The 144,179-nt window shown below is 43.8% G+C and overlaps 2 protein-coding genes across 2 annotated transcripts in view; both read left to right on the top strand.

Moving 5' to 3' along the window:
* The first annotated feature begins 24,867 nt into the window (after positions 1-24,867).
* Positions 24,868-68,587, top strand: TEX26 (testis expressed 26). The gene is made up of 8 exons (XM_030199393.1): positions 24,868-24,953; positions 30,415-30,610; positions 37,482-37,563; positions 47,128-47,290; positions 49,587-49,743; positions 59,818-59,991; positions 66,213-66,374; positions 67,976-68,587. Exons 1-8 carry the CDS (start codon positions 24,939-24,941, stop codon positions 68,083-68,085), a joined length of 1,059 nt encoding a protein of 352 aa, XP_030055253.1. The 5' UTR covers positions 24,868-24,938; the 3' UTR covers positions 68,086-68,587.
* Positions 68,588-97,088: 28,501 nt separating this feature from the next.
* Positions 97,089-144,179, top strand: part of LOC115469606 (WD repeat-containing protein on Y chromosome-like) — a 141,626-nt gene continuing 94,535 nt past the window's right edge. Inside the window, 5 exon segments of the mRNA XM_030202401.1 lie at positions 97,089-97,156; positions 124,186-124,456; positions 130,894-130,947; positions 135,955-136,038; positions 140,388-140,453. Of these exon segments, the coding sequence (XP_030058261.1) occupies positions 97,089-97,156; positions 124,186-124,456; positions 130,894-130,947; positions 135,955-136,038; positions 140,388-140,453 (543 nt within the window).

Below are 144,179 nucleotides of genomic sequence, written 5' to 3' on the forward strand. Positions count from 1 at the left end.
CCCACCTCTTTAACATTGCTTTTGACTCGCAACCACTTGTAACCACTCGCCTCCACCTACCCTCCTCTCTTCCTTCCTGTACACATTAATTGATTTGATTTGCAGGGACTGTCTTTCTTCTATGTTTGTGCAGCGCTGTGTACGCCTTGTAGCGCTATAGAAATGCTAAATAGTAGTAATAGTATCTTCAAGAACTGATGCAAGAATGTCAAATGCATGGAAACTCTTTAGTCTTAAGGCCCAACAAGCAGACCATCAATCCAGTGGACTGTCACCCCAATGTAAAATTTTCCATGGGATGAACAGTCGTGCAGATTTTGAAAGTGATACATTCTTTGATTGGTAGCCAATGCAATTTTTCTCAGAGTGGTTTGGTGCTGTCAAAACGTATTTTTCCCAAATACAAGCCTGGCTGCTGTGTTTTGGGCGGTCTGAAGTTTCTTTATGGTTTGATCCTTGCATCCTGCATAGATTCCATTACAGTAATCTGCGTGGCTTAGTATCATTGACTGTACCATGTTATGAAATATTGCCCTCGGGAAGAATGGTTTCACGCGTTTGAGTTTCCACATTGAGAAAAACATTTTCTTTATGGTGGATTTTGCTTGGGTCTCTAGTGATAGGTTACTGTCGATTGTTACTCTGAGAATTTTCAGGCTATCTGAGATAGGGAGGGTGTATCCTGAGGTGTTAATTTTTGTGGGTTTGTATGTATTGTATTGGGATGAGATGATGAGACAGTGTGTTTTTTCTGTATTGAGTTTTAGTTGGAATGCATTTGTCCATGAGTTCATGATGTTTAAGCTTAGCTTGATTTCGTTGGTGATTTCCGCCAGATCATGTTTGTAGGGGATGTATAATGTAACGTCATCAGTGTTCTTCATTGTACTTTTACTTAAGCATTTTGACCTAGTACTTTGAACAACACTGACCAGTTGGTGGTACACCCAACAATACCTTGGACACTCTCATCTGTGCTAGTGTGCCCTCCCCCCTTCCTTCCAGAACCTGGTCTTAGTGGTGTAAGACAACACTGCTTGATCTTCCTCAACTTCCATGGGAAGGCCAGGCAGGACACTGAGGTGGGTCAAAGTAAACCTGCCTCTCCAGGGCAGCCCTGATTACCCCAGCAGTCTCTGTGAAGCAGCATGTGCCTGCAGGCACCTCATTCAGTGGCAAAGGCAGGAGGAGAATATAGTGAATGAGAATAGGGAATGAGAAGAGTAACACAGTTGCACACAGAGTATGTCTTGGGTAGATTGTAAGCTCTATCGAGCTGGGACTGTCTCTTATGTGTTTTGTATACATTGCTATGTACATCTAGTAGTGTTATAGAAATAAGTAGCGATATCATGGGAACACTGTATACAGCTTTTCATATAATGGCATATATCATAGGGGCGATATTTGTTATTAGATGCTCATGGGCACACCATCACATGGGGAAGGAATAATGTGCATAGGGTCACTTTTAATATATTTTTACCTACCCACAAGAAATGTGCTTGAATGAGTTCATTTGTTGCAGCCAGTGCATACTAACATGCCTTTGGAGTAGGGTTGCCAACTTTTTCACGAAGAAAAACCTGCTCCTTTCTATGTTCTGCTCATGCCCTCGCTTGTCACATCTCCATGCCCCCACCATTGCTGTACCCTTCCTCTGTCCCACCCCTCTACAACCAACTGTTTGCAGTAGGGTTACCGTCTCAGAAGAAAGAACTGCCACATATTTGAATGTTCTATGATTATATATATTTTATTCTTGCTGTACAGTGCCTTGTGTGAATTCCTTCAAAACGGCAGTAAAAAAATCCTAACTAATCTTAATCCTAATTCATTTCAAACACTAGTAACCAAACCCTACAACAAATACATTCCAGACTTAAACCTGTCATAATAAAGCAGCACTAAAGCCTAGGACTGAGCAGAGGAGTAGCCTAATGGTTATAGCAGAAAGCTAGGAATCGGTGGGTCCAAGTTCAGGCAAGCCACTTTACCCTCCATTGCCTTGGAATGGCCAGGGGTGGCATTGGCAACCTCTCTCCATTGAGGGCCTGCCATCTAAACCATCACACTTGCAGCAGCCCCATAAGCCTTTTCACTGCTTGCTGTTTGCACAGACTAGAGAGATTACCCAGGACTCAAATTTCAACAACCCTACCTATTAAAAGGGCAGCACCCTAGAATGCCAATATACTTCCTGCAGAAAACAAGCAGAACAAGTAAGACTGCTACAGAAACTTAACACTAGCACAATAGCTCAGAGACACTGCATGCTAGCAGAATAATGTACCTTGGTCATATGCAGAAACCACAGACACATTCTCAAATATGAAACAAGGGACTCAGATTTACTAAAACATCCACTTTCGTGGTCCCCCCCCTTGATCCTGCCACGTATCCACTTTTTAACTCTTTTCCAAATAATTTTCTTGATTTAATTCCAAGAGAAGAAAAGCTTTCTATACCCTAGTTACAATCTGTCAAGTAAAATGAAAAGGAAGAAAATGAAATCTTAAAATGAAACAAGGTCAAACAAAATCAAAAAAACAACAAGAAGCAAGCATTTAGCATGCATACTCTGAGGATCCCATACACAGAGGAACAACAGTGAACTTTCCTTCCATGATGTTGTCTTTAGTACATATGATGAAGTTTACATTATTAGCAATGTTGTTAGAAGAACCTGGAATGAACTGGCACTGTAAAAGTTTCAGTAACTGGGTGTCACCACTACCAATGCAATGGAGCAAGGCAGAGAGGACAGTGAATAAAAACATTAACACAGTTGCATTCATTGCAGTTGCGATGCTTTTACTTTTAATTCAAAAAGTATTATATTAGGCAATAACATTTTTACTTTCACTTAAGTAAAGTTTTTTTTTCAATTTATTATTTTTTTTTCAAATCTTACAACCCAGTAAAACTTGTACAGTAAAGTAACGCTATCCAATAATTCAAAATAGGAAATTCTATACAAAAACAAAATAAAAACATTAGATAGTTAAACTTAAGTCCACTATTTGCAGATCCAAGACTACATAAATGGAACTATTTTACAGGAAAAAAATAACAATTATATAAAGAAATTAAACCTGATTGATTACAGAATGCCTTATTACATTTTAGAGCAAATAATGATGATGATATCAACTAGCCCCCACGACTCTTTTGACTACTAAAAAGTCAGTAAGATGAGAAGACTTGAAAAACACATATTTAACTGATTGGTAACGGACTACACATAAGTAAAAAGTAGCACCAATCTGAAGAACCTCTGGTTTAAGTAATAGGAACTGGTGACATCTCTTCCGAGTTTCTCGATACATCCGGAACAACTTGAAGTTTAAATCCCATAAAGATCTTATCCTTACATTTTCATCAACCAACCTGTTATCTGGAGCCAAGGCAATTGTCGCCATCAAGGTTGATGCAATTGCTGTTTCAGAGTCCGAAGACTCTAAAACAGCAGATATATCTAAAGGGACATCATTTTGTTCTTCAGTCAATTGACCTTCCACCGGTTTTCTCAGAAGATAATACGTTTGAGAGAAAGGAGGTATAGATTCCTCTGATAGTCCAAAACTTTCTGTGATATATCTTCTAAGCATTTCCCTAGGAGTAACAGAAATAACTCTAGGGAAATTTAAGACACGTAGGGCTTCTTTTACTAAGCTGTGGTAGGCTCTACGCGCTTGCAGCGCAAGCCCAAATGAGACTACCGCCAGGCCAGCGCACCCTCCTGGTGGTAATTTCAGATTTGGCGTGCAGCCATAATGTGTGGATGAATTATTTATTTCCTCCTATGCGCGCTAGTTCTGGCGGTAATCGGCAGTTGGCGTGCGCTGACCAGCCACCGCACGTGTAGCGTGTGAGCCTTTACCGCTAGATCAATGAGTGGCATTTAAGGGCTCCGGTCGGTTTTGGGCACATGCTGGCTTCATTTTTACCACAGGCCCTTTTCTCGTACCATGGAAAAAAAGTCCTTTTTTGTAGATGCGGCGCACACCCAATACACGTACCTACACTACCAAAGGCCACTTTTTACTGCTGCTTGGTAAAAGGGTCCCATAGATTACTACTTCTCAAGGAGTTTTCAAATGTTTCAGCTTTTCTTCTCAAACTCACTACATCCTTAATCACAGTTTGAATTTTTTGAACAGTATCGAGTTCTTTCTCCTGTTTCTCTACTTTTTCAGTCAATTTTTAAATATCAGAATCAACAGTTTCCAGTCTGTTTTTAAAAGATTGTGATTCTTGCTCCAGTATCTGAATCTGGGGGCATAAAGCTCCCGGATTAATAATTAGAGCCCATAGATTATCAAGGTTAACTTCAGTCGGTTTCTCAGTCAGAAAAGTAGAACTGATAAAGCAAGAGCACTCAGGTCACCAACTGTAGTCAAAGAATCTCCTGCAGGGCCAGATGATCCCACTGTATCCGTTTGGGAGATCAGAGAAACTGAAATCCCCCAGTCCTCCGTTGGATGTAGTTGTACCTCATGCTCTTAAGTAAAATTTTTAATGTGTTCTTTACTTTAGTATTAAAATTTACATTTATTTTTACTTTTACTTAAGTACTTTGAACAACACTGGGGCTTTCTTTGTGAGTAGGCTAATTGTAAAGCTTACTTTGAATGAGTCTAATGAAGTATATATAGATGAAGCTAGAACCAAAGAGTGTACTGGTGAATGAACCCCCGCAGTTCTACTCAGGTGCCATCCAATTTTTCTGGTAATGGCATATGAAGTTTTGAGGGGTGCAGCCTGTTGTCCTTGCTCCTGACCAGAATACTGGAGAGTGTCCACCTTCTGCTGAGGGGCCTGCAGCAGGCCCCACATATCTTGTCTAGCTTCTGTTGCGGCTCTCAATGTCTCAGCCATAGCCTACATTCTAACCTAATCCCTGGTGTTGGGCTGATTCAAACTGTCAGGACTTCCCTTGGGCAAGAGCATGAATGGAGAGACTAAGCCCAAGATAGATTTGAACAAAGTGGAAACCAGGCAGGATCAGGAATTAGACATGAAAGAGAGATCCCTTGAAGAACAGGGCTCAATCACGGTGCAGGATTCAGGCATGAGACAGGAACTAAGGAAAGAGCAGGAATCCAGCATGAAAGAAGTAGGAAAGGACTTGCACTAAAGCATTACAAGGAGCTGGGAAAGCAGAGGACAGGCTCACCAAAAACTGCTGAAAAAGAAAAATGTGAACCTGGCTGACTTCCTTATATACAACCATTGATAATACACAGCTCTTGTTGGTGCAATGGGCTCCTCTGAGGACAGGGCTTCTCCCTATGCCCTTTGTGGTCACATTTCTGGGAGCTCAGGGTGCAACAGTCTCTATGGCTCCGCTACAAGTCTTGCAAGTCCCTTAGCTTGCAAGGCTGTGGGTTCAATTTGTGGGAAACCTTTAAAATGGGCAACATAGTTAGGTGTGCTGAGAAGTTGTTTTTAAACCCTTCAGTAGAGGGGTCCAAGATGGTGGCTGTGAGACTCCATTTTGAGAGCTCTGGAACATATTTCTTCTTACCATTTATCCTTTCAAGTTTTCTTGTCATTTGATAGGGAAGTACAAAGGATCAGCCCATGTGAGACCTTCCACATCCTCTATATGGGCATTCTTTTTCAGTCTTTGCATCAGGCACCTCTTCTTCTCTTCTCCCTCTATCCTGTGGTGTTACCCTGGGTTCAGTCCTTTTGACACTTCTGTTTAACATCTTAGTCCTTTTGTATCACTGATACAATCCCTTGGTATCTCTGCATACTTCTGTGCAGATGACATTCTCCTCGTTTTCTATACTAATCCTTCTGCTATTGATCTTTCTCCTCTGCATTCAAGCTTTGACAAGGTGGTTAACTGGTTAAAGGATCATTGATTCTAAATGCCAATAAAATCACTGTTTGTTGGGTAACAAATCATACACCAGTACCGTCTGAATCACCTGTTTTTTTCAGAAATATCACTTACCCCAGTTATTCTTTTCGTTACCTCAGTGTTATCATAAATTCACGTTTGACTTTTTCCCAATCAGGATTCTATTGTTTACAACAACTGTCTTCAATTCGAAATTTCCTGGATAATGAGGCTTTACATACTGTACCATGCATATTTTACTACCTGATTGAATTACTGTAATATTATCTATGCCAGTCTACAGTTCCACTCTCTCCAGGACACTGCTGCTCATTTTCTGTGTAGGGCCAGGCACCGGGAATCTGTTACTATGCTTTTTCTATGACTACACTGGCTCCCATTACAAGCTCAAACCCAATATAAAATCTTAGTTCTGACTTCTAGGGCCCTTCACAATGGGATTCCAGACTACTTACCTCATTTTACTATTCCCTATGTTTCCACTCGGTTGCTGCGATCTATTAATGATCGCAGACTGATACTTCCTTCAGCTTCCCAAGCTTGTTGGGAATCTATGAGATCTTCTGCTTTCTTCTTTCTAGCATTTTTTTAATGGAACAATTTATTGTTGGATCTTCGATCTGAATCCTCTTTTACACATTTGTTTTAAAATTGAAAATTCATCTTTTTACTCTTGCTTTCAATGTGTGCTAGTGCTGTCAGACATGGTGGCAACAGTGACCAGAATACTTTTTAAAAGAATGTTTTTAACTTTGTATTATTTGTTCTGCTGTGCTATAGTGTAGGGAATTGTGCTCTCTCTTATCTTACTTTAGTGTTCCCAGTGGCGTTCCTGGACTCGATGGCACCCGGGGCGGAGCGCCGATGCGCCCCCCCCCCCCCCCGCTAGATGACACCTCCCCCCCTCCGGCAAAAAGACCCCCCCCCGGGTGCACGCTGCTGGGGGTGGTGCCGTGGCACGCACCTGCTCCTCCGAGTTCGCTAAACTTCGTTTGTTCGTAACCTGTTCCGGGGCAGAGGGAACTGCAGCGAACGAACGAAGTTTAGCGAACTCGGAGGAGCAGGCGCGTGCCGCGGCACCCCCCAGCGGCGTGCACCCATGGTGGACCACCCCCACCGCCCCCCCTTGGTACACCACTGAGTGTTCCTTTTCCTTTTATCGTTTTTGTAAATTGCTAAGATTTGGTGATCAATCAAATCCTTGAATAAACCTAAACATAAACATCTACTATAATAAAACTCACCCTCAACGTTCTGAGGACACTGACGTCAGTGAAGCCAAGCCACTGACAACAGTTCCTTCAGGTTCAAAGGTTCGTGGTGGTGAAGCCACCAGGCCCCGCCCTCACGTCAAACGTCATGACGAGGGCGGAGCAAACATTGAGGGTGAGTTTTATTACTGTACCTGTGTTTCGCCCTCGCATCAAAACGCAATGACGTCGAGGGCAGCACAGGAAAATCAACACCCACACAGAGCAACGCTAACAACAGCGGCGGAAAACGAACCACCTACAACCGCGACGAGCCACGGGGCGGCCCAGGCAGTGTTGCCAGGTGGGCGGTTTTACCGCCCAATTGGGCGGTTTTCCGCGACCCGCCGCGGGAAATTTTTGCCCGCAGCGGGTTGCGGTTTTTTGGGCTGTTTTTGGCCTTCAGGGCGGTTTTTTCGGCCGCGGGGGGGCGGGGTTAGTGACGTTTTTGGGTGGGGTTAATGACGTTTTGGGCGGGGTTAGTAACGTCGGAGGCGGGGCCGATGACGTGGGAGGCGGGGCCGATGACGTGGAGGCGGGCCGATGACGTGGGAGGCGGGGCCGATGACGGGGAGGCGGGGCCGGTGACGTGGGAGGCGGGGCCGGTGACGGCGGGGGCGGGGTTGATGACGGCGGGGGCGGGGGTGATGACGCGGGGGTGGGGGTGTCAGGGGCGGGGTTTGTGTTTGGGCGGGTTTTGGGCTGTTTTTTGGGCTCCATCGGGCTGGAAAAAAATTTTCCACCTGGCAACCCTGGGCCCAGGAAAATCGCCACTGATTGCTGTATGTGAGTCACCTCCCCCCCCCACCCAAAAAAAGCTAGCGCCCGTTTCATTGCTCAGAGAAACGGGCCTTCTTTCCTAGTTACTAATAAAAATGTTGATACTGAGCAACTATTCTGTACATCACGTGGAAAACGAAAAGATCCTCAAGTACCAACAAATGGAATCAGAAACTGAGAAAATCTGCCAGAAAGATACAGAAATGGTCTCAATTTGGTTCCACTGGTCTATGTTTTATTTTATTTTTATGTCAAGCATCCATTTAAATGAAAAGGAGAGAAAAGGAGGACACAAGTACATATACTTGTGTAGTGTTGGTATTTTATACATTTATTTATTTATTTATTGCATTTGTATCCCACGTTTTCCCACCTCTTTGCAGGCTCAATGTGGCTTACAATTGTTACATGTTTTGATCTTTGTGGTATATCTTTTCAAAGAGATGAGTCTTTAATAATTTACGGAAGTTGGCCAGTTCGTTGGTCACTTTCAAATTGCGTGGTAGCACATTCCAGAGTTGCGTGCTCATTTAGGAGAAGGTAGAGGCATGCATTAATTTGTATTTCAGACCTTTGCTGTTGGGAAAATGAAGATTAAGGAATGTTCAAGAAGATTTTTTTGCATTCCTGGGTGGCAGGTCTATTAAGTCTGACATGTAGGCTGGGGCAGCTCCATGAATAATTTTATGAACTAGAGTACATACTTTGAACGTGATTTGTTCTTTGAGTGGGAGCCAGTGTAGTTTCTCTCGTAGGGGTGTCGCACTTTCGTATTTTGGTTTTCCAAATATTAGTCTGGCTGCCGTGTTCTGGGCTGTTTGGAGTTTTTTTGAGTATTTGTTCTTTACAGCTGGCATAGAGTGAGTTGCAGTAGTCCAGATGACTGAGTACCAGTGATTGTACCAAATTGCGGAAGACGGTCCTTGGAAAAATGGTCTTACTCTTTTTAATTTCCACATTGAGTGAAACATCTTTTTGGTTATGTTTTTCGTATGATTCTCAAGTGTTAGGTGCCGATCAATGGTGACTCCTAGAATTTTTAGGGAGTCCGAGATTGGTAGATTTAGTTTTGGTGTGCTGATGGTGGTAAATTTGTCCATGTTGTGTTGCGAAGTGAGTACTAGGCATTGGGTTTTTTTCTGCATTAAGTTTCAACTGAAATGCATCTGCCCAGGAATGCATGATATGTAGACTTTGGTTGATTTCGTTGGAGATTTCACTTAGGTCTTGTTTGAATGGTATGAAGATCGTTACATCATCAGCGTATATGTATGGGTTGAGGTTTTGGTTCGATAGGAGTTTGGCCAAGGGTGTCATCATTAGGTTGAATATGATCGGTGAGAGGGGGGATCCCTGTGGAACTCCACATTCAGGTATCCATGTGGCTGATGTAGTCGAATTTGCTGTCACTTGATATGAGTGTGTAGTTAGGAACCCCTTGAACCAATTGAGAACTCTGCCTCCGATGCCAAAGTATTCGAGGATGTGTAATAATATTCCATGATCAACCATGTCAAAGGCGCTTGACATGTCGAATTGTAGAAGTAGTATGTTTTTGCCGGTTGCTATCATTTGTTTGAATTTGTTCATAAGCATAACTAGTACGGTTTCAGTACTGTGATTAGAGCGAAATCCTGACTGGGAGTCGTGTAGTATTGAGAACTTGTATAGATACTCTGTGAGTTGTTTGGTCACCATTCCTTCTGTTATTTTGGTAATTAAGGGAATGGATGCTACTGGTCTATAGTTAGTTAATTCATTGGCATTTTTCTTTGCATCTTTAGGTATGGGGGTGAGTAAAATGTTTCCTTTCTCCCTCGGGAAGAGTCCGTTTTGTAGCATATAGTTCACGTGGTTCGTTAGGTCTGTTATGAATTGTTGAGGGGCCGATTTCATAAGATTATTTGGGCATATATCTAATTTGCAGTGAGATTTGGCGAAACTTTTAAGCGTTTGTGAGATGAGATCTTCTGATAATATTTCGAATTCAGTCCAAATCCTGTCTGCTGGGTATACTCCGGGGTCTGGGTCTAGGCAGTCTAGGAGTGTAGTGTATTCGATGGGGCTAACAGGTATTTTGAGTCGCAGTTGTATTATTTTCTCCTTGAAGTACCTCGCAAGGTCGTCAGCTCCTGGTGTGTCGTTGCTGTTATTCGTGACTGGTGTGGTGTCTAACAGTTTGTTCACGATTTGGAAGAGTTTGTATATGTCTTTATAATTTGGTCCAATTTCAGTTTTGTAGTATAGTCTTTTGGATTGTCTTATGGTATAATTATGTTTCCTTCGGAGTTGTTTCCAAGCGTTGAGTGTGGGATCATCTTTCTTTTTGTTCCACACACGATCTAATTTCCTAACTTGTGTTTTGAGTTTTTTCAGTTCTTCATTGAACCATGGAATTGAGTTCTTTCTGTGCGAAGTTCTGGTTTGGATTGGGGCAATGTTGTCTAGTATTGATTTGCATCTGTTATCTCATTCTGAGAGGAATTGGATTGTGTCTGCCTTTATTGTCCAACCGTCATGGTAGATCTGTTGCCAGAAATTTACCGGATCTATTTTTCCTCTCGTGGTGTAAGTTTTTCGTGTTTGTTTGTTAGTTGTGTCATTCATTCTCCATAGGAGGGTAATATGTGCTTTATAATGGTCTGAACACAGTACAGGTGTCCATTTAGTATCTGTTAATATAATTAAATTGTGATCAAATTTGTGTGTGATGATATCTAATGTGTGTCCTTTGGTGTGAGTAGGTTGCGAATTTGGTTCTTGGAGATCCCATAGTTGTAGGAACTCTTTGCATTCTTGAGTACTTGTTATGGTGATATCTTCAAGGTGTAGGTTGATGTCTCCTATTATGATGCACAAGGGTCATGTAAATGTGGATGCCTAGATATAGAATTGCCCTTCACAAGGGAATGAAGTCTGCCTTGGTAACATTTTTCAGTTTTTTTTCTTTATCTCTCACTTCAGGGCTTTTTTTGTTCTATTCAGTATATGGACTTGAGGGGGTATGGGAATTGTTGGTTTTCAATATATGGTATTTCTTTTGTACTTGTGTCCTCTTTTCCCCCCCTTTTGACATCAAAAATGTAATAACAGAAAAATAAAACAAAACAAAACGTAGACCAGGGGTGCCCAATTGAGACATTTCTGTATCTTTCTGAAACATTTTCTTGGTTTCTGATTGCATTTGTTGGTACTTGAGGATCTTTTATTTTTCCACATGATGTAGAGAATAATTGCTCAGTACCAGCATTTTTATTAGTAATGCCAGACTTATGTTTTTCTGTTTTATTAAAACGCCCAGTTTTCTTGCTTGAGGCTTCTAAATGTGAGGATGGCAATTACTTCTTCATTCCTCACAGTTCTGTCAGGGTCATGAACCCAGTGCTTTTATTTATTTATTTTTTTGGTACGGTAATGTAATAATGTTTACACAGTTTTCTTTGGATGAGTCATTTATTGTGCAAATCTGTATACCGGCCTTCTGATGTTAATATGTCACACCCAACTTACAAGAAGTGCGATCATTTCCACTTCAGTGTTACAGAATATACACTTATCGGTTTTACAGTTTTGTTTCTATGCTGGCTATAAAATAACTTGCTCATTGTGCTGTACTGCAATGATCGATCTCCTAATCTTTAGGTTTCTCCATATCCATTCTTGTGTCAGATTTTGATGTACTTATGATTGCTGAAGCAAAACTCTATATTTCCCACCATATTCATGATTTAACCAATTGTTTTTTTAATTTGCAGGCAGTGGCGTCTCAAGTATTTCGGGTTGCATTTAGGGAGGCAAATTAGGTAGTGTGGGTGAGAGGCAAGCCAAAGTTACATTTCTGTACATCATATGTACTGTCACACCACAGTCGTCCTCCTCCCCCCTCCCCCTTTAAACTAGTTATAAAAATAGTACAAGGAACTGTTCTCCAGGCTTTCTATGCCTACATAATTCAAGTCAGTTTCAGTTAACCAGTAAAGCTACTATTATATAGCAATTGATAGCCTCATTCAACACATTCTTCTACATGAGAGTGAAAATAAAAGCATAAGTGTTACCATACTGGGACAGACCAAAGGTCCATCAAGCTCATTATCCTCTTTCCAAAAGTGGCCAATCCAGGTCACAAGTACCTGGCAAGAACCCAGAACAGTAAAACAGATACCATGCTGCCTATTCTGGGAACAAGGGGTGGATTTTCCCAAGTCCATCCTAATAATGGCTTATGGATTTTTCTTTTAGGAAATTACCCAAAACTTTTTTAAACCGTGGCTCCCATTACAAGCTCAAATCCATTGCCAGAAAATGTGCTTTTTACCACATTTTCTGGCAATGAATTCCAGAGTTTAATTACTTATTGAGTGAAGAAATATTTTCTCTGATTTGTTTTAAATTTACTACTTAGTAGCTTCATTGCGTGCCTCCTAGTCCTAATATTTTTGGAAAGATAAACCAGTGATTCATGTCTACCTGCTCCATGCCACTCAGTATTTTATAGACCACTATCATATCTCCCCTCAGCCGTCTCTTCTCCAGGCTGAAGAGCCCTAGCCACTTTAGCCTTTAGTTCATAAGTACTTAAGTATTGCCATACTGGGACAAACCGAAGGACCTTCAGGCCCAGCAACCTGGTTCCAACAGTGGCCAATCCAGGTTACAAGCACCTGGCAAGATCCAAAAACAGTACAATACATTTTATGCTGCATATCCTAGAAATAAGCAGTGGATTTTCCTCAAGCCCATTTTAATAATAGCTGATGGACTTTTTTTTTAAAGGAAGAGCTCCAACCCTTTTTAAACCCCGCTAAGCTAACTGCTTTTATTACATTCTCTGGCAACGAATTCCAGAGTTAAATTACATGCTGAGTGAAGAAATATTTTCTCCGATTCATTTTAAATGTACTGCTTTGTAGCTTCATTGCGTGCCCCCTAGTCCTAGTATTTTTGGAAAGGGTAAACAAGTGATTCACGTCTACCCATTTCACTCCACTCATTATTTTATAGACCTAAGTACTGCCATACAGGGACAGACCAAAGGTCCATCAAGCCCAGCATCCTGTTTCCAACAGTGGCCAATCCAGGATGCAAACACTTGGCAAGATCCCCAAAAAGTATAAAACATTTTATGCTACTTATCCCAAAAATAAGCAGTGGAGTTTCCCCAAGTCTATTTTAATAATGTTCTACGGACTTTTCCTTTAGGAAGACGTCCAAACCTTTTTAAATCCTCGCTAAGCTAACCACCTTTACCACATTCTCTGGCAACAAATTCCAGAGTTTAAGAGTCATCCTATCCCCTTTATCATTTTCATTGCCCTTCTTTGTACCTTTCCTAATTCCGCTATATCTTTTGAGATGCGATGACCAGAATTGCACACAGTATATGAGGTGCAGTCACACCATGGAGTGATACAAAATCATTATAACATTCTTATTTTTGTTTTCCATTTCTTTCTTAATAGTTCCTCGCCAAACTATAGCAATAAAGGAAGGCCCAAAACAAACCACTCTAGCACACAGAAAAGATACAACCATTTCATCCTGTCAAAAGCCTGCACAATGTCCAGTGGTAAGGCACTTTAAAGTAATTATAACTAAGCTGTAAAACTTGCAACTTGCTTTTGAGGGGATAAGGTATTAGGCTACAGTGATGAGACAAGTTTTACTAAAAAAAAAATTTTTTTTTAATCAACAGATTGGGGGAGGGGAGGTGAGTTGATTACCCATCCTTTCTCTAAGAAGTAACAATAGTATGCTAAGGTTTAGTAATGTGGGTGTAACATGTTCATGTGTGCAGCTTGCAGTAGAATAGCATTAGTCACCAGAAGGAACAAGAGGAAAATTGAGCTGCTATTAAAGTTCCCCTTTACTACCACCTACTGATTAGGAAGAGTAATTGCAAATAATTATATTCAGTCAGATTTTGATTTATAGTGATCACAAAGGGCCCTTTTTACCAAGCTTTGGCAAAAGGGGGCTTGCGCTGGCATTGGCACATTTTTTGATGCATGCCAAGGCCCCCTGATACTGTAGCGGATAAAAGGTAGGTCTTTCTTTTTTTCAGGAAATGGCCATGAGGCAAGTGAAGCACTTGCCGTTTGGCAATGTCGGGGAGGTGCCCTTACCGCCACCCATTGAGGGTACACACCGGCACTATAAAATAAAAATATTTTTGTAGTACCGGATATGACGCGCACTGGGGGTTGGAACTAGCACCGGGCTGCTGCGATAGCCCGGCAGTACTTCCTTTTTAGCGAGCAGTAAGCCTGCATTGGGATTACTGCCGCTTTGTAAAAGTGGCCCAAAACTTTATTTTGAAGATTTATTTTTGTACTTTATCAGCTAGATTCTATATATGGTGTAAAAAAAAATCAGCATCAAAAGAGCGCTATTAGCAGCGCTTAAAGTTAGGTGGGGTTTATAGAATAGCACTTAAGCCTGGGAATTGTGCCTAACTTTGGACCTGGCTATTTGCACAACTAAACATGGTGTAAATGTACGCGCCTACATTAGGCACGTATCCCCTTTATTCTATAACAACACACATTAATTTTAGGAATGCTCCCATTACGTCCATGCCCCTCCCATTTCCATGCCCCCTTTTCTGATTGCATGCAAATTTTAGGCACGGATTCTGCACCTAAATTTACACATGCAAATGACAATTAAATCTAATTAGTACCAATAATTGCTTCCAAGTATTGGTGCTAATTGGTTCATTATTCAATTAAATTGCATGTGCAAATGGGCATGCACCCAAAATTTGTGCATGTGATTATTGGGCAACTTTTATAGAATTAGGGGGTATATGTTATACATATGCTTTTCATGATCTTGGTCATAATAAAGAAAGGAGGGTTATACATTGCAAAAATAAAGAAATAAGTTATTTAAAGCCAGCAGTTAAGATAGAGTTCTTGAATTAGAGCTGGGAAGGGTCTTCTATCTCCAGGCTAGGCTGAATATTCTTCCCCAAGTACAGATGGACAAGAAAGCTTCTATTCACACAAACACATGAGGCTAAATGGCCACAGTTTAAGACCTTACAGTTTGTTTTACAAGAGTTTAGATAAAGCAGCTGCATTAGAAGGATGTCTAAGGAAATAAAACGATATTTGCTAAGCATAATCTCTGGAACTTGTTGCCCAGTCATCAGTGTTAATCAGGAACAAAAGTAAATAATGTTCATTGTCCCAAACTGCCACAAGGATAGGCTTTTAAATTTAATATCTTTTTATTCAAACTGAAAGTTTATCCAACAACTAAGCTACAACTAAAAAAGGCGTGAGCTAAACCCCCAAACCATTCCCCTTCTCTTTGGCTCACTCACCTAGGTGCAGTTTGCCTTTGGCATGCATCAGTGCACATTTTCTTTCTGTGTGCATTATTGTCCTATAGTACATGCTATGCACATTGTCAGCAAATTACTACACTTGAGTGCACGCTAATTTGCTTGCTGGTGCTTGATTTTGCTTTAGTGCAGAGATCTCCAACCTTTTTCATGTAAAGGGCCACAAAGTGAACACAAGAAAGCTCCAGGGACCACCAAAAGACTTTTGGTTTACACGTGTAAATTTAAATGCTAATTTTGATTTTGCAAAGGTATTTTTGTTGTCACTTTATTTTGCGTTACTAACAGTTGCAAAACCCATAAATATGACTCCACGAAACACACTTATCTACATGTCCTTACCAAGGTGCCGCCCCGATGCTAAATGTAGCACTTTTAAGTGGAATCTCAATATTGTACAAGAACAATATTTACTCCTCTTTGCTGCTGATAGAGACAAGGGCAGGATTTGAACTCAGGAAAGCAGGGGAACTGCTCAGAGGATCTCCAAGGGACAGGAAGGGTTCTGATCTATTCCTCATGCTGCTGAACAACTGAGACACGAATTTGAGCCTTGCCAGTGCATGCCTCTCATGCAGCATTTATAAAGCTAGGTTGGCGTTAACACTTGGCATCAGGACAGGTCCTGGTTTTGCTCCACAACAAGTATAAATTTAAAACTCATGGGGCCCTTTTACAAAGGCGCGGGAGGGCTAATAAGTGGGTAGCGCACACCAAATGGGCACTACCGCTGGGGCAGTGTGTGTGCCCGATGGCAATTCCAATTTTGACATGTGCCGAATCCTGCGGTAGAAAATAATGTTTTATTTTCTACAGCAGGGCCATTGTGGTAACCGGCAGCACACCCATATTGGCGTATGCTGCATGGTTACCGTATGTGTAGCGCGTGAGCAATTATCACTAGGTCAATGGGTGGCGGTAAGGACTCAGGCCTTAAATAAGTGTGTGCTAGTTTTAATGTTAATGCAAGCCCATTAAAAAATGCCCTTTTCCCCAGCTGCAGTAAAAAGTGGTCCAGTGTGCGGCCAAAAGATGCACCTACACTACTGGAGGCCACTTTTTACTACAGCTTTGTAAAAGGACCCCTAAATCTGTTAGAGAAGTCAGTGGAAAAATATAAATTATACACCTATGCATGCCCTTGCATAAAACTAGGATTGACTCTGAGAGAGAACCCAAGACACAGCCAATCGCAGCGCACCATCTCCACTCATCTTTCTCTGAACAAAAGGCTCACACAAAAGAGGAGGCAGCAGCGTCCCAGAAGCAAAAAGAGTCAGAGCAGAGCGAACACTTCCGGGTTTACCAGTCTCCTTCTACCGGAAGAAGAGGTTTCCATGACAACTGCCTGAGCATGTGCACTGCAAATCTGGTTATTTGAATGGTGCCACATCGGTTATGAGGGCCACAAAAATGGACTGCCAGGGCTGCGTGTTGCAAACCACTGGTTTAGAAGAAATTTTATAATGGGCTACCTAAGTTATGTAGCAGGGTACGCATTGAAGTAACACTAGTTTTAAAAGAGAATGTATGTGCTAGAGAATGACACGGGGACAAAGTTTGTCCCCATCCCCGCCCCGTGGGTTCTGTCTCCATCTCCGCCACATCCCCACAGGTTCTGTCTCCATCCCCGCCCCAGCCCCACAGGCCCTGTCTCTGCAGGTTCTGTCCCTATCCCCGCCCCGTCCCCATGGGCTCTGTCCTCATCTGCAGAAGCCTCGAACAATTATGATTTTATATTTAAATCTTTTATTAAAGTATAAGAAGGAACAATATACTGTGCAGCTATTGTGTAAAAATTACAAATAGAAAACAATAACAACAGAGAGCAGCAGCTATAATAAACCTCCTCACCACCACCCTCTACCCTTCCAACCCCAACAATAGCTGATTTCTACTACCCCAAGGAATCCCAATCTACCCTGTTGAAATGTCCAGGGGTACAAAATACAACCCGTTCTGCATGCCCTAGAGGGGAGAAATATGTCCTATGAAGCACTGTTATGATTTTTTAATCTGCTCTGTCCCCGTCCCCGCCCCATCCCCACAAGCTCTGTCCCCATCCCCATCCCCACGGTTACTGTGGGTCCCCGTCCCCATGTCATTCTCTAGTATGTGCATACACTCCCCTTTCAAATTACCCCGTGAGAAGTACACACACACATTTTACATTACATCACGTCTCTTATGTTCCGCTAAAAGTGTGTTAAAAACGCTAACGCACCTTAGTAAATATTTACTAAGGTAAATATACCTTAGTAAGTATATTTGTTTTGTACACCATTTGGTTATTGATATATTGGTTATCTCCACTGTTTGGACTCTCTGTGATGAAGCTACAAAGTAGTAAATATAATACGAATCTGAGAAAATGTTTCTTCACTCAACGTGTAATTAAACTCTGGAATTCGTTGCCAGAGAATGTGGTAAAGGCGGTTAGCTTAGCGGGGTTTAAAAAAGGTCTGGGCTGCTTCCTAAAGGAAAAGCCCATTATTAAATTGACTTGGGGAAAATCCACTGCTTATTTCTGGGATAAGCAGTATAAAATGTATTGAACTTTTACAGGATCTTGTCAGGTACTTGTGACCTGGATTGGCCACTGTTGAAAACAGGAAGCTGGGCTTGATGGACGTTTGGTCTGTCCCAGTGTGGCAATACTCACGTGCTTATGTTTTCCACTTGTGAGGCCCTTTTTCTATGCCATGTCAAGAGGTATTTACTAATGGTCCATGAGGGCAGTACCCAATATTGTGCACCATTGCTATGGCTGGTGGGGATCAGCAAGCTCTGCCTGTGGTAGTGGTCCTCCTCCAGCAGCCATCAACTAGCACATGCTAGCTGGATAATGCAGGAACACCCACTCTCTGACTGTGACATGCCTCCTGCCAAAAATATTTTTTCTAAATAGTTAATGTGTGGATTATTGCACACACCTAGACAAAATACCACAAAATGCTTTAATGCATTCTTTGGTAGCCTCTTAATATGTGCTAACTTAATGTGACTCACAATAAATGTCATAACATGAATCAAATACAACATTGTCTAAGACAACAAGAAAAAAAGATCAAAAGATAATAGCATCATCATTAAAAACATCATATAAACAAACAAAAAAAAAAACATGTGCCTTAATCGCTCTTTAGTAAAAGGGGCCTCTTAGCTAGATAGAGTTCATTGATCTACTTAGTAACAAATCCTGAGGTTAAATATTTTTAATATATTTTGCTTTGGTTTGTTGTAATAAGTCTGAGTGGAACAGAGTATAGGGTGGCTGCCTTAAGCATTGTTCTCCTAGGACAATGGAAGGCATTTATTACTAATGAATTATTTGTATATCTTCTGCACAGTGTTTGTAACTCAATAGATCTTATCCCACACCCATTAGAGCAGAAATAACTACAAGTTTTACATCAGACTCTTAATGGGGAAAAATAGTTTCTTGTACTTAGCAATTTTAGTAGCTAGCGCTGATGTGTTGTCTCTTTAAGGGGACTGGAACTTAGCTGCAGATTAGAACATAAGAGTAGCCATATACTGGTCCATCTAGTCCAGTATCCTGTTTTCCAAACAGTGGCCAAGCCAGGTCACAAGTACCTGGCAGAAACCCAAATCATGGCAACACTCCATACTACAAATCCCAGGACAAGCAGTTGCTTCCCATGTCTGTCTCAATAGCAGACTATGGACTTTTCCTTAAGGAATTTGTCCGAACCTTTTTTAAACCCAAAGCAGTCCTCAAGTTGGGGCAGTACTATAACCTCAGATTCGGGCACAGGAGAAAGGAGAAGTGCAGGAAAGAAAATTGAGCATAAGACTCACCCTCTGTTGCTAAGCACAAAGCACAGCAGAGCAGGAAAAAGCAGTTTAGGAGTGACAGGTGAGAAACAGGTGAAAGACGAGAAGGCAGCAGAGAGGGTGGCTGGTGTTGACAGTGCTAAGAAGATAGTGAGGGAGCTGTTGGGGTCCATATGAGTTAGTGTGAGACATTACTTTCAGCTAAGCTCTTTCGAAAACAGAACTATAAATGCAACTAGGCAGGAGGGACATGTAAGCTATATCTTGCATTCTTTAGTACATTTCAGTTTATTTTTTTTTAATTTATTATTAAGATTTCTGTGAAGGGTAGTGTGCATATCAGAACAGGTAAACTCCAAATAAAGAGGACAGTCAAAAGAATTTCAGGCACCAGATGGGGCTATATAGGTTTTATTTCTGTTTTGCAGAGAATTTAAGCTTTCTACATTAGTTCTCAAGCGGGGTTATTAGATACCTGCATCATCGTGGATGTGTACAGACCCTCAGAAGGAAAGCACGTCATCCATGGAGAGGAGAGCACGGACTACAGGACATGTGAGCTCACCATCTTGTGCCCTACTAAAGACATAATTATGATCACACATAAAACTTTACAGTTAGCAGATAATTTTATAAGCCATTTTGGACTAGATTCTGACACAGCAGTATTTTTGTGGACACAATTCCCCTCGCAGCTTTGCTCGTGTTTTTCATCAACATATTTTGTACATTCACCAATCATCAGTCTTTTTATGTGTTCTATCTGTCTGTCCTACCCTTATCCCTTATTTGTCCTGTCTGTCCTGATTTAGATTGTAACCTCTTTTGAGCAGGGACTGTCTTTTCTTCATGTTAAATTGTGAAGCGCTGCGTACGACGGGTAGCACTATAGAAATGATTTGTAGTAGTTGTACTAGTAGTTTGGTTCAGCTCCACTTACAGACTCCTGAGGCAGGCGTTTATCGCCGAAACACGGTTCCATGTTGAGTCTTATTTTCTACCGATAAAGAACATTTTTATTCCTGATTTTTTCGTCTTCTTGGAAGTGTCCTGTTGATCACGCTACTCTTCTGTCTCTGCGTTCTCCCTCGTAGCGGATCCAGTTTCTCCACTTTTGTGGTTGCTTTTGTATTGTAGTGGTGTACCTTTAAGTACAGTAGGTTTTTATCTGTCCATGGAGGGCTCACAATAACACATAAATAAATTAAGGTGGGATTGTACCTGTGTCCTGTTGTTTAAAGTCCACTGCACTGACCAGAAGGCTGCCCCTCTACTCTGCAGGGACATCTGTGTGGCCATGTTTGGACAAATGATGCCAGGCAGAAGTTTTTATGCCTAATTTTTTGACATTCATATTTTGGATGTTTCATTTTGGAAAATAACTGTTCATTTTGGATGTTTTCCACTGCTTTTTTTGTAAGAAAAAAGGTGCCGGTACTCTTACAGGGCAACCTGGGGGGGGGGGGGCTACTATATATGCTCCACCCCGCATATAGCTCCACCCTTACAGTAGCCACACCCCACGGTAGCCATACCCCTTTACCAGCCATAGAGCATATAAAAAGCATCTTTGAGAATATTACACCAGTCCCTAGAATACCAATACATCTCTTACTGATAAAACATTTCCTCTACAAACTGAAGTCTCATTATTTCTTCCCCAGCTTTACTAAGATTTCTCAAGCAGTGACGAATCTGTTCCTGCTATCACTTATTTCTGCACTACTGCTACCTATACCTGGATCAGTTCTGAACAAAAAGTAATAAAGCAAAATCTAAAGCATTTGTTAATTTCAGAACTATACCTAGCCATCCACATTGTGCTCTCTGTTTTGTTTGCCTTTTCTGGCTCATAAGTGCCCTTAGCATTACATTTTATATACTACATTTTCTTGAAGCCCTAATCCTGTATTTGTGACATCAATCATTTCCATGGCAACCTGCTGATGTTAGGCAAAGGTTTATGATGTAAGGTGGGAATAAGCAAGTAGAGAAGAGTATATCTGAAAATATGTTTCTCTTATTATTATTCCAGGAAATAAAGTCAAATGGGACACAAGGCTAAATATACTATTTGGGCTTAAATGTTTGAATTTTTCATTTCTTATCCAGTTCAATAAGAAGGTAGATCTTTCAACAAATACATATTCCAAATATGTTCTAAAATCTATCATACAGTCTACTACTCCAGATTCTGCTCAAGATAAATTCATATAATAATAATATGATTTATTTTTCCTCGTTACAAATGCTTAAGGACACCTTTAAAGAGCAAATTAGAGATCATATCGGTGTAAATAGATGTAAACGTCAGCATCTTTATTCTTTAACATAAGCTTTCTCTAATCTGCTAGATGTAGATGCAGACCTTAGCAGATACCAAACTACTACTACTACTACTAATAACATTTGTATAGCGCTACCAGGCATACGCAGCGCTGAACATGAGACAGAGACAGTCCCTGCTCAAAGAGCTTACAATCTAGGTAAAAACAGACAGACAAGACATTTACAGGCAAGGGAATTACTGGTAAAGAGGAACAGGAGAGAAGGAGGGCAAATGAGTAGGGTTAGGAGCCAAAGGCAGTAGTGAAAAGGTGGGTTTTCAGCATAGATTTAAAAACACATGCATTTGACTGCCTTCACACACACCAAGAACCAACCCGCGGTCTAGCTTCTCTCCCTCTCTTCCACTCTCCTCCCCGTCCCGTTCTGCAGTCCAGTATCTCCCCCTCCACTCCCCTACCTCGCCTACGGTCCGACATCTCCCCTTTTTCTCAAACTCCACGCTCCAGCGTCCTACCTTCAAGCTTGTCCTTCAGACCGCCGGCAACGACAGCAGTTCAAACAGAACACCCAGCACCGACGTTTTCTTTCTCAGGCTGTGGGCTGTGCTGGAGGAGCTTGCTTGCTGCCCTGAACCAGCCTCTCTGATTTGTCGGGAGGGGGGGGGGGCAGGGGCGCAGCAGCACAAACTGGTGCCCACTGCCGGTGCTCAGCTGTACCCTGCCTGTTGCAGGCGTTTTTCCGACTTCGGAGCTGACGGAGGGAACAGTTGTGCTGGTGAGCACTTGTTGACGGCGTCAGTTCTTCTTCTCTGTCCCGTGCAATTCGAGGCAGTGCACGAGGCAGGCAGGAGCAGGACCTGGCTTCACAACATGCACGCGCCATTGCTCAGGTGACCTCTTCGTTGCTGTCGGGTGCGTGCTGTTGCTGGGCCTGCCTGCCGAAGCTGATAGGGTAAGGGGTTGGTGGCATGACAAACTTCACCTGCCGCCACAGCGGAACCGCTCAGCAGGAGACTCCAACTTCCACGAGAGAGTTCTGTCAGCCTGAGAAAAAAAGGTGCCGGTACGCTGTACCGGCGTGTACTGGCACAAAAAAAGCACTGATGCAAGAGCATCCTTCTCATGTATTTTCGAACAGGAATCCCAGTGTTTTTCCTGTTCAAAAATGGCTGTGAGACAGACATTATGAGCAAGACGTCCCAATCCTGACTTAGACATTCTTTTGAAAGTGCCCCTCCACGTGTCTTTATAAAATAGGCTAAAAATAGAGGTCTTTCTGCCATTTAAACCTAGGTGCCCTATTATAAAATTACCTCACCCCTAGATTCTATAAATAGCAACTAAATTTGCATGTGCAAATCAGCACGCATAGCCGATTTTGCATGCACAACTTAATTGCTTAACAAGCTAGTCGGCACTGATAATTGGCCACTAACAAGCAATTATCTTCACTAATTGGCACAGATTAGAATTTATGCACACAACTTTCTAAGTGTATTCTGTAAAGTGGTGAGCGTAAATTCTAATGTGTGGATCACAAAAGAGGGTGTGGCCATGGGAGGGGCATGGGTGGGTCATGGGCATTCCTGAAAATTATGTGCACTGTTATAGAATATGCCTGATCTGTGCCAAAATTAGGCATGGGCATTTATACCAGGATTTAGCTGGCGTAAATGGCTGCACCTAAATTTTAGTCATGGGAACGGCCGCTACGCATGTTCTATTAACCATGCCTAACTTTATGCGAGTTTTATAGAATAGTGCTAAGCGCATGTTTTATCAGTGGCAATTTTTTAGGCGTACTTTATAGAATCTAGTCATAATGGATAACAGCTCTGATATCTCTATACACGTCTCCAGCTGGGAGATGAAGTTAAATGCTGGTTATAAATGCCTTGGGACTGTAAAACTAGAGATAATATTGTTGCTTTATTAATGTTTCTAGGTTTGTAAACTGCTTCAAACATAATTTAAAACCAGTTAATGTATTTATTAAAATAGATAAATAAATTAATAATAGAGAATTTTACAGGCTGTATTACAAAGGGGCAATAAAACCTTAGGGTCCCTTTTACCAAACTGCACTAGCAATTCCTGGTGCAGCAATGCCGAGAAAGCCCGTTCTTTGAATGGGCTTCATCGACATTGCTGTGTGGGAATCGCTAGCACAGTTTGGTGGCCCTTCATGCAATGTTAGTGTGCGAGAACAGGCTACCGCAAACTGCCAGATTCTATATAGAGTGTCTAGCATTCTGCACTGAAATCAAAGCATATTCCATAACAAACTGCGTAACTTAATTGGCTTAAAAAGCTAATGAGCATGATAATAGCACCTAACAAGCAATAATGAGCACTAATTGGCAATAATTAGAATTTATGCGCACAACTCGCTCAGCATATTCTGTAATGAACTGCACCTAAATTCTAATGCGTGCAGTTCAAAAGGGGCGTGGTTATGGACGGGGAAATGGGTATTTCGTGGGCATACAAAAATTTACACAAGTAGTTATAGAATTATTTTGATAATGCAGCTGAAAATCAGTGGCTTGCCCCAGTGAGTGGCATTTATCTGGATAGGATCCATTTCTATCCAGGCCACAAAATATTGACCCATGTTAAATTTGACTGTACTACAGAAAAATATGAAAACAACACACTGTGGCTCCTGTTTACTAAGCCACGCTAGCAGCTGGCACCGGCGGTGCGGAACTGCCGACACAGCCCATTCATTGGGGGGGTGTATGTTCTATCTCATTTCTCAGTAAGCACAGTAAAAAAAAAAGGAGTTCCAGTACAGGTTTTTGTTACATGGTGTCTCATGCAGGAACCTAACCCTGTTTTTCCTATAGGAATAATTCATTATTCACGTTCCAACCTAACCCCTATTTTCCCATATGAATATTGTTTTGGTATTCATGAATTCGCAGTTTGTGATGTTTTCTATGAACCGTACCATAGCGAACAGCAAGAACGCACTGTAATTTCAAAGAAATACTTTTCTTGTTTAAACTTTAACTTCATAGAACAAAGCCAACTTAGCTGGAGTTGAATAGAAATGTCACATCCTCAGCCCTTCCTCCCTATCTCCGGGGCAACCATGAACCATGTGGATGCTGGACCCCTCCTTCTGAAACATAGTTGAGGAAAGTAAGATTCTGGGGGATAGGTAGGACTCCCCCTTCATGGACATTTCCTCTGCAAAATAAAGGTTAAAAGTTTTATTTAAGCATATAGCCTAAGAAACCTCAAAGCACCAAGAAGGGGTAACTTTTGACCTCTCTCCAAGAGTGATATACATTACACTTGATAATCTATGAGAACAGATCAAAATTCTCCCAGCCAATCAACGAGCTCCATTCCTCCAGTCATGTTTAGGACTGCTCCAGGGTTGCCTAGCAACCTCAGTATGTCGCACACATCCCATCCAGGCAGCCGGCTCACCAGCCCATCTCTTGCCCTGCCGCCTCCTCCTCCTCCAGCTACCTGCATCCTAGCCTGATTTCACCACACCACCAGAGCAGATGTGTGGGATGGGAAGCTGAGAGGGGAGCGCGTGTGAAAGCAGGCTGTTCCCCAGCATACCATGCTCTGTCACCATGATTGTCACTCAGGTGAGAGAGTTTGTGGTGTTATGTGTTTTTGGGTGGAGATAAGATGAGATGCTTCTCTTATGGTATAAATATGCTTGCATGTGAGACAAAGGTAGAGAAGTTCCCCAGTTCCAGGTTAGAGACTTTTTGTCCAGTCCTGTTTTTGAACTTACATCTGAAAGCAGTATGAGATTTGTAGTGTCTAATCCTGCCCCTTGGAATTGGTGCTGCAAGTCCCATAATGCACCAGGATGGGGTTATCAGAAATGCACAACTGTCTCAAAATCTCCAGTCTGGAACTGTGAAACTTGGCATCTGTGCCTTGGAAGGTGTGGTATAGTCTGCCGCCACGCCAGAAACATAATCTGAGCAGGGGGAAGTAATATGGACCCACACCAGACCCTCGTAATTGTCCTTATTTGTCTTCTTTCTGTGACCTGTAATTTTACTGTAATTATCACTATTATGTATGAGGGCTGTTTTCTAACTGACCAAATTGCTATGACTATTTTTTTTTATCCATGGTCTACCCTAATTTTCAAAGTGTAATTTCATATCTGCAGAGATTTGCACTGTGGGCACTTTTTCAACCAAAACAATGTTCTTAGTTGTTAAACTGTTATATGGGAGCTATTTTCTTCCCCATCCTGATCCCAACCTGAGAATACCTCCACTGCGCTGGGAGTGAAAGTATGTGCATTGTGGAATTACATTCATATTTTTGCCCACATACAGAATGGACAGTTTTCAGACAGGTGATTTACGTGGATACAAACCTTTTTACCCACAGATTTTCTATCAAAATTGTCCTCCCCATATATTACTTTGGCAACATATGTAAAAACTAGTAAAAGAGGCCCGTTTCTGGAGCAAATGAAACGGGCGCTATCAAGGTTTTCCTCCCCAACACCCCCCCCCTTTTCCCTCCCTCCCTACCTACCTACCGACCCCTTCGTCGTTCTGACGCCATTGTTCCGCACCTCCTGAACGCACCGTACGCCATTGCTCCGCCCTCGGTGTGTGACGCCATTGCTCCGCCCTTGATGTCATCACGTTTGACGCAAGGGCGGGGCCCCGAGACTTGGCAATTTCGGTGGCTTCACCATCACGAACCCTTCGAACCCGTCTTGAAGGAAGTGACGGAAGTGGCGTCAATGTCTTCAGAACGTTGAGGGTGAGTTTTATTATATAAGATTGTTATGCCAATAAAGAGGTCCTTTTACTAAGCTGCGTTAGGCACCAATGCACAAAAAAAGCCTAATGCAGGCTGCGTTAAGGCGTTCTACATTTGTTTTGGGACGTGTGTGCACTAACCAAATACTAATTATTTTTTTTTGGGGGGGGAGGGTTGAGGTGGTGTGTCCAGGGCAGACAATGGGCATTCCTGCGCTAACCGCACACTAACTGGTTAGCGCACGGTTAACACAAGAGCACTTACTGCCTACAAAATAAGTGCCAGTAATGTTTCCTGTGGTCATTTTTTTTAATGGCCATGTGCTAATGGCAACGTTAGCATATGTGATAAATAAATTGGGAGAACAAGCTGAAATTCTAAGTGCTTCTTTAACAGATATCAATATATTGGAGAACCCAGCAAATTCAATCATAACGTACAATTACTATGATTTAATAAAGCACGAGGAAAAGACCTCAAAACACCCAATCGCTTACTATTATTTCAGCGTCTTACACTGGGATTGTGTTTTTCATCATTGGTCAGAAAAACCTACATAAGTACATACTGGGACAGACCAAAGGTCCATCAAGCCCAGCATCCTGTTTCCAACAGTGGCCAATCCAGGTCACAAATACCTGGCAAGATCCCAAAAAAGTACAAAACATTTTATGCTTCTTATCCCAGAAATAAGCAGTGGGTTTTCCCCAAGTCCATTTTAATAATGGTCTATGGACTTTTCCTTTAGAAAGCTATCCAAACCTTTTTTAAACCCCGTGAATCAAACCACCTTTACCACATTCTCTGGCAACGAATTCCAGAGTTTAATTACACGTTGAGTGAAGAACAATTTTCTCTGATTTGTTTTAAATTACTACTTTGTAGCTTCATTGAATGCCCCCTATTCCTAGTATTTTTGGAAAGAGTAAACAGACGCTTCACGTCTACCCTTTCCATTCCACTCATTTTTTATAGACCTCTATCATATCTCCCCTCAGCTGTCTTTTCTCCAAGCTGAAGAACCTCAGCCACTTTAGCCTTTCCTCATAGGGAAGTCGTCCCATCCCTTTTATCATTTTTTTTGCCCTTCTCTGCACCTTTTCTATTTCCACTATATCTTTTATGAGATGCGGTGACCAGAAATGAACACAATATTCAAGGTGCGGTCGCACCTCTTGACAACTCAATTTTATTTCATTTTTTAAAATGTTTTTATTGGCAAGAGAGAATACAATTTATGCAAAACAAGCAACATTTTAGTACAAAAACGATATGCTTAAATTGCACCTACATACTGTGAAGAATAAGGGGCTGTCCTATCCTGGGTAGGCCACTAGGTGGTGCTGTTCCCATAGAAATGGGGGGAAATGCTTATGCTTAGAATGAGTCACTAGAGGGAGCCAGTAGGGGAAGGTCCAGCTGGAGGTGGCTAGGACCTGGGAGAGTCCTGGGTTGGAAACAGGTGAAGGTTGTTATGGGCTGGGTCCTGCCTGGATTAGGGGGAAGAGCCTAAAGGGGTGTAGAAGCTAGTCACCCAGGGTATACCTGCCTGAGTTTGGAAAGGGAAAAGAGAAGAGAAAGGACCTGAAGAGCTGCTGAGGAAAGAGAATTCCCTGAAGGTACTGGCTGGGCTCTAGAGAGACTTTTGTGTTAATCTGTTGTATATAGAACTGTGCAAGAAGACCAAGGAACTAGAGCCAGGGGCTGGAGGACAGCAGGCTGTTAGCACTGAGCCCAAGTGTCTATGGGTGTGAGGAGATCTGTGAAAGTGATTGAAGCTTGTGATATGTTTTAAGCTGGAAGAAGGAAAGTGTTTTAAGCTAGAAGAAGTGTGCCCCAGGGAGCTGGAATAAAGAGCTGATTGGTGAATATGCTGTGTTGGACTTGAGTAATTTGCATCTAATCTGCATATTCCCTGGAGCTGACCCTGAGTGAAAAAGGGGCCTAGGATCTTGAGGTTGGAGTGTTCAGGATACTGGGAAGAGACTGGCTGGAGTCCTGCTCGGGAGCCAGTGAGGCCTGCTGGAGAGCAGGAAGAGAAGCTTCGTCTTCACAATACACGCAGATAAAACAGAGCAAGGAAATAGCGACCTAGCTAAGAACAAGAAACAAAAGAGCTATTGTCCCTTGAAGGTGTAGTGAGATATTACAATCATATCCTACTCTCCTTTTTCCTTGTTTTTCAAGACAGTTTAAACAAACAAAAAGAACACAACTCCCCTACCTCCTCCTCTCCTTCCTCCCTCTCCTCCACCGAGGCTGAACCGCACCCTATAAAGACACATCTACTTTTTGATAGCGGCAGGCTGTACCAAGCGAGTGTGACACCGGCTCCAAATGCCAGCATACAGGTGATTACGCCTTTGGGTGGGATCCATGTTCCCCCCTTATCCCATGTCGCCATCTGTAGCATGCTTGCATACCACTTTGCCAAAGGGGGGGGGGGGGAGATTCGGCCACCCAGCACTGCAAAATAATCTTTTTAGTCAGCACTAGAGCCAGGAGAGTGAATCTGCAGTGCGACTAAGTCCCTGTGACACCAGATCAGAGTCAGAGCCCATAAGCATGACTCTAGGGGAACTCCCACTATTTCCTCCAGCAAAGCCAGAATCCCTTTCCAAAACTCCTGCAGAGAAGAGCATTCTAGAAAGTGGTGCACCAATGTACCCCTGCTAACTTTGCATTTGTCACATACCTCAGAATCCCATAAACCCATAGCTTTGCCCCTACTCTTAGTGAGGTACGTGTTATGTAAGATTTTTAATTGGATTTTATGGAGTCCTACGTTTGGGGTAATTTTGGATGCGAGCAAAAAGCACCTTGACATCTCCTGTTCCGTCACCTGTACTCCCAATCTAGCGCTCCATTGCTTCACCAACTGTGTAAAAAAGGGGCCCTATTCCATGTCTTACCCATCCGGTACCACCTGGAGACTCAATTTTTATTTCAATGTTCAAAATTTTAATTTTAATTTTTTGAAAAAATCTGGTTTCATTTTTCATCAAATTTACGTTTCAACTTTTTTATTGATGACACAGCAGAATAAACACCAACATTTGGAATATACAAAGGATCAAATAATGAAACATCCAAGCACAGAACATAATAAGAACGGGCCATCATCAACATTAATTCAAAAAATATTCTTATAGACAGGATAAAGCAACAGTTATCTGCAAAGGATTCCAACGGAAACCCGTTTCGCTAAGGGCTTCATCAGGGAATCATACCATGCTGGTGCTGTACTCATACTCAAGGATCCAAAGGCAGCACCAGCATAGTATGATCCCCTGACGAAGCTCTTAGTGAAACGGGTTTCCGTTGGGATCCTTTGCAGATAAGTGCTGCTTTATCCTGCCTATAAGAATTTTTTTGAATTAAAAATTACATTATTGTGCTATTAAGAGAATTTATGTGGAAGTTTTTCTGATCAGTGATTGCATTCTACTACTACTACTACTTATCATTTCTATAGCGCTACTAGACGTACGCAGCGCTGTACACTTGAACATGAACAGACAGTCTCTGCTCGACAGAGCTTACAATCTAATTAGGACAAACAGGACGAACAAGAGATAAGGGAATATTAAAGTGAGGATGCTAAAATAAGGGTTCTGAACAAGTGAATAAGGGTTAGGAGTTAAAAGCAGCATCAAAAAGGTGGGCTTTTAGCTTAGATTTGAAGACGGCCAGAGATGGAGCTTGATGTACCGGCTCAGGAAGTCTATTCCAGGCATATAGTGCAGTAAGATAAAAGGAACGGAGTCTGGAGTTAGCAGTGAAGGAGAAGGGTGCAGATAAGAGAGATTTACCCAGTGAACGGAGTTCCCGGGGAGGAATGTAGGGAGAGACGAGAGTGGAGAGATACTGAGGAGCTGCAGAGTGAATGCACTTATAGGTCAATAAGAGGAGTTTGAACTGTATGCGGAAACGGATAGGAAGCCAGTGAAGTGACTTGAGGAGAGGGCTAATATGAGCAGCAGAATTTTGAACAGATTGAAGAGGAGAGAGATGGCTAAGTGGGATACCTGTGAGAAGCAAGTTGCAATAATCTAAGCGAGAGGTGATAAGAGTGTGGATGAGGGTTCTGGTAGTGTGCTCAGAAAGGAAAGGGCGCATTTTGGTAATATTCCATTCTACCCATGAAGCAGTCTAATTCAGTCCTAATATGTATTTTGGACGTTGTGAGTACTGCTCGGGTTCTGAGGTCTTTTCCTCCACATTATTTCTATGTGATTATCAATGATAGTTTTTCTCACAAATTTGGTTGGCTATATCTGATCTAATCTATTCCCTTCTGCTTTCTAGTTTGATGAAGATATCCTGAAGCCAGAGTTTTTGGAACAGCTGAAGTATGCTGAAGGAGCAAGCAGCAACCCGTCTGAGAAAGAGACATGCAACCGATTGATGGCCTCCCTCCAGCTCACCAGCCAGCTGAGTGGTAAAAAGGATCGGTGCAAGGACAGAGTCCTCCACAGACCTGTGACTGCCATGGCTGCACTTGGTGAGTCAATAAAAGTTTTCAATCCAATGGTATTTTTTTTGCCATGTCATTGCAGACTGACCACCCAGGACCTTGTGTCAGTGGCCCAGGGCCTTGTTGAAATTGCTCCTTTTCCCCATAGCAACTGAGCAGGGAACGGAACCCACCAACCCGATAATTTTATTTTTAGTAATTACTATTGCTTCCTTCTCACCACTTCCTACAGATGAAAGAAAGAGGAACAGACTAGAGCAGGGAAGAGAGAGGGCTGTGTGTTGCATGCAAGTCATAGAAAAACAAATCTTGCCATTTTGGCCGAAACCAGCTATTATGGGGGTGTTCTGGGGCGGAGTCAGCACTTGGCCAGTTAAGTGCCAATATTCAGCACTTAACCAGCTAAGGTAATAGCATAAATAGGACCACATTAGAGTCAGTCCTTATAATTCACCATAGCTGGTAAGTGCTGCATATTGCACTTAACTGTCTATGCTTTCACCACTCCCCTGTACCTGTAAATTCAGTGCTTCTGGACATGGTCTGACATTGAATTTCTACTACTAATCATTTCCATAGTGCTACTAGATGCTGCAGTGCTGTACACATTATATGAAGGTACTTTGTCCCTAAAGGGCTCACAATCTAAGTTTTTGTACCTGGGGCAATGGAGGCTTAAGTGACTTGCCCAAGGTGACAAGGAGTTGCAGTGGGAATTGAACTCAGGTAGCCAGGATCAAAGCCTGCTGCACTAACCATTAGGCCACTCCTCCACAGCTATGGGTTTCTGGGGTTAATGCCAGCAGGAGTCAGACACTGATCTCTGCTGGCTGAATATCAGGCCTTTTGTTTTATTATGATCCGCACAGCTGAAGAGATACTAGATGAAGAAGATAGGCAATACTTATTAATATTTACTTGGGTTTATTGTTAAGGTGGTGTTATTGAAGTTTAGGGTCTAAATGTTGTAAGGTGGAATGTGGAATTAGTTCCTTTTTTTTTCTGTATTCTTGTCTTAATAGATTTTGCCTTTCTTTCTCCCCATTGATGTGGGCTAAGTTTCATTACCTGTACATGGTAATGTAAAAGTATTTTAAATATTTTTCAATTAAAAAAGCCTCCATGCCTCTGAGGTTTTATTAGACTTCTTCCTTGGTAGGGACTGCCACTATTGCTGAAGCTGCTAGAGCTGGGGCTCAGGATGGAGGAGAGGATAAAAAGCCAGGGGTATTCTACACACTCAACTCTCTTCTGTACCTATAGATTGTTCTTAGCCCTCATACCACCCAGCACACTATGAGGGGCATAATCAAAAGGGACGCAAAGTTTTGTTGAGGACGTCCTCGCAAAAACATCCCGATGGAGGGGCGGGGAAACCCTTATTATCGAAACAAGATGGACGTCCATCTTTCGTTTTGATAATACGGTCGGGGATGCCCAAATCTTGAAATTTTGGTCTTCCTTAGAGATGGTCATCTCTAGACTTGGTGGTTTCTGATTTTCGGCGATAATGGAAACCAAGGACGCCCATCTCAGAAACAACCAAATGCAAGCCCTTTGGTCGTGGGAGGAGCCAGCGTTTGTAGTGCACTGATCCCCCTGACATGCCAGGACACCAACCAGGCACCCTAGGGGGCAGTGCAGTGGACTTCATAAAATGCTCCCAGGAACATAGCTCCCTTACCTTGTCTGCTGAGCCCCCCAACCCCCCCCCCCCCCCCCAAACCCACTACTCACAACTGTATACCACTACCATAGCCCTTACGGGTGAAGGGGACACCTAAATGTGGGTACAGTGGGTTTCTGGTGGGTTTTGGAGGGCTCGCTGTTTCCTCCACAAACGTAACAGGTAGGGAGGGGGATGGGCCTGGGTCCGCCTGCCTTAAGTGCACTGCACCCACTAAAACTGCTCCAGGTACCTGCATACTGCTGTGATGGACCTGAGTATGACATCTGAGGCTGGCAAAAAAATATTTTGAAAGATGTTTTTTGAGGGTGGGAGAGGGTTAGTGACCATTGGGGGAGTAAGAGGAGGTCATCCACGATTCTCTCCGGGGGTCATCTGGTCATTTCGGCCACCTTTTTGTGCCTTGGTCGTAAAGAAAACAGGACCAGGTAAAGTCGTCCAAGGGCTCGTCAGGGAAGCCCTTTTTTTCCCATTATGGGTCGAGGACGTCCATGTGTTAGGCACGCCCAAGTCCCGCCTTCGCTACGCCTCCGATACGCCCCCTTGAACTTTGGCCATCCCTGCGACGGAAAGCAGTTGGGGACGTCCAAAATCAGCATACCATTATACCGATTTGGACGATCCTGGGAGAAGGACGCCCATCTTCCAATTTGTGTCGAAAGATGGGCATCCTTCTCTTTCAAAAATGAGCCTGTAAGGCACTCATTTTCAAAGCAGATGTCTGCCATCTGCCAAAAACATCCAAATCACATTTTTTGAAAGACAGAATTTGGATGTCCTACACTGCAGTTTTTCTAAATAGCAAGGGGGCTTGCTATGGGCGTGTTTAGGGTGGGACTAGAGAGGGCACAAATTTAGGACGTTCATCAATGATAATCAAACAGAAAGAAACGTCCAAGTAAAAAAAGAAAGACGTCCTAAGGTAGACCTATTTCAGCCACATCCAGGGTATGAAAAGGTGCCCTGATTGAGTGAGTAGTTGACCACTGGAGAGATTAAGGCATGACCCCCTCCTTAATCCCCCAGTGGTTACTGTCCCCCTCTTTCATCCTTGAAAGTGACACCAAAAAGGGAAGCTAGGCTCCCTGAATCATTAGCTATTATGGATATTATAAACATAGCAGCAAGCAGATCTGAAGGGTAACCTAGTGGTTAGTACAGTGGACTGTAAACCAGGGGACCTAGGTTGAAATCACACCAGCTCTTTATTTTTTTTAACCTTTAAATTGTGAGCCCTACAGAAACAGATATAGCTATTGTAGCTACTGTAGCTAAATATTAAAGACACCTGCAAGCCTGAGGGCTATTGAGGTGGTGCCGTCATCTACTATGTTACCATTGGGCTCATTTTCAAGAGAGATCGTCCATCTTTCGACATAAATTGGAAGATGGACGTCCTTCTCCCAGGGACATCCAAATCAGTATAACCGAAACCCGATTTTCGACGTCTCCAACTGCAGTCCGTCCAAAGTTCAAAGGGACGTGTCGGAAGCGTAGCGAAGGTGGGACTTGGGTGTGCCTAACAATTGGACATCCTTGACCCATAATCGAAAAAAACAAGGACGTCCCTGACGAACACATGGACGTTTTCACCCGGATGTGTTTTTCTTACGAATAAAGCACAAAAAGGTGCCCGAAATGACCAGATGACCACAGGAGAGAATCGGGGATGACCTCCCGTTACTTCCCCAGTGGTCACTAACCCCCTCCCACCCTCAAACATCTTTCAAAATATTTCGTGCCAGCCTCAGATGTCATACTCAGGTCCATGACAGCACATGCAGGTCCCAGGAGCAGTTTTAGTGGGTACTGCAGAGCACTTCAGACAGGCGGACGCAGGCCCATACCCCCCCTACCTGTTACATTTGTGGAGGAAACATCGAGCCCTCCAAAACCCACCAGAAACCCTCTGTACCCACAAACAGATGCCCCCCTTTACCCGTAAGGGCTATGGTAGTGGTGTACAGTAGTGGGTTTTGGGGGGCTCAGCACACAAGGTAAGGGAGCTATGTTCCTGGGAGCATTTTATGAAGTCCACTGCAGTGCCCCCTAGGATACCCAGTTGGTATCCTGGCATGTCAGGGGGACCAGTGCACTAGAAATGCTGGCTCCTCCCACATCCAAATGGCTTGCATTAGGACGTTTTTGACATGGATGTCTTTGGTTTTGAAAATTGCCAGAAGTCAGAAATGTCCATATCTAGGGACGTCCAAATTTAAGGATTTGGACGTCTCTGACGGTATTTTCGAAACGAAAGATGGACGTTGTAAACACTTCTGACACCAATTGTAAACTCTTCCCACGCCGCTTGGCTGTGCTTCGACTTTCCCAGACCTGGGCCCAACTCCACACCAGGTGGTTTACTAGGTAACTCTGGATACTTGGCAGTTCAAATAATATCAAACCAGTCAGAAATTTCCTGAATTTAATTAGGAATAGTCTCTTCCCTGGGGCTACATGCCTCCCCGGGCTTAGTACATAGCTCCAGCACTCTTATAGCTTCAACTCAGCAACAAAAAGGAAAACAAAAAAACAAGCTCTTTTCCAACAGGTATTAACCCAGCCCTGAGTCCCACAGACCAAATCCTTCCCTCCCCGAGTTCAACAAGTCCACTAATCCTTGGGCAAAAGTTCCAGCACTTTCCCCAGCAAAAAGGTTCCCCGAGGTCCATTCAGCAAAAAGCCCCAAAGTTTTTTCACCAAAAAGTTCCACAAAGTTCATTCAGCAAGAAGGTTCTGCTTTGCGCTTCCCACTCAAACCTAGCAAACCCTCCCCTCAGAGAAACCAGAGGAAAGGGGACCCCCTCCCATTCATACCAGCCATTAACTCCTGGTATCCTCCCCAAGGGTCATGCTTGAGCCCAAGGCCAGGTGGAAGCTACTTCTCTGGGGAACCTGCTCAGATACTTCTCTGGGCTTTTTCCACAATAAATTGAATTAACTGGTTCATCAAGGTTGCTAACAGGCCCTGAGATTGCCCCTTTTCCACACGGGCTAAAGCAGAAATATCAATGGGCTATACCTGCATCTCTTCACCAACCTCTTTAGCCTCGGTAATCACCTCCTCAGGCATCCACTCCATAGGCTCTATCTGCCTTCCCCCTATCTCCAGCTGTTCCCAATCTTTATCTTGGGCTCGCTCAAAGGCTTCCTGTTCCTCTCCCCTAGGAACCTGGGAGTTGTAGTCTGGTTCACCCTCTTTAAGGGAGTCTAGTGGCCTCCTCTGGGAGATGGGGGCATTGCAGCGCTGGTTAGCCTTCCTAGAGGATTCAGGTGATCCTTCCCGAGGATGCTGGGATTGGTAGTCCCTCCATTGTTCCCACCCACGCCTGCCTCTCCAGCGCCCCGGTCCGGAGTTCCGGCTCCTGGATCTGCCTAACCCCTCACAGATGTCACAATGTCCATCTTGATTCGAAAATATAGGTTTCCTCGCCCCTGGATTTTGCCGTTTTGCAAGGACATCCAAATCGCAACTTGGACGTCCCTTTCGAAAACGCCCCTCCATGTATGTTATACATTCAGGTACAGTAGGTTGTTTCCTGTCTCTGCAGGGCTCACCATTTAAAATAAGAGTTTCAGCGGAATATGAACCTGGGTGCCCTGGATTAAAGTCCACTGCACTGACCACTAGACTGCCCCTCTGCTCTTTTCTTTGTTGACAACGTTCAAGAATCAAGTGGTGAACATAATCATTTTCAAACCAGAAAGATATCTTTTTGTTTCGAAAATGGCTATTTCCTAGACATTTTGTAGACATTTTGGGCTCAGTGGGTTTTACCTTTGTGATCATTTTTGAAAAAAAAGTCCAAGGGAAAAATACACAAAAACAAGCTATTGGAGGGAGGGGGAGGGGTAGACTGGCACCACAGACATCCCAGCAGAACAGTGGGGCACCCTAGGGGGTGCTGCAGCGGATTTCACATAAAAGGTCCCAGGTACACATCTCACTGTTACCACCGTATATTGTATGGTAAGCCCTCCAAAACCCTACTGTACCCAACTGTACACCACTACATTAGCCTTTATGGTGTCACCTATATGTGGGTATAGTAGGTTTTTGGTGGGTTTTGGACGGCTCACACTTTTCACCACAACTGTACCAGTTAGGAATATGAGCCTGGGTCCCCTTCTGTACAGAGAACTGCACCTAGGCACCTGCTTGCTGCTCTAATAGGACTGGCCATAATATCTGATGCTGTCATAGAGGATGGTATATACTGTTTCTTTCACATCTTTGGGGGGTAGGAGGGGGTCAGTGACCACTGGGGGAGTAAAGGGGGGGTCATGCCATAATCCCATCCTTCCCGTGGTCATCTGGTCTTTTAGGGCACCTTATTGTGGCTTATTCGTGATTGAAACAGGTCTAAACTAAAATGTCTAAAATTTTAGCTCTGGATGTTTTGGCTGTCTTCCATTATGGCAGAAAAATGTCCAAGCTTTGGGGACACCCAAATCCTGCTCTCAACACGCCCCCATGTGACATACTGCATTTGAAAGGCATAGAAAAATGCCTTAAAATGTGTTTCAAAAATAGTGATTTGGACATTTCGGAAAAAAAAAGTCAATCTACTGCTTTGTGCCGTTTTTTAGACGTTTTTCTCTTTCAAAAAGTCTACAGCTACTTTTTATCAGCAATTTTTAAAGGAGATACTTTCCCTCTGAAAATTGAATCAGAAAAATGATGCATACAAACTTGCCTCTGCTCCTTGTTCAGGTGTTTTTCCTGGGTAAACTTGTGCGCATACTTTCGGAAATATGGGCATATCTGTGTACGTCTACTCTCCATCCCACTCCTAGGAATATCTGCCTAGTCTGTTGGTAAATGTATGGGCATATTGGGATTTTGGCCATAAATTTATCTACAGATAGGACGGGCAATTTTCAAAGACCACTTTTCTGTACATAAAGCACTGTTTTATGTACAGTAGTCTTTGAAAAGGTGACTGATTAAAAATACATGCAGTTGACAGCTGAACATATTAACATTCCAGATAAAGCCTTGGAACTAAACTATTCTATCATACAGAAAGGGTAGTGGATTCATGACAGCCTCTCAGTGAAGAAGGTGAAGGCAAAACAGCAATGAAAGCCAGAGATTAATTGGCTTTTCTATGGCATTGCACCAGGAATGAGATTGGCAGAGTAGATGAGCCTTGCAGTCCTTGTATGCTATTATGTTCTCTGTTTCTATAATTTTCTGTTCCATTTTAGGTGGAGAAAGTAACTGGGATCTTTATGAAACCACAATGCAACGTGCTTACCCAGCAAAAACATGTACAACTTCAGCAGTGCGGTAAGATTATGTCATAGAATAATGGAAGTTAAAATATTTTAGGTAGGAGCAATATTATGTTATTAGGCTTCTGATTTTAGGTTTAACTGATAAACGGCAATAAAACATCCTAATGTAAAAACATTAAAATAGGTATTTATTGGATTAAAAAAAAAACAGAAAAACACCACTTCCTCTGGTTTATCATGTATTCTGTACTGTAGTGGTTCCCAAACCAGTTCCGGGAGACACCCAATCATTCAGGTTTTCAGGATATCCACAATGCATAGTCATGTGGATGGAGTGACCTAATGGTTAGTACAGTGGGTTGTGGACCTGCAGAACCAAGTTCAATTCCCTCTGCAGCTCTATGTGACCCTTTGTAAGTCACTTAGCCCTCCATTACCCCAAGTACAATATATAACTTATGGACCAATGATCAGAAGCAAACAGAGGCTATTAGCACCACACTAGCACCAGCATTTGCTACAGCACCATGATCAGAGCCCCCGAGCATGTGAAACAATGCGCTCATGGGCTCTGACCGCAAGTATAATGCACATGCATGCTAAACATATTCCTCCCCAATGATCAGCATGGAGCACACCAAACATTGGCATGCTGTCTGAGGTAAACCCTGTTTAGGGTTTGCAGACCATTGGGGAGGAATGGCGAACCCCATCCAGCATGCAGTTGGATGCTAGCAGGAGCCCCCTCAGAAACCTCAAGCCCCCACCCCAAGCCAGCGACATGGGGTCTGGAGGTCCAGTCCCCCCGATTCCACCCCCCCCCCCCGACACAAGTTCAATGGGGGGCTGGAGTTCAGGTGGATCGCCAGCCCCCCTAACCCAATTTCACCCCCCAGAAAGAGCCCTGGTGGCCCAGGGGGCCGTAAAGAAAGCCCCCCCAACTTGGTGGTCTAGCAGCCCCTTTTCCCACCCCCCTTACCTGAAGTGTTGGAGGAGGGAGTAGTATACTTCCTCTTCTTCCAGCACCGCCTTGAAAATGGCATGCGCTGTCATGGACTTCAGTATGACATCTGAGGCTGGCACGAAATATTTTGAAAGATGTTCCACAAAGTTCATTCAGCAAGAAGGTTCTGCTTCGCGCTTCCCACTCAAACCCAGCAAACCCTCCCCTCAGAGCAACCGGAGGAAAGGGGACCCCCTCCCATTTATACCAGCTATTAACTCCTGGTATCCTCCCCAAGGGTCACGCTTGAGCCCCGGACCAGGTGGAAGCTACTTCTCTGGGGAACCCGCTCAGATACTTCTCTGGTTCATCAAGGTTGCTAACAGGCCCTGAGATTGCCCCTTTTCCATATGGGTTAAAGCAGAAATATCCATGGGCTATACCTGCATCCCTTCACCATCCTCTTTAGCCTCTAATCACCTCCTCAGGCATCCACTCCATAGGCTCTATCTGTCTCCCCTCTCTCTCCAGCTGCTCCTAATCTTTATCTTGAACTCGCTCAAAGGCTTCCTGTTCCTCTCTCCTAGGAACCTGGGAGTTGTAGTCCGGTTCACCCTCTTTAAGGGAGTCTAGTGGCCTCCTCTGGGAGTTGGGGGCATTGCAGCGCTGGTTAGCCTTCCTAGAGGATTCAGGTGATCCTTCCCGAGGATGCTGGGATTGGTAGTCCCTCCATTGTTCCCACCCACGCCTGCCTCTCCAGCGCCCCGGTCGAGTTCCAGCTCCTGGATCTGCCTAACCCCTCACAGATGTCACAATGTCCATCTTGTTTTGAAAATATGGGTTTCCTCGCCCCTGGATTTTGACGTTTTGCAAGGACATCCAAATCGCAACTTGGACGTCCCTTTCGAAAACGCCCCTCATTGTATGTTACACATACAGGTACAGTAGGTGGTTTCCTGTCTCTGCAGGGCTCACCATTTAAAATAAGAGTTTCAGTGGAATATGAACCTGGGTGCCCTGGATTAAAGTCCACTGCACTGACCACTAGACTGCCCCTCTGCTCTTTTCTTTGTTGACAACGTTCAAGAATCAAGTGGTGAACATGGTCATTTTCAAACCAGAAAAATATCTTTTTGTTTCGAAAATGGCTATTTCCTAGACATTTTGTAGACATTTTGGGCTCAGTGGGTTTTACTTTTGTGACCTTTTTCGAAAAAAAGTCCAAGGGAAAAATGCACCAAAAACAAGCTATTGAAACATTGGGGGGAGGGGTAGACTGGCACCACAGACATCCCAGCAGAACATTGGGGCACCCTAGGGGGTGCTGCAGCGGATTTCACATAAAAGGTCCCAGGTACACATCTCACTGTTACCACCGTATATTGTATGGTAACCCACCAAAAACCTACTGTACCCAACCATACACCACTACATTAGCCTTTATGGTGTCACCTATATGTGGGTATAGTAGGTTTTTGGTGGGTTTTGGACGGCTCACACTTTTCACCACAACATTCTGTTTTTCATTACAACACTCTGTAAGCCACATTGAGCCTGCAAAAATGTGGGATAATGTGGGGTACAAATGCAATAAATAAATAAATAAATAAACTGTACCAGTTAGGAATATGCGCCTGGGTCCCCTTCTGTACAGAGAACTGCACCTAGGCACCTGCTTGCTGCTCTAATAGGACTGGCCATAATATCTGATGCTGTCATAGAGGATGGTATATACTGTTTCTTTCACATCTTTGGGGGGTAGGAGGGGGTCAGTGACCACTGGGGGAGTAAAGGGGGGGTCATGCCATAATCCCATCCTTCCCGTGGTCATCTGGTCTTTTAGGGCACCTTATTGTGGCTTATTCGTGATTGAAACAGGTCTAAACCAAAATGTCTAAAATTTTAGCTCTGGATGTTTTGGTTGTCTTCCATTATGGCAGAAAAATGTCCAAGCTTTGGGGACACCCAAATCCTGCTCTCAACATGCCCCCTTGTGACATGCTGTATTTGAAAGGCATAGAAAAATGCCTTAAAATGTGTTTCAAAAATAACTTTTAAAGGAGATACTTTCCCTCTGAAAATTGAATCAGAAAAATGATGCATACAAACTTGCCTCTGCTTCTTGTACAGGTGTTTTTCCTGGGTAAACTTGTGCGCATACTTTCGGAAATATGGGCATATCTGTGTAAGTCTACTCCCCATCCCAATCCCACTCCTAGGAATATCTGCTATCACTGCTATTCTATAATGGTCGCTCATCTTGGAGTGCCCATTATAGCACTGAGTGCCATTTACTGAATCTAGACCTAAATGGGCAACTGAGAGGGGTCATATATATGGGTGGAGCATAGGCTTCCCATGGGCTTGGCCCCAAATTACCCATGCAACTTGTAACATACTATAAGGTATGCAGGTTGTATGGCGCACTTAGGTGCCTTCACTTACACCTGCCATTGACATGTTGTAAGTAGTCACGCCTAGCTTTTGACACATGCAAGACACTGTATGCCAGTACTGTATAATGGCTTAGGCATGCTAGAAAGCTAAACGTGGATTCCATATCATCAAGCTGATCAATCCATAGACTGGTGGGTTGTGTCCATCTACCAGCAGGTGGAGATAGAGAGCAAACTTTTGCCTCCCTATATGTGGTCATGTGCTGCCGGAAACTCCTGTATGTTCTCTATCTCAGCAGGTGGTGGTCACACACAGCAGCAGCTCTGGCTAGGCCTCCAAGCCTAATCCTTAGGTTTTGTTGAGGCCTGGGGTTGAGGGCTCTTTTGAGCAAGTGCAAACCTGGTGGTGCCAGGTCCCTCCTTTTCTCCCCCCTCCCGCTGGCTCCGTTTAAAAAAAAAAAATATATATATATATTTTTAAACGTCTTTAAAGGCGTTTAATTCGACGTTTCTTTAAACGTTCATTGCAGCTACTCACTGGGACACCAGTTCGTTACAGCTCGGAGCGGCAAGCAGGTAATTTTACCTTTTTATAGCGGGCAGGGGGTTCCCCGATTCTTCTCCTCGTGGCAATGGCGTCGGAGGGCGAGGGCGCAAAGGGTCGCTCCCCGGATCGCTGGAGCGCTTCTAGAGGGGATGCGGGGGTTTTACAACCTGATTCGCCCTTGATGGGTGATAGTTTAGTGACCGATGAATGTCCCGGTCGTTCCTCCGGCGTGGCGGTTTTTTTCCCGCCATAAACGCCCATCCCCCGCTCCTCGCCTCCGCCATCTTGGCCGGCCACGCGGCTCGGACGGCTTCTTCGGGGCCGCCCTTGAGGTTGGAGACATTAATGCCATGAACGCCCTTAATTTGGGCGACGGCACAAAAGCGGCTAAAGTTAAGCGCCGTTCTTCCCGCGCGGCTCCTTCACGGAGTTTCGCGCCGGACGCCATTTTGGATGCGCAGCATGTCTCTCCCCCGCTATTGCGAGCGCCGGTTGAGAGTGCGTCTAGGGCTGTTGCCCAGGCTGCGGAAGTGCACAGTCTGGGGGGTTTCTCCCCCGAGTTTGTTTTGCTGCTGCATCAGGCTTTCCTCATGCAAAACGCTGCCCCTGCTCCCTCTTCTGATAAAGAGGTTGAGGTTCCCAGAGGTAAACGCCCTCGGGTTGATTTCCAGGCCTTGGAGGACTTTTGTCTCCTCCGATGTAGATGAGGGCAGCGTGTCTGAGGTCTCCCAACGATCCTTTGCGGATTCCTTGGAGGAGATAGATCCCCGCTCGGATGGAGCGGATGACCCCTCTGCAGCGCGGCTTTTTAGCCCAGAGGATTTGCCCAACCTGTTGTTACAGGCCATGGACACTTTGAAGATTTCCTCTCCGGAGGACGTCTCTCCCTCAGCCCCTGTTGGCTCTGCCATTATGCTGGGGACGAAGCGCCCGCCTAGAACCTTCCACGTGCATGATGCCATGCACACCTTAATTGCGGCTCAATGGGATGTCCCGGAAACGAGCCTTAAAGTGGCTAGGGCTATGTCCCGCCTCTATCCTTTGGCTGTGAGTGAACGTGAGGCCTATCTGTGGCATACCGTGGATTCTTTAATCACTGCGGTGACTAAGAAAACGGCGTTGCCGGTGGAAGGTGGCACGGCCCTAAAGGACGCCCGAGACAGAAGATTGGAGGCGGCCTTAAGGTCGTCCTTGGAGGCAGCTGCTTTAAGTTTGCAGGCCTCAGTTTGCGGCTCCTATGTGGCCAGGGCGTGCCGGACTATGGTGCAGCGGGCTTCCCCCTCGGATCATTCCTTGAGGGCTGATTGGCCGGCCCTGGAATCGGGCTTAGCCTATTTGGCAGACTTGCTGTATGATGTCTGGAGAGCCTCAGCTAAAGGCATGGCTCAGACAGTCTCTGCGCGGCGGTGGCTTTGGCTGAAACATTGGTCTGCTGACCACGCCTCTAAATCCCGCCTGGCTAGATTGCCTTTTAAAGGCAAGCTGCTCTTTGGGGTCGAGCTGGACAAAATCGTGACCGATCTCGGCACGTCTAAGGGCAAGAAATTACCAGAGGTCAGGGCTCGGGTTAGTACTCGTCCCGATACCTCCATACCGCCCGGGCAAGTCGGGTTCCTCTGCCCCCTCTTCCTTCAAGAGGAATTTCTCCCCCAAGCAGCATTCCTTTCGCAGAGACCGCCGTCCCGGAGGTGCTCCCTCCGGTCCTCCCCCAGGGTCTCGTACCCAATGACGGGGCCTTGGTCCATGCCCCAGTGCAGATTGGAGGACGGCTGTCCTCGTTTCTGGGCGAGTGGACCACTATAACTTCAGACGCGTGGGTGCTGGAAGTCATCAGAGACGGCTACAAGCTAGAGTTCTGCCAACCCTTAAGAGACGGGTTTGTACTCTCTCCCTGCAAGTCTCCGGTCAAGCTGTGGTAGTGCAGCAGACCTTGGACAACCTGATCCGCCTGGGTGCGGTCGTTCCGGTGCCAAAAAATCAAATTGGCAAGGGACGTTACTCCATTTACTTTGTGGTTCCAAAGAAAGGAGGTTCTGTCCGGCCTATCCTCGACCTCAAAGGGGTCAATCGGGCCTGGAAAGTGAGGCACTTTCGCATGGAGACTCTCCGCTCTGTTATAGCGGCAGTGAAGGCAGGAGAGTTCTTGGCTTCCTTGGACATCAAGGAAGCGTACCTGCATATTCCCATCTGGCCTCCTCTCCAACGCTTTCTGCGTTTTACAGTCCTGAGACGACACTTCCAGTTCAGAGCCCTCCCTTTCGGGTTGGCTACTGCTCCGCGGACCTTTTCCAAAGTAATGGGGGTCATAGCGGCCTTCCTGCTAAAGGAAGGAGTACAAGTCCATCCTTATCTGGACGACTGGTTGATCCGAGCCCCCTCTTATGCAGAGTGCGGCAAAGCTATGGACCGGGTAGTTGCTCTTTTGAGCTCCCTGGGATGGATCATCAACTGGAAGAAGAGCCAGCTGCGCCCGACTCAGTCCCTGGTGTATCTGGGAGTTCGATTCGACACCCAAGTGGGCAGAGTGTTCCTGCCAGACAATCGGATTGTCAAGCTTCAGGCTCAGGTGGACTAGTTCCTAGTAGCCTCTCCTATTCGGGCTTGGGACTACGTGCAGCTGTTGGGCTCTATGACGGCCACGATGGAAGTAGTGCCCTGGGCCAGGGCTCATATGAGACCACTACAGCTATCTCTGCTGCTGCGCTGGACTCCGATGTCGGAGGATTATGCTGTGCGCCTTCCCGTGGACCCAGCAGTGCGCAAGGCGCTGAGCTGGTGGACGCAGACAGACAAGTTGTCTGCAGGATTGCCTCTGGTGACCCCGGAGTGGATTGTCGTCACGACAGACGCCTCTTTGATGGGCTGGGGAGCCCACTGCTTGGGAAGGACAGCGCAGGGGCTCTAGTCTCCTGCAGAGGCAAGTGGTCTATCAACCTCCTGGAACTCAGAGCCATTCGCTTGGTGTTATTGGAGTTCATCCCGGTACTCGTGTTGAAGCCTGTACGGGTCCTGTCGGACAATGCCACGGCTGTGGCCTATATCAACCGCCAGGGAGGTACCAGAGCGCCCCTCTAGCCAAGGAGGCTATGAGTCTTTGCCAGTGGGCGGAAGCGAACCTGGAGCAGCTTTCAGCGGCCCACATTGCCGGAGTCATGAATGTCAAGGCGGACTTTCTCAGTCGCCATACCTTGGAGCCCGGAGAGTGGCAACTATCTGCTCAGGCGTTCTTGGACATCACGAAGCGCTGGGGCCAGCCGAGCCTAGATCTGATGGCGTCATCGGCCAATGGCCAAGTGCCGCGCTTTTTCAGCAGAGGACGGGACCCTCGATCCCTGGGAGTAGATGCTCTTCTCCAACAGTGGCCGACACAAGAGCTCCTCTGTGTTCCCGCCCTGGCCCATGTTGGGCAGGGTGCTAGACCGGGTGGCAAAGCATCCCGGCAGGGTAATCCTGGTGGGTCCGGATTGGCCCAGACGTCCCTGGTATGCGGACTTGTTCAGGCTCTCAGTCGACGATCCTCTGCGGCTGTCAGTGGAGCAGGGCCTGTTACATCAGGGTCCCGTGGTGATGGAGGATCCCTCTCCCTTTGGTCTTACGGCCTGGCTATTGAGCGGCAGCGTCTGAGGAAGAAGGGCTTCTCAGACAAGGTCATCGCCACTATGCTGAGAGCGAGGAAGCGCTCTACTTCTACTGCTTACGCCAGGGTTTGGCGTATCTTTGCAGCATGGTGTGAAGCGGGCTCACTTTCTCCCTTCACTGCTCCAATTTCTTCAGTGTTGGCGTTCCTGCAAGAAGGTCTGGAGAAAGGCCTGTCGCTCAGTTCCCTTAAAGTCCAGGTAGCGGCTCTGGCTTGCTTCAGGGGCCGCCTGAAGGGTGCTTCCCTGGCTTCGCAGCCAGATGTGGTGCGCTTTCTCAAGGGAGTTAATCACCTGCGCCCTCCTCTGCACTCAGTGGTGCCTGCGTGGAATCTCAACCTGGTGCTAAGAGCATTGCAGAAGCCGCCTTTGGAACCCTTGTCGAGGGTATCTCTGAAAGACCTGACGTTGAAAGCAGTCTTTTTGGTGGCTATCACTTCAGACAGAAGAGTTTCCGAGCTCCAGGCGCTCTCATGTCGAGAGCCTTTTCTGCAGTGCACTGAGGCAGGAGTGACTATTCGCACAGTGCCTTCCTTCCTGCCCAAGATTGGTTCTCGCTTCCATGTGAATCAGCAGCTCTGTCTCCCTTCCTTTCGTAGGGAGGACTACCCAGAGGAGTACTCCGCTCTTGAATATCTGGATGTGAGACGAGTCATCATCAGATACTTGGAAGTGACCAATGATTTCCGGAAATCGGATCATCTGTTTGTCCTGTTTGCAGGTCCTCGTAAGGGTCTGCAGGCTGCTAAGCCTACAGTGGCAAGATGGGTCCAGGAAGCCATTGCAGCGGCTTATGTGGCCGCGGGGAAGGTGCCGCCTATCCAGCTGAAGGCTCACTCCACGAGAGCTCAGGCGGCCTCGATGGCAGAGGCCGGATCCGTCTCCTTGGAAGAGATATGCAAGGCGGCAACGTGGGCTTCGGCTCATACATTCTCCAAGCATTACCGTTTGACTGTGGCTGCACGGGCGGAGGCCCGGTTTGGAGCTTCAGTGTTGAGGTCAGGGATTTCTATGTCCCGCCCTGGGTGAGTACTGCTTCGGTACATCCCACCAGTCTATGGATTGATCAGCTTGATGATATGGAAGGTAAAATTATGTATAATCATACCTGATAATTTTCTTTCCATTAATCATAGCTGATCAATCCATAGCCCCTCCCAGATATCTGTACTGTTTATATTCTGGTTGAATTTTAGGTTCAAGTTTAGCCTTCAGTTACTTCAGGAGGACTTCGTGTTCAAGTTCTTCTTTCACTTGGATTCTTCAAGAGTTGAGACGACTTTGTGTTACAGTGAGCTGCTGCATTCCTCTCCCCTCCGTTTTACGGGGCTGGATTGAGACATAAATTCTGCCGGCACTCCCTCCCGCTTCGTGCGGCTGTAGGGCAGCTTTGTACCCCTCCCGCTTCGGCGGTGTTAGGGTCAGTCAGCTCCTCCCGCGGTTGCGGTTGCAGGATAAGCCAGATCCCCCCGCATCGGCGGGCGTGGTGTCCCTCCCCCGCTCCGCGGGGATGAGCTGGACGGATTCCCCTCCCCCACTTGTGTGGGGATGAGCTGGGTTAATTCCCCTCCCCCGTTTCGGCGGTGGTGAGCTGGGCAGAGTGTCCCTTCGTGGGTGTAATTCTCTAAGTGCTGAGTCCTGCGGATGGAGCTTTGATATCGACATACTGAGGAGTTTCCGGCAGCACATGACCACATATAGGGAGGCAAAAGTTTGCTCTCTATCTCCACCTGCTGGTAGATGGACACAACCCACCAGTCTATGGATTGATCAGCTATGATTAATGGAAAGAAAATTATCAGGTATGATTATACATAATTTTACCTTTTTGTGGCACCAAACTTATGGTGCCAGTTTATAGAATTGCCCCTGTGAAACCTTGTACCCCCAGAATTTATACTGCAGCAGGAGTCCTGTACCATTCCACACCCTGCTGAGTTGTTATTTTTTCCTCTTTGTATCATTTTCTTAGGTATTACAGGGTCTTGCATAAGAACTAATCTCTTAACATTTAAAACTGGGGCTCACAGAAGTTTATGTTAAGATTGCCTGTTATTCACATGTCTGAATGCAGTTTGCAATGTATTCCTTATAGACCAAAATCATCCAGAGGATTTAGAAACCTATATGAAATTAGTGGCCCAATTGGTTACACTACATACAGTGATGAATTTTGTTGGAAACCTTACTCCAAAGCACAGCCCATAAGGAGCGGTTCTTCATCGGGAATAAGAAGCAACAATCCACATCCAAGTAACGTAAGGAATTTAAGAGTTATGTTAGCTTGGAGTAAAACAAGGGTGTCTCAGGACCACATTGTTCTCAACACAGTTTTTGTGGAGATGACTGAGTAATTGCTTTTACAAACTGTAGCCTAATGGATAGTGCAGTGGGCTGAGAACCTGGGAAACTGGGTTCAGTTCCCACTGCAGCTCCTTGTGACCCTGGGTAAGTCAATGAACCCTCCATTGCCCCAGGTACAAAACTGAGATTGTGAGCCCACTAGGGACAGAGAAATTACCTGCAAATAACATGTGTAAACTACTTTGGTTGTACCATAGATAGGTGGTATATCAAATCCACGGCCCTTTGCAAATTGACTTCAGTCTCCCCAATATTGAACCTGCGGCAGTCTGCAAATTTAAAGGCGCTGATTGCCGCAGGCTGAATCTTACCCAGATATTCAGTGCCAGGCCTAATCGGGACACAGACATTGAATATCCGGGTCATAGGTGGCTGCTGGAATTTACCCAGGTTCCAGCTAATATTCCCCCCACTCCCGGCAGTCTCCGATCCCAACCCCATGCCCTAGACGCATCTTCATGAACCCGCCACACCCCCTGACACAATCAAATTAGATCCCAATCTCCCCATCAATACCTCATTCTATCCCCAACAACCCAGCCTCCCAACTCACCAAACTTGTCCCCACCATGAAAACTACACCCGATTCCCTCCAGAACTCAATAATGTTGCTTAGTGGTCCCTGGAGGTTGCGGTGCAGCAACAGCACATCTTCAGGATTTCAGTATTATTGTTGATGCAATTACAAGTTCCATATCCTGTACAGACTCCAGTTTCCTCCAGGCTCTGGAACCACTGTGTGATGCACAAAGGCAGCAGATACAGCGGAATTAGAAAAGGTTCAAAAAAGAGTGACCAAAATGATTAAGGGGATGGAACTCCTGTCATATGAGGAAAGGCTTAAGAGGTTAGGGCTCTTCAGCTTGAAGAAGAGACAGCTAAGGGAGGATCTGATAGAGGTCTACAAAATTCTGAGCGGAGTAGAATGAGTAAACGTAAATCGTTTATTCTTTCAAAAATTACAATGACTAGGGGACACTCCATGCAAGTTATAAGGTAATACTTTTAAAACAAATGGGAGAAAATATATCTTCCTCAATTTGGACTTATTGCTGGAGGATGAGGTAACAGCAGTTAGTGTATCTGGGTTTTAAAAAGGTTTGGACAAGTTCCTGGAGGAGCAGTCCATAATCTATTAAGATAGACATGGGGAAAGCCATTACTTATCCTTGGGATCAGTAACATGGAATCTTGCTACTCTTTGGGATTCTGCCAGGTACTTGTGACTTCATGCATGTGCGAGAAGTCCCAGCATGCTGCTCAGAGCCAGAAACATGTAGCGTGGAGTGGTGGCAGTCCATTTATTGGCTGGTGGGACTCGGCATCCCTGCCAGTAAAGGTATGCCTAGTGTGCTCGCACAAGGGGGAACAGAGAGGCATGTGTCGCTCCTCCCCCAGTCCACCCCTGGCCCCCCAAATTGCAGGGCTGGTTATTCTCAGAGAGAGAGCCCATTGTTAAAAATTTACCAGCACACCCCTGCTTGTATTCCTTTGTTGCTTTGTGTTTTCTGTTTATTTTATTCATTCTCCAGAGAATGCAGACAGTGCGTGCTTTGCATTCTGCAGACAGAGGCTTCTTGTTGTTCCGTCTTTTTGAGTAGTCAGGTTAGATGAGTATCGATCTTTCCTTTTTATGGTAACTGGCCAAGCCTGTAGAATGCTCTGCCGGATCATTTGCGAGTTAGTACATACTTGCTTACATTCAGGAAGCAAGTTTTTCCATAAAACTTATGCATAAGTTGGAAAACAGAAAGAGTATATATGATGTTTGGTGGTTATTTGTTTTATTTTAAGATTGTATTATTTCTGTTTTGATGTGATTATTTATGTTATGGTTGTTCACCGCTTAGAATTGTAGATGGATGGGATATAAGAATGTTAAATAAAGGAACTAAGACTAAAATAAACATTAGCAAAGTTACAAATTGCTCCTTAGGTTTGTGGCAGGTAGGCAGCATATACAATCTATAAAACAGCTAAGTTATCCAGTTTCAGGAGTGAGAGATTCTAGGTCAGCCTGATGCATTATAGGACCTGAAGCACTGATTTTATTGAGAATCAGGAACTACCACACTGCTTTGGATTATAAATTCAAAACTGGTCAAAAAGTCTGCCTTTTGGAATTGGATAAGCTGGCAGATCTGTAGAGTGCGGTATTTTGTAATACAGAATCTCTTTTTGTGGTTCCAGTTTTTCAGAACATGGAAAATGCCTCGCTCTCAAAACACAGAGGATTTGGATAGCTATGTACCCTGGAGAAAGACACCTTCAATAGAAGAGGCCCGAAATGCCATCAAAGCACAGTTCTCCTCTATTTACCAGTCAGATTATCTAGGAATACCCCAAGGTAAGGTTTATTTATTTACTATGGAGTAGATATTCAAAGCGATTTAAACAGCCAGGAGAGGTTCCTGGCTGTGTAAATCGCTTGTCTGGAGTTAGCCAGGGATATTCAGTGGTTCTTAACCAGACAGTGTCATAAAATATCCCCTCTAACTGCCCATGCTAAAACCAGCTAGTTTGTGGGCGATCTGAGGGGTGGAGTTAGGGTGGTGTGCAAACCTAGCCAGTTAGCAGAGATTTTCAGTCTGCTCACCAGCTGAGCAACCACATAAAATTAGGTCAGAAAAAAGACTGCCTAACTGTATGCGACGTGTCAACCAGACACTGGTCTGAATATTGGCCTGTGACTAACTTCTGGGTCATGACATGAAATGTTGCCTTCTTTCTTTACAAATCCCATCCTAAGGAACATCCTGAACCACCCCTTCTGATGTACAGCAAGACCCCCCCCCCCCTTTCTGCTGCCCACTCCCCCTTTCCACCCCACCAGGGGCAAAGCAAGAACCCCTTCTCCACTGGATCCCCCTCCCTTCTCCCTCCCCTCCAATGGTTGCTGGCTTATTTGTGCATTTCCCTGGTGGTTCAGTGGCGAAATGGCAGGAGCGATGTTCTGCTACTGTTGTCTGAATCAGGCCTGATTTTAAAAACTGCCTTTTTTAAGAACCTAGGTGAGTTTGGGCTTTTTTTTTGTTTGTTTTTGCTGACGAGGACTGAACTGCACCAGAACAAGAGGAGAGGATGGAACAATTGTAACCACTCTCCACATATTTTTTTTAAAAACAGATCCATTCTTCCTTTATGATCTACATACACTTCATGATTGTGACTACTTTGTCATCTGGATATTTTCCCTCCAGTTGGAAATTAGCGACCATTTTTTCTCACCTGAAGAATTTTATAAACTCTAGTTCTGATACAATTATAAGCCAGTTTCCAAATTACCTTTTCTTTCAAAAGTGACCAAAAAATCTTGGCTCATCAGTTAACCTTATACCTGGATAAAATCAATGCTATTCATCCTAATCAAGTTAGTTTTCGTGAACATTTTTGTACTAAACACTCTCTTGACTCTTACGAACTTTATCTATCTTGTTCATGATCAAGTGAAAAATGTACTACTTAGTTCCCTGAATTTAACTGTAGCCTTCAGTTAGTTAATCATTCCTTTCTATTAAGGCATCTGAAAGATTTAGGAATTGGCGGAAATGTCTTAAATTGGTTTTCATCATATCTAACTGATAGAACTTTCCTGGTATATTGGTCAGGTCTCTTTTCAAAGGCACATAGAGGGGCTTAATCGAACACGAACGCCCATCTCTATGGGCGCCTATATCCGTGGGCGCCTATTTCCATGAACGGGACAACCTGTATATTCAAAAAAAGATGGGCGCCCATCTTTTTTCCGATAATACTGGTTGTGTGGGGCAAATGCCTAGGAGTTGACCGTTTTTCAGCTGGGCGCTATCAGTTTTCAGCGATAATGGAAACCGAAGGCGCCCATCTCAACAACAAACAAATCCAAGGCATTGGGTCATGGGAGGGGCCAAGATTTGTAGTGCATGCCACATGCCAGGACACCAACTGGGCATCCAAGGGGCACTTCTACAAATGAACAAAAAACAGTAAAAGAGCTCCCAGGTGCATAGCACCCTTCCCTTGTGTGCTGAGCCCCCCAAATCCCCCCAAAACCCACTGCCCACAAGTCTACACCATTACCATAGCCCTAAGGGGTGAAGGGGGCACCTACATGTGGGTACAGTGGGTTTTGGTTTTTTTTTGAGGGTTCAGCATTAACCAGCACAAGTGTAACAGGTGGGGGGGGGGGGGAATGGGCTTGGGTCCGCCTGGCTGAAGTCCACTGCACCCACTAACTGCTCCAGGGACCTGCATACTGCTGTGATGGAGCTGGGTATGACATTTGAGACTGGCATACAGGCTGGGAAAAAAAAGTTGTTAAAGTTCTTTTTTTTTTTTTTTTTGGTGGGGGGGAGGGGGTTAGTGACCACTGGGGGAGTCAGGGGAGGTCATCCCCGATTCCCTCCGGTGGTCATCTGGTCATTTAGGGCACTTTTTTGGGACTTGTCCTTGGAAAAAAAAGGGTCCAAAAAAAGTGACCTAAATTCTCGCTAAAAACGGCTATTTTTTCCCATTATTGGCGAAAGCTGCCCATTTCTGTTTGACCGATAACCACGCCCCAGTCCCGCCTTCACCACGCCTCTGACATGCCCCCGTCAACTTTGGCCGTTTCCACGACGGAGTGCAGTTGAAGACGCCCAAAATCAGCTTTCGATTATACCGATTTGGCCGCCCACGGGAGAAAGACGCCCATCTCCCGATTTGGGTCGAAATATGGGCGTCTTTCTCTTTCAAAAATAAGGCAGGTAATATTCCCTGTGATGTTCCACAAGGGTTGGTACGTGGCCAAATTTTGTTCAATATTTACCTTGTTTCATTAGCTCTACTGCTTCAGACCTTATAAGTAAATTTTTACATATATGCAAACAATATTCTTCTTCTTTATACTTTGGACTCAGTGATACATACCACTATTTGTGATATATCTAATAAGCTAGAAACAATCACCAGTTGGTTGACATCACATGAACTAAATCTACATCCATCTAAATGTGCTAGCTTGTATTTCTCTATCTATATGTCCTCATCAAATTTGTCTACCCTCCTTAGGAGTGATTTTATTTGTCTATAGAAAAAGTACAGTATCTCTTACTGCATGCTGGATTTATGCCCTCCAATTCTTATGCAATCAACTCCAGATGCTTTTTATGGTTATTTATTTAACTGGATCCTACAGTTTTCTGAGGGCATTTTTCCAGGCGATCTCTTAAAAGTGGCGAAATCGGTATAATCGAAAGCGGCTTTTTTGACACCATCACCGCTTTACTGTCGCCACACCGGCGAAAGTTCAAGGGGGCATGTTGGTGGTGTAGCGAAGGCAGGGCATGGGTGGGCATGGGCGTAGATACCAGATGGCCGGCTTTTGCGGATAATGGGAAAAAAAGCGGCGTTAATCAGTATTTCGCCGCTTTTACTTGGTCCTTTTATTTTCACGACCAAGCCTCAAAAAGGTGCCCCAACTGACCAGATGACCACCGGAGGGAATGGGGGATGACCTCCCTGTAGTCCCCCAGTGGTCACCAACCCCCTCCCACAGTAAAAAAATAAAAACCTTTTTTGCCAGCCTGTATGCCAGCCTCAAATGTCATACCCAGCTCCCTGACAGCAGTATGCAAGTCCCTGGAGCAGTTTTTAATGGGTGCAGTGCACTTCAGGCAGGCAGACCCAGGTCCACCCCCCCTACCTGTTACACTTGTGGTGCTAAGTGTTGAGCCCTCCAACCCCCCCCCAAAAAAGAAACTCCACTGTACCCACATGTACGTGCCCCCCTTCACCCATAAGGACTATGGTAATGGTGTATAGTTGGGGGGGGGGATTTGGGGGGCTCAGCACCCAAGGTAAGGGAGCTATGCACCTGGGAGCTATTTGTGTATTTTTTAAACATTTTTAGAAGTGCCCCCTAGGGTGCCCAGTTGCTGTCCTGGCATGTCAGGGGGACCAGTGCACTACAAATGCTGGCTCCTCCCATGACCAAATGCCTTGGATTTCGCCGGGTTTGAGATGGCCGGCATTTTTTCCATTATCGCTGAAAAACAAAACCGGCCATCTCAAACCCAGAGAACTTTGGGATTTGGCCGGGCTAAACCGTATTATCGAAAAAAACGATGGCCGGCCATCTTTTTCAAAAACACGGTTCCGGCCAGCTGTTGCGCCGCCGCCAAAATAGATCGCCGGCGAAGTTCAATTATGCCCCTCCACGTGGCTTAGTAAAAGGGCCCCTCAAAGATCTATTTTAGCACAACAAATGCCTCAAACTAAAGCACCAAGTCTACTCTAGAAACAAAAGTTTATGATCACTGTGAAAATGTTGACGCCAAATGTAAAGAAATGCATATATGTTTCAGCCCCAAGTATATTTGAAATGAAGCAAATTCGTGAGGCAAGACTTCCCTTGGCTGAAACTATGTTGACTGTCCCATTAAACCATGTTTATCTATGTGTTCAGTAATTTTATTCTTTATAATAGTTTCCATTTATAGTCTCAACAATGAAACTATACTGATTGTAGCTTGCTAGAAATATAAGCCTTCTATTTAGCTCCAGCAAGGCCTTATACACATTCAACTTCTAATTACTCTTCTTTAACATCTTCTTCCCTTTGCCTATGCCACTTCCTTCCTGTCCTATGAAGTTCTTCTTACTGAATAGAGGCTATGAAAACCAAGGGGCCCAAAGTGTCCTATTCCCTGTTATATTTTTTATTTATTTATTTGTTGCATTTGTATCCCACATTTCCCACCTCTTTGCAGGCTCAATGTGGCTTACAATACATCATGAATAGTGGAAATATATGAGAAATTATGCATTTAGTAATAACAGAAGGATCTTGGGTAATATGATAATGATAAAACATGCTAGTAGTTTGGCAAGCAAATATTGTGAAGGCAGTTCTGGATATGTGTACAGGAGTTCATATTTGTTGATCATTGTTATATGCCTTGTTAAAGAGATGGGTCTTCAGTAGAATTCGGAAGTTAACTAGTTCATAGATCGTTTTTAAGTTGCACAGCAGCGCATTCCAGAATTGTGTGTTCAGGTAGGAAAAGGTTGGCGCATGTATTAGTTTGTATTTTAGACCTTTACTCTTTCCTGGGCTGTTTGTTGACACAACAGCGCCATAACATCATCTCAAAAAGAGACCAATGGTCAACATTCGACAATCCTGGCAAACCCTTCTTATATGTCCACTGAGACCTAAGGGCCTCTACATCTATTAGCTTTCAAGTAGGAGGCTGTCAACAAACTGTATCCATGGGAATCTTATCTGTTCAATTAACAAACTGACAAAAACAAAAAAGAAACCAGTCAAACTCTACAAATGACCAATTGGCAAACCCAAAACATATTATGAGGGCCAAAAAATTAACATCCAAAGTGTGACCTTTCTCATGAATTGCCTCCTAAATCAATTGACAGTTACCTAACAGACTCAGAGACAATAAACAACCACTGACTTCTGGCAGAGAAAGCACCTCATCCTCATGTAAATTAAAATCTCCCCCAGATAATGGTTTTATCAAGATGAAGCCCAGAGCAGATTAACCACTTTATAAAAAGCCCTCAATCTGTAGCTACATGAGCCAAGGGAATATAAACTAAATAATTCCTCATGTATGCACATGTAAACCTCAAGACTGTTGAGATAACAAAAACCAGAGCCCTGTAATTGCAAAGTATCTCAGGTTATAATAACCCTCTACCTTTTCCCCTGTTGTCATGACTGATGTAATACCCTGTAACCTTTGGACATAATTAGGTTAATACAATCCTATTTGAATCCATCAACAAAGTTTTAGTAATACATAGCAGGTCTGTTTTTTGGTGCCTTAGTCCTAACAGTGTATAACAGATAAATGCACAGGGCTCGTTTAATCAATGTCTCAGTAGTGAACAAAACAATTTAACTAACCCAACCAGAGCTAGTAGCTAAGGGAAACAAGTTTAAAAATTAACATTAGATCTCCTATATTTTTCTTGATCCAAAAGAACTGTTCACAGATCACATCACAGATCCTACATCATTAGCAGGTCCCATTTTCCTTACCCTAAATCAACCCAATAAAAAGAAATTATTCCCTACCATTATCCAGTTGCCCAAAGGTCACACAAGGGGGTGTGCCCCTTTATTATGCCCCCTCAGTCCACTTGCATCATGAGGCGGTAAGTGCTTCTGTGTTAACCAGGAGCAGGTACTGCACATTAATCTAAATGTCAACACTTGACCGGCAATAAAAAAAATAATGGGACTGCCCCTTCATGATGCAGTGTTAGTTATGGGCTTGCCTTACATTAAAATCCCATGTTATAGCATGCTAGACCCCAAACTTAACACTTCTTTGTACAAGAGCCCATTATCTTGTTTCGCTAATTTTCTACTGCTTATTAGAAGAAGCATCACTATTACTTTTTAATTATATGGAGGGTAATTTTATAAGTAGGTGTCTAGGCCTTCCCTGGAGGTTCACAACTGCTTTATACCTATTTTATACAGGAAAGTGCATGCATACTTTACCATATAAAATAGGCATATGGCACTTAAAGCCAAATGTCTACATTTTACTTACATATGTATGTTTTATGTGGTGAATAAACTGGACTTTTACATTTTTGTCTTCACTATCTACCATGATGTTTTCCATGCTGGATCTTGTAGATCAGTTGCCTATTTGTTTTCTGGGACTTTGGTGATTTTATACAGGGCGAGGCAAAAAGAGTAATCCCCTAGACTATTTTGCTGTTTTCTGAGCAACCACAAGGAATTTCAACATGAAAGTTTACAGCTTTATTTGCTGTTACTATCTACACTTATGTGCTGAGTGGAATGAGATTATCTTTAAGCATGGCAGATACAGACTTTTTAGCGTGACCACCCAGTGATTTTCGTGCATTCAAAAATGTTTGCACTGTAAAACTACCATTATTTGAAAAAAAGAAAACGGGTACCAGCTTTCTGTTAATGATGTCACAGTGACGTAGACTTTTGTCTGGGGAGTAATGCTAGAGGCCTATCACAAGCCAAAGCTGCAAACAATTGCCGAACTCAAGGAAGCGCTGCAGATGCCCTGGGACTGCCTGCCACAGGGACCAATGAACAAAGCTGTTAAGAACTTTCCAAAGCGACTGAAGGCCAGTGTTAAAGCTGGGTGTGGACACTTTGAGCATTCACAGTGACTGCAAAATTCTGACAGTTTATTAATTATATTGTTTGAATGACCTTATTTTACTGTGTTTTAGCTCGAACGTTTTTAACGTGCAGAAATAGCTTTGGTAGTAACGCTAAAATGTCAGTAACATCAGCATAGCTTAAGATAATTAATTTTTGTTAAATAGTAATATGTACGTATGATGACTACATAAGTGTGTAAAATTTCGCATTGAAATTCAAAGCAGTTGCTGAGAAAACGGCAAAAAACTCTAGGGTGTCACTTTTTTTGCTTCACCCTATACGTGTGCACTTTGTAAACTGGAGAGTACAAACATATATTCCAAACTCCATCCAGTTCCATCTTCATGAGTGAGATCAACTCCTATATATAATTCATGTGAATCTGCTGCACAGATTTATAAGAAATCATTCCTTCCTATATAAGCCTTCCTATATAAACATAAAGGGCTAGATTCTATATATGGTACCTAAAAAAAATGATGCCAAAAAATACTTGCTTAAGTGGTATTCTATACGCTGTGCCTAAAGTTCAGCACGGTTTATAGAATAAACACTTAAGTGGAGAGGTCACACATAAATTTAGGCACCGCCATTTGCACCATCAAAAACATGGCACAAATGTCCACACCTAAATTTACACGCAGAGCTCCCATATTCTGTAATTACATGTGTAACTCAAACCCATACCTCCATTCCACCCCAAGCGCCCATGATCCTCTCATTTCCGCACCCCCTTTTTTGGATTGTATATAAATTTTTGTTGTGGATCCCACCCCTAAATTTATGCACAATAGTCCCAATTAAATCTAATTAGTGCCAATAATTGCTTGTTAAAAAGCCAATTATTGGCACCAATTGGTTCATTATTCTATTAAATTGGCCATACAAATCAGAGGAAATGTTTATTTAGCATGCATATTCTTAAATAGACATGACCCTTTTACTAAGCTACGGTAGGGCTAACGTGGCTAGCGCATGCCAAATCGATCCTACCACAGGGGTAGTGTGGGAGCCCTATGGTAGTTTCAAAGTTGGCACGCTCAGTTTCCAGAGGTAGAAAACAATTTTCTGTTTTCTACCACAGGGGTATTCCCAGTGTAAAGTCCCCTCGGTCCCTTGCCCCCTAGGAGGAGAGGACACTTCAGCCCTAGAGGCTGGAATAAGAGAGACAGTCAGACTTAGGTATAGGCACAACCAGTAAAAATCTTTATTGGTATCTCACTAAGCCAAAACAAAATAATTGTTCTCTCTGGAACAGGTTGTCACACAGTAGCCAGACGCACAGACTGAATAACAAAACTGCTCAGTAAAAACCTTCCTAGCCATCACATATATACTGTTGTAAGTTTCGCTTCTCCTAAATCATGTGATTTCTCCTAAACTAACGTGATCATATATGGATTTTCCTGTTTCCTTCCATTACACAATATAGTAATATACAAAAATGGCAATTTCCTGTATTCTACCATTGAACTACTATGGATTTACAGTTGTCTCACTGACACAGACTATTGTGGATTCTTTTGGATTCGTAATAAGTAAATGAAAACCTTTATTACAGGAGCTAAATTCTACAATGATTAGGATATATACAATGATTAGCACATATACAATGATTAGCTGTATACACACAATGATTAGCTGTATAAACAATCATTACATCACTGGTCTCTATATCTAAGCAATGCCAAGAGTTCTTAGACCAGGAAAAGAAGCAATACATACACTATACCTACAACATCACTGGTCTCCATCATCCAGGCTCGTAACATCAGCTGGGGGGGGCGGTTCACAGTGAGAGCCAGGATCTTTAGACCAGGAACAGATCCTCTGCGCAGCACATACGTTGCTCACAGATGAGCTCCCACTCTGCTGTGACAAGCTCTCCCTTTTTATTAGGCTCTGAGCTCATTACAGAATGCTTCTAAGGAAACTTACAGAATGCTTCTCTGTTTAGGACTGTGGGAACGTGGTCACATGCCTTCCAAAGTCCAGGTGGCCAAGCTGGACTTCTGAAAACAAATGCCATCCTCCCCTTCACATCAGGGCTGCCGAAAGGGGGGGACAGGGGGGACAAAATTCCCCGGGCCTGGGCCTCCGTCACTCCCTGGCATTGAATTTATCGCCTCACCTTCGAAAGTGCAGCAAGCAGTGGCAGACCACTCCTTCCTTCCATGTTCCGCCCTCGCCTGACGTAACTTCTGTGAGGGCGGGACAAAGAAGGAAGGAGTGGCCTGCTACTGCTTGCTGTGTTTTCGAAGGTAAGGCACTTAAGATCAGTGTAGAGGGCCCGGTGGTGGGTCGAGGGGGGGCCCGGCGACCTCGGGTGGGGGGGCCTGGGGGCGGCCTTGTCCCAGGCCTGGCCCCGTCTCTCGGCGGCCCTGCTTCACATGCCAAATTAGTTAGAGATGTGTCTTATCTTCTGCATTCTAACTTATTTTTGTATTTACACGAAAAGTTACTTTTGGTCAAAGACAGAGTTGAAAAACAATCTTTTAAAATTCACTTCCATTACAATCAACCTCTCCTACTTGTGTTCACATGCACACTTTATGGCAATTGGCTACTGCCTTATCAGTAATGTGTGATCACAGCGTACAAAAAACCATGTAGCAAGCTAGTATGAAACACCTGTTGTCCTTCCTCTCTGAATACATATTTCCATTGGAACATCTTGGAGCCTGCAGAGTCCTCAGTCTCTCACCACCATCAAGGTTATATCCATGTGTATCTGCCATATATGGGCCGCATTGCCTCAGTTCCTCCTGAGCTTCTCCTTGGCATGTGATCTTACATGCAGCTGCAGGGAGAAACTAAAATTGTGCTGACGACAGCAAACTAGGAAATCTGAGGGCTAGCAGGACTATCTTACAGGCCTAGTATAGGGAGGAATATACACCAGCAGTAATCGGCAGCAAGACCACATTGCCACATGCTGCCTGATTACCACAGAAGTAGTGGATGAACCCTTATCGCCAAGTAAATAGGTGTTTAAGGGCTCAGGCAGTAAATAGCTGCATGCTACTTTTCATGTTAGCACCTGGCCATTTACTGTACCATTTTAAAAAAGGGCTTTTAACCAGCTGCAGTAAAAAATGGCTCAGCAAGCGCCAATTTTACGTGCTCACACTAGCACAGGCCACTTTTTACTGTGGCTTACTAAAAGGGCCCCTTAATGTGCCTTTAATGAAAAAGATTTGATCACCTGTGCTTATTGCATTAATTTTATTGCACAAAATTATAGTTCCACTTTTAACAAAGTTTTCAATTCTACAGGGTTCCAAATTAAACATGCCTTTTCCGTTCCTCCTGACTGGAAAAAAGAAGTCCCTCATAATTTGGAAACTGAGTTTAGGTCTCATTATCAGATTAAACCACAGATCCCTGTGCTGAAGGCTACTATGAAATATGGATATGCTGCAAATGTTTCTTCTCCTGCACATGGATGTGGTAAGAAAAAATATTTGATGAATAAAATAATTCTGTTATATGGCCATGGCGTTTTGTATAGTTTCACGGGGTTCCTCGACTTTTACATTGAACTTACTCTGTTCCATTATTGATTATGATGAAGGCATTAACCAGTCAGCCATCTTTGACCTTGATCAAGAAATCTTTTTGTTCACATTCATGCATAGTGTATCCTTGTACATTTTATACTAGCACCTCAGCTGGTGTAAATGTGTAGGGCATCATTATGGTCACAATTTCTGCAGCTTTTGTAGGGAAATTTAATAAAGACACGTGGAGAGGCATTTTCGAAAGAACGTCCAAGTCAGAATTGGGACATCCTGTTCATAACATCTAAAAAACACCCATCTCACAGCCATTTTCAACCAGAAAAAACATTGGAATTTCCTGTTCACAAATACGCGAGAAGGACATTCTTGTGCTGAAAACATCTAAAATGAACAGCCATTTTCCAAAATGAAATGTCCAAAATATGAACGCCAAAAAGCAGGCACAAAAACATCTCTATGGCATCATTTGTACAAAAATGGCCACAGACATCCCTGCAGAGCAGAGGGGCAGCCTAGTGTTTAGTGCAGTGAGGCCCAGGTACAAATCCCACCTTAATTCTACTATATGTTATTGTGAGCCCTCCAAGAGCAGATATAAACTTACTGTATCTACAGACACACCACTACAATAGCCTTCTCACTTGCAGGTGTCTTATAAATTCAGGTACAGTAAATATTTCAGTGTTCCAGGAGGACTCACATATTAGTACAGAAATAAAAGTGTTAAAGTGGGAGTTATACCTGGGTCCTGTTGTTCAAAGTCCACTGCACTGACTACTGGGCTACTCTTTCCACTTGATTGTTGCTCTATTAGGAATGGCCATAATACCTGAAGCTGTCATAGAGCTTGGTATCCACTGTCACTTTCACTTCTTAGGGGGTGGGAGGGGGTCAGTAACCACTGGGAGATTAAGGGGGGGGAGACATGCCTTCATCCCTTCAGTGGTCAGCTGCTCAATCATGGCATCTTTTTGTACCCTGGACATGATCAAAACAGGTCTAGATAAAATGTCCTTCTTTTTTGCCTTGGATGTTTCTTCCCATTCCATTATCACTGAAAGACGCCCTAATGTTGAGCCAGCCCTAGTCCTGCCCAAAATGCCTCCAACATGACCCTTTGCTATTTGGACAAACTGCAGTGTAAAGCATCCAAATTCTGCTTTTCAAAAATCACAATTTGAACGTTTTCAGTAGTTGGATTTTTTTTTTTTTAACCATTTTGAGACATGTGGCTGTATACAATAGACTCAACATAGGCAATTGCTAGACCTTCCAGTCTAGGCTTGGCTCTTCTCCCAAGCTCTTAATGGAAAAAAACAACTAACTAGCTAGTCACATTCACAAAGACTAACACCAGCTAGACATACTGTAGCATGACTTGCTTATTCACTCCTATTCTAGCTGAGATCATTTTGATACACCTTTTCTGACTGCAAATGCAAGTTTTTAATGTTAGTTACACTTATTTCCTAATTTTTCTTATTCTATCTTATCTATTTTCCATGTCTGCTTACACGTTACACTGTCTATTAAGATGTTCTAACGTGTAGGTAGCATACTCTGCCATAATGTGTACTAATGTTTAAATATTGTTACTAATGTAATTGTCTATTGCCTATGTCTTATTCTTGCTATTCAAGATCTTGGGTGAATTTCTTCAAAATGAGAGTAGATAAATCCTAATAAATAAGGGATCAATATTCAGTGTGGCTTCTGCAGGCAGGAGAGGCTTCTGCCACTTAAACCTCAGTGAGCTGGCCAGCCACTGATATTCAACAGCGCTTAACTGAGCAGAGTCATTGAATATCAGCTCCGACTGCCCCGGCACAATCCAGGCAGTGCTGGGACAGTCTGGGCGCAGAGTTGGATGGACCTAGAAGTCATGTGGGCATCAGCATTATTCAGTGCTGGTGCCACATAAACGGAACAGACAGGGCCACATAAAAACCAGCCCTTTCTTTGCCCAGTTAGGTATGTGTGTACTGGCACTGAATATTGACCGACACCCACCTAATTTCTGGGTTTGCTGAAGACCCAGATACAAACCTGCCAAGTCTCCTGCTTTTGCAGGTCATCTCCCACTTCCACTGTGGCCTCCTCATCCAGCAGCAGCAGGAAACACCTTCATAAATCACAATCTCCTGCTGCCACTGATCCCATGTCACCAGGAGATGATGTTTTATGAAGACCAGTTTCATAACCACAGAAGAGTTTCCCCAGCATTAGATTCCAAAACTGTTCTGCATACATCATTAATTCATGACCCCTGAGGAGGCACTTTGTGCTGAAACACAGTGCCATGTCGGGCTTTGCATGTTTTCTGCAAGTACCAGAAATAAAGTGTTTTTGTGATCTGATCATTTTGTGTCCCTGGTTTTTCTGAAGCCTTCTCCAACTTCCCATGTTGTTTGCTGTCTACGCTCTTCATAGGATTCTTTTAATTTTTCTTTTTGTTTCCAATGAATTCCATAATTCAGAACCTTTCCCCAACATCAGCAAATCAAAAACCCCTGAGATCTTGCCACAATACATGGGGTACAAATCCCACTGAGTGATTCTATCAAAATCCTTGGGGTTATCTTGGACAGTCATATAACCTTCACTAGCTATATTTCCCTACTGGTACAGAAATCATTTTATACACCAAGACTAATCCATTCTGCTCACTTGCTGTTTGATATCTAAGCCCTTTGCTTACTGACTCACTCCTTGGTAATATCTCGCATAGATTATTGCAACTCACTTCTTATGGGCTGTCTCAGCATCAACTGCAGATTGTACAGAAATTCTGCTGTAAAATTAGTTCATGGAGTGAAAAATACAATAGGGTCACACCGCTTCTTATTGTTGAGCATTTTCTTCCATATTTTCAAAATCCTAGTACTAACCTATCAGATTAATGCATACCTAACACAAATTAAAATGCCGGAGCGTGGGATGTGGCATCCTGCGGTAAGTGCCATTTTATTTATTTATTTATTAGATTTGTATCTCACCTTTACCCAAAGCGGGTAACAAGAAAAACATCCTATATAATAATTCTCACCGCCAACATTCGAATGTGCTAGGGACCGTGCCTCCCTCGGAGGTGGTCTGCTAGGCAGGCACGCACTGACATCAGCACCTCTCCCTCTTCCTTCTTTCCCCCCTCACTCTGCTGCTCCCCAGTATCTCTCCACACTCGTCCTTCCCTACACCCCTTCCCGTGCACTCTGCTCCATGGATAAATCCTTCTTATCTGTTCCCTTCTCCACTACTGCCAACTCCAGACTTTGCGCCTTCTGTCTCGCTGCACCCTACGCCTAGAATAAACTTCCTGAGCCCCTACATCTTGCCCCATCCTTGGCCACCTTTAAATCTAGACTGAAAGCCCACCTCTTTAACATTGCTTTTGACTCGTAACCACTTGTAACCACTCGCCTCCACCTACCCTCCTCTCCTCCTTCATGTACACATTAATTGATTTGATTTGCTTACTTTATTTTTTGTCTATTAGATTGTAAGCTCTTTGAGCAGGGACTGTCTTTCTTCTATGTTTGTGCAGCGCTGCGTACGCCTTGTAGCGCTATAGAAATGCTAAATAGTAGTAGTATTAGTAGTAGTGACAGCTGATTTGAAACCAAGGGGAGGAGAAGGAAAACACGTGGAGCGTGTTTCCCTACTCCTCCCCCTGCCTCGGAATCAGCTGTCATCCCCGCGTTACGGCCCCCTGGACCCCCCCCCCCTTCCGCGAACCTGGAGACCCCCCTCCCTTCGCGCCGAAAACCGTCCCCCACCGCCGTTGTCGACTACCTGTGCTGACGGGGGACCCAAACCCCCGACAGCCGAAGTGCTGTTCTGCCCTTTGCATTGGTTCCTCAATGCTCTTCAAGTTTCTGTGCGTGCGTCTGATGTACCCTTCATGCTTCCAATAAAGCCTTCAAAAAATAATTTCTTTTTTGGGGAGAGGGGGTGTGTTGGGTGGCATTTCTGTGCTAATCAGTTAGGGGTCATTTTACAAAGCTCTAGCAAAAGGGGGCCTGCATTGGCGTCAGCAGGTGTTTTTGACATGCACCAAGGCCCCCTTTTACCATAGGTCTTTAGCTTTTCAAGAAATGGCCATGTGGCAAGTGAAGCACTTGCCACACAGTCGTTTCGGGGGGGGGGGCACTTACCACCGCCCATTGAGGTAGCAGTAAGGACTCCCGCGCTAACCCAGCGGTAACTGGGCAGCATGCAGCACTGCCTGATTACCACTGGCTACACACTGATAGTACACAAATTGGGCTTACCGCCACTTCATAAAAGGACCCCTGAGTGCAGATACATTACCACACATTAACTGGTTAGCACAGGATTACCTCATGAGCCTTTACCACCAACAAAATGGGTGGCAGTAAGTGCTCGTGGCAATTTCACTGTGCACCGTTTGGATTTTTTTTGTGGCAATTAGAGCACACAGTTCATATTTCCAACTTGCAATAGTCTGACTCTTGGTCTCACTTCAAAAAGGATAGAAGACTCCTGATGCAGGCACTTGTTGCCGAAACACGGCCGTGCCAAGTCTTCTCAGCATATGGTAATAAGATTCTCCAATAAAGATCAGTTGGACTTTGAGAATCTTTTACTTTTTGTTCTTCACAGTTTCTTCTTTGCTGTTGTTTTCGTGAGGCTGCTTGCATTTCCTCCTTGCCAATTTTTATTAATGGCCATGCGCTAATGGTAACAATAGCACATGGTCATTAATACAAAAAAAATGAAACTCAGCTATGTTATAGCTGTAGCAAAAATGGCCATGCGCTAATGGTAACAATAGCACATGGTCATTAATACAAAAAAAATGAAACTCAGCTATTCTATAGCTGTAGCAAAAATGGCCTTAGTAAGAGGGAAAACCCGTGCAAGGGCACACTAAAGCCACTTTTGGCTGCAGCTTAGTTAAAGGGCCCCTTTATTATTTTCAGCATATCAAATAAAGGAGAAATATGAAATGTTGTAGGTATTAGTGTTAAGAACTGTAAGGTATTATAGGAAATCTTTTCTGCTGTATGCTATTCTTTTGTATTACTTTATAAATAAATCTTCATCCAGGGCCGGTCTTAGGGCGAGGCGACCGCATAGGGCCTCGTGCTCAAGGGGGCCCCGCACGGCGCGCCTCCACCCCGACCGCCCAAGTTCTAGTCCCCATCCCTCTGAATTTTAAAAGCTACCTCATCGGGTTACAGGCAGCGGCAGGCGGCAGGCGGCAGCAGTGAAAAGTGTGAGAGCTGCTCGGCGCTTTAGGACCCTTCCCTCTCTCAGCTATGGTCCCGCCCTTGTGGAAACAGGAAATGAGGGCGGGACCAGAGCTGAGAAAGAGAAAGGAAGGCTCCTGAAGCGCCAAGCTCGCACACTTTTCACTGCTGCTACCTGCTACTGCCTGTAACCGAACGAGGTAACTTTTAAAATTCAGAGGGAGGGGGACTGGAGCTCGGAGGGAGGCCTCGGAGCTGGGAGAGAGGGAGGGAGGCCTTGGAGCTGGGAAGGAGGGAGGGAGGGAGGCCTTGGAGCTGGGAAGGAGGGGGGAGGGAGGTCTTGGAGCTGGGAAGGAGGGAGGGGCCCTGGAGCTCAGAGGGAGGGGGGCCTAGGAGGGAGGGGGATGGTCCTGGAGCTCGGAGGGGATGGCCTTGGAGCTCGGAGGGAGGAGTGGCCACCCTGGAGCTCAGAGGGAGGGGTGGACAGCCCTGTAGCTAGGGTGGGGGCGGGGCTAGGATGGGACCCCATCAAATTGGTTTGCACAGGGCCCCGCACTTGCTAAGACCGGCCCTGCCTTCATCTATCCTAGTCTGACAGTTTCACTATCAGCAGATATGGAGTTTGTAACTCTGGGACCTATTTTTGGTGTATACAATCTATAGACTTGATTCATTCATATCTTTGCACATTGTACTGTACCGTACCCCTCACATTTTCCACTCACAGAGATTTTCTTCTTGTGCATTGTTTACACCACTATGATATTTTAATATCTTTATCATCTCACGCCTCTCATCTAGGGTAAACATACTTAGGTTTCTTAAAACTCATTTTGTAAGGCATTCGCTGCAAACCCTATATTATTTTGATCACCCACCTCTGGACTATGCCTAGTCTGTGGTGTATTGTTAAATATTATATGACTTGTATTCACAGTCCCTACCGTTATACCAGCTCATGTCAAGAACCAGAAGAACAGGATACAACTGACAACTTACCAAAAGCACTATGGAAAAGATTATATTGATCTGTCAGTGCTCTTACAATGTCTGAATCAAAAAGAAGTTAATGATTACCTGATGACAGCTCCAGAGGAAGGTATTGTGCTAACATGCTAAGCTGTAACTATGTATAAATGGTTTTGTGATTACCTAATTAGAGATGAACATAATCATTTCAATCAACAATCATTTAAAAAAATTCACAACAGTCATTCAAATTATAAATGCAAGTATTCTTCAACTGTGGAGGGCACACTCAGTAAGCTCAGTGCAGCCTGTGAACAATGCAAAGCAGGAACAGAGAGTTTGGGGTGGACTTATCAAGGGCAACAGGAGCATGAGGCATAGAGATAAAACCAAATTGCCAGCTGCCCTCTGTGTCTATTTAGCAAGGCAAGTATTTCCTGTGAGCATCCCTTGGTTAGCCAGTGGTACAGTATGAAGTAGACAAACAGAAGCTGCAAAGCAGAGAATGTTAAAGGGCAGCACTGGAGTGGCCTTTGTCACTTCTTTAGTCTGAAACAAGGTTATGAAGCACTGGCCTGATGTCATGTCTAGAATATTTGTTTTAACCGACTGGCTCGGCTCCTTATTACCCTTTTGTTCATAGTCCATTGCTATTTTTCTCTCAGTTCAAGATGTGCTCTTAGCTTCTCACTGAAGGTACATTTTTGTTAATGTACCCTGCTTCTCACCAAGGGAATGAGGGTAGACCTGGAGGGACTACATAAAAGAAAAAAGGTCCTAGAAAATGGGGACCATGCAATGAAAATGACTGCTGTAGTAAGAGTTAAGGGTCCAGGTAGCACAGAGAGAGGCAAACACCTCAAGGCCTACATTTATTTATTTATTTATTTTGACATTTATACCCCACATTATCCTGAACATATTCAAGTTCAATGTGGCTAAACAAACAACAGACAAGGTTTACAAAGCTGTTTGTGTTGTTTATCTGCGCACTCGGTTGTTCCTGTGCTCCGGGCCTATGTGCATTCTGTGCAAGTAAATGCAGGCACTAGTACGGCACTAAGGGCCTCTAGTACCCAGGTTTACTTTTGAGCATCGGGTCAGAGAATGGAACAAAGGGAGGAGAGGAGGGAGAAGTTGCTGGGGGCTCCATTTAAATAAGCTTTGCCTTGGGGAGGGGTGGTTGAGCCTGGGGGATGGCTGACACATGTTGAGCTGTTGCCTACACATAGGTGGTTTCATCGTAAAGGGGGCTCAAACGGGGAGGGAGGGGTCTTCATCCTGGGAGATCTGTGCCAAAGCAGAGGAGGGTGTCTGTGCCATGAGGGGTTTTGATCATGGGCATGCCACTGGGGGTGTCATGGGGGGTTCAAACAGGGAGAGAGAGAGCTGGCATTGGGGATTGTCATCTGTGTGGGGGGAGGGGAGCAACAATGATTACAAAGGGAGCAGTGATTGTGGAAAGCTGCTTCCACATCTGGAGGGGGGCAATTATGCTTTTTCCCCATGTGCAGCTTTCTAGAATCACTACTCCCTCTGTATGTGGAGGGATTTTGATGTGTAGTCCTGCGCCTATTTTACCTGAAGGTCTGAGTTTGGCAGAACCTCTTGTAAAATAATATGGGAATTCCTTACATCCTGACTTGGATGTGTGAAATCCCCTTTCAGCGTTCTATCTAAAATCTGCCTGCACCTGTTTTGAAATTAAAATCTTTTTTATTGCAATTACAGAAAGAAAGGCTACTGAACATTTACTTAAAATTGTTCACAAGTTCAAGGGTAAATCTAAACAAAGCAAAAAAAGCCCTTTTTCTCAAAACATCACTTCAAAATGCAACTGACTTTCATTGAACACTGGAAGTTCTGCATGTCCTTTCTGCTGACCAGACCTACAGAATGGAATAGCATAAAACAAAGTGTAATGAATTATTACTTAAAATTAACTGTATATTTCATGTGTGTTGTGAATGAATTCTGGATTAAAATATTAATGTTAACTGTTTGCTTGAAAATGATATGATTGTACTGACTAATCTGCTACTTTCTCTAATAATGGAGCAGTTGGATTTATGCACGCAGGAGATCTGTGTTTCCCTGAATATGATATTAAAACTACTATTTAAGGCTTTCCATCTTTTAAAAAATGTTAAATTTATCACTGCGCAGTCAGCTGGTTTCAAGTATGAGTCTTGCATAAAAAATTTATATCTAGATTCCAGCAAATCCTTTTTGAGATGCTCGCAGTCTCAAACGCTTTCTTTTTGTAACTGCTTGCTGACCATGGAGTGGATATAAATATTTTGAATAAATATTACAATTAATCTCATTTGGACTGAGGAACTCCTTGAAGAGTTTTCACTATGCTGGAATAACCTTTTTATTTTCTTGTAGTTGCTAAGGTTCAGTGTAAGCTCTTCAGCCTTGTTCCTGTAAATTATTTTGCTGAATGTACAAAGTGGGGGTGGGGGTGGGGATGGGGAACTTCCTGTTTCATGAAGTAGCATGACTAACTTACATGGAGACCTCATTGCTTCCATTGTGAGTGTGCGTTTGATGAATGAGTGATAGATATGGGGGCGAGGGCAAAGAGTTGGGGAGAAGGGGGAAGTTGGAAGGGGAAGAAAGGGGGGAGATTAGGATAGTTATAAGGGATAAGACTAAACATTTGATGATATGGGGAGATAAAGTATGGGGGTGAGAGGTTGAGCATGTTTTGGGGGGGGAAATAATGAGAGATAGGAATAGAGCTTGTTGGATTTGTGTGAGGGCTAAGCACACAAGTTCTTTGTTAAGAATGAAAGATATTACTACTATTGATATCTTTATGACAAATGTAGGGTAGTAATGAAATGCACTTTTGCCCTGGAATGTATCTGGAATAACATTCCCAGTTAAGAGGACCAAAATATTGCAAACATTGTGTAGAACAAAAAGCTACTTTTGCATGTTTACAGGACAGTAGATTGAGAGAAAAAAACATTGGAAGTTGTGAAGGAATGGGTAAAAGAGGTTTTTGGAGTATCCTCCCAGGAGCAAAGAGGAGGTGTAGAAGTTTTAATTAGCAAATCTCTGACCTACTGAGTGATTCAAGTAATTGCAAATCCAGATGGAAGGTATGATATGCTACATCTTGATATTATAGGGAGGGAAATTGTATTGACAAAAGTTTATGACCCAAATGTATATAATCAGCACTTTTTTGAGAAACTTGCACAATTGGGGCTACAGTTTGGAGGTAAATAATTATGCTAGGTGACTTTAACTAAGTTGATAGGGGATTAATCTGGGTGAATATAGGACCCTTAGATGGGGTAGTGGTTGGCGGTTCCCTTCCTACCTCTATGGAGACAAGGGATTTGCCAAATGCCTGAATGAGCAATGGGACTATAGAGCATGGCTAGTAGACAAAGGAAATCTCTGTTTAGAATTTAATTCCCTCCCACCTACCCTGGTCTGATCTTTGATTTATAGGCTTTTGAACCAATTAGGAGACTTTAGGGCATCTACATCAGCCAATTATTAGCTGTTGGCAATACAGTCTTTTATATCTAGAAGAGGAACCTAAAAAGTAATAACTTAATATTAGCACAGCCTAACAATCTCAGGTGCCTTCAGTTTACATGCTCCTACTCCATTACCAACTTAATTACAGAGTGGAGAGGTGTGGTAGCCGTGTTAGTCCACTCTTAAAGGTTATCAATAGAAATCAAACAAAATAAAACATGGAAAAGAAAATAAGATGATACCTTTTTTATTGGGCATAACTTAATACATTTCTTGATTAGCTTTCGAAGGTTGCCCTTCTTCGTCGGATCGGAAATAAGCAAATGTGGTAGCAGATAGTATATATAAGAGAAACATCAAAGCATTACTTTGACAGTCTGACAACTTAATTACACAACCTACCAATACTAAAATGCAGCTAGCAGGCTAGCAACAAGATAAAGGCTATCCAGTCTTTTGCATTTAGTGTCATATGTTTTTATTATCTCCCATTAGGTGAGAGGTCATATGTGTGTACTCATTGCAAGGCGCAACTAGCATTCAAAGAACAGGTCCAGTCCCTGGAGGCTAGAGTAGCAGATTTGAAAGAGATGAGGCAGACATAGAGGTATATAGAGGAGGCCTACAGGGATATAGTACTACTTGTAAAAGGTAGGAAACAACATGTAGTAAGCCTTACTTTGGCGGTGGGAAAGGTAATAGAGATGCTGCAGAAGTATCATTCTGCCTCCACTGCATGCAAATCTCTCTCATGAATTTTCATTGTAGATATCCTGAAAACGTGACTGGCTGGGATGCCTCCAGGACCAGGTTTGGGAGCCATTGCCCTAAACTCTTCCCCAGATCTTGTTCCCAGTATTGTTTCACCTCCTTCCCCCTTGTCTTTCTTCCTGGCCAATTCACATAGGGCCCTGTATATTCCCGAAATAGATGTACAGTGTTCTAGACAGGGGCGAATCTGAAGTTCGGCGGTAGGGGGGGCAGGGGCTAGAGTGAAGGGGCACATTATGGCCCCCCCCGGCCGCCGCCACCGCCCCCCCTACTGCCGTTAACCCTCCCTCCCTCCCCCGCCTACCGCCGTCACCTACCCCCGAGGTCCGCTTCCTCCTGCCGGCTTTTTAAAATATTGCTTCAGCTGACGGGACCCCAACCCCCCGCCAGCCCAGCCGCGGTCTTCTTTAACTTCTTCATCCTCGTTGTGCTGTGAAAGCTGCATGCGATGCATCCTTAGTTCCAGTTGGACGGAGTCTGACGTCGCAGCACGTTGATGTTACAACGTGCTGCGACGTCAGACTCTGTCCAACTGGAACTAAGGATGCATCGCATGCAGCTTTCACAGCACGACGAGGATGAAGAAGTTAAAGAAGACCGCGGCTGGGCTGGCGGGGGGGGTTGGGGTCCCCCGCCAGCTGAAGCAATATTTTAAAAAGCCGGCAGGAGGAAGCGGACCTCGGGGGTAGGTGACGGCGGTAGGCGGGGGAGGGAGGGAGGGTTAACGGTGGTAGGGGGGTCCGGGGCGAAATCTGCAGGGGCCCAAGCCCCTGTGGCCCACGCAGATACGCCCCTGGTTCTAGATGGAATTAAAAAAGGTTCTTAACCACTCTACTATATGGAGCTTAAACCTTTCCCAATCCAAAGATGCAACGTAATGCTTTACTTGACAGTAGGCAAATCTTTCTCCCCATTGAGTCCTTATATGCTACTGAAGCTCATCAAAAGGTAACAAAAAGATCCCTCTCTGGTCAATAATTGTTCCAATAAAGTTAGTTCCACCTTCTACCATTCCAGAAAGGTAGGATTTTCCAAACCTGGTACAAATGCTACATTCCCTGTCATGGAAAGTAGATTTGTGAGCCCCCGGTCCTCTCTCAGCCACTGGTATCAACCCTTTTCAAGCATCCTGCCGTGGTCCCAGAAATACACTCTTACCCAGTTTGGTGTGGACAAAAAAACAAAACTATTTCCAAAGAAATAGGAGTAAACTGTTTGTGATTAAACAACCAGTCTCTAATGTACCCTAATAAACAAGCATAGTTATAAAGTTTCAAGTTCAGTGAACCCAACCCTCCTTGATGCCCATTTCTCATTAGAAACTGTAACCAAGGTAGTTATTGCTTATTTTGTGTGAATGGTCTGGTTATGTATGGGCTGTCCTATCATATCTAAATGCGTGCTTGTGAAAAATGAAGAAAAAGCCCTCAGAAACCGTGGGTAAAATACCCAGGGTTTAGTGCGCGGTTATGTTATTTTTATAACACACGCCACGATTCTATCATAGGGCAAAAAACTTCATTTTTTGGTAAATTCACTGTTCAATAGCCTCTAATGTGGCTTATAGAATGTGCCTTTTCGTGAATATATTTTTTCTTTTTTTCAATAATTATTTAACAATCCAACATTGTCTGTTGTACTTAGCTTTGAAAGCTGGGCACTCTTCAATATCTGTTCAACGGGAACCCGTTTCGCCCAAAACCTGGCTTCATCGGGAACGGAGTGCTTTAAATGTGCTGAAAACAAAGTGCAATAGATGCAAAAAGTTGTTATTAAGGAAAGAAATATAACATTAGCACATTAAATTTCACCTCGCGATCAAACATACTTTAGTGAAAGCGTACAGCATTTCAAAAAATGGCGCCTCGGCGTTCCTATGCATTCAATCGCCTGAAATACTTGCGCCTGTGTTACGTACTGACGTCACTGTTGTGCGTATGTATTGCGCAATGACGTCAGTAAAAGTTGTGCCAATCTATGGAACTGTTAAGCCCATTTGGCTCTAAAGTGTCAAAGTCAAATATCCATCTAGTTTCCCTTCTCAACAAAGTGAGCTTGCGATTCCCTCCTCTATGATGAGCCTCTATATGATCTATTGCAAAACATTGAAGCTCCTCGAACTTGTGTTGGTAAGAAATACAATGTTCCACGATAGGTTCTTTGACAGCACCTCTACGAATGTTAGATCTGTGTTCTAGAATTCTGACCCGTAGAGGTCTCGTTGTCATGCCTATATAGAATTTTTTGCAAGGACAGCTTAGGATATACACCACATGATCAGATGAACAGTTCGTGAAATGCACTAATTTGTGAATATGCAAAATAACCAAACAAATGAAACAAGTCATCAATCCCAGAACTAAAAAAAATTCACAAGATCGAGGAGCTTCAATGTTTTGCAATAGATCATATAGAGGCTCATCATAGAGGAGGGAATCGCAAGCTCACTTTGTTGAGAAGGGAAACTAGATGGATATTTGACTTTGACACTTTAGAGCCAAATGGGCTTAACAGTTCCATAGATTGGCACAACTTTTACTGACGTCATTGCGCAATACATACGCACAACAGTGACGTCAGTACGTAACACAGGCGCAAGTATTTCAGGCGATTGAATGCATAGGAACGCCGAGGCGCCATTTTTTGAAATGCTGTACGCTTTCACTAAAGTATGTTTGATCGCGAGGTGAAATTTAATGTGCTAATGTTATATTTCTTTCCTTAATAACAACTTTTTGCATCTATTGCACTTTGTTTTCAGCACATTTAAAGCACTCCGTTCCCGATGAAGCCAGGTTTTGGGCGAAACGGGTTCCCGTTGAACAGATATTGAAGAGTGCCCAGCTTTCAAAGCTAAGTACAACAGACAATGTTGGATTGTTAAATAATTATTGAAAAAAAGAAAAAATATATTCACGAAAAGGCACATTCTATAAGCCACATTAGAGGCTATTGAACAGTGAATTTACCAAAAAATGAAGTTTTTTGCCCTATGATAGAATCGTGGCGTGTGTTATAAAAATAACATAACCGCGCACTAAACCCTGGGTATTTTACCCACGGTTTCTGAGGGCTTTTTCTTCATTTTTCACAAGCACGCATTTAGATATTAGAGCTTTGTTTTTTGTATTAGGTTACTTGTCCTGCTCTAATAGTTACTGCCTTCGTTCTATGGTTCTGTCCTATCATATATTGGCATTCTTTTTTTCTTTTATAATTGTTGGTTTTAATATTGTAAACCGTGTGTGATCTTGTATAAAGCCAGGTGGTATAGCAAATTTAATAAACTATAACTATACAACTATTATCTATTTTTGATTTTTTTTCTTTTCCCAGCAGAATTTAACTATCAACCTAGACTTTTTTTAAGCAACCTAATTGGATTTGCAAAACATACAGCCATCTGGGAAACACCACCATATACAACAGACTAAAACCATCCAGCTCTCAAGCTGTTGCTTGGTTACCTCCATCAACTCAGAGAGCTAGTATAAGGTGTGAGTTGAATTCCCAGATACCTAATTGAGCACTCTGCCCATCCCAAAAGAAAAGGTCTACCCCATGTCCATTTCAAAGATTCCTCCACTGGCAGTGCTTCCAGTTTCAAAACATTTAACCTGAGACCTGCACAGTCTCCATATTCTACAAAATACTCTTAAGAGTGCCGCTAAAGATCTCTGAGGGTTTGCTAAGTGCACTAATATGTCATCTGCAAAGGCACTAATTAAAAATTATTTTTCCCCATCCATATACCCTGAATGTCTGGGTTGTCTTGTAGGTGTCTAATCAATGGATTAAGAGAAGGGAGGACAGTGGACATTTCTGCCTCATTCCCTGATACTCCTGAAAGCTCTTCAAACTCCATTGACCAAAATGTTAGTTGTAGGTGAGGAGTATAAAGTGCAAATTGTAGTTACAAATTGGCCTGCAAACCCAATAATTAGCTAGGACCTCATACATAAATTCCCAATGGTTGAGGTAAAAAACTTTTTCCTCATCAAAACTAGTTATCCAAGAAAGCTGACCGGTCTGATCTTGGTATTCCATTCAGTGACATAGCTACAGGTGGATCCATATGGGCCCCAAAACACTTTAAAGGCAGTAACTCACTCCCCTCTCTCCCTCAACTCCCTCCATGACCCAGCATCTGCCCATCTCTCTCTGAACCCCCCTGGTCTACCTTAGAACCATTGCCAGCAGCTATTTCTGTAGAAAATCTACACCAGCCTTCCAGGCTTCCCTCTACCACATCGAGGGCAGGAAACAGTAGAGGAAAGCCTACAGAGTTGGCACAGGTTGCCTATGGGAATCGCCACCAGCAACGGCTTTGAGGTAGACCAGGAAAATGAGAGGGGTTCAGAGAGAGATGGGCAGAATCCAGGCTGTGGGAGGGGGGGAGGAGCAGATACCAGATCTGGGGCAAAGGAGGAGAAAGATGAAGACATGTGACTATGGACAGAGGGGATGGGATGGAAGGGAAGATAGAGGGAGAGATGGATACAGGGGCAGAGGGAAGGTAATGTATGGGGTGGGGGTGGGGTGGGAAGGGGCCACCCAGTTTAACTCTGGACCCACCCAAAATGGCAGGTCTGACTACATCCCTGATTCCATTGATGTCAACATTATCTGTATGCTCTTTGCCACCAATCTATCTTTGACATCCCACTTGAGAGTCATGAATAAGCAAAGCAGCACCTGAGTCATACGACCATGGCCATGACTTTTGCTGATAGTTTGATTTCATAATTCAGTATTAAAATCGGTCTATATGATTCAGAGAATCTAGGATCCTTCTCTTGTTTTGGAAGCACTATAATATGGGCCAAATTAAGCCTCTCTGGCAGTGATTCTGATTCTACTAATAAACATATTTGTAAGAGAACCAATCACTCCCTCTCCCAAGAGTTTGTAAAAATCGGCTCAGAATCCATCAGATCCCGGTGCTTTTAGCAAGAGGCTACATTTAATTTCCCATTCCACCTCCCCTGGTTTTATAGGGACATTCAGAAAATCCTAATAAGTCTGAGTTAACCTGGGTAATTCCAAACTATCCAAATACATGTGGCCTTGCAAGCCCTCCTTTGCTTGTGTGGGGCACAGAGCTGTGCATAATGGGCCCGATACTCAGCTGGCAGTGGTCAACGTTTTGCTGACTGCTGCCATTGTTAAACCCAGAAATTCAATACCGGGGCATATCTGGGCTGCGGGACTGAATTTCTGGGTTTCTGGAGCCAATTTAACGCATAGCCAGTTAAAGTGCAATATTCAGCACTTAATCAGCTATGGGTTACTTACCACATAAAGGTAGGACTGACTTTTATGCAGTTAGCCTGGCCAGTTAAGTGCTGAATATCTGCACTTAACTGGTCAAGTGCTGACTCCACCCCTGGAACATCTCCTAAAATAGCTGGTGTTCAGTTTGCTATTAACCAGTTAAGTGCCTCTGAAAATTAGTGGTTAGCCCCGAACAAGCGATTTGACCAATCAGGAGCTGTTTCTGGCCAATCACTTTGAATATCAACCCCAATATGTTTTAAAATGTTACTAGTGTCAGCATCTGAATACATCCTCTTACCCATATTATCATGTAGAATGAGAATTTTCTTCAGGCCCTCTCTATTGGACACCAGGCAAGCTAAGAGCCTACTTGCTTTGTTGCCTTGTTCATATAGCTGGTACTTATAATAAGAAAGGTATTCAGTAGCCCTTTGACATAACAGCTCATTAAGTGCTATCTGTATGCTCAGTAAGTGTTGATTGTGATCCCCACTCAGGGTATTCCCAAAACGCTTATGTGCCTTGCACAGCTGATGTCCTAAGTGAAGTACTTTGTGGTTGCTTGCCTTTTTCACATTGCTAGAATAGCTTATTATCTCCCCCCCCCCCCCCCCCCACAAGAACTGTTTATGCAGATTCCCAATATTATAGTGGGCTATTTTCCTGCTCTGAATTATGTACTTTGTAATACTGCAAATGTTGCAGTATTTGCTCTCTAAATGTCCCATCCTTATATAGGGCCAAAAAGGAATGTCCACCTATAACCTTCCCTTGTACTACTGATAGAGTTCCAGTCCATCCACACCTAGGCATGATCTGATACAGCATATGGAGGACATCAGTGCTCTTGATGCCAATATATAACCTATCCAGGAATGTGTGGAATGTGCCCTAGACAAGTGAGTATAGTTTCTCTCAGTGGGGTGCAAGACTTTCTAAACATCTATAAGATCTAGCATTTGGCACAAATGGGGAAGCCCCCTAGTTTCATTGATTTGCTCTTGATGAGGGTTGTGTGATCTATCCAAAGTGGGATCCCTTGCTGCATATTAAAATACCCTCCCACCAGCAGGGTTACATTATCCTGGGGTATTAGTACTTCCAGCAGTTTCTTATGAAAAGTTTTGTCGAATTGATTGGGGACATATACACTACAAAGTAACATTAGCCTGCCTCGCTAGGTTTGCTTGGCACAGCACAAATTTTCCTCTGGCATCTACAGAAAATACTTTAATTTGATCAGATATCCCTTTGCAAAATAAGATTGCCACCCTCCCTCTTCTTGCCTTGCACAGATACTGCTACACAATCACCTAGCCACCACCTTTTTAATTTACCATGCTCCAGAGCTGTCAGGTCAGTCTCATGTAGGGAAACCATGTAGGCCTTTTGCCTCTTCAGTTCTTGCAATATCTTGGCCCTTTAACTGGGGTGGATTCCAGGTTATAACCTTCACAGCTAAACTATATCATTGTATTGTGATATCCGGAACAAAATCTTTTCTCCTACAACAAAAAGAGACTGTCCCAGCCACCAGTCTCCCTTCCAGACCTGCCATGTTACTCCCACCTTCTCAACTAATCCCTCTCCAGCCCTGCTCACTTTCTTCTCTCCAGAAGCCCCCTTCCATTAACCCTTTTACTTCTTGTGCAATAGCATCCCCACCTCTAACAGTAACTCCCTTTTGTCACCCCAGTCCCCACCCCCAGCCTGTCCCTCCCTCTCCCATCCCCTACCAACCATTCTTTCCCCTCCATTTCCCATGTCTCTTTTTCCACCAATTTCCCTTCATTGATATCAATCATGGTGTAATACCATTCCCCCTTGAACACCCCTCTCTCCACTCCTTCCCAATAATTCATTGTTACTGTATCCCCAATAGTCCATTCCCTGTGGAAGATGATTATATATCAAACCCCTCCATTCCCCAACTTCTAACGCAACTAATGAATCATAACAACCCCATCGTTATGAACATTCAAAAATGCAAAAACAGGGTAACCCCTCATCAGTGCTCATATCGACCCCCATGCTCCTTAAATGGCTTCTGGCTCCATAGCAACTCCACTAATTCCCCACTAACCGCCAACATGTTCTTTCCTGCAAGAAGGTCACACTGTGCTCAGACGTTCATCCATCCATATTATTCAAACTCTCCCTCCTGCTTTATGTCCAGTTCTGATTATATCTCAAAAAGGCCAACTAAACCTTCTGTTTTTTATTTCAGTAATGTAGTAACATAGTAAATGATGACAGATAAAGACCTGAACGGTCCATCCAGTCTGCTCAACAAGATAAACTCATTTTACATGGTATGTGATACTTCATACCCGAGTTTGATTTGTCCTTGACGTTCTCAGGGCACAGACCGTAGAAGTCTGCCCAGCACTGTATCTTGTACTAAAAGTTCTGAAGTTAACATCGAAGCCCCTTAAAATCTGCACTCCAGCCCATCCATATCTATTCAGTTATGATCAGGGCGTAGATCACAGAAGTCTGCCCAGCACTGGTTTTGCTTCACAGTTACTGGTGTTGCCACCCAATCTCCACTAAGATTCTGTAGATCTATTCCTTCTAAACAGGATTCCTTTGTGTTTATCCCAAACTTTGGCAAACGTATCTGAGATCCACAGGTTTGAAAATTCCTTCTTCACCAGTTACCCTTGTTCTCTCATTCAGAACTCTTTCTGTCTCTCCAACATTGGCCTGCGTCGCTGGCACCATCTCAAAAAACTATGTAGAACCCTGATAAGTCACTCATAGGTGCACTGAGTACAGTAGTGCACAATGGATTTTCTTTGCAAACAGCCTTAAACATATAGGTGTAAAGGCTCATCGCTGATTGCCACCTTAGTGGAATAGTCCTGAAAACAAAGGACCTTCCTATCCTCATAGGTTAATGTGCCACGTGCTTGTGACCTGGATTGGCCACTGCTGGAAGCAGGATACCTGGCTAGATGTACCATCAATCTGACCCAGTATGGCTATTCAGCATTTATAAGGTGGTGAAGTGTGCAGGGGAGAGCAGCAAGGAATTTGCTTAAACTGGATATGGTATGTGGTAGGAGTGGAAATGGATGAGGTGTGTCAGTGAAACATAGAAACAGAGAAACATGATGGCAGCTAAGGGTCAATTGGCCTATCCAGTCTGCCCGTCCTCAGCATCCACCATCTCCTCCTTTCCCTAGTTTGGGTGTGCATGTGAATGAGAGGGTGGGGTCAGTGTACGTAAGTGGGTACATGGGTACATATGTGTGATTGTGTGGATAGGGAGTCTGTGAGCATGTGGGAAGTACCTGTATGGTTGAGTGGGTGGAGGTTGTGAGTGGATGGAATATAAGTATACCAGAACATGTGTGAGTGTATCCATGCACGTGTATAACAGTGTATGTGTAAAAGGGTATTATGTGTATGGTGTGTGTGTGTATCCCTTATGCTCAGCCCACGCAATCACACAAACCTACAACTTCCTACACCCAGCCTCCCATGCATACATCCTACAAACTTTTATGCCCTCCACACTTGCTTACACACACCATAAGTACATAAGTATTGCCACACTGGGACAGACTGAAGGTCCATCAAGCCCAGCGTCCTGTTTCCAACAATGGCCAATCCAGGTTACAAGTACCTGGCGAGATCCCAAAACAGTACAATATATTTTATTCTGCTTATCATAGAAATAAGCAGTGGATTTTCCCTAAGTCCATTTTAATAATGGTCTATGGACTTTCCCTTTAGGAAGTCATCCAAACCTTTTTTAAACCCTACTAAGCTAACTGCTGTATAATTATACTACAGCAAGAGGCCCTCACTGGATGCCCACCGAAAGGGTGGAAGGCCAGATTTTAGGACTCAGGCTGTAAAAATACCAGCTAGGTTTAAAAATCTATGACTGGCTGAGCATGGACTTGCTTTTCCTGCAAGTTAATATGTGTTCTACCCTAAGATCTATCCACTGGAATAGTGGCAGGCCAAACTACATAGCTTTGTACAGCTGAAAAGCACTGCCTAGGCCTGATAACCTACTAATGGCCTTATAGAACAAAATCAGGTACAAATTGAATGTAGCACTTATTAAAATGGAGTTTGTCTTTCTATAAGATGAAACTTAGATCATAAGATAATAGAAAAAGGGGAAGTGAAACTGATATGCTAAGAATAAGATGTTCTGGCAGAAGAGAAAAACATGTTGACAAAAGAGGAAATTGCGAAATAACTTGCAATAGCTGGAACGGAAAGAGTTGGGTACAGAACAACAGATGGCAGGACACGACAGTTTAACCACAGAAATTGAGAAATAGTTGAAAAAAAACAGGTCCCAAAATAGGTCCAGCCATAGACTTCTATTGAGAGAAGAGAGTATAAAAGAAGGGTGATTTGGGCTTAATTTCGGAGTCGTCCCCAACACTTCTCAGACGGCAGAGCGCTGTGCCATTGAACCCAGAATCTGTCCGATGTCTGTACTACTTTGAAACTTTGGTAAGAATAAATGCCTTCTATCTGAAACCTATCTCTGTCTTCATTTTCAAGTATTCCTTACCTGTCACTTATTTTACAAACTAAACTAAACCCACACCAGACACTCATTTTGTGCACAAAATACTGATAGATTCAAATAGACTATATGTGGGAACATAAATGGCCCAGAATACACCTAGATCCAGAAAGGCAGAAAGCAGAGGTCATGGGGATCAGTTTTGAATTACGCCTTCTGATGCCTCCCCAGAACCAACCACCCTGGGATTGGAGGGAAACTATAAAGAATCTTCTGGATGAACTTAAGATGTTCCCCTCCCCATTTGGAAAAGTCCAGAAGGGGTCTAAAAGAGGTCAATTTAAAACAGTGGTGAGCCCCGGTCGCTGAGCGTACTCGCTGACCTTCCTCCCCCCCATTTGAACGCAAGAGGGGATATTGACCCTCGAACGCTGTATTTTTACACGCTAATTTTTGAACACAGAGGGGATAAAATCTATGTGTTCAAAAATTTCTTTCCTGTCTTTCCATTTTCTTCTCTGTTCTTTTTCTGCCCCTCTCTTCTGTCCATCCTTTTGATTTGTGAGGTGTGTGCACGTGAACGTTTGGTGTATGATTGGCGCATAATTACGCGGCCAGGAGACTGCGATCGTGTTTATGCTGTGAGTATATTTCACGCTCAATTCTTTGGATCAGTCTTTATGCTGGCATTCTTGCCTAATGATCCTTTGATTTTGGCCGTTTTTCTGTTTCTTCCAATTCCTATTCCCATCCTCTCCGTCCTTCTTCCCCTCCCTAACTTCTCCCTTTCCTACCTCTGTCCGAGCCTTCATTCACTGCTCACTGCAGTTCTCGGACAGTACACTCCATCTGCCCTCCTGTATGTCCTGCGCTCTCAACTAGGATATCTCTCTGTCCTGATTGCCCTCCCCAATTGCCCTGTTTTTATTGCCCCCCTCCTTTTCGTCTCACTTGCCTATTCTGGCTATCTTTGTACTTACTCTGATCTCTGTTCTTTCTCACTGCAGTTCTCTGAAATCATTCCGGTCTGTGTCTTTTCTGCACTTAACTACTGACAGCCCCTTTTCCTGCCTATACACTGCTGTGATCTCCCTCTAAAAAGACCGGCGCTCTTTTTCTCAGCGCTGCACTTAAACCTCCGATTCTGCTTCTACCTTGTAAGAAATTGTCCCGCACTGTCTCTGTGAATTGCTGTATTATCTTTTCTTCTTCCCTTCCCCCGTTTTCAGACACTTTGAACAGTTGAACTTAGAGACGGGTTTCGTTTTCCCTCTATAATTTTTGATGCTGCAAAACACAGACTGGTAGATCTTATCGTAACCCACAATGTGGTTCTGCATTTTTAACCTTGACTTTTCTGTATGACCACACATGGCTCGCTTAGCTTCCTTTCTCTCTCTATTTCCTCTCTGTTACAAAAACCCTTACATTTCAGATTCTGTCTTTTTACAGCTTTGCTCTAAAACCCTTTTGTTACTATTGCGGTACATCCTTTTGTAATATGATTTGGTTTCCTGCCATTACAGTTAAACTACATCTGTATAATGGTTTTTCTAATTACTTTTACTTATAGGATTAATTAAGGGAACATTTACCTAATAATCCGTACTTGCATGCGTGGCCCCCCCTTAGGTTTTTGTTCTGTTATGGTCCAGTCAAAAGAGGGTGGTTTTCACTCCGGTATTTGGTTTTTGCCATTGTCTTTATGTGACATGATTAATATGCATATATTTCCTATACTTGTAGCATTTCCGGATGCAAGCTACATATGAAACCACAAAATTTGTTTTGCCGTTAAGAAGCTGGTGTTTTTAACCTTATGCCAGTTTAACCTATATCCCACTAACCTTTCTCCCTACTATAGTTTTCTGCATGTGCTATGCTGCTCATTTTTTTATTCCTGCTTTCCTAGCCATCCCTGTGTTATCTCCATCTCTCCTTATTCTTTGTCCTCCTCTCAAGGCAACTGTCCCTGTGTTTTAGGGCCGTCCATTGTTTTTTTTTCCTGTTCTGCTTTCATGTCTATCTGTCTGTAGATCTTGCACTCAGTAAGACCCAGGATTTCCTCTCTAGTGTCTCACGCCACTGCTTTCTCACTGCTTTTGGGATTTATTTCTGCCCGAGTCACATTTTTCTATATCCTTAGCTTCTCCATTTATAAATGCGTGTAATGAATTCCTTCTTAGATTTTGATGGTCGCCAGACCTCTCTTAAGAGAAATGAAGCTGTCTCGAATGCCTTTCTTTCTCTCTACTTCCTCGCTTATATCTTTATGATTATGTCACAGTTTTCGTTCATCCCTTGACCTTTACTTTCTAACCCTTTGGATATAATGCTATAGTGTCTGCCCTTTTAATGCATTTTCCTTCTAAAAATGGGTTTTCAATTGTGCTAAGTTTGATTGTTCAGCTTCTATAACAGAGGAAGGCTCAAGAGAATGCCAAAACAAAATACTTCTTAGCACATAAATTCAGTTGTAATCGTCTAGGAAGCCTTAGTCCGGAAACTAAAAATTAACCCTTACTTTACAGAATCAAGTGATATACTGGTAGTAAGGAAATTTAGATTGCCGTTATTTTAAAGACACAGTAGAAGACATTAAAAATTTTTTTGCTTTGAAGGAGTTGCCGTATCAAGTGTAGAATTGACAGCTTTTATATGAACACAGAATGATTACGGCGGTCTATCTGAGCAAGTAAAATAGCAACGTAGTTAGATTTGTCATACTTCCTCACACATTAACTCCCTGCTTCCTTACATAATAGTTTCTAAGAACTTCTATATGTTTGATTTGATAAAATCCTATCCTGATTAATTATACCAGCATAAAGTTTTTATGTGCTGTTTAGTCCTATTTTCAGTAGCCGTAATGTCCGATGCTTGCAGTGAGCACTAAACTCAAATTAAGCACAGGAAGCACACTTCCCTTCTGGTTTTTATTTTCCTTTTCCTTTAACATCTGCATCAACATTAAATCCTTTTAACAATTTTCTGTAAACCCGTATATATCTTAACCACAATGTCTCCTCAGACTGTGCTGACTTCCTAGCCATGCTGAAACGGAATCTTATTCACAGATATGTGTTTTCTGCCTATGGATAGAACGGTAACTTTTCACCCCCCCTTCCCTCAAATGCTAAGCCTGTTCTGTTCGTCATCATTAAGCATTGTATTTGGACTGCTTGATTCAATATGTTATATACTGTAAACTTGAAGTTTATGATGACAGAATGACACGTTTTAATTTGCTTTTCTAACCTGCTTTGCAACACCCTTTCTGTCAAACAGGAACATGCAAGTTTCTATTAGTAACTAAAACTGTTTTTATAACACAGCCTTATTAAGGAACCATATTCAGAGCTGTAAAAGCATTTCAGTACAAGGGCCGTACAGCTGGAAACGGACAGAACAATAACTTATGTGCTTTTTCCAAATGATTGCTAGTCTTGATCTGACTCTAAATAATTCTATAGCTACCGGAAACTACAGGAAACCACAGATAATTTATCTGACTTTGAATATAAGTGCATAGTTTCCCCGTAGCCACTTTTAGCTACACTTCCGGGTTTACTTTTCTCTGCATTAATCCCGTCTCTGCCACTTTCGACACCTTTCTGTCATACTCACTATATATGTAACTATTACTACGCTCTAAGTCTTCTACCTTTGTATTTTGTCTTTGCTAAAAGTCCTAAAAGTCCTGCACCGATCCTGACAGTAAGCTGCCGTTGTTACTGCTTCTCAGAGTGAATTTGTCACTTTTTCTGTACCCCCTCACTCCTGTCACAGCTTTGGCTGTAAGACTGTTAAACTTATCTCACTTCCACCTATACTTTCTCCTTGCAAAAGGTCTCTTGTCCATTATACAGCATTCTCCTGTCCCCTGTCTCTGTGACTTGTTTTTCTAAGCTATCTGGACTTCAGAAGCATGCTCTTCTCCTTCATGTACTGTCAGTACTTTATACTATAATTTATGGCTGGCTATCATAGTATACGGCCATCTTCCGGTTTGCATTACTCACTTTTTTATTGCTTTTGCGTGTTTAATCCACTGGGTGTCAAATAAAATATAACTAATGTTATTTCATAGTCGCTATTCTATTGCCTTGTCCTTGTTAATTGCTCCTGTATAGTTGCTACTGTGAAATGTATTCCTTTTTATTTTTCAGTTGTAATTTTAAATTTGTACTTGTCCTAGTAGCTGTTATCACACCCTTTTAATTCACAATTTGTTTTGGGACAATGTTATACTTTCAATTAATAATGCTTAAGGTTTGTCATTTATTTTCCTATCTGTTTGTGTTATACTGCGCTAGATATGAGGAGATTTTATTCACTCTCTAGATAAGATTCTCATATACTTTGCATTTCCGATACTCATATAATTCTGGTTTCTTGTGCTCTGCTTTAATGGCGTATTTGTTTGAAAGAAATATCTGTTGGAGCCCCAGCACCGTGCTATCGTGTTAGTTCATGGTTTGACTTAAAACTGTACCACAAGCCTGCTTATCTTCAGGGAACATGGGTTTTTGAATCCTGCTTTTGACCAGTATTATAGATTGTTAGAAAAATTTATAAAAGTCTCTTTTTAAGGATGCTTTTTAATACTTTTTAATCATCGGTGAGCCTGACTATATTATAACGTTATCTACAGGAAATACTGCACTTCCTCGTTTGCGTTGTGGTTTTCGTCCTCCGAGTGCATACAGCCTGCACTGGCTTATTTTAAACATTTGCAGTAATGACTTATGTTATAATGTTTCCGGATGAATATTTCCACGTCCTGAGAATGACAATCGCTTTTAAATAATATGGTTCTATAAAGAGTTAAATTGTGTAAGTCTTTATAACAAGTTTGATATGAACTAGGATGCAACACAGAAAGTCACATGAAATTACAATGGATTATTGTTACATTAACAGTTAGATAACCCCTTATATAACTTATATGATAGTGGAAGTATTCTGAACTATAGAGAAACATTTCTTTGCTTTTACATTAATAGATATGCATATAAAATAAGTTTTACCTTTCCGGTTGAGAAGATGATGGCTGCGTGCCATGAGAATACAGCGTTGTTTCACTTCAGTTATTTCCTGTTGGTCCTTTATAACCCAACCTTCTCTTTCCTTCTAATGCTGCAGCTGTTCTGTTTGTCATCATTTAGACATATCATTTCAGTCACTGACTAGTATGTATGTTTTATGCCGTATCATTGGAAGTTCTTGATGTAAGAATCACATGTTTTAATTTGTTCTTTTTCCCCTTTCACCTGTTTAGCCACAAAAGCTTCCTGCCATTGCATTCGGGTTTATTTTATTTTTATGTCCCTTTTCTGAGTGTATATTTATGGGTATGAGCTTGTCATCTTTACACCACGATTCTGGTGTCCTGTTTCAAAATTTATTGATTTATATGCTTCTCTTATATTTAATATGTCTTTGTTAATATACATTTTCTTGCCTTTTGTTGAAATCGGTGTTTCCTTTCACTGGCTTGTTGGATGGAAAATTCTATTTTCCATTGCTGCATGACAAGTGATGTCTTTGGCATTTTTAGTTCTGGCTAATGTGTTCCAACTAATGACTTTTTTGTGACTGTGCCTTCCCCAAAGAGCTTACATTTGTTTTGTTTTGCCTTGGAATATTTCGTCTTTCTCTCTATTTTTCTACCACTTCTATAGTAATTTTCAGGGGCTTTTCCCTGGAACATACTATACTTTCTTATATACCAGTGTCACGCTATAACTATTGGGTTTGATATCGATGCCTGGGGCTTACATCCATCGAAGGTGGATGACGGTATCGCAATTATTAGATTTTAAGCAGAACCCCATTCTATTTTTGGAATGGCCTGCATTCACTGAATTGGACTATTGCCCATATAGAAGTTACCGGTACAGATGCGCGCTGGGGATATACAGAGACGTCTAAAATCCTTTAGTTGCAAATTTAGACAGGTTGACTGGGGCCCTAAATTTTTGTTCTCTTCTAGACGAATATTTAAGCATCTATTGGGGGTTAGCGACAAAATGGCGAGTGTATTCCCATATATGGCGAGTGTATTCCCATATTTCTAACCGGCGAAAACCAATTAGATCGCTGCCCTTTAATTTTAGAGAACTTATTTTCGCTGTTCGCTAAAATCTTTTTTTGGAGTTTTTGCTTCCCCCACTTTTGGGGTTTTCAATATGGCGAGTGTAGTCCCATCACATGGCGAGTGTTATCCCATGTCAAAATTCATGGCGAGTGTTATCCCATGGTCAATTTCTATAGAAGCATACTCTGGAGGGCAGTATTTTTAGAGTAGGTTATATATAGTAAGTGACACAACTGACTCCTGCACTATTCTCATGTTCATGGCTATCATTTCTTTGTTAATATAACCTGCGGCAAAAGCATTGAGCTTTCCGCCAATTAGTAATTTATGTTTTAGGTTCCGCCAATGGGACGCTCTTGAAGACGCGTGAGTATAAGTGTTTTTGTTATACGCATGATGCATGTTCTTTTGTTTAGATAATTTTCCCGTGCATGGTTTTGTTTAGTTGCCCCTGTTATAGACCTCAGCATTTTGATTTGAACCATCTCACTTGTAGATATTGCATTATATTGAATACACTCTTCTATGAGTTCCTATGTGAATTGTCTTCCCCCTATTTCTGATCCCACTATGCCCACTTCCTCGTCCCCTACTCCCTTGGAAAGAGTCCTTAATTTCTTTCCCGCTGATAGAAAAGAACTTACCCGGTTATGTCAAACCTGGCATACCGCTTGGTCCGCTAAGGATCAAGGACTGGAATGGCCATCAAGGGGCTCATTTGATCAGGGCAAACTCCAAGCCTTGGTCTGCTACAATGAGTCCAACAAAACGGGAAAATCTAGGGATAAACATTTAGCTGCCATTAACAAATTCATACTTATTGCACGAAACCAGCACGATAGAGCTCTGGGTAAGTCAGATACCGATCAAGCCCCCTATCAAGATCCTGTAGCACCTACAGCTCCACCACCTTATGATGCTGCTACTGCTGCAAGTACTACCAAGTTGTTACCATGTGCAGTGGGATATACCCCAATACCCCCAGGATATTTTGATAAACCTGACACAAATCCTCAGCTACAGATTTCTCAGCGATCTCAGACAGTGACACCCCCGCTGCCTGCAGTATCTCCTGCTCCTATGATATTTGACCCACCTACTACCGTGCACATCGCCGGTGTTGTTGATCTATCTCTTCCCTCATCACAAAAAAACTCAATTCCAATATCTCAGGGGTCAGTACAAACTCAGACGCCTTTAACCCCTTCAACAATCCCAGTGGCCCAACCAGTAGCCCTGATTTCGGCCCAATTACCCACTGTTACCTCTGCTCCAACGATGCAAGCAACAACCCAGACGCTAACCCCACCACCGCCTCATGTATATCGTACTCTTGGAGGCTATGAGATGGAGATACCCCCTCCCATTATTGAGCAATATCCTTGTGTCCCGAACCCATCAGTTCCGGCCACCGTCCAGTACCCTGCTATCAGTCAAATTGACGTAGCTGCCCAGACCTCCACCTACCCTAGCCTAGGATCCGGGTTGACTTCACACATGACCACCCAAACGACTACCTACCCACATATGGGACACACAACTCAGACATCACCTCCACCACTACCTTTGGACTCTTCTGTCCAAACTGGTCCCTTGCCAGCTGAATCCCTACAGTCTATCCTGTCTCAATTACGACAGATGGGTTTCATTCCATGTAGTCCTGCTACACAGACACGGGCTATTTGTCAGGAACTCTATGATCGGGGTTTCATTAAACCACCCCCTGCTCCAGTGAACCCTTCAATGCCCATTCTAGAACCTCAGTGTTCTATTCCTCCTAGATGGGACACGTTAGGTGCACGGCCAATGCGTCCCTTGGTACTCCCAGCCAAACCAGCTAATAAGGAGCGACCGAAGGTTAGACTCTCCCCATTAGACGAAGCATGGGAAGTTTTAAAACAACAACTCCCCACAAAATCGGACATAGAGGATATTCGAAACGAGCCTCCTCCGATGTTCCATTTCTCCTCTTTTTCAGATAGTGAAGTAATCCCTTCCCTTGCAGACGATTCACCTCGTTTCACGTTACCTAATACCCCAGTCCCCTCGGAAGAACAATACGATCACACATTGGCTAGTATGGGAGATGGCCTCGCGTTTGTTTCAGAAGGACTTCGTTCCTTACACAAGTCCCTGACAACGCAACCGCACCCTGATACCCCGGACACCGTGGTATCTGTTGCACCAAAATCTGAGTTTCCTCAACAACATGATGTTATTTCTCATCATACTAGACAGCGCCATCCTCACAGTTATCTTACTGATGAAGGATCTAGCCGCTGCCTTGCGGTTATTGACAATTCCCCACACCCTACAAGTTTGAATATCAGTACAGACCCTATCTTATCTAGTCCGCCTAGCACACCTGCCCAATATGTGGCTTTGCATGAGAATTCATGGCATTACGTTCACCCATGGGTTGATAATCTCGCAGGATGGTCTGAGGCGCTCCAGCCCCAGTCCGCTCTCTTCCCACGTGAAGGATCCTTACGTTCTGACAAGCTTTCACTTGTAAGAGATCTAATTTATGACCACCCCGACCCCCATTGGGATCAGAAAACAACCCTCTATCTAATCCAAGGTCTTCAGGTTTGGAAAAAGTATGAGAATCAGTTTCCCCCAACCACCTCGATTGATCTCCTTAAATCAGTGAAACTTTTTCCCCTGCTGAATAAAATGTCAGGTGGTGTCCCTCATACGGAATACACCCCACTTTCAGCTGTTGAATTGAATAGCCTCATACTACAGCTCCCGGATATTGCACAGGGAGGTAACCGCTGGTTAAAGAAATTACAGGACATAACCCTGGGGACTACTCTATCAGTAGGTGATATGAAAGCGCTCCTGGGCAGAACCCCACACGCTAGTATCACTGACATATTCACTCAATCGGGCTATGCAAAATTTGCCACCGATACTCAGTATGATGGCAACCCTTTGACAGAAATTCAGACCAAAGTATTCCAGGAAATCCGGACCATGTATCCGACCCTTAAAGACTTTTCGGTTATCACTTCCCAAAGATGGGAAATGGATTCAGAGCCTATTGAGGCCTATTTACTCAGACTCCAAGACCTCTATAAGGAAGAAACAGAGGAAAAATTTGACTCTGATAATGCCCTCCCAGTATTCTACCATTTACTGAAGGGAACCTTACCTTCAGAAATTAAACTTAAGTTAGAGAACACCGTGGGTCTCCAATTAGAAAAATGGCCTAAAATTCGTGAACACATCCTTCATCATTGCAGACGACTTATTAAAAGCAAGCAAAATGAAGCCCAACATCGTAAGACAGTACACACTAACTTGGAGGTGCTACAGACTGAAGATCTCAAAGAGAAAAGAGCCTCTAAGAGCTCTGACACCAATACCAATACTCCTAACACTTCTCCCCCTGTTATTGTTATGTATGCTGATCAACGCTATGACAATAACACCCGAAATCAGGGCCCACGGCCCTACCGCCCAGACCGTAGAATTGATTACCCTGAAGAAAGAGGTCGTCGCTCTCAACCCCAGCGAGGTCCCCCAAGGGGCCCTCTTGGAGATACTAGGCGACAACGAGACTATCGTTCCTGGCCTAGCCCTGATCGCTATCCTGATGTGCTCTGTTATCGCTGCCAACAATACGGTCATTATGCTGCTGAATGTCTTCAGACACAGCCATATAGATTTAGAAAATCGCAGATCCGTCAAAATCCCCCTGAACGGCAGTCATTCCCTTTATGGAACCCGGATCAACACCGTCCGCAGTGACCACAGATTTAGGGATCAATATTACCCACCCCATAATGACTAGGCGTAATCCGAACACGATTTGATTTTGTTGCTCTCAGTTACTCAAAACTACTCGGCTCCTCATTTAGTATCCGGTAACCATTTCTCTGTATATGTGTTGGTTTGATGTTTCTGTTTCCATTACAGGTAACATGTCTTTATTTTATATTCCTCTAGGTTTAATAGCAAGTGTATATTTATGGTACCATACAAATGACCTAACTAAGTCAGCAAGTTATTTATTTATTTATTTGCTTTTATGCATACCTTCCCTGGGGAGTTCTTATCAACTGCAGGGATGAGCGATCCCCGAAGGATGTTCATTTTATATATATACCTGTACTGACTTATTTATGCCATTTTACTTTATACGGGATCCCTTTTAAATAAAAGCTGTGTATTGCTCATTGTTAAAATGTTTTCTGCTTTAACTGTTACGCTGTTTACATTCACTTCTTTAGTTTTTTCATGAATATAAAGCCTTCATTTTTGAAATCTCTCTATGGTATGTGTGATATCTGAAAGCTTTTCATTATTTCCTTGTCTAAGAAAGAAGCAATATTTAATAACCATTATCCGTTTTATGGAATAAATGCGAGAAATATTCCCTTGAACTGGCCATTTGGGGGAACATTTTGCGCTGATCATAGATTTTGTAGTATTCTTGAATTGAGAATTGGTGAAGCTTTCAGTCATAAATAAGGAAAATTATGCATTCAACTTTCTGATTCCTTTCTATTTAAAACAGTATGCTTTGTGTATTTAACTAACACCTTGCTTCAACTAACTCTTGCCACGTGGTGATTTTGTCTTGAAGCGATATGCTTCTTCCTACTTCTTTGTCTGATTGAAAAAAGGGTTACTTAAACTCTATGTGAAGGTCAATAACTTTTGAATGTTTTTTTCATTTGTCTTTTTCAAGGAACCTTTTTCTTGCATTGCCATCTGAATATGCCTTGTTACAATTCAGATATATCATATTTTGTTTTATTTTTATTTTTCTTTTAAGCCTATTTTTATCTTACACCCTTCAGGGTGCTTTTTTTTAAATATTTTAATCTTTTTTTAATTTTTTTTTAATTTTTTTTTAATTTTTTCATTCTCGATGCTTTGTTTCTTACCATGCCTCCTTCCTGGCCCCCATTTATACCCACGACCCGCCTCCTAACCCCTTGTCTAATTCTTGTATTTACGCAATAGTTCTTCATGACTCCCGCTACCATTATGATTACTTCCAATAAATTAAGCACATAAATTGCACTGTTTAAGTTTTGCCTTTCCCCAGATGGATACAGGAATTCCGTTGACGTCCCTCACCGAGGAGACGACTGCTAGCAAACAAGAGCTACCCGATAATATATCTGATCTGAAGGCTATATTGCAGCAAAGAATCGCTAGCATAAAGGACAGATGCACAGACCCCAACATTACCCGGTGTGAGATACGAGACATTATTGAGTGTGAGTTTCAACAGATACATCGATTGGTCCATGAGCGAAAGAGATAGGCTCTCCACTTACTGGCGTTGCAAGAAGCTTTGGCCTCTACCCTTCTTTCTGAATCGTCTAGCTCGTAAGTCCTGCTGGCCTCCTGCAGCTGAGGGCTCAACCCTTGGTGAATGTTAGTCATCGCAGGTGAAGATTCCATATCTATTGGCGATAGATGGCAACACATTGCCCTCCATACATCAATAACATGAACATTTACCATCATCTCTAAATTTTTATTGTTAGTTTTTGTACTTTTTTTGTTCCATATACTTAACCATTGTTATTTTGATCATGTGTTCGTTAAAATTACCAATCTGTCTCGCACGTTATGCAAGCCAGAAGTGGGGATATATTATGCACATCCCAATTTCTAGTATTAAGAGGGTTGCAATTGACCCCTACCAAACAGGAGATATAATTTTATATATACTATTGCTATTTATGAAAATTGGCTTTTCATTATTTAACCCTTATGGTTTCCCTTTTGTTTTTGCACTTAATTAGCACTGATTTCTCCATGTTTACATTGTCTTTCATTTCTCTTGACATTTATATATTATTTTTGCTTATTCAATTCACACTGATTATGCCCACCAAGATATAGCAATGTATCATTCAGGCATACAGTTATTTTGCTTATTCCTTTGCCAGCCTCTGACTCTTGATGGACTTGATGGTATATGCCTAGAATAAAGACATGGAAAGATCCCATTTTATACACCACAAGTACGTCTTCAAGATCTATCCAAATGATGTTAGATCCCCCAAGGTTGTGGCAATAATCTTTACACCTTGCAAACTATTGGACCATAAGTTTTGGGTCCATGTGAAAGATATACGCAGAACCAGCCTAACCATCTCAAGACCAGTCACTTCCTTCAGCAAGCCAGCCTGAAAATCCAGCCCTGTTAGATCTTCCAGATTCTTCAGCGCTTCCACCGCCTCAACCATGATCGATGAAAGAGAGTTCAGAACTGATACTTCATTTGAGATTAACTGTTGCTGTTTATGGACATTATAGATTCATATTTTGTTTTATTTTCCAGTTTAGCAGCAATCCTGTCTATATATATTGAAAAGGTTTTATTTTTATTTTCCTATTATTTCCTTTATTGTTCTAATTGTTTTTCTAAGAGTTTCCCCGTTATTTCTGTTTATGTAATGCAGGTGTAAACCCTGCTTGTATCAACCTGTTATGCAATTGTTAGCTTTGGTATAGGCTTACTTAAGCTGCATGTCTTTCTGTAGGTTTGACTAAGCTCCAAGTGGGGTAACGGATATATAAAATGCTTCCCATACTTCCAGGTCATTATGCATATGTCAATATCCATGCATGACCTTTGTTAATATAAATTTTCCTAGGATTGACCCTTTTTGCTGTATAAGACAACCTCATACCTGTTTGAGGATTCTGAATATCTACAACCTTAAACAGCCTGCAATCTGAATACTAACCATATATTTGTTGAGCCACCATAACAATGCTTAATCAAAACCACTATTCCTTCTCAAGACCACTGAGAAAGATACATTAGATTATCTCCCCATGCACTATGCTACAGATGCAATAGAAGTCATAGCAAGACCTGAAAGTATTTATTAGTATGATCCACCTGAAATTGCTATTACCCACATACCTATACTTCATGAGATTTTGCAGATGAACTCATGGATTTGTCCCATTCATAAAACCTCTCTCACTACAGGTTTGAATTAGCCTCAAGAGGGGTAACATCAAGATTAAGGCCCAAGGGATTGGGTAATATAAAGGGAATTCCATATGCCCAAAAATATACCACCTAAGAATGAAGTTTCCTATCTTGCACCATACCTTCTAGCAATTTGTAAGACCAAAACTCCTCCTCTCGTTTGATAGCTTGCCACCTTCTGGAATGGATGATGACGAGCTTGACGAGCTTTGTGTCACCCCTCTCCAGAGGGGGTGACAAGTGGGGAATGTATAATTATACTACAGCAAGAGGCCCTCACTGGATGCCCACCGAAAGGGTGGAAGGCCAGATTTTAGGACTCAGGCTGTAAAAATACCAGCTAGGTTTAAAAATCTATGACTGGCTGAGCATGGACTTGCTTTTCCTGCAAGTTAATATGTGTTCTACCCTAAGATCTATCCACTGGAATAGTGGCAGGCCAAACTACATAGCTTTGTACAGCTGAAAAGCACTGCCTAGGCCTGATAACCTACTAATGGCCTTATAGAACAAAATCAGGTACAAATTGAATGTAGCACTTATTAAAATGGAGTTTGTCTTTCTATAAGATGAAACTTAGATCATAAGATAATAGAAAAAGGGGAAGTGAAACTGATATGCTAAGAATAAGATGTTCTGGCAGAAGAGAAAAACATGTTGACAAAAGAGGAAATTGCGAAATAACTTGCAATAGCTGGAACGGAAAGAGTTGGGTACAGAACAACAGATGGCAGGACACGACAGTTTAACCACAGAAATTGAGAAATAGTTGAAAAAAAAACAGGTCCCAAAATAGGTCCAGCCATAGACTTCTATTGAGAGAAGAGAGTATAAAAGAAGGGTGATTTGGGCTTAATTTCGGAGTCGTCCCCAACACTTCTCAGACGGCAGAGCGCTGTGCCATTGAACCCAGAATCTGTCCGATGTCTGTACTACTTTGAAACTTTGGTAAGAATAAATGCCTTCTATCTGAAACCTATCTCTGTCTTCATTTTCAAGTATTCCTTACCTGTCACTTATTTTACAAACTAAACTAAACCCACACCAGACACTCATTTTGTGCACAAAATACTGATAGATTCAAATAGACTATATGTGGGAACATAAATGGCCCAGAATACACCTAGATCCAGAAAGGCAGAAAGCAGAGGTCATGGGGATCAGTTTTGAATTACGCCTTCTGATGCCTCCCCAGAACCAACCACCCTGGGATTGGAGGGAAACTATAAAGAATCTTCTGGATGAACTTAAGATGTTCCCCTCCCCATTTGGAAAAGTCCAGAAGGGGTCTAAAAGAGGTCAATTTAAAACACTGCTTTTACCACATTCTCTGGCAACAAATTCCAGAGTTCAATTACACGCTGACTGAAGAAATATTTTCTCTGATTCATTTTAAATTTACTACTTTGTAGCTTCATTGCATGCCCCCTGGTCCTAGTATTTTTAGACAGAGTAAACAAGCAATTCACATCTACACATTCCACTCCACTCATTATTTTATAGACCTCTATCATATGTCCCCTCAGCCTTCTCTTCTCCAAGCCGCTTTAGTCTTTCCTTATAGGGAAGTCATCCCATCCCCTTTATCATTTTTGTTGCCCTTCTCTGTACCTTTTCTAATTCCTTTATATCATTTTTGAGATGCAGTAACCAGAATTGAACATAATATTCGAGGTGTGGTCAGACTATGGAGCGATCCAAAGGCATTATAACGTCCTCATTTTTGTTTTCTATTCCTTTCCTAAAAATACCTAACATTCTATTGGCTTTCTTAGCCGCCACTGCCACACACTGAGCAGAGGGTTTCAGCATATCAATGATGACGCCTAGATCCCTTTCTTGGTCGGTGACTCCTAATGTGGAATTTTGCATTACATAACTATAATTCAGGTTCCTCTTTCCCACATGTATCACTTTGCACTTGCTCATATTAATCATCATCTGCCATTTAGATGCCCAGTCTCCCAGTCTTGTAAGGTCCTCTTGTAATTTTTTCACAATCCTCTTGCGATTTAACAACTTTGAATAACTTTGTGTTGTCAACATATATAATTACCTCACTAGTTACTCCCCTAAACTCCATCTTCACACCCACTCACTTGCCACCACACACTGTCCTACATAGTTCTATTCACTCCTCCCCCTACCCCATAATGCATTCACCCACAGCTCCACCTCCTCACACACATCCAATTTACATTCCCCCTTCATCCTCCCAAGACACCTCCACCCTTCTATTTTCTTTTTAATTACCTCTTCAAAGGTGAGCTCAAGGCTATTTACAAATTCAGCTACAGTGGGTATTTTTCTGTCCTACAGGTCTTATAACTGAAGCAATGGAAGGTGGCCTGACTTGCACAAGTTCAGAAGGAGTTATTACTGCCCACTAGGCTAACTCCTCTATTTCTACAATTCTATGTTGGAAAGCATTCCACAAGCCATGATGTTACATGCTTTCTCTACATATTGCTAAGGCATGTGGGATCTCTAAGGAAGAGATGGCAGATTATATGGATGGGCAAAAGGCTACATACAGTGGAGGAGCGGTGATTCCTACAAAAGTAGTCAGGTCAAGGAGAAGGGGGTAGGACAAGTTGGCTCTATCCAACCACAAGGGAGACGTATAGGTTTCAAGATGGCTCGACACAACTGCCGTGCTTCTGCGCAGATGTACCTGTGTCAGGAATCACCAACTGAGGTGAAAGAAAAGGTAAGAGTTTCAAAGAACAAGTCAATATGTGTAGTGTGTCAATGCTGCCATCTGTTGATGAATTATGAACGTGGAGGCATTACTTTTCATTCAACCCTTGTACAAACTCCAGGGTTTCATTAAGTAATCCCTTCAGAAGCAGGCTACCGCCACTGCCATTTCCCACGAGAAGTCTGGCAGCAGCCCAACCGCAGAGAAACGGTCCTGGTCGCCGTCAACCACGGAGTTTCCCCAGGTGCTGCTCCCAACGCAACTTGATCTCGACCACTTTTTCTACCTCTGGTGACTCCTGATGCAGGAGCATCTGCACCGAAACACGGCAGCCGTGTTGAGTCGTTTGATTTGCTCCTCAATAAAGATTTGGAAACCTATACGTCTCCCTTGTGGTAGAATAGAACCAACTTGTCCTTCCCCCTTCTCCTTGAGATGATATGGATGGGCAGACTAGACAGGTCTTTATCATATGGCCTTTTTCTATGTTTTTATGTAGAGTGGGATAAGAGAACATGCGCATGTGAAGTTCTCCACCTCCTTCAAATTGGGAATCCCAGACATACTGCATTAATATGTCAAGAAAAAATACACAACTGAGTGAAAGAGAGCACTGTGGGCTGACAACCAGGGAGCCCGATTTAAATCCCAATGCTGCTCCTTGGTCAAGTCACTCTCCATAGCCTCAAATACAAACAGATTATAAACCCTCAGGGGACCTAAACCTGAATGTAACTCACCTTGAGCTATTACTAAGGATAAGATGAGAGCTATATTTAAATACACATTAAGCCAGAGAGAAGCATCACTGATACCTCTGTGCATCTGCAGGGTGCTGCTGAGTTAGTGGGAAGTAATGTGAGCTGAGCAGTGGGAGGGAGGGAAGCCAGGCGGGAAGGAGGGGACGGGGGAAGCCGAGCAGCACCGGTAGAGATGCAGCACCTGCAGCGGGAGTCAACGTAAGAAGCCCGATGTGCCAAGAAAAGCTCACGATTATACAGTTTCTCATCCAGCATCATGCCTTTCCGCAGGAAAGTGAGAGCAAATTCTGCTACGGGCAAGCTCGAGACTTTCCATATTGTCAGGTAAGGCAGATCCCCACAAGAGCTGAACTGAAACGCTGGCTCGGGGCTGAAGGGAAGCTGCTGTTTACTGTAGTCAGGGATTCCGGTAACCGGAGCTGCGCCTCCTACCCCGCTGAACCACCTCTGTTTTAGGCTCCAGCTAACAAGTCATTCATTTATTATATGATGTTGATGGAAGCTGCAGCTTCCCCTAAGGATGAAAATTCGTAGGGCAAAATGAGAACTCTAATTACTTGTGTTAAGGGCTCTATATTTTCTGGTTGTTATTTTGCAGCCTGCAAACTCCTTAATTAGCAAATGTTCTCTTGATAGGTGGCTGTCTTGGGAAAGATTTCTTTGCTGTGTTTAAAAGTTTATGGCGAGTGCACACTGAACAACTATTGCTATAGTTAGGAATGAAAATGGAAATAACACAAGTTGTTATAGTGTGTAGAATGGTTCGAATCACCAGCCTTAATGGAAATGTGTAATAAATTCCATTCATTGGATAAATGGAGGTAGAGAAAGGGAGAATTTAATGAAATGAGGAAAAATGAATGTTCCATTCTAATTTGTTAAGAAAAAGGTATGCAAGCCATACTCCTCTTTTTGTTAATAAACTGACATATTGCTTGTCAACTTGTTCTCGATAAGGCTATTTGCTCTTATTGTTGTCAGATTTAGGAGCCCTTGTATTAAGCCACAGCAAAAACTGGGCTTAGTGTGTGCCAAAGCAGGACTTTCCTATGGGCTAATCCCAGATTTACCACAGTGGTATATTAAGGATATTTCCAATTTGTTTTTTTGCAGGTTCTGCGCTAATTTTTCTATTACCTCGCAGGACTGGCAAACCCCCCCCCCCCCCCCCCAAAACATGATACCACTTACCATCTCCTATTTAGGAGGTGCTGAGCAGAGGCATAGCCAGACCTCAATCTGGGAGAGGGCATGAGCCCAAAGTGGGGGCACATTTTGCCCTGCCTCCCCATTGCTCTCAACCCCTGCCATAACCCCACATAGCTGTGCTGCTGCGGATTCCCCAAGCCCACCAGCAGAAGCTTTTTGTGGTGATATTCACCGCTGCACTCTCTGCTCTGCTTTCCCACCCCAGCCTGCAAGCTCATTTTTCATGAAATTGGGGGGGGGGGGGGGCAGCAGCCCTGCCCCAGGCCTGGCTCTGTGTTTCAGCAGCCCTGCTCTCACATGTATAGAACTGTGTAGAACAGTGCGTATATTCCAGAAATGGAGCTTTCACTATGCGTTCCAAAGGTTGGAGGAAATTGTATAATTTGTGTAAGTGCAACCCTAGCCATTGGAGCAGGGGCATAGCCAGACACCCAATTTTGGATGGGCCTGGGCCCAAGATGGGTGGGCAGAAGAACCCCACCCCATCCCACAGGTGATTGGTCTCTCCTCTCGCCTGCATGCCATATGGAGGGGTATAATTGAAGGAAAACGTCTATTTCCATGGGCGTTTATCTCCGAGAACGGGTCCGTGAAGGGGCGGACTAAACCGTATTTTCGAAAAAAATAAACGTCCATGTTTTATTCGACAATTTGTGAGCTGGGCATTTTTGTTTTTCAGTCATAATGGAAAATGAAAGCGCCCAGCTCAAAAATGAATAAATCCAAGGCATTTGTTCGTGGGAGGGGCCAGGAGTCGTAGTGCACTGGTCCCCCTCACATGCCAGGACACCAACTGGGCACCCTAGGGGGCACTTTTACAAAAAAAAAAAAAAAAACGTTAGAGCTCCCAGGTGCATAGCACCCTTCCCTTGTGTGTTGAGCCCCCCAAATCCCCCTCAAAACCCACTGCCCACAAGTCTACACCATTACTATAGCCCTAAGGGATGAAGGGGGGCACCTACATGTGAGTACAGTGGGTTTGAGGGGGTTGGACGACTAAGCATTAAGCAGCACAATTGTAACAGGTAGGGGGGGGATGGGCCTGGGTCCACCTGCCTGAAGTCCACTGCACCCCCTAACAACTGCTCCAGGGACCTGCATACTGCTGCCAGGGAGGTGGGTATGACATTTGAGGGTGACAATAAAAAGTTGTGAAACATCATTTTTTTTGTGGTGGGAGGGGGTTAGTGACCACTGGGGGAGTCAGGGGAGGTCATCCCCGATTCCCTCTGGTGGTAATCTGATCATTTAGGGCACTTTTTGGGGCCTTATTCGTGAAAAAACAGGGTCCAGGAAAAGTGCCCTAAATTCTAGCTACAAACTGTAAAGAGTATGTAGGACAGGCCCCAAAGGAACCCTGGGATAGGCCAGAATACCCCCGTTATAGGCAGGCATTCCCCAGGAAAAAACTAGAAATAAAGAACTACAACTCCCAGCATGCCCTAAGGGAGACCGGGGATAAGAGAAACTATGTGCATTCCCAGGAGTCTCCAGAGGAGGGCCGCAGGGGAAGGAGTAAGGCTGATTCTCCAACCTGGTGGAAGAGGTGGTGGAACAGGTGGGTGGAGAAAGAAGAGACACCAAAGAGCTTTAATGAAAGAAAGGGTGAGCAGCTGGGAGAAGGGCGGGGCGAGGAGAATATGGATTGGGCTCCTGAGGAGAGAGAGGCAGAGAGGAGTGAGCCTTGCCCTATGGAGTTGACTGAACCGGAGAACACCCTGGAAGAGCCGATGGACTTTTCAGCTCTGGCTCAGCGAAAGCCAAGGAAGTAGCGGGGCCAAGCCGGGTCAAGCGGGAGGAGGTCAGGTAGGAGTATGACTGACCAAGAGGGTGGGACCCTAGGCTTTGAGCCCGCGCAAAGCCATTACTGGATGAGTTTGAAGCTTGGCTAGAACTGAACTGTGTTTTGAAAGCCTGGCTAAACTGAGCTGTATTTTGAAAGCTTGGCTAGAACTGAACTGTGTTTTTGAAAGCCTGGCTAAATTGAGCTGTGTTTTGGAAAGCTTGGCTAGAACTGAACTGTGTTTTTGAAAGCCTGGCTAAATTGAGCTGTGTTTTGGAAAGCTTGGCTAGAACTGAACTGTATTTTTGAAAGCTTGGCTAGACCTGAACTGTGTTTTGAAAGCCTAGCTGGACTGAGCTATGTTTTTGAAGTTTGGCTAGAACTGAACTGTGTTTTGAAAGCCTGGCTAAACTGAGCAGTGGGGTAAAGCTTGGCTAAAAGTGAACTGTGTTTTGGGAAGACCCCGCTACACTGAACAGGGTATTTTTTTTCTTTCTTTTTTTATTATGTGCTGCTACTCTCCCCCAGGAGGGAGGGAGAGGCAGCAGCTGTGGAAGCCGGGACTGGGAAACTAACCGGCTTGAGAAAGGTGAACTATAACTGTGCTTTGTTTTGTGTTTTGGTGCCACAACTGAGGGAAGGAGGGAAGCCCCTCCTAGGCAATAAAAAGCTTCATTGTTCTGAGGGAAAAAGGAGCAGTACTGGAAGGTGTTCTTCAGGCTGTGGAGAGCTGCAACCGCTGAGAAAAGAGGATACACTTTACAAAACGCATACTTTTTTTCCATTATCGGCGAAAGGCGCCCATCTCTCCTTGGCCGATAAACACGCCCCAGTTCCACCTTCTCCACGCCTCCGACACGCCCCCGTCAACTTTGTACGCTTCAGCGATGGAGTGCAGTTGAAAACGTCCAAAATCGGCTTTCCATTATACCGATGTATTCGTTTTTGTGAGATAAACGTCTATCTCCCGATTTGGGTCGAAATCTAGGCGTTTTTCTCTTTCAATTATAAGGTGGATGGTCTCTCAAATATTCCCCCCTCTCCTGCACACCTTTTAAAGAGCAGATTTTCACCGGCAGTAAGCAGAAACTAATAAACAGTACTCATGTTGGCCCCACATCCTTCCCACTGATGCAGCTTCCTCTTTCTGCATAGGTGGGAATAAGTCAGAGGGGAAGGCTTTGGGGTCGGTGTGAGCAGTATGTATCAGTTGCTGCTTCCTGCAGGCGAAGATCTGCTATTTGTAAGGTATGCGGGAGGGATAGTTGTTGGGAGTTTTCAGCTTGGGAATCTCTGCCAGCCACATCATAGGTGTGCTGCTACTGGTGGGCCTGAGCTCAAAGTGGGTGGGCCTGGGCCCACTCAAGCCCACCCTTGGCTACACCACTGCATCGGAGCTGCCTTCATTGTCTTTATGGAGACAGCAGATGATCTCTCTTTTACAGCTGCTGCGTTTGGACATTCAGGATATCAGTTTGCCACGTGGTGATCACTTTCAGTGAGTTTGGGAGAGATTTTGGCATACTTTGACACCCCGGGTTTGCAGTAGTATACTTAACTTGCTCTTTTGAGTTATTATATACTATATTTTTGCTGTACTGCCCCACTACACAGGGTTGAGTTGGGTGGGAGGGTGGAGAAGGGAGGCTTGTTTTGTATAAGTATTGATAATGAATATCATTGTTTTCCTGTTTGTTGTTTCAACTTTTTCCTAATAAATGATTTAAATATATAAGTGCCACCCTAATTGTCACATATACCCCAAAATGCACTATATGCTATTCTATAAAGCAGCTTATAAGTACTGTAGCATGTAACTGCAAGGGAAGGGGACACATGGGGCGAGCATAGGCAGACCATATGTGTGGCACCAAGCAACACACAACTTCTGGAATGCTATCAATTGCATTTCATATTTCACATTTCTTTACTATAATGCAAATAACAAAATAGCTAAGTGGTTTACAAATCAAAAATATAGGGGAATCAAAAAGGAAAGGGAAATGGGACTTGATATACTGCCTTTCTGAGGTTTTTGCAACTACATTCAAAGCGGTTTACATATATTCAGGTACTTATTTTGTACCGGGGCAATGGAGGGTTAAGTGACTTGCCCACAGTCACAAGGAGCTGCAGTGAGAATTGAACTCAGTTCCCCAGGATCAAAGTCCACTGCATTAACCACTAGGCTACTCCTCTGGAAAGAGAAGGGGGAGGGAAACATAACAGTCCTAATTAACATTAGCATTTATACTAATTAATTTATACTAAGCCGAATAAACTAAACAAGGTAGAATTACTGTAAAAGTGTGAGAAAGAACAGACATGAACTATGGTGATACACTGCTGTCAATGGTCTCAGGAGAGGGAAAAAGAAAATGATGCCGAGACTAAGAATCAGTCTGGGAAGAGAAGGCTTTTGAAAAAAAAAAAAACCGTGGGCCTTAAGTGTGGCCTTGAATTTCAAAAAAGCAACCTCTAAGAATAATTCAGTGGGTATAGTTTTTGAAAGGGAGGGGCAACAACTGTGAAGTATGAGGTATGAGCAGAGTGTGAGCCAGGGGCATAGCCAGACTTCGGCGGGAGGGGGATCCGGAGCCCGAGGTGAGGGGGCACATTTTAGCCCCCTCCCTGGTGCCGCCAACACCCCCTGCCATTGCCCCCCCCACCACCGCCACAACCACCACCAACTTTGACACCCCCCTGCCGACAACACTCTTGACCCCCCTCCCGCCACCATCCCTCCCCCGCCATCGCCTACCTTTGCTGGCAGGGGACCCCAACCCCTGCCAGCAGAGGTTCTCTTCTTCCTTCGTTCTGTTTCTGACGTCCTGCACGTACACGTGCAGGATGTCAGAAACAGAACAAAGGAAGAAGAGGACCTCGGCTGGTGGGGGTTGGGGTCCTCCGCCAGCAAAGGTAGGCGACATCAGGATGATGGCGGAAGGGGAGGTCGAGAGGGTCATCGGCAGGGGGTCCAGGGCCAAATCTACGGGGGCCCAGGCCCCGTGGCCCCACGTAGCTACGCCCCTGGTGTGAGCATTACATGGCACCCTTAGGCACAGCAATTTACACCAGCCATTGATCTGGCATAAGTGATCGTGTCTAGATTTTTGGCACACCAAAGTAGGTTTATGCTAGTATTTTATAATGTCTTAGGCATGCCTAAGTGCCATTATAGAATTGGCACTCATCGTGCTCCATTGTGGCACCTAATTTGAGGCTAGTATAATCAGAACCTGGTCAGAAATTGCTTTAGTTCAGCAATCTCAAATTATATTAAGGACTCAACCAATTAGTATAAATGTGTGAAAATGTGATGTGCTCAGAAAACAGTGGTGGCTAATATTGTGCAGATTTCACAAACGACAAGCCACTGTTATCAATCATTGCACATAAGCGTTCCTTACAGTTATTGCAATAGTTATAATCATAGCACCACAGAAAAAGGAGCACTTTTCTCATGAAAGGTATTCTTCCAAAGAGTCCATAGTCAATAAATCCATGCTCTTTAAACCCAGCGGTGTTAATTCATTCCACCGAACGCTTTTGAAACCAGAGATTTCATGATGGTTCTTTTAGTTTTCAAGCTAGTAAACTGTGGAATTCTATACCTGACCAAATCCGGGTGATTTTTGGTTATCTAGAGTTTCATAAAGGATCGAAGACTTATCTTTTCAATAAGTATTTGAATGAGTGATCATATTAGGGCTTTTTTTGTTCTTACTGGTGTGTTTTTAAATTTTGTAACCCATTTAGATTCAGTATTGATATTAGCGGGATATAAATACCTCAAATAGAATAGAATGTTCTTTTGTTAACAGGATAAACAATCCCAATATGGATCACGTTTCACCTAAGACAGGCTTCTTCAGGGGATTTCTCCCAAACTGTACAAATAAAATCATAATTAATCAAAAAGAACTCTAGCGCACAGTAGTCAAAGATCCCCTTAATAACTGAAAACAGGCTCACATGCAGGCTAGGAACTCAAAATTTCAAAATGGCACCTGAGGGGAGGTGGACACTGAAACACCTTTTAAAGAGGAGGGAATGCACACTTGCATTCACAATGACATCCATTCAATATCTTACACACAGTCAGAAGCTGGCTTAACTGCTTGTAGCTTCAGGCAACAAATAGACAGCTTGCAAAAGGCAGGTGTATGTCAGTGCCACAGCTGTAGACACAATGGTACATTAAGGCTAAGACACACAAAAAGCTGGCTCCACAGTTTTTACTCATATGCACCTATTAGCCATTTTAGGGAGCCACTAAAAATGTCTATATGTTAAGGGCACAGGGTTACATCAGTAGAAACACCCAACTCCCATCATCATTATCTTTTCTTTTCAAAACTCTGTAATAAAGTAATACTAATGGATCTGTCAGATGTGCATGCTACCACCACATTGGCAATTCAGTTTAGCCAAAACATTGATCAGGGTGGGCATGTAATCGTCATTGATCCGGTATTACATTTGATATTTTTTTATGCTTTTTTTTCTTTACACTTCAAACCATTTCCCAGATAGATATGTATGAAAATTACTTAGCTTCATATCATTTTCATTAGACGTTTTCCAATAATACACTCCATAAGCATTAAGGAGACATATCACACCTGTTTTTACATGACATGTTTCACATGACAAACACATTGGAGCTCCAATACACTAAAAGATCCAGCTTACCTGTATTCCTTCTTGAAGCTTCAACCATTACTGCTGCTTCTAGGGTCCTACAGTTCACAGGGCTGAAGTAGAAGGAGGTGAACACTGAACAGGGCGTCATGTGGCAAGGGGCATCAAGTAACACTCTTTCCTTTAACTCCCTCCCTCCTTCCATCCTTTCCTCATTTCTCTACACTCCCTTCCTCTTGGGCTAACTGGGCCATTGTAGGTTACCCACACTCAATCCCTCTTCAGTCGTGCATCCCTACATGCCAACAGCAAGAGTCACATTTAATCTGATGTCATCTCCTGCTCTTTATGGGCTGAATCTCATGACAAGAGCTATAGGATTTGGTTTTACAGCAGCTTGAGATGATGTCATATTAAACACATGTCCTGCTGCTGGCCAGTAGGGATGTATGGTGAGAGATGAACAGGCCACCATAAGAAATTACCCATATCAATCCATCTTAGGAAGATGGTGAGAGTAGAGAACTGATGAAATTAGGGAGTTAGAGGAAAGAGCTTGGGAAGGACAAGCCAGGATGAGAGGGGTCGTGGAGGGGGGGGGGGGGGGAGGGATGGCATTTGGATGGAGAAAGGGTGTGAGAAGGAGGCTGGGTAGAGGTAAGGGAAGAAAGGGGTTGGTTGCCATGAGGGTTGAATGACAGGGCAAAAACTGGGGCTGGTAAGATAATGAGAGTCAGAGGAAGGTAGATGATGGTCTGGGAGGGGGGAGTACAGAGGATAGCAACTGGGACTAGGGAGTGAGAGATGGGGGAAAGACTGAGAATTGAAGGGAATAAAACCAAAATGGATCCAAGGATTAATAGCAGTCCTGCTTGTTCAATTTTCCCAATGTTCTGGTGATCATGCCTGGTGTAATATTTACAGTGTTATTTTGTAATAGGCAGGGTTGTTGCAGTTTTATTCCTGGGAGTGAGTTAGTGCTGTTGTGATAAGTTAACTGTTTCAGTTCTGCATGTTTTACAATTTGATTTTATTTTTATATGGTGAGTCCCTGCTCCTGGGCAGACAAAGCTAGTTCTGGCTCTGGCAGCTCATTTGGTGACATTATTAACAAAGAGAGGAGGATCCTGAAGGAGCACCCGCTTTTCTACAGTGTTAGGCCATCAGATATTTGGAGCGATCATGACATCTGGTATTCAAAGTTCTGCACTATTTACTCAAACTTTTTTCCAGATGTGCTAGGCAATACATCATAATAACCTTGTCAGTGCTGAGCATTGCATTAAGTGAAACAGCAGTTAGAATAAAGGAAGAGATACAAACCCCAGACCTACCAAGCATAATGTTCATTAAGTAATCACTGTAAGAGGTTAGACAGCACATCTGGCTCAGTAACTAAAGAAATGCAAGGCAGCAGAGGTGAATTAATAAGAAGGCAAAGGAGAACCCAGTGATCTTGCCACTCCTGAGGACCCAAATCCTGTTCAGAAGATAGGAAAATTAGACCAGACAAAAGCAGAACAATTTTTAAAGGGGAGAGAACTGTCTGAAGCTATCAGAAAGGGGAGCAAGTACCTGGCACAAAGCATGCAACTAGGAACAAAGCTGATTAGAGCTGGAACATAGAGGCCTATGGTTACGCCAAAGTAGGTGTCATACATACAAATTATACTTCTATTATAAATTAAGATGCAAGAAAACTAAGCTCCATCAGATAATTTATTTATTTATTTATTAGCATTTATTTACTGCCTTTTTGAAGGAATTCACTCAAGGCGGTGTGCACAGTAAGAATAGATCAAACATGAGCAGTAGGCAATTAGAGCAGTAAAAATATTTGAACAACAATACAAAGTATGGCATGGTATACTACTTGCAATGACAACACAAGAATGTACTAGAACATTATAATTGCTAGTGATGGGTAAGGCAAAGTTGTAACATATAGATGAGCAAGAAAGTAGGAAGAATTAGAAAGTAAGGTGATTGATTTGAAGAAAGTTGCACGTGAGGTCAGAGAGATGGTTAAATATTATCTCAGGGTAGGAGTGGATAAACATGTCCCGCTGCAGTATGTGCAGCCCGAGTCAATCCTTGTGTGTGTGTGAGACTAACAAGTTAGTTACTTCTTCCGTTAAAGGCTTGGTTGAAGAGCCAAGCTTTCACCTGCTTCCTGAAGTAGAGGTAGTCTTGTGTTAAGCGGAGCCTTTCAGGCAATGCATTCCAGAGTGTGGGGGCTACTCCGGAGAAGGCTCGCTTGCGGGTATCACATCGTGTGTAATGTCTTTTGGAGAGGGTGTAGTTAGTGAAAGACCTTGGGAGGACCTTAGTGTCCTTCGCGGTGTGTGGAGGATCATCTTATTCTTCAGATACTCGGGGCCATTTCCTTTCAGGGCCTTGAAGATCAGGCATAGAGTTTTAAATTTAGCCCTGTATTGTATTGGTAGCCAATGAAGTTTTTGCAAAAATGGTGTGATGTGATCACGTCACTTGCAACCTTCTATGAGTCTATGATAAGGCACATGCATAACTACCTAAGGCCCAATTAGGTGTGCATGTGCCTGTTTTATAAGCGCCTGCATACTTGCTGCTACGTACATATACATTAGCTGCCAAGAGAGGAACATTTCTCAGGAAAGCAAGCTTTGGACTAGATGAGGTTGCCCATCCTGTAAAGAAGGTGATTATAAGACAAATAAAAAGTATGGCAGAGCATCTGTACCAAGCTGAATACCATCTTTCACATTGCGATGATATTGAGGACCTCTGGAAGAAATGGGGAGACCCTTGAAAGAAATCCAGAGCTAAACAGCTAGCCAGAGTCCAAAATGGGCCTTCCAGCCAGCTTACTGTGTCCCTCATTGGGCGCTAGGCAGGGGCGGTCTGAGAGTGGTCTGGGCCCCCTGCCAGCTGCTGCCCCACACTCCCCCTACTGCCTCGCTGCTGTCCCCCCTACCACCGCAGCCAATGCCACTGCCATCCCCGTCCTACCTGAAAGGTCCTGGTGGTCTAGTGGCCTCTGCAGGGGTGAGCATGTTCTTTTCTGTCCGCTGCACTGCCACTATTCCCCTGCCCGCCGGCGCTGCTGTTTTCAAAATGGTGGCCAAGACTTCCTGTCTCAACAGCAGATGCAAATTTTTAAAAAACTGACATATTTCATTCACTATACTATAGGTTAACAAATACAAATAAAACAAAAAATGGAAAATATGATGATACCAGTGGCGTACCTAGGGTAGTTGACACCCGGGGCCGGTCATTTTTTAACCCCCCCCCCCCCCCCCCCCCAAATCCAGTACTAGGCATGCCGAGAATACAAAACACTCAGGACCTATAGAGCAATTCTACCATACCATAAGCAGTCATTTCTATGAGTCACACAAGGAAAAGGAAAGCATCTTAAACACTACAGTGAGCACTAGAACATCAATTCATCTATTGTAAAACGAAACCAGACAGAATAGTACAGATTGTAGATCCTGCACAGTCAATGCCAACTGAAAGCCATGTCTTTTTCACAAACACAGATACACCCTAATCCACTATAGAATAAGTAATCATAAACTTTCTATTTAGACAAAAATTAAACTGAACCCCCAATGCCAGACTCTGCATATAATGCAACACCACAGAAACAGAAACTGTCCCCTAGTACTGTGCAAAATATAAAGACAGCAGATGTAAATTTGAAAAAAAAACCTAACAAGTACCAATCACCACTTTACAAATTAACAAATAGAAATAAAACAAATATAGAAAGTAAAATAATACCATTTTATTGAACTAATACATTTAGCTTTCAGAGGCCAAAACCTCCGTCCTCGGGTCAGTACAGTATAGTGCTGTTACAGTATCCTATCCTGACCTGAGGAAGGGGGTTTTGTTCTCCGAAAGTTAGTCAAAATGTATTAAAATTAGTCCAATAAAAAGATTACCTTATTTACATGTTCTATTATAAACATTTAACACATCTACAATACTTTATCCTAAAGCAAAAAAAAATAAAAAAATATATTTTATTTACAGTTTGTTGTCTCTGGTTTCTGCTTTCCTCATCTTCTTTTCACCGTCTTCCTTCCATCCAGCATCTGTCTTCACTCTCTCTCTCTCTGCCATCCAGTGTCTGCCCTCTCTGCCGTCCCTTCCATCCACTGCCTGCCCTCCCTCTCCCATCCATCCAGGGTCTGCCCTCCCTCTCGCTCCCCCTTCCATCTAGGATCTGTCCCCTCTCTCTCTCTCTGCCCCTTTTTTCAGCCCCCAGTTCCAGCCCCCTTCTCCCCTCTGAACACCCCCACCCCAGTCCCCTTCTCCCCTCCCCTGCTCCTGTCTGAGACCCCCACCACAGTCCCCTTCTCCCCTCCCCTGTCTGAGACCCCCACCCCAGTCCCCTTCTCTCCTCTGAACACCCTCATCCCAGTCCCCTTCTCCCCTCCCCTTCCCTTCTCCCCTCTGAGATCCCCACCCCAGTCCCCTTCTCCCCTCCTCCTCCCCTGTCTGAGATCCCCACCCCAGTCCCCTTCTCCCCTCCCCTTTCCCCTCTGAGACCCCCACCCCTGTCCCCTTCTCCCCTCTGAACACCCCCACCCCAGTCCCCTTCTCCCCTCCCCTTCTCCCCTCCCCTGTCTGAGACCCCCACACCAGTCCCCTTCTCCCCTCTGAACACCCCCACCCGAGTCCCTTTCGCCCCTCTCCTTCCCCACCTCAGTCCCGTTAAAACCGGCGAAGCAGCGTCGCAGGCAGCGCCTCGTGCCCTGCTTGTAAAAAAAAAATCAAATCTCCTTCCTTCTCCTCGTCTTGACGTCGGTTTTTTAGATGTGCGGCGCCGCGGGAACGGCCACGGGAGGCGGTGGGAGCGGAGCACCCCCCACCCACTGGCACCCGGGGCGGACCGCCCCCACCGCCCCCCCCCCCTTGGTACGCCACTGGATGATACCATTTTATTGGACTAAATACATTTTTCAATTAGCTTCCAGAGGCCAAAACCTCTTTCATCTGGTCAGGACAGTATACTGCTGTTAAGGTATTCTGTTCTGACATGAGAAAGGAGGGTTGGGTCTCCGAACATTAGTCAAAAATGTATTAAAATTAGTCCAATAAAGATATCACCTTATTTCCATTTTCTGTATTTATTAACACAGCAACCACACTACTTTATCCTAAACTAAAAATAAAATTCATTTTTTTCTACCTTTGTTGTCTGGCCGATTACTTATTCTAATTGTGTTGGTCCCAGTCTCTTGTTTCTTCTTTCCTCGATCTTTTCTTAATCCTTGCCAGCGTCTGCCCCTCTATCTCCCCCCTCTTTCCATCCAGCATCTGCTCTCTCTCTCCCCCCTTTCCATCCAATGTCTGCCCCCTCTCCCCCCTTTCTGTCCACCATCTGCCCCTCTCCCCCTTTTCATCCAGTGTCTGCCCCCTCTCCCCCTTTCCATCCAGCATCTGCCCCTCTCTCTCTCCCCCTTTCCATCCAGCATCTGACCTTTCTTTCTCGTCACTTCCATCCAGAGTCTGTCCTCTTTTTCTCCCTCCTCCATTCAGCATCTGGCCCCTGTCTCTCCTCACTTCCATCCACTCAGGCCCCTCTCTCTCCCCAGTTCCATCCAACATCTGCATCCTGTCTCCCCCTTCCATCTGACATCTCTCCCCTCTCCCCCCTCATCCAGTGTCTGTCCCTCCTCTCCCTCTTTCCATCTGACATCTGTCCCCTCTCTCCCTCTCATCCAGCATCTGCCCCCCTCCCCCATCCAGCATCTGTCCCCCCTCCTCCCTACATCCAACATCTGTTCCATCTCTCCTCCCTTCCATTCGGCATCTGTTCCCCTCCCCCCTCCATTCTCCATCCAGCGTCTGTCCCCCTCCCCCCTCCACCCAGTGTCTGTCTTTTCAGCCCCCCCAACACTCAACCCCTTTCTCCCCCCCCCCCCCCACAGGACACTTCCACTTCCACTGGTGCACCAGGCTCACCCCACTCCCACCCAATACCCCCCTGCCACAGCCACCACTGCTGCTGCTGTTTATCAGTGGCGGCAAAAACAGTGAAAAAGATCGTGGGGCCGCACTGTTCCCACTCACGGCTAACCGGCTCTGCCCCAGTACATTCGTACTTAGCTTTTCAGCAACAGTAGATAGTATACGGTGATATTGGGTCTCCACCGTATACTATCTACTGTGGCTGAAAAGCTAAGTACTAATATGGAATCTAAAGATAATAAGAATTATGGAAAAATCAAGATAAGTAGGATAAATGATTTAAATGAATGTTATTTTAATTTTTGTTACATTTGTACCCTGTGCTTTCCCACTCATGGCAGGCTCAATGCGGCAGGCAATGGAGGGTTAAGTGACTTACGGAGAGTCACAAGGAGCTGCCTGTGCCGGGAATCAAACTCAGTTCCTCAGGACCAAAGTCCACCACCCTAACCACTAGGCCACTGATGAGGATTGTGATACCATCTCTTTAAAGAAATGCTTGGCTCATAATATTTTAGCCATTATAGAGACAGGTACACTGATCTGATGATCCTACTAAAGCGCCACTGATTGCTAAATGGTAATAAGGAAGTAATTGATGTGAAGTTGAGAATAATAAAGGTGTGCCACCTTTGTTCATGTCTCTGAAGTTATGTATCTCTTTGTGTTTCTAATCTGCAGATGAAGAGAGGGCTAGGCAGGTGCAGAGAGACATGAACAAAGAAGATGGGCAGGTACACGGGTGGGGGGGGGGGGGAGCAGAAAGACCATGTGGACACAGAGGCAAAGAGAAAGTCCTGGCTCAAGGGATAGTGACACCCTAAACCAAATTGCTTTGGCAGTGCCCCACCCCAGAGATCACTACCACCACCCCTCCCTTCTCTTCCCCCCTCCCTCTGTGGGGTTCAACATCTCTTCCTCTCATGGGCTGACTGAAGGCAGCCTGCCTTGCTGCTGCTGCTCCCATCAGTGACCAACATAAACTTTACAAAATGAGGGGGGGCTGAGAGAGGTGAGGGAACAGTGCCAAACCTGCATGGAGGGGGAAGAGAGAAGGGGAGAGACTGGACCAAAGAGGGAAAGCCGGGAAGACCAGATGAGGTCAGAGGCTGGGTATTTTGACACCCTTATAGTCACAGGTGCCCTGGGCCAGAACCTCACCCAGTCCAATGGTTAAGCCAGCCCTGTGCATATCTTAGTGTGAGTGTTTACAGGTAGGCCTATGTACAAGCAGAGTATGGACAGGACTCCTGCTTACATGCATAATATGTAGAATACTGGTCTCATATGCTTGTGCAAAATATTGTCTGAATAATTCTTATCTTATCCCAATAAAAGCTATCATATCCTTTTCACTAGGGATGTGCGTTCATTTCCAGATGAATGGGAAAACGCAGTGAAAGGATCCATTTTTGGTATCACCAGAACTTAGGCACACACGCTTACGCTAGCTCTATGGCTGGCATAAGTGTTCATTCATAACATATAAAAGTATATTTTGATGGTTATGCTAGTATTCTATAAAGGATAGTAGGCACTTAAGTGTTTTTTTAATAGAATAGGTTCCAATCAAGTGCCCCATTATAGAATTACCACCTTAGGATTAGATTCTATAAATGGTGCCTACAAAATCATTGCTGAAAAAAATAGTACTTAGCTCTGTTCTAAAAGAACATAAGCATTGCCATACTGGGACAGTCTGAAGGTCCATCAAGCCCAGTATCCTGTTTCCAACAGTGGCCCAATCAGGTCACAAGTACCTGGCAGGATCCCAGAACAGCAAAACAGATTTTATGCTGCTTATCCTAGAAGTAAGTAGTGGATTTTCCCAAGTCCATCTTAATAATGGCTTATGGACTTTCTTTTAGGAAATTAGCCAAACCTTTTTAAAACCCTGCTAAGCTAACTGCTTTTACCACATTCTCTGGCAACGAGTTCCAGAGTTTAATTATACATTGAGTGAAGAAATATTTTCTCCATTTTGTTTTAAATTTACTACTTAGTAGCTTCATTGTGTGCCCCCTAGACCTAGTATTTTTGGAAAGAGTAAACAAGCAGTTCACATCTACCCTTTCCACTCCACTCAGTATTTTATAGACCTCTATCACATCTCCCCTCAGCCATCACTTCTCCAACTTGGAGCCCTAGCTGCATTAGCCTTTCCTTATAGGGAAGTCATCCCGTCCCCTTTATCATTTTTGTCACCCTTCTCTGTACCTTTTATAATTCCACTATATCTTTTTTGAAATGCAATGACCAGAACTGCACACAGAATTCGAGGTGTGGTCACACATTGGAACGTTACAAATGCACTATAACATTCTCATTTTTGCTTTCCATTCCTGTAAACCACGCTTACAGTTAGGCATGGTTTATAGAATAGCGCTTAGCGCCAGGACCTGAGACTACATTTAGGCCTGACCATTTACACCAATTAAAATCTGGTGTAAATCCCCACGCATAAGTTAGACACAGATCCCGCTAATTCTATAACAACATACATAAATTTTAGGAATGACCCCGACCTGCCTACGCCCCTTCCATGGCCACACCCCCTTTTTGGATCCATGCACCAGATTTTGCATGCACCTTTTTTTATAGAATACCCCTAAAATGTGCATGTAAATTCTAATTAGTGCTAATTAATGCTGATAATTGCATGCTATTGCCCAATTATCAGCAATGATAGGCTCGTTAAGTTTCGTGCACAAATTGGATGTGCATCCAAATTTGAGCATGCAACTCAAAGTGCCATATATAGAATCAGTGGAATAGTGACTGTGATGGAATAATTGGAGCCTAGAGACTACAACATGAAGAGGTTGATATTCCAAAGTCCTGATGTGGTCAGCATTAGCTGAATTTCATAAGAGCTTTTAAAAAATATGCTGACATGTACAACAGAAAAATGTTGGCTATACAGTGATACCTCGGTTTTCGTTGATAATCCGTCCGAAAACAATCAACAAAAACCAAAACAAACGAAAACCGAGGCAATTATTTCCATATGAATCAATGTGAATCCAATTAATTCGTTCTAGACACTCCAAAATACATACCAAAAACACATTTTATAGAGAATAAATATAGTCCCATGATGGAGCTAAAGGGAAAGGGTTAACTTATTAGCAAGGGAAACACTTAACAGGGAAAATGAGATTTGAGCACATGTGATTTTATCTTGCGTGCATTGCGTTAGACGCGCGGGGTGATGCTCACACAACGAGAAACAATGCCACAATGAGCAGGAGAATGCATGGGTTGCCCTTTGTTTTCGCAAAATTAGCAGCGAGGTCACGTGGGCACACCAACGAAATCCGAGGCAACCGACGAAATCTGAGACAAATTTTTCACTGAAAAAATCAACGAAAACCGAAACCGACAATAACCGAAGTCAACGAAAACCGAGGTTTCACTGTATAAGTCACTATACAGTCAAAATTAATTTGTTTCAAGTAGGGTGAGATTAGAGGAAGTCTTGGCTACAGGGTCAGAAGTTATATAGAGAGCAGCAAAATTTAGTCACTCTTCATATAACTTATACATTCAAGTCGCAAGCAAAAATAGCAGAAGTGGCTTAATATGGATAACTTATCTATGTAAGCCAGCTCTTTCAAGCCAGGCATAGCACATGGTCGTGAATGAGCAGAGACTTTCAGTTTGTTTGATGCTCTATATTACCTGGGAGGTGGTTACACCGTATAGTTCTCCTACCTTGGGGAAAGTGAGAAAATAACTCCTTGAGATACTGTATCGCCCCTGAAGCAGCCCTGCTGGGTGAAACACGCCCGTGTCGTACATCCTTTTAACTGCTCTCTACAATAAAGTCTTGTAAGTTCATCCTCCACAGTGTCTCTTTCTTCATCTTCCATATTACTGGGACTAGCAGACCGCTTGCCCATCTGTTTTTTAGGACCATCCTGTGTAAAGTAATGCCAGGATTATCTGCATTCAGACTTGAACACGCAAAGGGCAATTCTATCATTTGTGCATGCAAATGTACAAAATACCAGCAGTTTACGTACTTCAGTGGCATCAAAACACCTAAATGCTATTATGTAACGGTGCACTTGTTTCATACCCCTAGATTTTACATATGACACCCAAATTTTTGCACGCTGCCAAGATGCACATGAAACCTAATTGGCTAATAAGCTGTTAACCATCAGTAATTGAATAGTAACAACTAATTGGTGATGTTAATTGGTACGAATTAGGATTTATGCGCCCATTTAGCTGCACGCTATTCTGTAATGCTGGGTATCTAAATCTCATAGCATGGAACCCAAAAGGGGCATGGGCGGGTCATGGGTGTTCCAAAAGGTTTCACACTGTGTTATAGAATAACGGATTTTTATGCCCAATTTGGGCAATGAGATTTACACCAGGTTTCAGCAGGTGTAAATCTGGAACCCAGAGTTGGATGTGGAAACAGGTGCTAAGCACTATTTTTTTAAGGGCACATATAATACTACTATGTGGAGTACGTGGTGGATTCCGTGCCCTTTGATATTATTTGGTTTTATATGACATTGTTTTCCCAAACAATTGTGTTTTAAGTTTTGTGAATCGATCTGTTTCATTGTGGATTAAATGTATTTTATAATGTTAAATGCAGCCTGAGGCCTCTTCGGTAGCAGGTTGGAGTTCTACTTTGATTCATCAGGCAACACTGGAGTGCTGTGAAGTTTCAGACTTGGACTGCCTAAGGGGTTGTCATCTTGCTTTGACCTGGGGACCCTTCTGGGATACTCTAATGTTGATAGCTCGTAGCCATATACTTAATTCTTAGGTGCGATATTGAATGGTGTTCTGGATCTTGTTGGGCTTGGAGATGCTCTAATTCATTGTTGACGTGGTGCCACAGTATTTTATTTTTTGATTTCTGGGTGGGTGGGGCAGGGAGAATATTTGTTATTCAATTGTTTATCAGCTTGTACTTATTGTTGTATAAAAACATTAATAAATATATATATATTTTTTTAAAGGGCGCATATAAAAATGATGTAAATCTATTGTACAATGAACATGGCTTCTCAACTTTTTGAATCAGTGCCACATGAACTGTTTCAGCAAAGAGCTATCACTGTTGACCCTTTAACTGACGTTATTAACTCTCCATATTGTACAGGTTCTTATTCTGCCACACAACCCTACGGAGGCCATCATCATGTTACAACTTTTACCAAGGCAGGATTAAACCTCCTGATAAAATCAAAAGAAAACTGTATTAAACCTCCTGATAAAGTCAAAAGAAAACTGGAAACACCCACTGTACAATAGCAAGCCCTTATCTGCACAAAACGTTCTGTGTGGTAATGTAATGCAAGCAGAACTGAAGTACAATAGTATTGTCACAGTCGTCAAGCAGTTTCTGCAGTTGCCATCCAAACAAATACGTAGGCATATAAGACAAGCTTTAAAACCAGTCAGACTGTTCAATTCATCAACTGCGCAGTCAGCTACACAAAGAAATATCCAGGCATCCTTGATACTCATTAGATTTATGTCAAGGTTAAGTTAGCCGTGAATGAGAACTGAAACAAAAGGCCTGGCAAAAAAGTATTCTGTGTACTTAAGATGCTATTGAAAAATACCAAGATACAGTAACTCTCAATTGCATTCCAGGCTAGATGGATGCCTTTTCTCATTAAAGGAGAGTGTAGAAGCACAGTATTCACATTATGTCCTGAGAGGAGGGTCCCTAGGGTTCTGCTACTTTATATGGTTGATCCTACAGGGGATTATTGTACTGTGTGCTTCTACTTATCAAATATAAACTAATTCTGTGAAGTTTTTTGTATGCCCTGATTCACAAATGAATTGTACAACTTTTCTACAGAATACGTACCGAATTTTATTAATGCAAATAAATGTAACTTGTAGTTAAAGGTCAGTCTAAAGAGTAATGAAAATTGTGGAAGAAAGTGTCTTTATGTCTTCTGTGTAGCATCACAAACCTTCTGCCAAGCTCCTAACACAAATGCACCTATATTATGTCACACTTCTCATTTTCAAAGCACTTAGCCTCCCAAAGTTCCATAGAAACCTATGGAACTTAGCCTCCCAAAGTGCTTTGAAAATGCATAACAAAGAACTTTCTTAGTAGTTAAACTGCTACTCATCCTTCAGATACATCTAACCTCTAATTCAAGAAGTCACGGCAGCCTCTAGGAACAGGAGCAAGTGGGCTTCTTTCCTGCCCTCTCCACAATCGCTGGACCACCAATGATTGCAGATAGGCTTATGGGGAGCCTATCCTGCATGCTGGAGGGGTAAAAAGGGGTGGGGAGGGGAAGGGGGGCTTGGAGTTGCTTCAGAAGGGGAGGGGGATCGGAGGGCCTCTGCATATATTTTTTTTTTTGTTACCCAGCACCTGCATAGCTAAGTGGACAAATTTAGGACTGCTCAAAAGCAGTCCTAAATTCGCCCGCTGAGCTGCGTAGGTGCCAGCATTGAATACTGCTGGATCCTCCTCAACCCCAACCCCTATACCAGTGTTTCCCAAGTCCAGTCCTGGAGTACTCTTTGCCAGTCAGGTTTTCAGGATATCCACAATGAATATGCATGAACTCGATTTGCATACAGTGCCTCCGTTATGTGTAAATCTCTGCCATGCATATTCATTGTGGATATCCTGAAAATCTTGCAGGCAAGGGGTACTCCACGACTGGACTTGGGAAACACTGCCCTATACCAACCCTGACCCGCTCATTTTTGTAATGGCCAGTCAAAGTTGATATTCAGTGGCACTGCCCAGTTGAGTGCCGCTGAATATCGGTGGTTGGGTGGCCATGAGCTATTTAAGCAGGGAGGAGCCTCTCCTGCCCACTTAAATCTCAATGAATATTGGCTGGAGCTTTTTTAATTACAAAGTAAAAAGTATCATTATATCTCATAAAAGACTCAAAAGAAGCTGCCAATTCCACCCCCTCTGGTGTTGACTTCCTGTTTAAGAGGGGCATTTTTGGCAGAGTTGCATCATGCACATGGAAGCCAAAGGCAGTGACTATTTCCATTGTCTTCTGTTTGTTGAAATTGATTCTCATTCACCAATTCTTACCCCCACGGCTGCCGCTGATAATACTACTACTACTTAACATTTCTAAAGCGCTGCCAGGGTTGCACTGTACAATTTTAACACAGAAGGACAGTCCCTGCCAGGGGCGTAGCCAGACAACAGATTTTGGGTGGGCCTAGGCAAGAAGTGGGTGGGCACCAAGTGTTCTCCACACCACCACCACCAAAACAAATATCTCAGCTGGCAGGAAAACGCTTCTTTCCACCTTGGCAGTCTGCAGAAGGCATGCACTGAAAACTGAGCATGCGCTGTTCCGGTATCATTGAGAGTAGCGTTTTTGTTACCATAAGGCGGAAGTCTTCAGCTGACGGAGCTTTGGATCCCCACCAGCTACCGCTAAATGTGTGCTACTGTTGGATGGGCCCTGGCCCACCCAGGCCCACCCGTGGCTACGCCACTGGTCCCTGCTCAAAGAGCTTACAATAGTCTCTATGCCAAGGGTGAACAGAGGAGAGAAACAATGAGAGACTGAATGGAAGGGGGAGGCCGCACAGCGAGAGGGTGCGAACTTTTGGTTAAAAATTATGTATACAGTACTTTATTTGGAAACAAATTTTCAACATGAGTACTTCTTTGCAAAGTAGAAAAGTACCTAAAAATTAATTAATTACAAGCAGGGCCACCGAGGGGGGGGGGGGCAGGGGGAACAAAATTCCCCAGGCCCTGGCCTCCAAGGGGGGCCCGGTGCCGCAGTCCCCTCCACCCGCCACCCTCCGTCCACCACCGGGCTGGGCCCCCCTGAATTCAAATCATAGCGCCTCACCCCGACCTCGCTCCGTGTGAAAGAAGCGCAGCAGTGGCAGCCTGCAGATCGCCTCCCTTTGGGTCTTCCCTCCCTGTCCTGCCCTCATCTGACGTAACTTACGTGAGGGCGAGACACAGGGAGGGAAGACCTGAAGGAAGGCGATCTGCAGGCTGCCGCTGCTGCGCTTCTTTCACACGGAGCAAGGTCGAGGTGAGGTGCTATGATTTGAATTCAGGGGGCCCAGTCCGGTGGTGGACGGAGGGGGGGGGCGGCAATGACGATGACCTTGGGGGGGGGGGGGGAAGCACGGCCTTGCCCCAGGCCCGGCCCAGTCTCTCGGCGGCCCTGATTACAAGTACAAAGTACTGTGTCCCCTTTTGTAACTCATTACAGGCAAAAGTACTCAAAAATGTAGTGAAGTAATTTAACAAAGTATTTTTACTTTGTTACAACCCGGCCTTGCATCTGCTTTGGCCCTGTTCTCGTGCCTTGGGGTCTTTTTTAACTCTTTCTACTACTTTGTTCCTCTCTTTGATGCCACTCTCAGTGCCCTTGCCTCTCTTTTGATTTTGCAGGGTCTTCATGCCACTCAGTCTCAAAATGCTACTGCCTCTGTGGCAGACACCTGTCAGCAAGTTCTAAACAAGATTGGTTAACAATGGATGAAAATCCTATGTGGAAACAGAAATTTGATTCAGAGGGGGTGAGGTGTGGCAGTGGGAAGGCTCTGGGGCTGGACTCAGGGCAGCATGTGTTAATTGTTGCTGCAGCCTATAAGGGAAAGTTTGAAGTACCAGGAAGGAAGAGAATTGGGACCCATGTGGGGCATGGTCAGAGAGAGAGAAGGGAGATACCAGACCATGGGGAAGGGGTTGAAAGAGGAAAGATGATAGAATGCAGAGGATGGAGAGAAGAGAAGGGGAGAAATGCTGGACCCAAGTAGGGAGGGAGAGAACAGGAGGAAGGAAAGAGACTGAGAAAAGTTGGCCGCAGGGGGATTGTGGAAGGAAGGAAGAAAGAGAGAGAGAAAGGGAGAGAGAGAGAGAGAGAGAAGGATACTGGACCACTTGGGAGGTGGGGAGAAGATAGCAAAGATGCTGGACCACATGGGGGCTAGGAGGGAAGAGAAGGGGGAGAAGCTAGATACAGAGAAGGATAGGGGAACAGAGGGCAGATGCTGGGCATAGGAGAGCATAGGGACAGGAATACAGAGGGACACAAAGGAAAAATGCTGGCCATGGGGGAACATATGAACACAGAGGATCAATGATGGATATGGGTAGAATATGGATACAGAGAGACAGTGCTGGACATGGGAGGATATAACACAGAGTTCAAATGTGGAACTTGGAGAATAATAAGGACATAGAGGGAAGGGGGATAAAGACAACATAGTAACATAGTAGCATAGTAGATGACGGCAGAAAAAGACCTGCACGGTCCATCCAGTCTGCCCAACAAGATAAACTCATATATGTATACCTTACCTTGATTTGTACCTGCCTTTTTCAGGGCACAGACCGTACAAGTCTGCCCAGCAGTATTTCCCGCCTCCCAACCACCAGTCCCGCCTCCCATCTCCGGCTCTGGCAGAGACCGTATAAGTCTGCCCTCCACTATCCTCGCCTCCCAACTACCAACCTCTCTTCTCCCACCTGCTCCGCCACCCAATTTTGGCTAAGCTTCTGAGGATCCATTCCTACTGCACAGGATTCCTTTATGCACATCCCACGCATGTTTGAATTCCGTTACCGTTTTCACCTCCACCACCTCCCGCGGGAGGGCATTCCAAGCATCCACCACCCTCTCCGTGAAAAAATACTTCCTGACATCTTTTTTGAGTCTGCCCTCCTTCAATCTCATTTCATGTCCTCTCGTTCTACCATCTTCCCATCTCCGGAAAAGATTTTTTTGCGGATTAATACCTTTCAAGTATTTGAACGTCTGTATCATATCACCCCTGTTCCTCCTTTCCTCCAGGGTATACATGTTCAGGTCAGCAAGTCTTTGCTCATACGTCTTGGAACGCAAATCCCATACCATTCTCGTAGCTTTTCTTTGCACCGCTTCCATTTTTTTAACATCCTTCGCGAGGTACGGCCTCCAAAACTGAACACAATACTCCAGGTGGGGCCTCACCAACGACTTGTACAGGGGCATCAAAACTTCCTTTCTTCTGCTGATCACACCTCTCTCTATACAGCCTAGCAACCTTCTCGCTACAGCCACCGCCTTGTCACACTGTTTCGTCGCCTTCAGATCCTCGGATACTATCACCCCAAGATCCCTCTCCCCCTCAGTACCTATCAGACTCTCCCCACCTAACACATAAGGTTCTCGTGGGTTTCTACTCCCTAAGTGCATCACTTTGCATTTCTTCGCATTGAATTTTAATTGCCAAACCTTAGACCATTCTTCTAGCTTCCTCAGATCCCTTTTCATGCTTTCCACTCCCTTCCGGGTGTCCACTCTGTTGCAAATCTTAGTATCATCCGCAAATAGGCAAACTTTACCTTCTAACCCTTCGGCAATGTCACTCACAAATATATTGAACAGAATCAGCCCCAGCACCGATCCCTGAGGCACTCCACTACTCACCTTTCCCTCCTCCGAGCGAACTCTACTTACCACCACCCTCTGTCATCTGTCCGTCAACCAGTTCCTAATCCAGTTCACCACTTCGGGACCTATCTTCAGCCCATCTAGTTTATTTAAGAGCCTCCTGTGGGGAACCATGTCAAAAGCTTTGCTAAAATCTAAGTAGATTACGTCTATAGCACGTCGATGATTCAATTCTCCAGTTACCCAATCAAAGAATTCAATGAGATTCGTTTGGCACGATTTCCCTCTGGTAAAACCATGTTGTCTCGGATCTTGCAACTTATTGGCTTCTAGGAAATTCACTATCCTTTCCTTCAGCATGGCTTCCATTACTTTTCCAATAACCGAAGTGAGGCTTACCGGCCTGTAGTTTCCAGCTTTTTCCCTATCACCACTTTTGTGAAGAGGGACCACCTCCGCCGTTCTCCAGTCCCTCGGAACCTCTCCCGTCTCCAAGGATTTATTAAACAAATCTTTAAGAGGACCCGCCAGAACCTCTCTGAGCTCCCTCAATATTCTGGGGTGGATCCCGTCCGGTCCCATGGCTTTGTCCACCTTTAGCTTTCCAAGCTGTTGATACACACTCTCTTCCATGAACGGTGCTATATCCATTCCATTCTCAGATGTACTTTTGCCAGTCCCTCGCAGTCCTTCTCCAGGATTTTCTTCAGTGAAAACTGAACAAAAGTATCTATTTAGCAAATTGGCTTTTTCTTCATCATTATCTACATAGCGGTTCGCTGTATCTTTTAGTCTCACAATTCCCTTTTTAGTCCTTCTTCTTTCACTAATATATCTGAAGAAATTTTTGTCGCCCCTCCTTACATTTCTAGCCATTTGTTCTTCCGCTTGCGCCTTCGCCAGACGTACCTCTCTCTTGGCTTCTTTCAGTTTCATCCGGTATTCCTCCCCATGTTCCTCTTCTTGAGATTTTCTATATTTCTGGAATGCTAACTCTTTAGCCTTTATTTTCTCAGCCACTTGCTTGGAGAACCATATCGGTTTCCCTTTTCTCTTGCTTTTATTTACTCTCCTTACATAAAGGTCTGTGGCCCTATTTATTACTTCTTTCAGCCTGGACCACTGCCCTTCCACTTCATGTACGTCCTCCCAGCCCATCAGCTCCTTCCTCAGGTATTCCCCCATTTTACTAAAGTCAGCACGCTTGAAATCCAGGACTTTGAGTTTAGAGTGGCTGCCCTCCACTTCAGCCGTTATATCAAACCAAACCGTTTGATGGTCACTGCTTCCCAGGTGTGCACCCACTCGGACATTTGACACACTATCCCCATTTGTGATTACCAGATCCAGCATCGCTCCCTCCCTCGTGGGTTCTGTCACCATCTGTTTGAGCAGAGCACTTTGGAAAGCATCCACGATCTCTCTACTTCTTTCCGAACTTAGGGGTGAGGGATAGAGACATAGGAGGTGATGCTGGATATAAATAGGGTGATGCTGAACAGGAGATGGAGAGAGGCACTGGGGACTGCTCCTTGTGATCTTGGGCAAGTCACTCTCCATTGGCTCAGGTACAAACTTAGATTGTGAGCCCTTCAGGGGCAGAGAATTACACAGTGTACCTGAGTGTAACTCACCTTGAGCTACTAGTGAAAAAGAAGTGAGCAAAATCTAAATCTAAAAAAAAAGAATGCTGTAATTCTGTGTGCAACTTTTTGGAATACCACACCTCCTTTTGAGATACAGTTAGGTGCTGTGCCTTATGGAATAGCGCACATCCAGATGCACACACAAATTTTAATGAGTGCCAATCAGCATCAATAATTGGTTGTTAACACCCAATTATTGATGGTTCAGAGCTTATTATCCAATTTATTTGCATGTGTATCTTGGAAATTGGGCATGGAACTTTGGGTGCCATATATAGAATCTGGGAGAGTGTGTGGAGTGAACTGGATCTAAAGAATAGTAAAGAAAGCATCACCGCCTCAGAAACAAAAATCCTAGAGCTAATTGGTCAATCTCTTGCAGCCAGTTAGACCAGTACACATACGTTCAGGGCAATTCTACAACTGGCACCTCCAAATAGGCACCCAGAGAGTACGCAGTAAGAGACCATTCTTTGAAAGAAAGTAGGCACATACTTTACTGTGTAGAACACTAATTTAACCAGTTATTAACCCACTACAGTATTCTTTAAGGGGTTCTTTTACTAAGCTGCGGTAAAAAGTGGCCTGTGATAGTGTGGGCACATGTTTTTGGTGCATGCTGGGCCATTTTTTACTGCAGCTGGGAAAAGGACATTTTTCAATGGGCATGTGCTAAAATGATAAGTAGTGCACACCTATTTACGGCCTGAGTTCTTACCGCCAGCCATTGACCTGACGGTAAAAGCTCACTTGCTACTCATGCGGTAATCATGCAGTGTGCGCCAATGTGGCTGGGAACACCCCCTGCAGTAGAAAATTATTTTCTACTGTGGGAACCAGCCCATGCCAACTTCAGAATTACCACTGGGTGCCCGTGCTACGCCGGCGGTAGTGCCGATTTGGTGCATTCTACCCACATGTTAGTCCTACCACTGCTTTGTAAACGTTAGGTGCATAAATGGGGGCCTCGCCCATGTTCTCCCCTGTGTACATGCCCCTTGCAAATTCATATACTAGCATTTATATGCATTGGTGTGCTCACATTCAAATACATGCTACTACCAGTGGCGTAGCTACGTGGGGCCTGGGGGCCTGGGCCCCCGTAGATTTGGCCCTGGACCCCCCTGCTGACGACCCTCTCGACCCCCCTCCCGCTGTCGCTTGCCTTTGCTGGCAGGGGACCCCAACCCCCGCCAGCCGAGATCCTTTTCTTTCCGCAAAAGGCTTCCTTCTGTTTCTGACGTCCTGATGTCAGAAGCAGAAGGAAGCCTTTTGTGGAAAGAAGAGGACCTCAGTTGGCGGGGGTTGGGGTCCCCGCCAGCAAAGGTAGGCGACGGCCGGTTGGCGGTGGGAGGGGGGTCCAGAGGGTCATCGGCGGGGGGGGGGGGCAAATTTGGTGGTGGTGGTGGTGGCGGTGGTGGTGGCGGTGGCGGTGGCGGTGGGGGGCAGCGGCACCGGGGGGGTCTAAAATGTGCCCCCTCACCTCGGGCTCTGGACCCCTCTCCCGCCGAAGTACGGCTATGACCCTGGCTATTACATGCACAAAGCATGCAAATGTGAGCACCTAAGTTACAAAATTGCTCCTTTGTGCATAAGAAATCGGTATTAGAGAAACATATGATCACGGGGATCTGGGGGGGTCCTAACAGTGAAAAATTACTAATCTTATCACTGTTCAATGTAACCAAGTTTCAATATTTTCTTTCTTAACAGCCTTCTGAGTGAGAAAAGACGGCCCGCAACTAGAGCAGAACCTTCTATCCGGCGCGTTCAGACCACCCTAGGAGGTCGCAGACTCCCAGCTGTTTCTGCATTTTGTTCTGTAGAAGAAGCAGAAGAAGATCCTGCACCACCAGAATGGTTGGAGAGGGAATTAATAAAAAGAAGACAAAGGAGACATTCCATAGGGCTTATGAACAATGTAGAACAGAATGTAATTATCCAGATCCAGGCGGATCCTGCCAGGACCCTCAGCAAAGAAAGGGTAATATTTAAAGGCCTTCATGAGTTTCACTTTTCGTTGTTCTTTATGGAAAGATTAGTTCAAATCATGATGCCCAAATAATAATTTACAAGCTGAATATTTTACAATAGCCTGAAATGTCATTTTGGTCACAGTTTTACTAAGATTAGCGATGTGCATCAATTAAACCCAGTATCATACTTTAAGCATGAAAGGCAAGACTGTAATAAAACCTAAATCGATAAAATAATATGCAATATGGTAAAAGCAGTGCAAAATAGTAGTTCTGTGCTTCATGAAGGAAGCAATTTTAAAGCACATCCTGGAAGCTAAATGGAAAGTGGAGGGTTGTTCTTTTTTTTTTTTCTTCAAAGTTACACCACTTCAGCAAATATACATTTCCATGATAAACATTCGGCTCTCTATGATGCAATGTTCAGCAAGATGTAGACCTGATGGACATCCTGCAATGTAGAAATGTTGATTTATGTATGTAGGATTGTTGATTTATGTTTTATAGACATTACTGATGTAATTTTTATTTTTATTTTAGAATTGTATGTTCTCTTTAATTTGAATATACTACTTGTCTTTACTTTCCTATCATTTTATGGATTTCCTTTAGGTATTATGTTTTATTTATGATACTTAGGGCCCTGTTTACTAAACCACATTATAGGTGTGTTAGCATCTTTAATACGCATTAACCATGTACACGCCTACAATATCTCTATAGGTGCCTACTCAGCGCATATGCTAACTGTAGGTGCGTTAAAAACGCTAACGCACCTTAGTAAACAGGGCCCTTAGTCATTGTAAACCGTCCTGGTTTGCCTTGCAAGAGAGATGGTATAGTAAAACTAATAAATGATAAACAATAATTAGAATACCTACAGGAAAATTACAAGGAAATGTAATAATTACATTTATCCACAATAACAGGCAATATTGATTCCAACATCCAAAGAAACAATATTAAAGGAAATATAAGATTAATAACTGATTAATAACCTCCACCTTCCTTCAGCCTGTCTAACAGTGATTCATTGCTGAGGATACTTTAACTTGAACTTGAGTCTCCTTCCTTACTTCTAAGAAAGATATTAACTACTTTGGATCAAAAAAAAAACATATACAATTTAGCTTGAAATAAAATTACACATAATCAAGGACATTTCAAAACAAAACTTGCCCCTACAGCCAAAACTCTAGGACAAACAGACAAGAAATCTTGGCTTCTTTTTTTGTGAAAATTTAGAAACATCAGGAAAAATCCGCTCTTTTGATCCAAAAAACAAATCATTAATATGTCTGAAGTAAAGGCGTAATATATTGTTGCAGCCTATCTCTAATGCAAATGTTGCAATCAGTGTTGTCCTTTGTGTCACTATCTCTAAAGAAGATTCCAAAAATTCTATAGGTCACAGCCAGGCTGACCTAATTGCTGACAATCTTCTACTGCCTCTGTTCCCCTTAACATTAAATAGTAAGCTCATACAATAGGTGGTAGGAATTCTGATGGAATTTTAAGAATCTCCATACAATATTTCTTAACCATATCTATAGGCACACCAAAGGTGATCTAGGAAAGATCAAAAAGCACAAGTTATTGTGTCTAATCATGTTCTCCATATATTCAACTTTCCTATTTAAGAAAAGATTGTCTCTAAGTAGAGCTTGAGTCATCTGATGTAATTCTTCCATGGAATCAACTTTAGTACTGACAGTAGACAACGTTTGAGAATGTTCCACAACTGTCTGAGAAATAACTCTTATGTCCTCATGCTCTTTAACCAGCAATGTTTTAACGGAAAAGTTCAAGTCATGCATAATATCCCAAACTACCTCTAGGGTTATGGCCGCCAGTTTTTCTAATTCTTTCAACCATTCTCTAGAAGGCTTCTGATCTCCAACTCGGGTTGCACTGCTGTCCAAGGATGGGTTCTATAAGGGGGGTCCAACCACTTGCTTAAGGATGGCAGCCTCTCTCGGGGTAGACACCGTGAGTGGCAGGGTCCCAAGCAGAGAAACCAAATGCTGACCCATAGCTGTTGATTCGGGATGCTGCCCTGCCTATGCAGTAGCACTTCCTGGTTGAAAGGATGTGGTCCGTTGCTCACTGCTGAGCGAAGCCCCGTCATCACTGCTGCCCGAGCTCAACAGCCCAAGTAGGACACAGGAACAAACAGTTTTCAATCCACTGGAAGCCTGGAATGTTTCCAGGGTCATCTGCCACAGTGCTGGTGACAGTCCCGGCTTACTGGGAGCTCCTCAGGATGCCCCTTTCCTTATCCCTATGGCAGGGTATTGAAAACACCTGGCCTGATGTTATGATTCTGTTTAACTCTGCTAGTCAGACAGGGGAATGCCTGGAACTGTTCCTGATTGGCCCATCTGCGCTGAGCTGACGTCAGTCTGATCTAGTTAAGTTTACCCTTCCCTACAATCCTTGCTTTGGCGTTGCCCTTTGTTTTTTGCTGACGCCTTACCTTGCGCTGTTTGAGCTTTTGCTCTGTGTGTTGTGGAGTTTGTTTTCTTCTTCCTTGCTGTAGCCTCTGTTTGACTGTGGTGCTTTGTGGTAAGCTCTGTCCTGCTTCTGACTGGGGACCTTTGTTTCTTTCCATGAGGGTTGTTTGTTTGTTCTTCCCTGTGTTTACCTTAACCCTTGTCTGCAGTGTTCCTGCCTCTGGCAGCTGTGTGTTCAGAGCCTGGTTAACCCTTTGACTGCAGTATTTTGCCTGCCCCTGGCAGCTGAGTGTTTGGAGCAGTCTTTCCCTTGTGACTGTTTTAATTCTTTTTTGCTGTCACTACCCTCACTATTACTGTGTACTGCTCTTTCTGAGAGGGGTGCGTCTCAGGCCCAGCTATTTTTTGATGGCTTTTCCCTCTCCTGTCTGCTGGGGGTCTCTGCTCTCTGTATCCATATTTCTCAGTCCCTCATTTCCTTTGTGTGCTGTGGGGTACAGCCTGACGTGTTTCCTATAGTTACCTCTCTTAGTTCATTTTTCCCTTGTGTGCTTAGCGAGCACTTAGTGTGTTGGTGCTCTAGTCCCCGTGGGGACCCCTCGTTTTTTTTTTTCTTTCTCCCTTCCCTGGGTTTGAGTCGGTTACAGTTAGGCCATGAGGCCCATTTTACTGTATTCTGAGCAAGTGGGTTCCCGATAGGCCATGAGGCGCGCCTGAATGCCCTATCTTCCCCTTTCTGGTAGTGCAAGTTGGTCGCGCGTGTATGTGCAGGGGTTGGTAGCTGGGGTAGCGTATAGTACCTGTTCGGTCCATCCTAGACCTTGGCCTAAAAGCTATACTAGGCTTCAGCCTAGGCTCAAGGGCTCACGACCAGCCTGACACCTGACACCAAGAGAAGAAACAAGCGTCCAGCAGTATGTCTCACAATGGCACCATCTTGGAATCTGGAAGAGCGACTTGGGCGGGGGGAGAGGTATATAAGGAGCTGTGAGTAAATGGCATTATTCCAGTCATTTACAGTACACACATATGTGAAAACAGCACACAAATGAATGGTTTCCGATAATGCCCTGTACTGTAAATACAAGAAAATATATGATGGTACATACTTTGCAGGTGGGTATTCACATGCGTGGAGTTTGGGTAGAATGTAGGCAGGGCAGAAAGAAGGCTAAATGACAGCCAGCATGATTAAAAAGTGAGGTGGAGGAGGATATTACAGCTAAAAGAACATCTTTCAAAAAATGGAAGAAGGATCCAACTGAAGATAATAGGAAACAGCATAAAAATGGTAAGTCAAATGCAAAATGCTGATAAGGAAAGCAAAGAGAAACTTTGAAAAGAAACTTGCCTTAGAAACATAGAAAAATGTAGGCAGATAACGACTATATGCCTTATCCAGTCTGCCCATCCATGCCATACAACACATGCAAAAACAAAAGATACAGACTTTTTTTTAGGTGTATTCAAAGTAAGAAGGTGATAAAAGAATTAGACCACTAGATGAGGATAATGGGAAGATAAGGCCATAGTGGAGAGACTAAATGACTTCTTTACTTCAGTCTTCATTGATGAAGATGTGGGGAACATACCCATGCCAGAAATGGTATTTAGTAGAGGAACTGAAACAAATATTTGTAAACCTGGAATATTTTGACAGACTAAAGAGAAGAAAATCACTTGGGCCAGAAGGTATACATCCAAGAGTACTGATAGAAAATTTCAGATCTTTTATTAATAAATTCTAATTTATCTTTAAAATCAAGCATGGTACCTGGTACCAGAAGGTTGGAGGGTGGCCAATATAATGCCTATTTTAAAAAAGGGTTCTAGAGATAATCCAAGCAATTATACACCAATGCCTGGCATTGATGCTGGACAAAATAGTAGAGGCTGGTGTAAGCAATTGCACCTAAAATATTGGTGCTTTTTGACCTGTTATGTTAGTATTCTATAATGAAAAATAGATGCCTACTTGTCTTTAGGCTCCAAATAGGCAGATTCTTGGTATTTAAAAATTACTACTACTACTACTATTTAGCATTTCTATAGCGCTACAAGGCATACGCAGCGCTGTACAAACATAGAAGAAAGACAGTCCCTGCTCAAAGAGCTTACAATCTAATAGACAAAAAATAAATAAAGTAAGCAAATCAAATCAATTAATGTGAACGGGAAGGAAGAGAGGAGGGTAGGTGGAGGCGAGTGGTTACAAGTGGTTACGAGTCAAAAGCAATGTTAAAGAGGTGGGTTTTCAGTCTAGATTTAAAGGTGGCCAAGGATGGGGCAAGACGTAGGGGCTCAGGAAGTTTATTCCAGGTGTAGGGTGCAGCGAGACAGAAGGCGCGAAGTCTGGAGTTGGCAGTAGTGGAGAAGGGAACAGATAAGAAGGATTTATCCATGGAGCGGAGTGCACGGGAAGGGGTGTAGGGAAGGACGAGTGTGGAGAGATACTGGGGAGCAGCAGAGTGAATACATTTATAGGTTAGTAGAAGAAGTTTGAACAGGATGCGAAAACGGATAGGGAGCCAGTGAAGGGTCTTGAGGAGAGGGGTAGTATGAGTAAAGCGACCCTGGCGGAAGATGAGACGGGCAGCAGAGTTTTGAACCGACTGGAGAGGGGAGAGGTGACTAAGTGGGAGGCCAGCAAGAAGCAGATTGCAGTAGTCTAAACGAGAGGTGACAAGGGTGTGGATGAGGGTTTTGGTAGAGTGCTCGGAAAGAAAGGGGCGGATTTTACGGATGTTGTAAAGAAAGAAACGACAGGTCTTGGCGGTCTGCTGGATATGAGCAGAGAAGGAGAGAGAAGAGTCAAAGATGACCCCAAGGTTTCGAGCTGAGGAGACAGGGAGAATGAGAGAGCCATCAACAGAAATAGAAAACGGGGGGAGCGGGGAGGTGGGTTTGGGGGGGAAAATGAGAAGCTCGGTTTTGGTCATATTTAATTTCAGGTGGCGTTGAGACATCCAGGCAGCAATGTCAGACAAGCACGCTGAAACTTTGGTTTGGATGCAAGGTGAGATATCAGGGGTAGAAAGGTAGATTTGGGAGTCATCAGCATAGAGGTGGTAGGAAAAGCCATGGGATGAGATTAATGAACCAAGGGAAGAAGTGTAGATAGAAAAGAAGAGGGGACCAAGAACAGAACCCTGAGGTACGCCGACAGGCAGAGGGATAGAAGTAGAAGAGGATCCACCAGAGTGAACACTAAAGGTGCGGAGGGAGAGGTAGGAAGAGAACCAGGAAAGGACAGAGCCCTGGAATCCAAGTGAGGACAGGGTATCGAGAAGTATGCTGTGATCGACAGTGTCAAAAGCAGCGGAAAGATCAAGAAGAATGAGGATGGAATATTGACCTCTGGATTTAGCCAGTAATAGGTCATTGGAGACTTTAGTAAGCGCAGTTTCGGTTGAGTGGAGAGGGCGAAAACCAGATTGTAATGGGTCAAGAATAGCATGTGAGGAGAGAAAATCAAGGCAGCGGCGGTGAACAGCACGCTCAAGTAATTTGGAGAGAAAAGGAAGGAGGGAGATGGGTCGGTAATTAGAGGGACAAGTAGGGTCAAGTGAAGGCTTCTTAAGGAGAGGTGTGACCACAGCATGTTTAAAGGCAGCAGGGACAGTCGCAGTGGAAAGTGAGAGGTTGAGAATGTGACAGATAAAAGGAATAAGAGTAGGAGAGATGGCATTAAGAAGGTGGGTGGGAATGGGATCAGAGGAACAGGTGGTACATTTTGAGGAAGAAAGGAGAAGTGTAGTTTCCTCAATAGTAACTTCAGGAAAGGAGGAAAGGGAATGAGGGGAAGGAGAGAGAGGGGAACGGACTAGTGGAGGGAGAGCTGGTGAGGTAGAGAAAGCAAGGTTTATCCCCTTTACAGAATTCTCCTCCACATCTGTAAAACTGAAAATATGTTGTGAAAGTAGCGTAGTACCTTTCCTTTACAAAATGCTAATGCCAAGATGCTAATTGTTCTTTTATTTTGTTTGAGGAAGATTGAAGAGCAAATGACCCTTGAACAACTTCAGAAGCTTAAGGCAGCTTTTCAGGTAACAATACACTGTGTGATGTTGTCAGTGACAGAATGTTTTTTTTTTTTTTTAATATGGCAACCTATGATGGGATGATTAAAAAGCAGAAAGCTCTTCAGCGTCCTGCGGATGGTCTGAATGGAAGAAAGGGTCCATATTCTACAAGAATATTCCTTAAATAGCTTGGAGCATTTCATTTAGCACCATGTAGGTCAACATGACAGTTTTAAAAATTAGTTCTCCAACCAGTTGGCAGCTATGAAGCCATAAAAATGGGGGGAATGTAGTTACAACCAGATCATGAAGCAGGGGTGGACTGACCATTCTGGCAACCATACAGTGCCCGAGGGCCCAGGGCAGTGGAAGGCCCAGTGCTAACCTCCCACGTGACACGCCTGATGCCCTCACCCTTCTCTCTCCTGACAGTGACCATGACGCTCCCTCTCGCTTTCTCTCCTCCTCCCGCACGCGGCACTCTGCTCCCGTTTCTGAACCTCCTGCCTAGGGCAGGACCAGCAGCTACATTGGCCAATGCCGCTGATGCCGAAATTTCTCGCTCCCACAGTCCGCCCCCTTTCTGAGGTATCTTCCTTCTTCCGCAAGGGTGGGTCGCAGTAAAGGGCAATTCCAGCATCAGCGAACCAGGCTTGAGGATGAACAGTAACTGTGGACTCGGCACCTCAGTTTCTCCTTCTTTAAGTAAGCAGACAAAGATATAAACTAAGATGCAATTACTGTGGCGCATGATCAACCCTCCTCCTATCCTCCTGCTTTCACTCCACTCTTGTGCTCCATCGGGTTTCCTTTCCATATCCTCTGAAAGGTTCCTCTCCTTTTCTCCAGCTCATTCCCACTTCCTTCACCAGATGATCACCCCTCCTCCCATCCTTTTGCTTTCCCTCTACTCTTGTGCTCTGTCCAGTTTCCAATCCTTTCCATCTCCCCTGAAAGGTTCCTCTCTACTTACACCCTTCCATTTTCTCCAGCTCATTCCCTCTTCACCTGATGGTCACCCCTCCCAGAGGCGGCCAGACCATTAGGCCACTTGAGGCGGGGGACTCAGGCAGCCCTCTTTCAGGAGTGGGATCTCCCCCTTCCTCCACCCCATTCCCCGAGTTTACCTTCTTTCTTCATGTTCCAAAAACCGGCGGCAACAGATGCAATTCCCATAAGCTGCCCTGCCCTCCCTCTTCTGTTTACTATGGCCGCCTCTCTGATATAACTTCCTGTTTCCTTAGAGGTGGTTGCTGTAGAGAAGAGACTGGTGTAAGTGATGGCATAAACATGTATATGTAGCAAAACTGCCACATATACATCTGTAGGCTGTCACTTAAAATGTCTGTATCCTCCATAGAATGCCATTCATGCTTTGAACATATTCATTTATAAAACTACTTTTGTGTACAGCACTAAATATATGTGTTTTGTCAGTGACACTCTTAAGTATATGATGCAGGTGAGTTCATAGAGTAAGCATATAGTAACAAAAAGAACAGATGCAGAACCAGTGATCTGAGTGGGATAGGCTGGGATGAGATGGAGGAGGGCCCAATGATACTTATTGCCCGGGGCCCAGATCACTGTCAGTCCGCCCCTGTCATGAAGCAGTGAGTTTGGGAACCCTTGATAGAGAGAATTACAGTAGTCTATCCCTGAAAGCACACGCAACAGATTTTAGATAAACCAAACAGCAGGGATGATGGAAAAATAAAGCAAATCAAGGATGCTCAAAAACAATTTACTGTGTCAATATATTCAAGATTCGACATGGGCCGTGTTTCGGTCATAAGGCCTGCTTCAGGAGTTTAATCCTTAAGCCTTAGCAGAAAGAGCTTTATGAATCACGATATTGCTGAATCACCATGAAAGTCACTAATCCAAATGTATCACAAGCACGTATCATCACAAAATGTGACGCAACAAATTATGACAAAAATGTGACAAAATGTGATGCAATAAATTATTTTTGAGCATCCCTGGTTTGCTTTGTTTTTACATCACCCCCACTCTTTGGTTGTTCTTGTGACTTTCCTGCAGAGGATTGTTTCTTCTGTTTTCTGCACAGATCTTAGACCACCAGATTAAACTTTATGTCCTTAATAAAAACAAATTAAACAATACTATACACCGAGACCCCAAATTTTAACCCAAAGCGATCAATATTTCCAGATAAGGGGGTCTTTTACAAAGGCATGCTAGCGCTTTTAGCGTGTGCTAAAAATGAGTGTGCACTAAACAGTAAGACACCCATAGGATTATAATGGGTGTCTTAGCATTTAGCGTATGCTGAAAACGCTAGCGTACCTTTGTAAAAGGGGCCCTAACTTTACAGAGTTCTTTGCAATTATAAACAATCAACTAGAAACAAGAGAACAAGAGATAGGAGTTAAAGTATCAAAGGTGAGATAATTGATGAGGTTTAATTGAAAATAGGTCAACTTTAATTTGGCAAAACTGCAAGAATTTTGAATTTTTGGACCACAACCCAACCCATAGAAGAAGAATACTATCCGCCTTATTTTTGAAAGAGAAAGACGCCCATATTTTGACCCAAATCGGGATATGGGAGTCTTTCTCCCGTGGGCGCCCAAATCGGTATAATCGAAAGCCGATTTTGGGCGTCTTCAACTGCAATCTGTCGCGGAAACGGCCAAAGTTGACGGGGGCATGTCGGAGGCGTGGTGAAAGCGGGACTGGGGCGTGTTTATCGGCCGAGGAGAGATGGACATCCTCGGCCGATAATCGAAAAAAGAAAGGTGCTTTTAGCGTGAATTTGGGTCACTGTTTTTGGACCCTTTTTTTTCACGAACAAGTCCCAAAAAAGTGCCCTAAATGACCAGATGACCACCGGAGGGAATCGGGGATGACCACCCCTGACTCCCCCAGTGGTCACTAACCCCCTCCTACTCAAAAAAAACAACTTTAAAAACTTTTTTTTCCAGCCTGTATGCCAGCCTCAAATGTCATACCCAGCTCCATGACAGCAGTATGCAGATCCCTGGAGCAGTTGTTAGTGGGTGCAGTGGACTTCAGGCAGGTGGACCCAGGCCCATCCCCCCCTACCTGTTACACTTGTGGTGGTAAATGGGAGCCCTTCAAACCGCCCCCAAAACCCACTGTACCCACATCTAGGTGCCCCCCTTCAGCCATAAGTGTTATGGTAATGGTGTAGAGTTGTGGGGAGTGGGTTTTGGGGGGGATTTGGGGGGCTCCGCACCCAAGGGAAGGGAGCTATGGACTTCATAGGTAGTTAACTTTTTTTTTTTTTAATTGTTACAAGTGCCCCCTGGGGTGCCCGGTTGGTGTCCTGGCATGTGAGGGGGGACCAGTGCACTACGAATCCTGGCCCCTCCCACGACCCAATGCCTTGGATTTGTTCGTTTTTGAGCTGGGCGCCTTCGGTTTCCTTTATCGCTGAAAAACAATACCGCCCAGCTCAAATCCGCACAAATCCGATGTATTTGGCTGGCACAAACTGTATTATCGGAAAAAAGATGGACGCCCATTTTTTTCAAAAATACGGTTTGTCCTGCCCCTTCAGGTACCCGTTCTCGGAAATAGACGCCCATGGAGATGGGCGTTCGCGGTCGATTATGCTCCTCTATATCAGCTTCTGCATTAGACAAGTTGAAGAGCTCCTGGGAGTCAGAACTAAATGAGAATATCAACTCTCAGAGCTAAGAACGAATCTTTAACAGTATTAGGCTGAATGTTAGAGACACAAAATTGAAATTGATATAATTTACAATCCTTACTGGATGACGTCAGATGCCAACTAAAATAGAGAAAGCAGGTTTACATGATAATGGTACATACTGGAGATGCCTTGACTGGAATTAGAACATGGTTATATCAGGCTCATATGAAAAATTGATAAATGTATCATATAGTCAGTTTTCGACTTTCCCCACCCCTTTGGGCCAACACTTTACAAGACCAGAACACTGCACCAGTGATTTCACAGTAAGAACACTGAAAGGTAATTTTAAAACAATACAGGAACGTAAGACCTTTGAAATAAGAATGATTGAATATTTTGACACCCAACAAACAGGATTTAGTAAGGATCTGGGTTTTCTAACCCATTATAAACCATAAAGCTGTATTTCTCTGTTTATTTCTCTGTTTATTACCCTCCTCTCACCTACCAACACCCATCCTGTTAGAATATCAATGAAATGCTTTGATGTCCCCATGCATACCCCCACCCTCCCACTCTGTCAGACTGTCAAAGTAATGCTTTGATGTTTCTCTTATATATACTATCTGCTAACACATTTGCTTATTTCCGATCTGACGAAGAAGGGCAACCTTCGAAAGCTAATCAAGAAATGTATTAAGTTATGTCCAATAAAAAAGGTATAATCTTATTTTCTTTTCCATGTTTTATTTTGTTTGATTTCTATTAATAACCCACCTTAAATTGAGCTGTGGATGTCAATAAAAGTGAATATTAAAGAAAAAAGAAAATAGAACATGGGGTAGCTGTTTAAAGAGCAGAGTTGAAGGGAAGCCCCAGAATCTCACCTCTACTCCCTCTCTTTAAAAGGAAGGATATAAACCTTACCCCAAAAAGAAAGTCTGCAGAGAGAGAGAGAACCTTCTATAGCAATTTCTAGCCCATCATAGAAACCATTTCTTTCAGGCTACTATAGGAAATCAGCATAAGGCCTCTAAGCTGAGCAGGAGTCTGCTGGTGGGGAAAGGTACTTCTGTAATATGTTTTCAATTCCTAGAGACCTCCAGGTTTCCTGGAGTCCTGCAGAGCTTGCCTGTCCCTCACTATTGAAAATGTGATAATGAAACAGCACCACCCACTGGCAGGGCTGTAGGTGGAGGACTCCCAGTCAGCTTAGAGGGAACAGTGCCTAGCAGACCAAAGCCCAGAGCCTTAACGTCTAACCAAGTTCTGAAATAAAGAAATTAGGTCTGCAGACATTAATTATAAATATAAATTGGAACAGTAACTTTGTCAATGACTGATGAATGATGACTACTTTTAAAATTTATTCTCATTCTTTCTAGGAATTTGAAAAAGATGGAGACAAGTTAGTTGACGTCGAGAAATTCAAATTGATAGTAAAGAAATGCATGGGGCTCCGAGGCACCGTAAGTGTGAAGTGTAAAACAATCACTCAGAGCTTGGGAAACTAGATCACTAGACTAAACTACCCATACAACTATTTATATCTGAACTTTGTATAGTTTAGCCCAGTTATTTTCAACCTAGCTATCAGGGACCACCTGGCCAGTTGGGCTTTCAGGATATCCAAATTGAATATGCATGAGTTGATTTAGCATGTACTTCTTCCATTGCATGCAAATATTTCTCATGCATATTCATTGCAGGTATCCTGAAAACCTAACTGGCCAGGTGGCCCTGAGGACTGGGTTGAAAATCACTTGTTCTAATAGAATATGGGGGGGAGGGTTATTCGTGGGGTGGCCTAGCCTCAGTTGTTATACCTGCTCCTTCAGGAATATACTTTGGCATGCCTTGGAGCAAGTATAAATGCAAATGTCTAAGATTTTTTTATAGCGATGTGTTTTCCTGTTATGTACATAGTAATATAGTAAATGTTTGCAGATAAAGATCTGTACAATCAATCCAGTCTGCCCAACAAGGTAGCCAGAGTTGAATCTGGCACTCGGCACAGGTTCCACTTCTTCATGATTAAATATTGGTATACTTAATCTCTGTCTCTCCCTGCCAGTTTTGGGGCACAGACCATAGAAGTCTGCCTGGCACTGGTCCTACTTCCCAACTACTGAAGTTGCCATTGAAGCCCATTCCAGTCTTGATCCTGATTTATTCCCACCCAATTTGGGCTCAGGCCCACCCAGAAGCTCAGCAGCTTTGGCAGCACTGGCATGTGAGGGAGCAAGCTGGAGTCTAGAGGCTCCCGCAGTCCTGCATCTCTCCCTTCACAACATTTCTTACATCAAAGGGTTGCCGGCAGCGGTAGCGATTCACATACACTACCTATGGCTAACCTGGAAGTCTTCCTTCTGCCACATACAGCTCCCACTCAGCGCAACTGCCTGTTTTTTATTGGGCAGCGGTACACGGCAGAGGGGAGGCTTCTGGGTTAGCCATGGGTAGCATAAGCAAATTGCTACCACTGCCAGCAGCAACCCTTTGATGTAAGAAATGTTGTGAAGGGAGGGATATGCAGGACCTCAGGAGCCTCCAGAGCCCAGCTTGCCCTCTCACCTGCTGGCACTATCAAAGCTGCAGAGCTTTGCTTGTGAAGGGGGAGGGGAAGTTCAAACGGATGATTGCACAGGTAGAGTAATGCATGGAGGGGAGGGGAGAAAAGAGGTGCTACACATGGGGAAGGGAAGAGTTAGTTAGTTTTTGGAGGTGAGGGAGAGAGAGATGCTGCATGGGGTGTAGGGGAAGAGAGAAGAATTACTTGAGATGGGATGGGAGGGAGAGCTGCTGCATGGGTTGGAGGGAGAAGTAGAATTATTGGAGGTGGGGTGGGAGAGAGATGCTGCACAGGGGGGTAGGGAGTGAAGGAGAAAGTTGGACATGGGATGGGAGGGGAGGGGAGGAGAGGGAGTGATGCTACATGCATTGGGGGAGACAGAGAATTGTTGGAGGTGAGGTGGGAGGAAGTGCTGCTGCATGGGTTGCAGGGAGAGGAAGAATTGTTGTACATGGGGTGGGAGAGACAGATGCTGCATAGGATGGATAGAGGAGAGAGAGGGAGAAATGTTGGACATGGAGGTGGCAGGGGAGGGAGAGATGCATGGGGAGAGAGAGGGAGAAATGCTGCATGTGGAGGAGGAAGGAGGGAGAGATGCACAGGAAGAAAGAGGAAGAAATGTTGAACATGGAAGTGGGAGGGAGAGAGAGAGGCTGTATGGGGATGAGGAGGAAGAAAGAGAGAGATGTTGGATCCAGGGCACAAGGAAGGGAGACAGCGAGAGTGATGTGGACAGTGGGAGAGAGGAAGGAGGGAAGAGAGGTTGGACATGGGGGTGGAGGAAAGGGAGGAAGAGATACACCAGAGGAGGAAGATAAAAAGAGGGAGATTGTGGATCCAGGGACAGAAGAGAATGAGGGAGAGATGCTGGACAATTGGAGGGAGGGAAGAGAGAGGAAAGAATGCTGGACCACAAGTGAATGGGGCCGGAAGATGCTGGGGGGGGGGGTGGAAGGGCAGGGAGATATCAGGCAACAAGGATGGGAAGGGGAGAAAGAGGGAGCAGGTGTTGGGCTAGAAGGTTGGAGGGATTAAGATGCTGCAAATGGTGGAACTATTTGGGAGAAGTCAAAGGGGAAGTGGCAAGGAAACAAATGAGAGGAGGATAGTAATTATGGGGAGGCAGAAATATGGTAATGGAGAGTTGATTAAAGATTAAAGGGATTGGAAGGCTGGGGGAAGGACTGAGATAAGGAATGAGACAGCTAGTGAGTGAGAGAAGGAAATGGAATTTGATAGGTAGCTGAAAAGTAAAAAGGAGAAGGATGAGAACGAGGGTGAAATTTGAGTGAATAGAGAGGCAGTAAAGAAACAAAAGAGAGAAGAAAGAGCTAAAAAAGAAATATCAATGTGTTTTTTATTTTGTACATCGCCTTGGCTTGCCCTGTAATAATGGTGATCTTAGCAAATACAAATAAACATAAACATAGGGGGGGGGGGGGGTCCTGTCTTAATTAACCAGGTAACTTTTATCTCTGCCCAAGCTCCACCCCACACCTCCCTGGTATTACCCGGATGGTACTGAGGTGGTCTGATCAGATATTCAGCGCATTATCCGGATAATCCCACAGTCTGGGTGTGGACCTGGTCAGTGGGACTTACCTGGGTAGGAGTGTTCCTACCCTAATAAGTTCTGCTGAGTATCTTCTCCTTTTGTATAATGTTCATTGTAGGAGAAAAGGCATTTCTGTGTCTTTCTCCAGTATAGCACTGCACGCAGATTCTGGCTTTCTGGGATTTCCAGTTCATTTTTGTTTGCATGTTTTTGCTTATAATGTATGGTTCCTTGCTTTGTTTTTGTTGGGGGTTGGTCTGTGATTTACATACTGTATGTGACAGATGTTAAGATTTTTGCTAGTGTTTTGTTTCTGTGTAGGGATCTGTAGCAGTCCAGTTTGTTCTGTTTTTCCGATAGGAGGTATCTTGGTGTTCTATAGTCTGTAATATTTCCAGTTCTAAGGGGAACAGGAAAGTAACCTCTACGAGAGTGCAAAGAAACCAAAGGAGTAGAGGTTAAACCACTGACTTCCACACGAGGAGTTTCGTCAAAAGTGTTCTTTATTAAGGCACCAGGAGAGACCCGACATGGGGCCGTGTTTCAGCTGAAACGTCCGCCTGCCTCAGGAGTCAAATACAACAGTACTTGAATCTGGAAGGTGTTACAAACAGAACTGTTGCAGCGGCAATTTTGGTGCCACAGCGTCTGCTTGAACACAGCTGCAGCTTTGCTTATCCTTAACTGTACTCAAATTTAGAGCCATTTTTTTCAAGGCACCTTCCAGCTTCAAGTACTGTTGTATTTGACCCATGAGGCAGGCGGACATTTCCGCCGAACCACGGTCCCATGTTGTGTCTCTTCTGGTACCTTAATAAAGAACACTTTTGAGGACAGTCTCCATGTGGAAGTCAGTGGTTTAACCTCTACTCCTTTGGTTTCTATATATTTGCAGTTCTGACATTGTTTTTCTTTGAGTCCTGGGAGTTTGGGCTTTTGTGGTATAACAGGTTATTATTATTATTTATTGCATTTGTATCCCACATTCCCCCACCTATTTGCAGGCTCAATGTGGCTTACATAGATTTAATAACATTGTCATAGTTGGATCTCAGATACAGTTAGTTATGTGTAGCGATTAAGGAAGGGGAGAGGGAAGAAGGAAGAGAGTTGTTAAGGTAGTTATAGAGGGTGTGCGTTCATAATTGAGTGGACTTAGTGAGGTTATAGGTTTTCATTGTAGGCTTTGTTGAAGAAGAATGTTTTCAGAGATTTTCAAAACAAAATTGTTTCTTTGATTGCTTTCAGGTCTGTAGGTAATGCATTCCATATCTGCGTGCTCTTGTAAGAGAAGGTAGTGGCGTGCATCAGCTTGTATTTAAGTCCTTTGCAGCTGGGGTAGTGCAGGTTGAGAAATTTGCGGGATGGTCTTGTGGCGTTTCTGGGAGGTAGGTCCACGAGGTTTAGCATATAGATTGGGACGTCTGCATGAATGATTTTGTGTACAATCGTGCAGATCTTGAACGCAATGCGCTCCTTAGGTTTGTTTTACAGATTTGTTGCATAGATGTGTTCATAGTCTTCCTCACATAAACAACATAATAAAACTGATGGAAACCTGCTTATTTATACTCTCATTTTCCAAATATCTTTTCTGGTGGGGGAGTAGTATATTTTATATATATATATTTTTTTGTGAGACGCAATGTAATCTTTTTGTCTTATAATACTGACTCTTTTTTTTATTTCAGCATGATGACCAATTAGAAAAACTTTTTATGAAAATAGATTATACTGCCAGTGGTAGGATTCAGTGGGTAAGTAGCTCTTCATACAGTAAAATTCATTCCATCCACTTGTCTAATTCATAATTCTGAATTTGGGGGTTGCTTGGGGCTGGGAGTGAAACAGAGATGGGGCAGGCAGAGGCCTGAGGATAGAGAGAAAACAGCCCTCACTACGATAGCAGCACCTTCTGGCCAAACAGTAGCATAGAACAGTAACCCTCCAGATAGAGAATGATACGGGGACGGGGACCTGTGATAATCTGCGGCAAACCACGGTAAAAGTTTTTGTTTACCAAGGTTTACCGTCGGTGCAGGAGCAGAACTTTTTTTACTGCCCCATGGGAGTGGTAAAAAGCCTTGCTCCCACTGTAAAAAATAAAACCCACGATTACAGCAGATCCAGCATCTCCTCTCTCCCTCCTTCCTTTGTTTTTCCCTCCCTTACCTTCCTCCCTGTCGTGACACAAGGAGATTTCCCTTAGGATTGCTCCAGGGCCTTCCCTTCCCTCTTTCAGCAGAAACAGGAAGTTACAGCAGAAGGCAGGAGCCAGAGGAGGAAGGCTCTAGGGAAGGCCTATGGGGAACCTCCTTGCATCGTGACGGTAAGGTATACAATGTCACAAACTGAGGACTGGAGCTGTTTAAACAAAACTTCAAACCATCAAAGATTATACTCCAGAAACTAATCATGTAAACAGAAATGTAAATGATATTGTTCTACTATTGGATGAAAAGCTTCAGACCCCATAATAGTGCATTATTTCATGCTCAGGTGTCTTCTAATCATTAGCCAAACCCCTCCCATAGGAAAATATTTAAACAGTGGAAGAATTTTTTGAAAAACTCTTAATTAACTTAGTGGCATCAATATAAACTTATCTTAGAAGTGTTCAACAATTCTTATAGCAATGGTCCACTTCTAAAACATGGCTCTTTCAAATAGCTTATGGACAAACAGTGTGATTGAATTTACCAGCTGTATTTGCTTAGGCTTATCTAGATTATAAGCTCTTTGAGCAGGGACTGTCTTTTGTGTATGGTGTACAGTGCTGTGTATGCCTTGTAGCGCTATAGAAATGATAAGTAGTAGTAGGCTGCCTACCCTCTTTTCCCCTCTCCCATTCTTCCCCTCTCTTATTTTCCCTCTTAGTATGATTGTTTGCTTTCCTATATTTTAATGGAGTTCCTTTCTTGTTTCCTCATGTAGCCTGTACACCGCTCTGTTGTGCCCGTTAGTTAGGGTGGTGTAGAATGTCTTGGAAATAAGGGCTAGATTCTATATATGGCACCAGAAATATCCGCCCTGTAAAAAAATATGCCTAGGCGAATTCTCTAAAGTACACCTAAATTTTATAGAATAGGCTTAAATTTCTTCACGGTATACAGAATATGCTGAGCGCCTCTCCACACAACAAAATTTGGTCTTGTCAATTTAGGCCATGATTTACTTGGCATAAATCCCGACGCCTAAATTAGGTGCAGAGTGGGCATATTCTGTAATAATGCGCATAAATTTTAGAAACACCTACAACCGTGTAAATTCCAAGTCCAACTATGCGATTTGGAATGTACGAATTCCACTTTACAGAATACACTTAGCAAGTTGTGCGCATAAATCTTAATGCCAGTTAGTGCTGATAATTGCTTGCTAACATCAAATTAACAGCGCTGATTAGCTAGTTAACCAATTAAGTTATGCACATTGTTGTAGAATATGCTTCGATTTCTGCACAGAAATAGTCCAAGTGTGATGCAGATCACTCATATACCACACTTAAAATCCTCATGGGTTCTTAGTTGTACCTGGATAGAGATACTTCCCCCGATATTCAAAACTGTTTAATTGGCCAGGAACAGCTTCTGGCCGGTTAAATAGCGTTAATGCACATAACCATGGATATTCAGCGGGAGATAACTGGCTATATCCCGCTGAATATCCCAGCTAGCCCCCGGATTCTTTATAGAGGGGCATTTTCGAAAGGGATGTCCTCGTTTCGATTTGGATGTCCTCACAAAACATCACCATCCAGGGGCGGAGAAACCCGTATTTTCGAAACAAGATGGACGTCCATCTTTTCTTTTGATAATACGGTCAGGGACATCCAAATCCTGAAATTTGGTTGTCCTTAGAGATGCAAGCCATTTGGTCATGGGGGGAGCCAGCATTTCTAGTGCACTGGTTCCCCTGACATGCCAGGACACCAACTGGGCACCCTAGAGGGCACTGCAGTGAACTTCATAAATTCTTCCCAGGTATATAGCTCCCTTACCTTGTGTGCTGAGCCCCCCAACCCCCCCCCCTAAAACCCACTACCCACAACTGTACACCACTACAATAGCCCTTACGGGTGAAGGGGGGCACCTAGATGTGAGTACAGTGGGTATCTGGTAGGTTTTGGAGGGCTCTCTATTTCCTGCACAAACGTAACAGGTAGGGGGTATGGGCCTGGGTCTCCCTGCTTGAAGTGCACTGCACCAACTAAAACTGCTCTAGGGACCTGCATACTGCTGTCATGGACCTGAGTATGACATCTGAGGCTGGCATAGAGGCTGGCAATCAATATTTCTAAAGATGTTTTTTAAGGTGGGAGGGGGTTAGTGACCACTGGGGGAGTAAGGGGATGTTATCCCCGATTCTATCCGGTGGTCATCTGGTCATTTCGGGCACCTTTTTGTGCTTTGGTCGTAAGAAAAACACGACCAGGTAAAGTCGTCCAAGTGTTCGTCAGGGACGTCCTTGTTTCTTTCGATTATGGGTCGAGGACGTCCTAGTATTAGGCACGCCCAAGACCCACCTTCGCTACGCCTCCGATATGCCCCCTTGAACTTCGGCAGTCCCTGCAACGGAAATCAGTTGGGGGTCGTCCAAAATCGGCTTTTGATTATACCGATTTGGACGACCCTGTGAGAAGGACGCCCATCTTCCGATTTATGTCGAAAGATGGGCGTCCTTCTCTTTTGAAAATAAGCCCAATAGTGTTCTTAGATTTAGGCGCCAAAATCGGTGTGGATTTTATAACACCGCATGTAACTTAATTAGCTTAACCAGCTAATGAGTGCTGATATCAGCACTTGACAGGCAATAATGAGCACTAATTGGCACTGATTAGAATTTAGGCGCACAACTTGCTAAGCATATTCTATAATTATGTGCACTGAACCTTTAACATGCATAAGCAATAAGGGACATGGTTATGGGTGGGGAAATGGGCGTTTTGTGGGCGCTCTGAAATTTAGGCACCTAGTTATAGAATATGGCCCAATGCGCCTAAATCTATGCGCCTGGATTTTCGTCATATTTTATTTAGTGTAAATGGATGCGTGCAGATTCAGATGCTGAAATATCAACCACTACTACTACTACTACTTATCATTTCTATAGCGCTACTAGACGTATGCAGCGCTGTACACTTGAATATGAAGAGACAGTCCCTACTCGACAGAGCTTACAATCTAATTAGGACAGACAAACAGGACAAACAAGAGATAAGGGAATGTTAAAGTGAGGATGATAAGATAAGGGTTCTGAACAAGGGTTAAGAGTTAAAAGCAGCATCAAAAAGGTGGGCTTTTAGCTTAGATTTGAAGACGGTCAGAGATGGAGCTTTACATACCGGCTCAGGAAGTCTATTCCAGGCATATGGTGCAGCAAGATAAAAGGAACGGAGTCTGGAGTTAGCAGTGGAGGAGAAGGGTGCAGATAAGAGAGATTTACCCAGTGAATGGAGTTCCCGGGGAGGAATGTAGGGAGAGATG

The sequence above is a fragment of the Microcaecilia unicolor genome, chromosome 4 (assembly GCF_901765095.1).
Source record: "Microcaecilia unicolor chromosome 4, aMicUni1.1, whole genome shotgun sequence".
Classification (NCBI taxonomy): domain Eukaryota; kingdom Metazoa; phylum Chordata; class Amphibia; order Gymnophiona; family Siphonopidae; genus Microcaecilia; species Microcaecilia unicolor.

Coding starts and splice junctions, on each gene's coding strand:
- TEX26 (XM_030199393.1), top strand. Junction 49,744..59,817: donor TTATCTAGGAATACCCCAAG/GTAAGGTTTATT, acceptor TCAATTCTACAG/GGTTCCAAATTAAACATGCC. Junction 66,375..67,975: donor GATGACAGCTCCAGAGGAAG/GTATTGTGCTAA, acceptor TTGCAATTACAG/AAAGAAAGGCTACTGAACAT.